Consider the following 137609-nt stretch of genomic DNA (forward strand, 5'->3'; position numbering starts at 1 on the left):
GTATCTGCGTGTTTAACCAAGCTCCTCTTGAGATCCTTTTGCAGGACAAAGGATAAGAAACCAACTTGGGGCAAAACCTTGGCACTCAAAGGGAGTCTGTTTGCTTTGAATGATCGCTTCGCCACTTACTGGCTGTATGATCTTAGCTGACCTTTTCTCTCTCTGGGTTTCGGTGTTTTCATCTATAAAATGAATTATTAAGCATTGCTAACAAGTATCAAGTGCTTACCAGATGCCAGACACGGTTCTAAGCACTTTACGTGTACTAACTTGTAGTGCTCTCTTGACAAATGATGAGGCCGGGGCTATTATTATCTCCAGCCTTGAGAGGGAAAAACCGATGCACCGGGATTCAGACCCAGGCTGTCTGGCTTCCATGCTTTTTTCCCTTCGGTTGTCCCTCTGTTGTAAAGCAGAGTGAAGAAGAACTCACGACACGGAGCTCAGGGCTCTGCCAAGGGCCAGTGTGGTTCTGATTCTTCCTCTTCAGTGGGTCTCAATAGGAAGTTCTGGCTCAGTTCTCTCAAGTATGCAGAAATCTTCTAAACAAACAAGCTAGCAGAAAGGGTAGGCACAGTCATGATAAATGGAGCCAGAAAGGTAGGCTCTTCCTAGGATCCAGAAAAATCCAGCACTCTCCAGACAAGAGGACACTTGTAGGGCTCCCTGCCTTGGATAGTATGACCCCTTGGCAGGTAGGAAGCTTAGACGCATGTGTCAGGCTTTACCTAAGTGTCAATCCATCAACTCCCTTCACTCTGACTTTGTACCGAGCAAAGAACCTTCAGGTATTGATTTCCTTTCCCAAAAGTCTATCCTTCCTGAAAGACATTGTGCTGACCAGTCAGCCTCAGGATTCCCGTCTGCTGGGCGGTTTCGTTTCTCAGTGTCAATTAATACACTGCATTCCAGGTTTATCAATCCATCTCTTGTGAGTCTGTTTAGTGTAGGTCATCCCCCCCGCTCCCATCACAGCAACTGAACTCTCAGGGAGACACTGGGAAAGAAATACCTCCAAAGCAAAACAAGAGAGATATCCAAGGAATAGTACAAAAAGGTATGCTGTGAGACTGAAGAGAACGGAGAGAGGACTTTTGTGTGGAGGAAGGGAGCATCAAGGAGGGTTTTCTGGAAGAGGGTGATGTTGGCAAAGGAAGAAGGCCACTATAGCATCAAAATGTGGTTAAAACACAGGCTCAGGGGCCTGCCAGCCCGAGTTCGGAGTCTGTCTCTTCCACTTACTGGCTGTGTGATGTGACCAAGTTACTTTATCTCCCTAGGCCTCTGAGTCCTTATTTCTCAAGTGGGCAAAATGATAGGGTTACTGCAAGGATGAAATGATTATAGATTGCACATACCATTCTTTTTTTTTTAATTTATTTTTAATTAAAAAAATTTTTAAATTTCTTTTCAGTGTAACAGAATTCATTGTTTATGCCCCATACCCAGTGCTCCATGCAATATGTGCCCTCCCTAATACCCACCACCTGATTCCCCCAACCTCCCACGCCCCCTCCCCACACATACCATTCTTTTTTTTTTAAAGGTTTTATTTATTTATTTGACAGAGATCACAAGTAGGCAGAGAGGCAGGCAGAGAGACAGGAGGAAGCAGGCTCCCCACTGAGCAGAGAGCCCGATGCAGGACTCGATCCCAGACCCTGGGATCATGACCTGAGCCGAAGGCAGAGGCTTTAACCCACTGAGCCACCCAGGCGCCCCCACACATACCATTCTTAACACAACTCCTGGCCTATAAGCAACCCTCTGAAAATGGCTGTCATTACTGTTGCCAGGATTAATAACCAAAGTGATGTGTTCATTGAGGGGAATTCTAGGAGAAGGGTCACCGTGGAGGCCTGCTGTATCCCCAGAGGCAATTTTGTATCGAAGGGAGTGGAGTCTGTATTTGCGTTAAGACTCAGAGGGCAGAAGACCGGTTGCAGTGTATGGCTCTTTCCTGGAGAGTGGTCACAGCCCATCCTGTGGTTTCGCAGCCCACGGAGAGAGCTGCTTGTCCAATCTATACGAACCCATCAGCCTCGAGAACATCCGTGGTTTCTGAGTCATTCTCAGGCCCTTGCAGCATCCAAGCAGAAACTCCCAGGGTCATGCGTACCTTCTAGGCCTGGTCTGCCCTCTGCTGTATGGGAAGAGGGAGGGAAGCATCAGGAGGCCCCCTTCGACCGCCCCGCCCCGGCGATTCCTGGCTCACTTCCAGGCCCTGCCTGAGCCCCGGCTCCGTGCTCCGGCTGGCTCAGGTGCTCCGACCCCAGGTCTCCTGCTTCTCTGTCCAGTGTTCTGTCTGTAGATTCTGATGGGCCTTCCTAGTCTCCCCACGAGTTTCACTCTCGCTGATGTAGGGAGGAGGGGGAGGGGGGCACAGGGAGCACCGGAGCTTCCATCACATACGTGGAGATGCCACTTGTCTCCGGTTCTCCCCCGCTTCTCCCAGTGGAGGTCTATGTCCCTGTACCCTGCGGCATTAGCACCAAGGAAACTGTCACAGTTTTCTCTCGGACTCTCTTTGCCTTTCCCCGTAACTAGAGCATTCCACTGGCCCCAGCTCTTTCTCGTTCTTTAGACCCTGGGGGAGCTGGAGGTCTGAAAAATCCTGTTGCATTCACATAGGACCCCTGGGCTCCCCTCCTGGGTCCATTTCCTCCCCCCACCCTCACCCCTCCTGAATGTACCTGTGCATGTGTAAGGCGGTCGAGACACAGACCTGTTGCTGAGTGGAAAGCAATGCTTCTCTCTTGTTTTCATCAATGATGCCTTATGAATGAGGTACCCGCCCCCATTCCTATTATTAATAATTGATACTTACTCATAGCTACCCAAATCCAGAGCTCATACTCCATCTAGCGCTGGGTGGGTGGGGGGACTCCCCTCAGGGAGGCTGGTGGGGTACTGGTTAAGAGCATGGGTCACAGTCAGAGCATCTGGGTTCATATCCCAACCCTGCTACTTACTACTGATGTGAGGTTGGGGGACTTGCTTAATCCCTCTGGGCCTCAGTTGCCTAGATCATGGATGCTAATAACCCCCGTTTCCAAGGGATTGTGAGATTCAGAGAGAGATTAAGTACAAGGCACTTAGAACAGTGCCCCATAGGTGGTCAGTGCTCAGTGAACCCTGGGTCCTAGCCTTACTTACTCTTCTCAGGGGGCGAGGCAGCCCTCGGTGTGGATGGCATCCCCCAGCCAGGGCCCCAGCCCTGGAGACTCAGAGGTGGTCTGTGTACCCCGGGCCCTCAGTTGTACCAAAGTCTGTGTGGGAAGCTGAGTTAGCAACCCACGGTTGTTTCATGAGCATCGAATTAGAGCTGAGCAGAGTGCAGATGGGCCATGGGAGGCTCTTGGGGCTGAGTGCGGTGGGGCCTGGGGCTCCCATTTCTATCATGGGGCTGGCCCTGACGCTCCCTGTTCTGGGTCGAGTTGGCTGGCCCCTCTCCCCGGCGCCTCTTGGGCAGCAGCCTTTAGGATTCACCCTTGGTTAAAGGAAGGTCTTCCCAGAACAAGGAGGCCTCTTCCTCAGTAAGGACTATGTCATGGCCCCCACCCTTGGCAGAACTGTTTTGAAGGCACTAGGAGATACTCTGAAGAACTCCTTCCCATACCTGTTTACTCTGGTTCATGAATAGATTTCCTTCCTGCAGCTCAGAGTATAATCAACCAGCCCTCCCTCCTTTGGACAAGCCCGGCCAATTGGGGGATGGCGCCCGGATGACACTGATCTGTATTTGGGGGCTACCTAGAGATCAGTTCTCTGGGGTAGATCTTCTGGAACAAACGACCAAGCTCACCCAATATATGGTGTTTTTTTTTTTCTTTTTTCCTCATTTATTTCTATTCTAGGTTAGGAGCCCTTTGTAATGCCGACTTCATGATTTCCTCTTTGCTTTTCAGTCATTAAATCATTTTGGGGAACAACAATAGCTGCTATGTGTTAAACTGTATTTATTTTTTTCAGTCATTCATACAACCAACATGAGGCTTGAACTCATGACCCCCAGATCATGAGTTACAGGCTTTTCTGACTGAGCCAGCCAGGCAGGCACCCTTAGCTGCTATTTATTAATTAGCCAATGTACTGACTGGGTGATTTCCTTGTCTGATCTTCAACCCCTACAGCAACCTGATTCCAATTTCATAGATGAGGAATCTATGGATTCAGAAATCAGAGGAATCAGGAAGATCAGGAACTGGCCCAGTATCAGTGTGTCTATTGTGTCTTGTTTTGGCATTGCCTCAAGATGTTTTAGTATTTTTCAGGGTGCCTGGGCGGCTCTGTGGATTGAACATCTGACTCTTGGTTTCAGCGCAGGTCCTGATCTCCTGGGTCGTGGGATTAAGCAACAAGTTGGGCTCCACACTCCGCGGGGAATCTGCTTAAGATTCTCTCTCCCCTTTTCTCTGCCCTCCCGTGTACTCACGCTCTTTCTCTCTCTTTAAAATAAATACATAAATCTTTAAAAAAAAATGAGCAGTATTTTTCTCCTCAGTTGAAATGAAAGAGAAAATGTTTGCTTACACTTGTCTTCCAAAACAAGCTCTTGAAACCTCATTCAAGACCCTAGCTGGGAAAAACAAACATTTTGAAATGCATGAACCCAGATCCTGAAAGGACAAAAAGTTTTATGTTTTGTTTTGTTCGTTTGTTCATTTAACATATCAGTAATTAAAACCCTTTGTATGAATGGCTCAGAGTGTATCCACATATAAAAATTCAGGAAGGGGTGAGGAACCAGAAAGAGTATATGGACCCTTCCCAGAAAGTGATGATTGGGGGTCCAGGGTAAGTCCTACCTAGCTGAGGTTATCTGGAGGAGGCTTGGGTTTTGGGGGCTGAGGGTGAGGGGCAGGGGGAGTGGGCCTGCACTGGAAGGTGGCCCAGCTGAATAACAGCCATTGCTTGTGTTACCGGGGATGGCTTGGGGCAGCTCCTTCATACTGCCTTGTGTGGCAGCCACTCTTCCCTGACCTAAATAAATGTACCCCCTATGGTGGAGCCTGGATACGCAGACATGGTCATGGGAAGGAGAAGCCGCTCAGCACCAGTCCTTGGGTGGGAGGCAAGAGATCCAGCTCAGTGCTCCCTCTTCCCTCCAACGATGTCCCACGGCTAGTATCCCAGGACCCCGACTGGCCCTCACCAGCTGGCTTCCCGGAACTCTGGCCTCTGAGCATTTCTGGGCGGTCAAGTAGTGTCACAGCTGGGAACGATGGAAATCAACTGCTGCAGCAGATTGGGGAGGGTATGGAAGGAGGAAACGTCCGGGCGAGAGATGGCGAGCCTCTGGGCAAGGCAGTGGTCAAGGATGGAGAGGAGGCATATCATGGGGCAGGATCAATAGGACATGACTGATATGGGCTCACGCCCAAATGCCTGCACTTAGCTTGTCCACTCCAGTCTCCAGTGCTGCTACTCCCGTGGCCAGTCTCTGCTCTAGCTGGTTCCGGAATGTTCTCCCTCCATCACGGCTCCATGCTTCTGAATGTGCCGGGCTGGCTTCTGCTGGGGTGTCGTTTTCTGTTTCCCCAACTGAAGAAAGAGATCCTTGAGAGAAGGCGCTGAATTTCTTCTCTCTGAACTTCAGCCCGGGCACAAAGCCTAGCTGTACCACATCTATTTGTTGAGTGAAATCAATCAATCAAAAAAGACGCAGGGTGAAGGGGAAGGAAAGAAGCTAAGAGTAAAGGAATGAAGACATGCGGCTCCCCGTCAGACCTTGTTATAATCACTCCTCTCTCTGATGTTACACATTAATCCTCATTGGAGCGAGTCAGGAGAGGGATGAGAGTAGCGTCTGCCTTCGCTGGCTGCTGGAACTCGAACCGAATCAAACGGGAATGGTTCAGAGAACAATCTAATATTCTGTCCCAACAGTTTCAGTAAGTCTGCCGCGTGGCTAGAGAGAGGCAGTGCTTCCTGCACACCTTGAGGCAGGTGTTGGGGTGGGGGATGCTGAGAACCATCACAGAGACGACAAGAGACGGTGGACAAAGGCCCTGGTGACCTGTGCCAAGTCCCGAGCTCCAGTCCTGGATGTACAGATAGCCCGTGAGCTGGGCCTTTCCAACCCCTCTTGCCGATTTACATTCTAAAATCTCTCTCTCTCTTTGCTTTGACTTTTTTCCTGTTCCTCCCTTGCTACTTCCACACTCACTGATCCCCCAGGTCCTCGGGAGACCAAAATGTAAGCCAGAGCAGGAGAGAGGGCTTGAATTAATTTCAGTGTCTTTGTGTCTTGTAGTAAGAGGGGAAAATCTTCCATCTTAAGGCCCGTTTTTGTCCTGGGCTGCTCTATTTTCTTATGATCGTTTCCATCAATTCGTTTTTTAAGACGAGATTCGTTTTCTCTAATATCTGGAATGTTAAGCCTGGGAGGGAGGGTTAAGAGCATAGGTTTGGGAGTTGGGCACACACTGGGGACTTTGTGGAGTGACCTCAGTCAGATTCCTTTGAAGTCCTTGCTCAAAGCTGCTTCTCTGGCTGTTTTCATATAGGGAAACTGCGGAGGTGGGGGGTGGGGACCCAGGACCATCTGCAGTCTGGCCACTACGAACCGTACCTCCAAGGAATAGACAAACTCGCTTCATATTACTTGACAAATGTTGTAATAAAGCGCTGCAGTCCTCATTGTACAGGTGGGGCAGCCAGAGAGCTTGCCTGGGGTCGTGTAAGCCGTGAGTCCCTGGGTCCAGGCCCAGAGGGCTCCTACCTCATGCAGTCTGTCCCTTTGGTGGTCACACTTTCTTTATCCTCGGTGCTGTGGTAGCGATCTGGAAGATTCTCTCTGGTTCTGGCCATCCCTGGTTCTAACCTCTTCTTTCTCTCCAAAAAGAAGTGCGCACTTGGAATAGCTTGAGTCCCTGGCTTCAGGGTGAATCTAGAAGGCGGTGCATGGAGATCTGCAGACTGCGTGGAATATGCGAGAAGCGCTCTCCCAAACTCAGCTTTTGATGCGGGGGAAATAGCAGCACAGGCCAAGGAAGCTGTCGACTCACTTGCTCTGGGCCGGAATGATAGGAACGCAGCTGGTTCAGCTGCTTTTCTCACGCCGATCACAAGCTCCAATGGGCAATTATATATGTCTTTGATTAATAAAAAATGGAGCAATGAATGAATACTTAATCAACGCAGTCTGGCGGGTAAAATCTTTCACAACCTGGGCCGGGGTGAGGCAGGGAGTAATCAAAGGGATCTTTGGGGTTGAAACCAGGGAGGGGGAGGGCAGTGGTGTGGGTTCTGGAAAGCTGTCCTTGGCTCTCTGATTCTATGCGGGGTGGGGTGGGGCGGCTGCTGGCAGCCCTGAGAGCCAGAGATGAGGACCAGGGTTTGTGCTGGTGGAAAATGGGCAAACATGAATTCTGCGGCCACGCAAGTGGGCAAGGTAAAGCACTGAAACAGGGCGCGTGTGTGTGTCCGCGCGGCCGCAGGTAGCCATCTGTGTCCTCGGTGTGTGCTGGGCGTCTGTGCTTTCCTACGCGGGTCTCCCCGCGTGAGCCACAGTTTTGAAACGAATTTGGTTAGAGGAAGGCGGAGAGGCGAACGGACCAGGAGGCTGAGCGAGGATCAAGAGAGATGGAAACAGGCGCGGCTGCGGCCGGAGAGAGAGAACGGAGCGAAGATCCCAGGCCTGGGCGGAAAGGCGCGCGAGAGATGGTGAGCGGGGGGAGAAAGGAAGTGCCAGGAACCGGGGCGGTGGACCTCCCCCGACGCCGCCCCGCGGGTCAGGGCCCTTCCGGACGCGGCGGGGGGTGAGGGCGGGGCTGGGAGGGGCGGCGAGAGGCGCGAATCCAAAAGGCGCGGGGCGCGGGCGGCGCGGGAGTCCCAGCGAGGAGGCCTGCCGGGTAGGCTCCGGGGCCGCGAGGCGCGGAGGCGGGAGGCCGGGGATCCCCGCGGCGCCCGGCCGGGGCGGGGGGGGGGGGCGCCCGCGTGCGGAGAGGGTGCGCGTGCAGGAGCAGGGGCGCGTGGGGCTGCGGGGGTGCGGATCTCGGGGCGCCCTTTCCATAGAGGGTCACGGAGGGTCCTGTTGGAGTTGGGTGTTTTCAGCTTTAGATTGGTCTGTGTCGTGGTGCACTAGCCCTTGTGACCTTGGGCAAGCCGACAACCTCCCGTGGACCTTTTATTCCCTTGTTGGTAACCTGGAGAAAACGAGACAGCTAACGTTGACAGGTGGTTGTGAGCCTGCGACGACCTCCGTGAAGTGTCCCCCCGGCTCCGCGCCAGTCACCGCTGTTTCTATTTTTGTGGACAGTCTTCAGAATCAGGCTCCGTTTTTGCGTCCCCAGGTGCAGCCATTGTGGGCTGGAGAGGCTTTTTGCAGCTATTTCCAGCAGCTGGCCCCTTTCTGCACCTCTTCCAGAACCCTTCGTCCCCCTCTGTCTTTCCCGCAAGCCCCCTGTACTAAGCGGCCTCTGCTTGCTTTTTACAGGGTCCAGAGAATCGCCCACCGCTGTCTCTTACCCAGGCCGGCAAAAAGGCAGAACCGGAGCCTACTTGAACGGAAGGGCTTGGCCGAGGAATTTTCCAAAGGCCCAAAGGCCAGCCGTTGAAGCACTGGTGATCAGCCCCGGAGGCCCCGAGTGAGATTTGGGGACCGGCTCCACCTCAGGCCATGCCAAGCCAGGGTCTATCCCTCCGAGTGGCCACCCTGCTGACCGGGCTGCTGGAATGCCTTGGCTTTGCTGGAGTCCTCTTTGGCTGGGCATCGCTGGTGTTCGTCTTCAAAACAGAGCATTACTTTGAGGAGCTATGTGAACCCGATGGCGCGCTGATGGGCAATCTTACGGGGCAGGCTGGTAAGGGACTCCTCTAGGAAAGCAGTCTGGTTCCCAGGCAGTGGGAAGGGGTTGGGGGGGATTCTGCACCCCCCTCCACCTTGTGCCAGCTTTTCTGGGGTGAGAGGAAAGGACTATCACTCTCCTGGTGTAGCAGGTGCCTGGAAGTTCCAGCCCCTGAGGGCTAAGTAACCAGGGGCTGTCTTATTTCAGCTCCCTGAGGTCTCCCTTTCTCTCCTCCAGACTGCAAAGCCCAGGATGAGAAGTTCTCACTCATCTTCACCCTGGGATCCTTCATGAACAACTTCATGACATTCCCCGCCGGCTTCATCTTTGACAGGTTCAAGACCACCGTGGCTCGTCTCATAGCCATGTAAGTCCCAAAGGCCCGGGCCTGGGCACAGATGGGACAGAGGAATTCTTTTGGCAGCAGCCATGCTTGGGGGAGACACAGCTGGGCAACAGGGCCGCCCTGCCCAGCCCGGTCCCAGCAACTGTCAGAAACAGCCCAGGATGTGGACTGTTTAGATCCATTCTTTTCTCTGCACCCCTACTCCCCTTGCTTCTGCCCTGTTTTTCTTTTGTTCCTTGTGATTGTGTATTTGAATGGAGCTGGAGCCCAGGCCGATTTCCTTTGAGGGCTGGCTTGGTGCCTGGGTTAGAATAGCGGAAGTGAAAATTGTCACTCAGGGATCCTACCAGGCCTCACATCCAGGTCCATTACCATCTCACACCCCCCCCCCCCCCCCCCTCCCCCCCCCCCCCCCCCATGTCATCCCCCAGAGACCTAGTAAGGTCTCCTGCATACCCCTGATGGTGGGATCTCCTGACCCCCTGACTGGAGCAGAGAAGTGGGGGTTTCACAGAGGGGGAGGCACCTCATCTCACTCAGACAGGGTATGCCACAGTAGCTGGCCAGCTTCAGCGATAAGCAGTGGCCTGCCAAGGCCTTAATAGACCTAGAGCAGGTGCCTCCTGGCAGATGTTTGGAACCTGAGTTATCAGACAGAGGGCCTGGAGGGCTGGCTGATAAAGCGTGTTCCTGCTCCTTAAGCCTCTGGGTGTGGAATGACTTGATCTCAGTCTGTCCTTGGCTCCCTGTCTCCTCCTCTTCTTCCCACTCCTTCCTTGGTCCCCTCCCTCGTCTCCAGCCTTAGCATGTTAGGGAAAACTCTGTCTGTCCTGTGTTTCTCTTTTACTTTCACATAGAACACATCAGTTCTGATACACCTGGTCACCACGTGTGTGGGTTTCTCCCCCACACCAAGCAATTCTTTGACATCGGCTGGATGTACTATAATGTAACTCCATTCTGACCCCATCTCCCTGGAGAGAGTGTCAGATCCTGCAGGTTTGGGGCTGTCCCACAAGACTGCCCCCTACTTCAGATGCCCATGGCAAGTTGGTGGGTCCCTGGGTTACCCATGTCTGTCTGGCTTGGCTGCAGATCCAAGGTTCCCATGACCTCTTTGGACTGGATTATTTGCTAGAACAGCTCACAGAACTCGGGGAAACATTGGTGTTTACCAGTTTATGAACGGATATGATAAACGATACAGATGAAAGCATACAGGTTCAGAAGCTCTCTGAGCCCCATCCTATTGGGATTTTGTGGAGTCTTCTTCATGTTGGCTTGATCAGTTATTAACCATTTCCAGCCCTTCTCCCCTCTCTATAGAAGTGCGGTGGCGGTGGGGGGGTGGGTGTTGCTGAAAAACGCCAGACTTCCAATCCTGACCAATGTTTGCTCTTTCTGGTGACCAGTCCCCATTTAGGAGCAATCCGGGATCCTACCAGAGTCACCCCACTGGAACAAAAAATGCTCTTGTGCTCTTATCATGGAAATTTACAAGGGTTTTGGGAGCCCTGTGTCAGGGACCCAGGACAAAGACCAAATATGTATTTCTTTGTGTAAGCCACAATATCACAGGGTAGCCCCTGGTCTTTGAACACCGATCCCTCATAGCAGAAACAATCGTAAAGGTTGAAAGGTCCTGGCCCATTAACAGAAACACATTCAGTCATTAATAACTATGCAGTCCATCATCAGACCATCTGAAAAGGTCTCCCAGGGCCACTTAAGCTCATGGGCTTCTGTTTGATCTTGTGAGGTTCCAAAAGCAGGAGTGATCTCAGCAATACATCCCTTCACCCTTCAGGCATCCAGTATAATTGAGGGAAGAGACAAGATCCTGTCTTGCCCTGAGCCTCTTTCCGAGTCTTCACACTCATTTCCCTCCTTATAGAAGCTGCTTATTCACCCCCTTATTTTCTGATTTTCCTTCTCTCCGTTGATACCAGTAACTGTTCTGCCTCTGGAAGGGATGTTAGGTTTGGCCACTGAGCCAGTCTGCAATACTCATGCAGCAAGTGTCTTCCCATTCAGGTGAGGTGACGGAGGCCCAGAACCAAGCGGGCTCGCTGTCCCACCAGGCAAGATGGCTGCCTTCCCGGTTCCCTGTTCCGATTATGGCAGATAGAGGGAAGGCACTTAGGAATTGGAACACAGTGATTAAGAACACAGTTTTCTTGCTTAGGACTCATCTCTGCTTCCAGTCCTGGTATTATCAGCCTAGTCCTGTGACCCCAGCATGAAGAGGGGGCAAGGTTCCGCTAACCACAGTGCTAATAGGGGACCACTTCCCACTCAGACACCCTGTCCGTTCCCCGTGTGAGAGAGACAGCCACTTCACAGACAGCCTGTTTGAACATATTTGTTCTCCCGTTTTCGTGCACCCCTCGAATGCCACAGTGACTTCCGTAGGACTGTGCCCCATCTGGCCAGGTTTCTAGTCCCCTCCTGTGTGACCGAATGGCAAGGCCATGGGCCACTGCCCCCAGCTCTGTAAGAACCCGAACATACTGGCCTTTTCAGTGATAGGTCTCTTTCCTCTTTTGTAGGACAGTAGCATGAGGGTCATGCAGCCTGCTGAGCTGATCTGTTTTTACCTTTTTGGATCAGGGCAGTAGCCTTCCAAACAGGATGTGGCTGTCCATTCGCCTCGGCACACAGCCAGGGAGCTCTGTGTTGGCCAATGGAGGGTTCTTTGTAGGGCACCTTCCAAGAAGCAGTAGAGTCCAGCTGCTCTCCACACATTCCAGAGTCGGTCACGGGCGGGGAGAGGCTCCCTGGTAGTGGTTTCTCCTCCTCACATTCCCCAGACAACACGATCCTGTCTCACCACGGCTATTTTCAGTTTGGAATTCTTGCCATGGCCATCCCCATTGGAGCATTTCTCCGATATCATCCCAGACATCGTGGGTCTTTCATGTTTGAAGATCATTTTATGTACCTTGGCTATCGTGTGGATTCAATTAATGTCTGATAGCAAGATGATAAATGCCCCGGAAATGGAAATTCTCTTGTCCAAGCTCCCAGTGGTTGCTGCTGGGAGGTGCCCACAGGCTTTTGCCATAAGCCCCCTTGTGGGCTCCCCACAGGGTTACGGCACAGAGCATTCATCCCTGACTGGCACTCTGCCTTCTGTCCTACACCGTCAGGGCTCGGGCATTCTCACTGGTTCCCAGCGCACAGGTCCAGTTGACAGGACAGGAGGATTTAGGATTTAGACACCTTCTGTTCCAGAGCACTGGCGGGGAAAAGCCTTCCCCGGTCACACCCAGGGTCCAGCCCCAGGATCCAGTGTCAAGGAGACACAGCCCCTTCTCACAAAGCCTGTTCAAACATACCAGTTCTCCTATAAACATTTCCCTTTCTTCCAGGAACTCTGACTTTCCTTCCCACAGCTTCCTTAGGACTTGTTCAGCAGGCGATTTCCAACATTAGGTGGGGAAATGCTCCCAGCCACACATAGTCTCTCATTGTGAAACATTGGGGAAAGGAGACACAATGTCTTTACAGAGAGCGTGTTTCAACACTGCAGCTTTCATAAACCTACCAACTCATAGGTTTATGTGCTCCTAGTCTAACTGAAGCCCATGGCCAGGCTTTACCAGCAGATTTTGATGCCTCAGTGGGTGAGGTTCCCCTTACCAGGGAGCCCTGGGAACTTCTCTTCTCTACCCCCTGCCTGTTTTGGCTCTTCTGTGCAAAAGGCTTTGGGGCCAAGATGAGGGTTAGAGTCAAGGGAGACTGGTCCTTTTGTGAGTCTGGAACCTGGTGAATCTGTCTAACGATTGCCCCCAGCAATTGCTGGTTGGGTTTCTTTCTTTCTTTCTTTTTTTTTTTTTAAGATTTTATTTATTTATTTGACAGAGAGAGATCACAAGCAGGCAGAGAGGCAGGCAGAGAGAGAGGAGGAAGCAGGCTCTCTGCTCTCTCTCTCGAGCCGATGCGGGGCTCGATCCTAGAACCCTGGGATCATGACCCGAGCCGAAGGCAGCGGCTTAACCCACTGAGCCACCCAGGCGCCCCACTGGTTGGGTTTCTCACTGTGACCTCTCTGTATTCTGGCTTTTAACGTTTTTCCAAATGGGAGCAAACAGACTGGACTTGTTTGCAGGCACTTTAATGCTGGGGGCTGGCAGGGGTCCCCCTGGCTCACCCAGCCTTTGGCAGTGCCTGTATTAACACTTTCTTTTTAACCCCAATAGCTGTCGGTTTCATTTATCCTACATTTCTATAACCATCTGGAGATTTCCACCCAGCGAAGATGATCCCACGACTCTCCTGTTTCCTCTTTGTTCTACTCCCATCAATATTTGCTTTACTCCCCTTATTTTTTTTTTTTTTAAGATTTTAATTGTTTATTTGAGAGAGAGAGATGAGGGGGGAAAAGGTCCGAGGGAGAAGCAGACTCCCTGCAGAGCTGGGAGCCCGATGTGGGACTCGATCCTGGGACTCCAGGATCACGACATGAGCCGAAGGCAGCCGTCCAGATTCCCCAATAGTCCCCTTATTCTTTTTTTTTTTTTTTTTAAGATTTATTTATTTAGTTAGTTATTTGTCAGACAGAGATCACAAGTAGGCAGAGAGGCAGGCAGAGAGAGAGAGGAAAGCAGGTTCCCTGCTGAGCAGAGAGCCCTATATGGGGCTCGATCCCAGGACCCTGGGATCATGACCTGAGCTGAAGGCAGAGGCTTTAACCCACTGAGCCACCCAGGCGCCCCGCCCCTTATTCTTAATAACCATGTAAAAATTTCTGCCCTACAGCCAGTCTCTCGATTCTCCCCTCTGCCAGTCCCCATTCTTTTGTTAATTAACCTAATATATTTATTAGCACCTAGAAGACCCAGGAAGGGAAACTGAGCCAGGGATACTGGTTTTTGCAGCAATGGCTTTATGAGGTGCCCATGTGAAAGGGGCCTCCTTCACTACAGAATTTACCACGACCTGGGCACAGGCCACCGTAAAGCCACGCCCACAGGGCTTGCATACAAAGCATGGGGGCTGCGCCATCTGGGATGTTCCTGGGACAGGACCTTACAGCGGCCCCTATCTGTGCCCCCAGGAATAACCTCCCGTGTGTGTGGATCCCGAGCGAGCTCTAGGTCCTGTGTTAACCCTGGACAGGCCCTTCCACTCTGCAGCATTCAAAACCCAAGACACCACAGCCCCCAATTTAGTCACATTCCCACTCCAACTCAGGAAATGTTCTCTGGGAAGCTGGAGATACCCATCCACAAAATGTAGCTGCAACTTCGCACAACAGTCCCCTGCCTGGATTCAGTTTTGTCATCCTCCCACACGGATGACCTTCTTGGGGACCAGAGGTCTTAGAGGGACTTTCGGTGACTCTGCATCATTTTTCCTTGGGGGTGACTTCGAGGCTAATGGCCAGACTCACACTGACCTGCATCTGACCCTGGTCTAGCATGCAGGGCTGATCTGGCACTCTCTTTTAATTTCATGTTAGCTATTATGGGTCACAGTAACCGGGCGCTTATATTTCCAGCTTTTGCTTATTACTTTGCACTTCCTGTGCATCCCGTGAACCCGGTCCCCGGGAGCTGGATCTGTTTTTGAATTCCAAATGGGTAACTTCTCCCTTTAGTGACTGATTGCCGTGCGTGACCCGTGGCCTCCCAAGAGCCAGGGCTCTTCATCCCGCACACCCCTCCCTCCAAGTACATGTTTCTTTGAGCTTGGGCTGTTCTAGCAAATCCCACTTCACTGCCACCAACTCTATTGGAAAGTCCTACATATCTCCTCCTGCATTTCTCCTTGACTTTCAGCAGAAAAATTCCCTTCTGAGACATCCAGTCATGAGGTGGCTATGTGGATTCTCCCCACACCACATGATTCTTGGACACCAGCTGGGTGTCCTACGGTGTAACTCAGTTCTCACACCGTCTCCCTGGCGAGCACTCAGATCCTACAGGTTAAGGGCCGGGTGCCATAAGACTGCCCCCCACTTCAAATGCCATTACTGGGGGTAGGTCCCCAGTTTACCCACAACCTCAGTCTGATGTGGCTAGAAACAAGAGGTTCCCATGACCTCTTTTCCCTTGGGTTGGACTGTTTTCTAGAACAACCACAGAACTCAAGGAAACATTTGCATATGTTTACCAGTTTGCTAAAGGGTATGATAAAGGATGCGGATAAAGAACCAGATGGGCAGATATGTAGGGTGAGGTCTGGGAAGGTCCCGGGCACAGGAAGTTTTGTGTTATCTTCCTGGCAGGTGGTTGTACACACCAGCCCAGAAGTTCTCCTGTAGGCTTGGTCACTTATTAACCATTTCCAGCCCCTTTCCTCTTTTTGCAGAAGTAGACAGGCAGGACTGAAAATTCCAAGTGTCTAATTACAGGTTGGTCTTTCTGGTGACCAGCTCCCGCCAGGAGCCATCCAGGAGCCCACCCAGAGTTACCCAATCAGAACAAAGATGCTCTTAGTGCTCTTGTCACTGAAAACTTTACAGGTGTTTTAAGAGCTCTGTGCCAGGCCCTGGGGACAGGGACCGAATGCATATTTCCTATTACAAATTAGAATATCACACTTAGCACTGCTTCTCTTACCCCATGCCTTGTAGGATCCCCAAACTGCTATGAAATCCCTGTAACCTTGGGGTTGTGGTCCTGAAATCACAGTGCCCTAGAACTTCTTGATCAGTCCATTCATTTCCTTTTGTAGAAAAGGTTGCTGAGGCCCAGAGAAGGGCAGTGCCTTACCCAAGGTCACACAGCAAAGAGGAATTAGAACTCAGAAGTTTTGCCTTGGAGGCCCGGGGGGCACTAATCCCTTTCTCCAAGGGATTTGGCTTTTGGGACCCCAAGTGGGAGGACCTTGGCTCTGTCTACTCTGTCCTTTGGACAACATTTCCCACCTCCCGTTGTGTGTTTCAGATTTCTCTACACCAGCGCCACACTCATCATAGCCTTCACCTCTGCAGGTGAGTGCCGTCTGGTGGGTGGGAGGGATCCAAGCTTGGGGGCACCTGGTAGGTGGGGCAGGTGCCAAAGGTGATGAGCGGGACACCCTGACCCCCACAGCTGTTCAGAGAACCACAGGCTTTGAGCTCAAGAGGCTCTTTGAGGGGGTTATTGCTGGTCTGTGAAACCAGTCTAGTCAACTGAGAAATGCGAAAAAATGAGGATAATGAAGAGACTGCTTCAGAGAGAATTTATTTGAAAGATTATATCCTTCCTTTTGTGTGTGTTAATGTGTTCTCTTCTTAAAAACGAAATGATAGGGCGCCTGGGTGGCTCAGTGGGGTGGGGCCTCTGCCTTCGGCTCAGGTCACGATCTCAGGGTCCTGGGATCAAGCCCTGCATCAGGAGGGGCTTCCCCTCTTCCCCTGCTCCCCACCCCCGCCTGCCTCTCTGCCTACTTGTGATCTCTTTCTCTGTCAAACAAATAAATAAAATCTTAAAAATAAAAAAAAAAAAAACAACAACAAACCAAAATGATAGTGTGAAGGAGGGTTATTTAAAAAAATAACCTTTGTTTAAAAAAAAAAACCCTATATTTTAAAGAGTATCCTTATGTAACCTTTATTTTTTAAAAAACCCATATTTTAAAAAAATCCTTATGTGGTAGGGCAAACGTTGACAGCCTTATTGTAATCAGAAGTTTTTGCTTGAAATTTTACTTGTTGATGAACAGAAAATACTCCCAAAGTCTGCGAATTTCAGGCTGGTTCATTCTCCTGTTCTCCCATCACGTGAAGGAGAAGCTGGATGGCAGAGAGATGTCTCGCCAAGACTTGTAGTGGGGAGCCCTCTTTCTGGTGTCTTGGTTATGCTGACCAAGTGTGGTGCCTGGCACGGAGGAGGCACTCCAGCTTTAAGGGACCAGGGAAGCACAATTCACGGCCGTTTCTTGCTTGGCTGTCACGGCACCCCATGAGATGGGAAGAGCCAGGACTGTTACTCCCATTTAATGGACGAGGGGACTGAGGGAGGGATTCAGAATTGAGCTCCAGTCCTGCGGTGAATTACCGGAAGCGCTCCGGGGCCGAATCCAGGCTTCTCCAACTGTATCCAGCAGGAATGGAGGGGCTGCTTGGGGTTTAATGAGGGAAGGGAGCAGTGGTTTCACTCTGAGTCTTGCCTCTCGTGACGTCCAGACAACCAGGCCGGCCACCCAGGATCGCCTTTGGGCCCAGGAGACCTCCGATGGCTCCCTCTGCAGGGACATTTGGGGGAACCCTGACCACTATCTTAAGGTCCTCAAAGAATGCTAGCAGGCTGGCTAGAATTGGGGCCCTGCTCCCAGGATTGTTGGGAATTTGGGGCAGGTGGGAGCCAGAGTTTGGGACCCCATGTTGCTGCCCTGACACTGCCCCCCTCTCTCTTCCAGGCTCAGCCCTGCTGCTTTTCCTGGCCATGCCCATGCTCACCGTGGGAGGGATCCTGTTTCTGATCACCAACCTGCAGGTGTGAGCTCGCCCTGACCACGGGCCCCTGGCTGGAGGTCAGGTTGCAGAGGGTGGGGGGAGGGAGACACGAGCTCTTCTGCATTGGCCACTTCCAGTGGGGCTGGCTCAAGCCAGGACGGTGGATCCCAGGATGGAGGCGGGTCTGGGTATCATGAGGGCCTGGCACGTGCCCCGGGGACTGGAAGAACCGGCTCAGGAAGAAGTGACTCCCGTGTTCTCTAGGTTGGGAACCTCTTTGGCAAACACCGCTCAACCATCATCACCCTCTACAATGGGGCATTTGACTCCTCCTCGGCAGTCTTCCTTGTCATCAAGGTAAAACATACCAGGGAGAAGCATGTATCACACGCTTCCGTGCGCCAGACGCCTGTCTTGTGAACCTCACATGGTTTCTTTCCGTCGACCCTCCTGTAGCCAGTAGACACAACACTTAATTTGAACTCGAGCCTGGACCTGTCTGGTTCTGGAGCCTCACGTGGTAGTGGTTAAACTCTTAACAGCTGTCTAGGATTTCGGGGGAGAGGCTGTGATGCCCTTGGGCTGGTGTTGGACAGAGGCTGGGAGACCCGTGGAAGGGGGTGTGGCACTTGTGAGCTTCTGGTTTGGACAAGAACGTGAGAAGTGGCCTGTGGGAGCGACATGGGCAGACACAGAGGCCTCTCCAACTCTCCCAAAGGCTGCTTTGGGGGGACTAGGGGGATGGGCTGTTCTAGTGCTGTTAGTGGCCCCTACCTGACTGCCTTTCTGCCTTCTTCATTGCTCATAATTCCATCTGGGCAGTGTGGTCCCCAGTCTAGAGGATGAATCCTGATTGACCTTAGCCAACGGGGGCAATCCCTTTTCCCCTGGTTAGTGATGGCTAGAGGTGGTCATACTATACATACAGAGTTTAGGGCATATTTTCCTTCCCTGGTGGAAGGTGAGAGCAGAACTGAAAGAAAGGCTTCCTTCTTGGTCCCCCTACCCACTTTTTCTTCTTGAATGTTGTGGTAGGAAGATGTGATGGCTGGAGTTGTGGCAGCCATGCTGTGATTATGAGGCCACCAGCTGGAGGACATTAAGGATGAGTGAGTGGAAGAAATCAGATAATGTGGGTCCTCAACACCTCAAGCTGACCAATTTAGGACTTCCCTCCAGGCTTTGGTTAGGCCAGAGGCAGCTGGCACAGCCCATGGGCTATGGGGGAAGAGAAGAGGATCTCTGGACGTGACACTAGCTAGCCTAGTCCCATGAGCACCTTGGCATTGAGGGTCACCCAGACCGCCACGGGCACTTACTCAAGCCTCTCTAGCACGGGTACAAGAGCCAGTTTCCTGGTTCCCCTGGGCATGCTTCCTTTCTCTTTTGTCTCTTTAGTTCTTAGTTTAATCTGACCTTGTTGCTGCTGACTCTGACCTTGAACAGTTCCTTGCACCTCTCTGAACCTCGCTTTGACCCTCTATAAAAGGAGGAGGTGGGCTAGCTCAGGGGTTTCCAAACTGAGTGGAGGAGCCCTGAGGGGTTATCTGTGGTGTTAGGTGGTCGCCAAGGAGCATGAGGGGGGAGATGACTGGGGCCACTTCCCACTGATGTGTTTTATAAGTTGAATTTTTGTGTGAAATTTTCTTTGAGAAAAAGGACTTTGCTGCTACTAAAAACAAAACAAAACCCGAAAAAGCAGTGGGCTCGCAGATTTCCGAGAGGGCACTTTAGGAGAGTCTCCAAGGCTGTGGGGATCGGTGACACGCCCCCCTCCCCAACGCTGGTCGAGCCTCGGGGTGAGGGTGAGTCTCTGTGTGCGTCAGGTGTCCCTGATCAGCATTCAAGAGCCTGTGACAGGCTGGGGTTCCAGCCTCTGCTGCCTACACTGACTCTTCCGTTTGGTAAAACACAGAACATAAAATTGCCTCTCTTAACCGTTCTTAAGTAAACAGTTTAGGGACATTAAGTTCATTTATATTGTGTAACCATGACCCCTCTCCATCTCCAGAACTCTTTGCAACCTTGCAAAACTGAAACTCTGTGCCCATTAAACAGTGACTTCCTGTCCACCCCCTCCAGCCCCCGACAAGCACATTCTCTTTTCTGAGTCTGTGACTTGGACGGCTCTGGGCCCCTCCTGGACGTGGAAGCATGTCGTCCTTTTGTGACTGGCTTATCTCCTTCAGCATGGTGTCCTCGAGTTCCTGCTGTGGCCTGTGTCGGGACTTTTCAGGGGTGAATGCTGTCCCGTCATATGTGCAGGCCACAGTTCCTTTGCCCGTTTATCTGCAAATGGACACTGGCCTTGCTCCTGCTGTTTGGATGTTGTGAACAGTGTTGCCATGAACTTGGCTGTGATGCTGACTGTCTTCCTCTTTCTTCTGCAGCTGCTTTATGAGCAGGGGATCAGCCTCAGGGCCTCCTTCATCTTCCTCTCTGTCTGCAGTGCCTGGCATGTTGTGCGTACTTTCCTCCTGATGCCCCGAGGCCACATCCCCTACCCACTGCCCCCCAACTACCGCTACGGGTAAGCACTGTGGTCTGGTGGTCATGGGCCCGAGCCCTCTGCCTGACCTGAGGTGGGAAGCCAGGCATGGGACAGATGGGCTAGTGGGATGTAGGACAGCAACGCTGGGCCAGGCCTCCATCAGCTAGCAGTCGCTGCGTAACAAGCTACTCCCAAGCTCAGTCGTGTTAACCATTGAGCACTTACTGTTTTTCGTGAGTCTGGGTAGCCAGCTAGTTCTGCTGATCAGAGCTGGGCCTGGATGGTGTCGGTAGGGCTTGCTCAGGCGGCTGGTCATCTGTTGGGCTAGCTGGGGTGGCGGTGAGGATGGCCTCAATCACACGGGGTTGTCTGACAGTCCTTTGGGCTGACAAAGATCTGGGTCACGTGGCTCTCCTTCTTCATCAGGCTAGTGCCAGGGTCCAAGAAGCTGTGCAGATGTGCACAGAATTTCTCAGAACTGGCCCAGCATCACTTCTGCTCCCTTGGGTTGGTAGAAGCAGCTCCTGGGGCCAGCCCAGACACAGGGGCTGGGGACCCCGTTGAGCGGCCAAGACCCATTGCAGAGGTTGGAGAACAGGGGAGGAGAAGACATGTGACCGGTTCTGCAGGCAGCAGCATAGGTGCTGGGGGAGGCATGGATTTATTGTTCCCTTACTGTTTGCCTGGTGCCTTCTGTTTGCATGGCATGATAATCCTCTCAGATAAATATCCTTATTTCTGTTTTCCAAATGAGGGAATAAGAGGCTCAGAAGAGCTAAGTGCGAGCCATGGTTCCACAGCGAGAAGGAGGCAGTGCTGGGATTCAGACCCCGGCCTGGCCCGCTCTCCCACATTTCCAGTGGCTCCCAGAATTTGCTGCAAGTTAAAATCACTGGAGATCTTTTTTTTTTTTTTTTTTTTTAAATTTTATTTATTTATTTGACAGGCAGAGATCACAAGTAGGCAGAGAGGCAGACAGAGAGAGAGGGGGAAGCAGGTTCCCTGCTGAGCAAGGAGTCTGATGCGGGGCTCAATCCCAGGACCCTGGGATCATGACCTGAGCTGAAGGCAGAGGCTTAACCCACTGAGCCACCCAGGGGCCCCAATCATTAGACATCTTTAAAAAATATGGAGGCCTGGGGGGTGCATGGGTGGCTCACTGGGTTGAGCATCTGACTCTTGATTTGGGCTTGGGTCATGAACTTGGGGTCGTGAGATTGAACCCTGTGTCGGGCTCCCCACTCAGTGGGGCCTCTGCTTCTCTCTCTCTCTCCTCTTCCTCAGCCTTTCCCCGTTGGTGCTCGCTTTCTCTCTCTAAAACAAATAAATAAATCTAAAAAAAAAAAAAAGAATACAGAATCCTGGCTCCCATGCCTAAACATTTAGATTTAACTGGTCTGGGCAGGAGGGCTGGTGGAAGGTGTGTCCAAAGCATGATGAACTTTGGGAGCCCCTGCACTGTTCCTTGCGGCCTGACTCTCAGGCTCCGCTCACAGTCCTTGGGTTGGGCTGGGGGCTCCTGTGTCCGCAGCCTGTGCTCCGGGAATGACACCACCGAGGGGGAGAAGAACGCAGCTGAGTCCGACAAGGTAGAAATGCAGTCGAATGAGTTCCTTCCAGCAAAGGAAGGTGAGTCCTGCTGGCTGACTCTCTGCCCTTCAGGCCCTGCCTTTGCCCTGCGGCCGGCCTGGTTCTCTGCCTCCGGAGCCACCCCAGGGACACAGCAGCATCAGGAAAGGTCCATCAGAGGACCTGTAGGGGCTTCTCAATGCCTGCCTCAACCCCTCTTACAGAGGGTCCACAGAGGGGCCCAGCTTCTGGGTCTTCTGTCTCTGTCCCTCTTTTCTCTCCCCTCGGCTCCTCATACCTCTGTCCTGCTCCCTGACTCCTCTCCCTGCTCCATCTGCTCTGGGTTTTTGGTTACAAACATCACAGACTGCTGCTGGCAAGGTAAAAGCAAGAACAGGATTCTGGGATGCTCACAAACCCAAGGGAAACATCAACTTGCCAGGCTCTGGGAAGAGGAGCACCCAGATGCCTCTGGGGACCCCCAGACTAAAATCATGGCCGGTTAGCCCTGGAACAGGGCAGCTCATTCAGAGTCCTACCTGGACCTTGAGGACTGAGGCAGGGCCCCGTTTCGAGAACAGACTCAGGATCCCCGTACCGAAAGCAGGGGAAGGGTCGTGGGGCTGCTGAGACACTCCCTTCCCCTTGAATGTCCACGTTCTCTTCTTGTCTTTCTCGTCACCACGCCGGCTGAGAAAGTGCTGGTACAGGAAGTGTCATGGAGTCCAAGCTGTGAAAGGGAGACCGGGGTTCAGCGGGACAGAGGAGGGCGTGCGTGGGTCACTGCGGTGGGGGCTGGACAACGAAGATATCCAGGTGGGATGAGCCGGCTGCAGGCCGCGCGGGGAACATGCCGGCTGTGGTCTGGGAGGAAGAGGAGGTGAGCTCGCTCCTTAGCCAGGCCTGCGCGCCCCGCTCCCCTGCTTTCTCATAATCCATGCCCACATCCTTCTATCCTGTCAGAGACACTAGAACCTGGCAAGCAGCAGGAGTCCCGCTCTTTCTGGTGCCACGCACTCTCTCAGCGCTTTGTCTGCCACCTGCTGTGGCTGTCCGTGATACAGCTGTGGCACTACCTCTTCATCGGCACCCTCAACTCGCTGCTCACCAACCTGGCGGGAGGCAACAGAGTGCTAGGTACGTGGTGGGGGTGGGGGGCGGCCCACCTGTGCGCCCAGCTGGGGACTCGGATCCTGGAGGCCAGGGTGCTGCGCTCAGCAGGGGTGCGTGCTCCAAGCAGGGGTGCAGGGAGGAGGGACAGGCAGGGTGGGGGCAGGCTGGGAGAGAGTCCTCTCCTGTGAGGCAGTGCTGGAAACGCCTTACCACCGAGGCCCTCTCTGCCCTCTGCAGTCAGCACCTACACAAATGCCTTCGCCATCACTCAGTTCTTTGGGGTGCTGTGTGCCCCCTGGAACGGCCTGCTCATGGACCAGCTCAAGCAGAAGTACCAGAAGGAAGCCAAAGACAAAGGTGAGGCCTGGGCTGCAGCGGGTCGGGGAACCAGGAAGGGAGGAGTCTTCATGCATGGCCAGAGCTACCTTTTCCTGTGTTCTCAATCTTTTTCTGGCATCCGTCCGTCCGTCCGTCCATCCATCCCTCCATCCACTAGTCGCGGAGGGTCCGTCAGTGCCAATCATTCCAGATTCCACCATGGACCAGAGAGATAGGTCCTCGTTCTCAGGCCGTCCTCAGTCTAGAGAATGAAGGGTGAGGAATCAGGTGTCGCCAGCCATGAAGTCGGCTCACAGGGGGCGGTAGGGACACAAAGAAGGGCACCTAGCCTATTCTGCGTGAGGGTGGACTGGCAGTCCCGGAAGGCTTCCAGGAGGAAGTGGCTTCTCAGTCGAGGTCTGAAGGGTGAGCAAGAAGTGAGGAGATGAAGAGGAAGGCCCTGGGAGAGCAGCCCAGGAATACAGTGGGGTCAAGGTGATGAAGAGAAGGCAAAATATTGAAGAATCCCAGAGAGGAATACCCTTGCTGGGGTATTTTACGACAAATCACAGGTATCAGATCACTTCGTCTGTAAACACTTCTGTCTGTGTCTCTCACAAATAAGGCCCTTTCTATTGAAACATCACCATAATATCATTACCCTTAAAAAAAAAACCTCAGTAATTCTTTAATGCCTTCTAACACGCAGTCCTGTTCTGATTTCCCAAAGGGTCTCAGATACGCCTTTTTATGGTTTGTTCATGTTAGGGTGCACGCAGGGTCCACGCCATACATTTGGTTGATGTGTCCCTACTCCCTTCTGTTTCAGTCTGGGCGTCCCCTCCCCTCCCCCCATCTTTTGTTTTTCTGGCTGTTTGTTGGAGAAACTGGGTCATTTGTTCTATCACATTTCCTCCAGATTGGATTTGGCATCTTTTGGTATCACTGAAAAATGCTTAGCTGATTGGATATTTCCTGTAAACAGGCGCACTGGAGGCTTAAGGAGATGCCGTTGAGTATTTTTTGGCGAGCAGGCTTGGGAGGCGGAGCTGCGGGCTTCCTCGGGCTCTTGGCGGCAGGGCCCCCGGTCCCAACTGTCCCTGTTCTTACGATGTTAGGATTGATCGGTGGGTCCAGACGTTGTCAGTCTGATGCACCCAGGACAGAGTTTCCCATCAGCTGCACGGGTAATGATTTTAGTAGCTACGGGTGATCGCTGCCGGGATCCATTATTTTATTAGGATTGCAAAATGGAGATCTTCTATTTCCGTCTTTCCTTCTGCTTTTGGCTGCTACAGTTCCTCTAGAAGGACAAGCTTTCCCCTATTGACTGCTTCGTCCTCTGAAATAAGCGCTCAGGGGGCGCCTGGGTGGCTCAGTGGGTTAAGCCTCTGCCTTCGACTCAGGTCATGATCTCAGGGTCCTGGGATCGAGCCCCGCATCGGGCTCTCTGCTCAGCAGGGAGCCTGCTTCCCCCCTCTCTCTCTCTGCCTGCCTCTCTGCCTACTTGTGATCTCTGTCTGTCAAATAAATAAAATCTTAAAAAAAAAAAAAAGATTGAAATAAGCGCTCGGTTCTTCCTTCACGTACCAGTTCCAGAATAACGGCTTGGTGCCCTAGCAAGCTCCAGGGGGATGACTTGCCATTTCTCCTTTATTTAGCTGATTTCCTTTTAAATGTCACTTCTTTTTTTTAAAATTATTATTATTACTGCTATTTTTAAAAGATTTATTTATTTATCTTAGAGGGGGGAGAGTGCATGAATGTGGCGGGTAGAGGGAAAGAAAAAGAGAGTCTCATGCAAACGCCACACAGAGCGCGGAGCCCGATGCGGGGGCTCGATCTCACGACCTGAGCTGAAACCAAGAATTGAATGCTTCACGAAAGGGGCCACCCAGGCATCCCCTAATGCCATTTCCATTTTAAAGCCTCATTTTAAATATATTTGAGGCGTTCCAGTCCGTGTCAGTCACGATGATTCTGTATGCTCCGATCAGTCCGACTTTGGCTGTTGGGTATGTCACCAACCCAGAACCAGCCAACCCAGAACCAGGGTCCTTGAACACAACGTCCCCAGCTGTAGAGAGCGTCTTACTCTCGGGCCCAGTGAGACAGCCAGGCCTGTTTCACGGGGTGCGTTTCCTGCCCCGGGCCTGAAACAGCCATTTCCTCAAGCCTTCCTGGGTCCCTTTAAGTGGGAAACAGTATTTAAAGCCTGCAGTCCGGCTGCTTGGGCTTCCCGTTCTGCTGGGTCATCTGTGTTTTTAGGCCTTGGACAGAGAGGTAAGACGTACTGATATTTTAATTCATAGCTTACTTTGATTTTACTCTTGACTTTATATCTGCGTCTTTTCCTCTGAAGGTCGTAGCTCCTAACGATGCTACAGATGTGTAGTGTCTGTGGGTCTGCTGTGCTGCCCACTATGCACACATGCCCACATAGAGCATTTTAAAAATGTATTTTATGCATCACGCTTGGCTCCGCAGTATCTGTGTTATTCGTACCAATACACCTGCTGATGCCACCGCCCCTCCTCCCCTCTCCTTTCCTCCGTCCCCCCTGCTGGCTCTCAGTCCCCGTGGTGGCATCACAGTGATGTGGAGGGAGCCTGGCCCAGGTGGTGGCCGGTCGGGGGCTGTTTGCTGTCGGGAGCTCTCACCCTCATGTGGCATGGCGTGCCCGGCTGTGGGGCAGAGGGGGCCAGAGCACGTGGCCCCTGCTGGAAGGCCACTGACACGATCCAGGCATGTGCTGTCGGAGACCTGCAGCAGGCTGAGGCACTGGGGAAGAGAGCAGTGGATGCATCTGAATGGCATTTAGGGGGCGAATGATCAGGGCTCTCGGATGCATCAGCGATGAACAGGTGGGCGGGAGTTTCTGCCTGCACAGTGGGTGGGCGGTGGCTCTGTCCCTCCTCACCTCTATGTGCCCTGTCCCTGCCCTCCTCCGTGCTTGCCTCCACGAAGCCTCTTCTTCCCTTTCAACTAGGGTCCTCGGCCATGACAGTGGCCCTGCGCTCCGCGGTGCCTTCTCTGGCCCTGACGTCTCTCCTGTGCCTGGGCTTTGCCATCTGTGCCTCGGTGCCCATCCTGCCCCTCCAGTATGTCACCTTCATCCTGCAAGTGATCAGCCGCTCCTTCCTGTACGGGGGCAACGCCGCCTTCCTCACCCTCGCGTAAGTGGGCTTGGGCTGCGTTACCCTACAGGGGCCGTGCTGGCACAATGGGAGGTGTGCCGGAGGGAAAGAAGTCAGGATGGACCTGGGGGAGGTCCGGTGAGGGAGGCGGTATCTGGGAGCAGGTGTAGAGGGTGAGGTAGAGCTAGGGGCTGGTGGGAGTGTTCATGAACTTAAACCTTCAGATCAGCTCTCCTATCTGCCTCTCATCTACCTGGTGAACTCCTATTCACCCTCCAAGGCCCATTTCTGGTTAATTCAGGGAAGAGTGAGGAAAAGAGTGTCTTATTCTCCGTCCCCTTGGCGCTCTGTTCTTGCTTCCTTCGCTAGCACAAAGGGATGTTTGTGTGTCTGTCTTTCCCTTGAGACCTCTCCAGGCACAGCCTGTGTCTGGGTCCCCAAATAATGACTTTTCTGTGTTCTGTGGCTTGAGTCAAGGTGAAGGGGGGAAGGGCTGTGTGAGCACGGGAGGGTGAAGCCAGGCCTAGGACAGGGGACTTGGGAGCAAGTGGCTGACCCAGGCTCACCACGGCCAGGCTCCTCCTTGGAGGGAAGGTCCTGGGAGCTCACTGGTGCCCTGTCTGTCTCTTTCCCCAGTTTCCCTTCAGAGCACTTTGGGAAGCTCTTTGGGCTGGTGATGGCCTTATCAGCCATTGTGTCTCTGCTCCAGTTCCCCATCTTCACCTTCATCAAAGGCCCCCTCCAGAATGACCCGCTCTACGTGAGTACTAGGGGTGGGGAGGTGTGGCCCTGGCCTTAGACCAGCAAGGACATCCAGGTTGGGACACCTCAGTGGGGCCCCAGCAGGGGGCGCCCCAAATCTGTCTGAGATGGTTCCTGCAGGACTCTTTCTGCAGAGGGCTACATCCTTGGTTTTCTTTCAAACTGGAGTGGCAGAGTACCCTGTCCTACAGCAGGGGTCCCTGAAACCACAAGACTAACGTGACATGGCTTCTAAGAGGGTCCATATCATTGGAAATATGGGGAGAAAATATTTTTTATGTGTGGGGAGACACATAGACATATTCTGGAGGAGAATGTAAAATTCTTACTGATTCCAAGTAAAAACCCAAGATTTTAGAGATATTTCCTGCTTGTGGTGAGTGTGGGCTGAGCCCGGCTCTGGCTCTGGGGCAGCACTAGGCATTGGTTGGTTCCCACTGTTGGTCCGAGGGGCTGGAGCTCTGTAATCTCACCCCTGCATCCCCACACCGGAGGGGGGTATGCGCTTGTGGGCCCAGCCCTGGGAGGAGGGGTGGGCATGGTTCTCCACCTTTTGGTAGAATGAAGACCTAGGTTCAGTGGTTGGGGTTCTGTGATTTCCATATTCAGAAGCACGTAGCTAAGGAGCAGAAGTTTTTTGACTTTGAATTCAGTATTCTGACCAGTGTACAGCTCTCTTAGCCTCATCTAAAAAAAGATCAGCGATGTGTAGAGCAGGAGTTTAAGTCAGTCATTGGGAGACACACACAGAACTGAACTAAAAACCGGGGAGAATTTCTTGGTTGTGGTGTCAGACAATTCCAACTGTATTCAGGAGACTCGTGTTCTAGTGACTGTCCCCAGCTTCCTGTGTGACCTTGAGCAGGTCATTGAGTGCTCTTGAGACCTGTGTTTCTTCTTCATCTGTGACATGGGCACACGATTCCTCCCCTACTCTGCTCCACAGGGTAGAGTGAAAAATGACTGAAGGCTTTCCCTGGGGCCCCGTAGTGTCTGAGGAGAATGGGGAGGCTGCACCCGGTGAAATTCTGGTCCCTTTGGTGGTGGTGGCTGCCGCTCAGAGTGCTAGACCTCACCTGCCCCCTCTCCCCTCCCTGCTTCCTGCCAGGTGAATGTGATGCTGGTGCTTGCTACTGTGTTGACGTTCATCCACCCCTTCATGGTGTACTGGGAGTGTCGGCAGGAAAAGAGCTCTCTTGCAGCCGCCTAGCTTGGAAACTGTCGCTCCTCAGCCCTGACAATGCTCTGTTAATCTTTCCCCACCTTTGAGGACCCTGTGTCCAGGAGCACTTGACCTGCCCAGGCTACTTATATTAATTAGCCATTATTATTATGATTATTTTTTAAAGACATATTTAGCTGCTAGCAGACACCGGGATTTGCAGACCGTCCATTGTCACACTGATTGCTGTCCTATAGGCCTAGAGCCAAGGCCCATGGTGGCTCCTGGTTTTGGAGCAGGAAGCGCATGACTTTGGTAGACACTTGGTCTGGGGTGGGGGGAGTGATGGGATGAGGGAGAAAGGGTGTCACCTGCTTCTTTGGACCTCTTTGGCTGTGAAGCCTGTGTGTGCCGAGACCTTCACGCCAGGTAAGCCTCTGGGTGGAGAGTGAGCTGGTCGTGGCCTTGGCCATCACGCCTGGCACTTAGAGGTGGGTCCCTCTGTGTTTGGGCATCATATAAAACATTTCTCTGGGGAGTAATCTTATAGAGAAATAAAACCTCTCTGCTGAAGGCAACTCCCAGTGTGGCTTTCTAGGGTTTGGGCTGGAGTGTGAGTGTGCGTGCGTGTGTATGCTTGCTTGTGGGTCCCTGAGGGTGCTCCCGCCTGGGAGACTGGACACAGGAGTGGAGCATGGGGATCTGGCTACAGCGCCCTGGACCCAGTAGTGGGGCAGACGCCCTCACCTGGTCCCTAGGGTCCCTCCATTCCTTCCGGTGCCTCCTCTTCCTCCCCATCCCCCAGCATACCACACCTCCAGCTGAGAGCCCCCCGTGGGATCAGAAGGCCCCCCTGAGTCTCCGTGCTGCCGCTCAGCAGCTGGGCAGGTCCTGTAACCCCCTGTGAATCACAATTTCCTCACCTGCAAAGTGTAGCTCATCATTTCTGTCCCTGAGAGCAGTTGTGAGGAATTAAAGTAATTGCTGCTAAAAATAAATAAAAATAAAAAAACAAATTGCTGCTGCCTAGCACCTGGTGGGAATACATGAGCATTTGTTCCTTTTTGTACTCATGACCAGAAAGGAGAGGGGTGGCAAGCCGGGAGAAGGTGACAGGCTGGTGGGGAAAGAGGGGAGGTGGGCGAGGTGGGAGAATTTGGAACATACACCGCCCAGCCCAGCCGGGAGAGGAGAGGGGCTGGCCGGCTGATTGATTGATTGATTGAGTGCTTCTTTCGGTCATTCATTCATTCCATACATGTTTATTGAGTCGCTGCGGGGCATCAGGTCCCGTCCTACGTGCTGGAGGTACAAAGATGCACGGACGTCTGAAGCACAGGCGTCTGAAGCTTCAGACTGCGGAAGGATCATCTCCGGGGCCTGGGAACCTGGGTCTGAACACCAGACACCAGAGTGTTCACAGATGATGGCTTTTACCTTGTTATCTTGCTCCAAGCCTCCGGTGGCTTCCTGCTGCCCACAGGACACCGCTCATACGCCAGCCTGGCGTGCAGGCTCTCACAGTGTGAGTCCAACCTCTCCACTACTTTTCCCAGCCTGCATTTAGGAGGACAGAACTCATCCCTGTGGACCCGGGTTCCTGATCTCTGGGTCGATGAGTACACCCATTCCCCAGCATAGGCTTGCCTCTGCCAGGGCCGTCTGCCTAGTCCCTAGGGGTCCTGCTCAAAATATTGTCTCCTCTAAAAATCCTTCCTTGGGCTCTCCAGCAGCCCTGCATTCCCAGCCCTGGGTCCTGCCCTTCCCGGGGACCAGCACCTGTCTCCTTGCATGATGACATCTCATCACCAGGGCAATGAGCCCCACAAGGCGGCCCCCCAGCTCGGTGACTAATGCGTGCTGGGCCCCCCCACATGGTGCCTGCTAGGGCTCCTTCAATGAACCATCCCTAAGGAGAGGGTTCTTTCTTTTTCTGGCCACAGAGCCAACTAGAAGGAGAGAGCAGAGCACACGGGGGTAGGGGACAACTGCGGTGCAATGAGAAGAACATGGATGGGGGTGGGGGCGAGGCCAACCCATCTTTGATTCCTGCTCTGTCACCAGTGCAACCTTGGAGGGGCCACTTCACCTCGATGTCTTGGTTTCTTCATCAGGTGACGGGACAAACAGCCTTGCCTCCCCCGGGCTGTTGTAAGGGTTAGAACTTGGGTCAAGCGCCTGTAGCATACGGCAGGTGCCCAAGGATCACTGCTATCATTACAGGAAATATATTAAATTTGAGAAGGATGCCTGGTGTCCACCCCTGGTGAAGGATAAATAAAATGTGGTGGCCTATAATGGAATATTGCTCGTCATTAAAAAGGAATGAAACGGAAACACGCTTCAGCCATAAGGACGTTGTGCTGGGTGGAAGAGCCAGTCCCAGGAGACAGACAGCACGACTCTGTTGTGAAATGTCCAGAACAGGCAAATCTGGAGAGGCAGAAAGTGGGTTGGGGGTTAGGGTTAGGGCTGGGGGAGGAGAAGGGACTGCCGAAGGCTGAAGGGGCTCTTCTCAGGGAGACGACAGTTTTCTAAAGCTGGTAGGGGTGATACAGCTCTGAATGTCCTGAAAGCCATTGAATTGTACACTTTAAGTAGGTGATTTATATCGTAGGTGTATTATATCACAAGCTGTTATTTTAAAAAAAAAAAAAAAGGTGTCTGGATTCCCAGGAAGTGCAGAGAACACTTCTATCCAGAGAGAGTCAGAGATAATGTCTGGGGAAAATGAGTAAGCTAGAGAAGGAGCCCAAGGGCACAGCCTCATATTTCTGTTGTGGGAGCCACCTTCCTGCACCTGCTTCCTCAAAGGGGACCAACCGCCCTTTCAAACGAAGAAAGGAGCAACGCAGTGCTTTCGTAAGTTTTGGTTTGGCTCGGCAACGGGCTCCAAGAGCAACCTCTCTCTCTGGCTCCCAGCTTCAGGGTTGAGGGGCTGATGCAAATCTGCCCCCCGCCTCGGCCGTGGCGCTGAGCCTGGGACAGAGGGCTCTTCTGTTAGGAGAACACCTGCCCTGTAAAGAGCAGGGGAAGGCACGGACTGGGAAGTTGGGGTGACAGTCTTCCTTCACCAGCACTATTTTACAAACAAGGAGCCTCAGGCTCCAAGTGGGCCATCCCGTTCAAGGTCATTCAAAGGAGCACGTTGTGGAGTAGGTAATTAAATCTGGGGGAGCCTGGTGGTGGGTATTATGGAGGGCACATACCGTATGGAGCACTTGGTGTGGCACATAGACAATGAATTTTGGAACGCTGAAAAAAAAAATAAAAAAAATCTGGATCTGACGCGTAGGTCCTGTTCCTTTTAGACTTTGCCGTTTCTTTATGTTCGTTCTTGCGTAGGAAACGTATAGTGGTTGTGAAACAGATCAGAATACACAGTGCTTGAGAAAGAGGTGTTGTTAATGACATTGCTCAGAAATGGCCACGGTGAATTTGTTGGCCTGTTTCCGACTGTGTATGCATGGTCATTGAAATAAGCCCTTCTTTATGTCATCAGATAGTTGACCAAAACGCCATTGTGCACGGCTGCTTAAACCCCATCTTCTGGCTGTGTTCCCCCTCAGTTATCCCCCATCCGCCCAACCCATAACATCTTGGAATGTTATGCCCCACTCTGTCCCCCTCTGCTGCCTGAGCTGGGGGTCCCGGATGACAGTGAGCCTTGAGAGCAGCCTAGGCCAGTGGGTGGGGACTGGAGGTAGAAGAGAACTCGGGGCCAGATGTCATCGACAGAGCCACCTTGAGAGTTTCTAAGGAGTGACGTGGCATCCAGGGACCATTGTCCATTAACCTGGTTCCAACTGTTCTTTAGCTAGAGGCGTTGCTGCCCTCTGACCCCAGATTGTTCCTGGATCTCTTTCTCCTGCCAGCCCAGGGGAAGATGATTCCCAAATGTGTTGGGTGTGACTCCAGGAGATAGAGTCTTTCATCTAACATAGTTGGGAGGACCCTTCCCCCTGGGTTTCAAGGCACACACTCCAGTCCTTGTTTGACAGCGAGGAGTCCTGAGGTGGGACGCGTCTGAGGGCTCCCGGACACGCTGCAGTCTGAGTCACACAGGCCACCGTGAGTCACCACAGGGCGGGCTGCGGACAGGTGGTTAAACCCAGGACCACAACTTGTGGTCGCACCAGCCACTCTCCACAGGTTTTGATTTTTTTTCTTTTTCTTTCTAACATATGCTCGTGGGTCCCTCAGCCTTCTGTTTCCTGGGCCCAGTGTTCCCTCCCAGGCCCCGGGTGGACTCGTGTACTGGGGGCATGGGAAGGGCTCTGGGCCACTCAGGCACTGGCCAGCTGTGGGACCTCGAGGACCCCAAGTCCTGCAGCCCCTCAGTTCTTCCCCTGTAGTGGAGACGGGAAGCACTGGGGAGCTTGTGGGAGGACCGGAGGGAACATAGGGAACAATGAAAGGCAGGGGCTTGGTCCAAGACCAGCCCAAGAGCCTCCAGCTCTTCCCCATATGAGCTCTGGGACTTCCGTTCATGACGCCTCAGTTTCTTCATCTGTAAAAGGCGGTAGCGACAGGACTACATCACAGAGTTGTAAGGATTATGTGGGTTAATGAAAGCAGCAGGCTGTGGTCTGGCTTCTGGTGGCACTAGTCACCTCTGTGGGTTCGGGTGGGGGATGGCGGGGGAGGGGCAGGGGGAGGGCAGAGTGAGGAGTGGTCCCGGGTCACTCCAGGTGGGGTCAACATGTCACTGTCTTGGTTCAGGACAGAAAACGTCGTGCAAGCATTTGCCTGGCTTGTTTCTGCCTAAAACAATACAGATTCCCTCGTACTGTGTAGAATGAGAAACTTCAGAGACAAAAAATAGACTAATTACCCCAATTCTTAAGCCAAAGTCAATGAGAAATATCAATCTTTATGTTTAGTTTTTGCTCTACCCTTTGTTTCTCCAGCAGTCAGTGCAGAAATGTCAACTACCAGGGGCAGGGCGGTGTATTCCTGCAGAGCCCAGGGATGGCTGGGGGCCAGACGGACAGCCGTGCGCCGCCTACCTGCCTCCTCAGGCTGGGCGCCCCTGAACCAGGCACAGACTTGCCTTTGCCTGTTCCCTTTCCTGAACCGGGGGTTCCAGTGCCGACCCCAGAGACTGGGGAGGACCAGTGAGGCTCCACATGAAAAGTCCTTGGCCTTGGCACACAGTAGGTCTTCATTAAGAGCTGCTATTACTTCTTATAAATGAAGAGTCCTAGTAAAAGCTAAGTGCAGTATATGTTTATTTATTTATTTACTTATTTGAGAGGGAGAGAGTGGGGTGGGAGGAGGGGCAGAGACAGAGGCAGCCAGAGAACCTTAAGCAGGCTCCACGTCCAGCCCAGAGCCCAATGCTGGGCCTGATCTCAGGACTCTGAGATCATGACCTGAGCCGAAATCAAGAGTGGGACCCTTAACTGACTGAGCACCTGGGTGCCCTCAAATGCACTATTTGAAACAAAAATGGTTTAATTCTCCTTGTTTGGAACATGCCCCACCCAGCCATAGTTAACGTCCATGGTTGGCTGCCGGTCCATCAGCCCTCAGCTCCGCCTGCCTTACTCTCCAGCCCTTGACCTAGGACAGGCCTCCGTGGTACCAGGGGCCTGGCCCCTAGAGCTCATAGCTGCAGTCCATATGCAGCTAACATATGGATTAAAAGGAAACTTAGCATGTGTCTTCCGTTGGCTGGGAACTCCATTGGGCAGGTAGTGTATCTTGTACTACCTGCTGTATCCCGGGGGGTTTGCCCCCTATTTGCCATAGGATGGGGACTCCAGAAATATCGGATAGATATGAGAGAGTGAGCAGGAGAGACAGACAGAGAGAGACAGAGACAGAGACAGACAGACAGATACCCCCCCCCCCAGAGGGAGAGTCAGAAGAGAGGAAGGATGACAGAGGAGCCCCGAGACTTTGAGACTCTGTCCCCACTCACAGGGACTTGTTTGCAGAAACTGTGGGGTAACTTGAACCAGGAGGTTTTGGAGAAGTGTGGGGTATTTCTGGGGCCACCCTATGAATGCAGAGGGAAGGAGAGGCAGACACTGGAGTCAAATCCTGTCCTCTTACGGCTGGCCAAAAGAGGATGGCCCATCTCAGAGGAGAGCCCGAGGTTCCCAGTTCCCCTTCCCTGGGGGGTGCTCTCCATCATTTCCAGGAGCTAACTGACAGGAGCTGCTTCTGGGATAGTAGGCTTGTGTCCAGCTGTGTGCTGAGACCAGCAAACCCGAAAACCCGTTACTCCAGGACCCATGGCCTGCCCACCTCTCCCATCCATGTCCTCCTCTGGGTGAGCGCTCTGGACACAGACCTCACGGGCCCCCCACCTCCTACCCCAGGCCCTTCCCACCCAATGAACCTCCGATCACAATCACCAGCTCTGTCTTTGTTCTGAGCTCTCCGCTGGGGAGAGCAAAGCTACTGTTTGGGGTTCCGGGAGCTCCTGACCTGGCTCCTCTTGGTGGGCTGTGATGTATCTGTCCCACGCAGAGATGAGTACATGAAAGAGGCTGAGAAATCTCTCCTCGTGGGTGGCGGAAGACTTAAAATTCCTGTTCAAGCCACCATCATTTGCTACTACATGAACTTTGGACCATCACATCACCTTTCCAGGCCTTACTTTCTTTCTTCCTAAAATGCAGATACGGTCCAGGGTTGCTTGTTTGTTGAGGACCTAGTGGTTGCCAGACGTTTCCTGGATTGTTGCACGACCATCTTCTCGGTTAGGCGCCCCCCAAAGCCTGTGAGGCTGTCATCCCTAACTTAGCTCCTAGAGGGGCAAACAGAGAGTGTGGGACGAGGAGCCTGCTGAGGGGGGCCAGGGTCTTTTCAATTCCAGGGAACTTGTTCCCAAGCTTCCCATCCCATCACCCTTCACCACCTGCCATGCACATTGGGGAACGAGTGGGGGTGCTTCGTGTGAGTCGTGTGCTGATATGGGGTACAGAGGGGAAGAGGGCAGGCCCTCCACTCAAATCCTGGTTTTGATGCTTCCCTGACAATTACCCATTCAGAGCCTCAGTCCTTCTGTCTGTCCTTTACAGATAACCGTGTTCCTGCCTTGTAGGATCATAGGGTCGTTGATGAGGGTAAATGACAGGGAGCACATAGAGCCCGGAGCCCGCGGAAAGAGCTTCCTGACTCACTGGTGACATTGTTACTGTTACTAGAATTCCTGCCTGTGATCCCATTTTCGGGAGATGGGCCTGGCTCAGCCTGTGGCAATCTTAACCAAGAATTGCTTTCCGTCACTCATTCACTTCACCGGCAAACATGGATAGAGCCCCCAGTGCGTGTCCAGGACGGTGCAGGCTCCCAAGATAGGCAGGTGGGCATGCCCTAGTGTGCTGGGGAGACAGAGCAAGACGAGAGCTGCTGGGAGATGTGATGGGGCTGGGACAGAAAGAGATGAGCCTTGACTAGGCTCCCTTCTAACTCTCCCTGGGAGAATCAGGGCAGGCTTCATAGAGGAGGCAGTCCTTGGTTGGAAGGTAGGCAAAGAGGAGGGGTGGAACAGGGGTTAGGGAGGAAAGGATGTGAAATTCCAAGGAAAGATCCAAGGATTCTTGGATGTGAAAGCATGACGCCACAGAGATCACGCGTGAGAGGAAAACAGGAGGATTTTAGATAGCTCACTTCGGTAGCCTCTGGACAAGTATTATGGGCAGGGAAAGGTGGTAAGGCCTGGGGCAAGGAGAGTAATTTGGAGCCATTGAAATGATCCAGGTGAAAGACGGTCCGCAGAGGATCGGGAAAGCAGCAGAGGAGTGGTGCTGGGGGTGCACGAGATGCTGAAGAAAGAGATGGCCCCAGTGTCCTGGCGTGGGTGCAAGCAGGTGGCTTCTCTTGGGAAACGGACCACAGCAGAGTTGTGTGTGTGTGTGTGTGTGTGTGTGAGGGTGAATTCAGTCTGGCATGTGTTGAATTCGCAATGCTTGTGAGACAATCATTGGGAACTTATTAAGGAGCCATATATGTGTGTCTGTGGTGGTGGCCACACCTGGCGAGGAGCAGGGCTGTGGTTGGAGCAGTTGGTCCCTATTTGGTAGCTGGAGATGGCGCCATAGAAGAGAAGACAAGACAAGACAAGGCACCAGGAAGCCAGGTGATTGCTAATGTTTAACTTTCTAGAAGAGGAAGTGCTGCTGCCCCTCGGAACAATTTGTTACTTAAACTGTAACCCCTGGAGGATTTTACTAGTTACCAAGCACATTTAGATATGGCCTTAAGAAATACATATACTGGCAACAGGTCTTTGGGGAGAAGGACGATGTACGACCGTGAAGCTGGGCAGCCAGCGGGGGATGCCCGGCTCGCTCAGGGCAGAAGGCCGCCCTGTCACAGATGCCGGGCAGCCGGGAATGCCCGGCCCGCCCAGGGCGGACCGCCGTCTGCTTCCGGGAAGCCGAGCACCCGGGAACGCCCGGTCAGCTCCGGGGGGGAAGGAAAACCGCGGGCTTCCCTTTTCCCAATATCGCTCCTTTCTCTCCCCCGAAGCGCCCGTTGTTAGTTAGAGGAGTCCTTTGAATGTGCTTGTTTAACTAGAAACTTGATCCTTCTCCTTGATTGTCTGCAAGACGGGATTAACGTGTGACCTTCATCGGTCCTTCTGTTGGCTATTGTTTCTATCCAATAAAAGTGAGACGTTGCTCGCGGCAGCCGTCCTGTTCGATGGTTGTTCCCTGCGCCCAGTCTTGAGCAGCTGACTTGTTTGTGCCTCATTCTTCTCCCGTCGCCGACTGGAAGCGGCAAGGAAGGCGAGACCACCAGCAGAAACTGGGAAGGAATGTTGCTAAGGCAGTTTCTGAGAAGGAGAAAGAGACGAGGTGTAATGTATGGCACAGGTCAAGTAGGATAAGAGCTGAAGAAAGTCTGAGAGCTTGGCCGTTGGGCGGTCAGTGGGGACCATGGCAAGAGTAGTTCCTGTGGAGCAATGGGCGGGCAGAAACAAGATTACTGTGGTGTAGAGGTGTAGGAGGGGGCTGAGGAACCCGCCACCACGTCTACACCGCTTGTCGGAGCATGGCTTTGGTGCAAAGCAGTGAAGCCCCTCATGATTTGACTTTTCCTCTAGGAAACACCAAATCATTCATACCCTGGTTCAAATTCCAGCAGTACCAGGGCACGGTTTGGTCTCTAGAAAGGCGTCCCACTCCTCTTCTGCCTCTCCTATCTTGTCTATTAGCACTTCCGAGCCCAGCTGAAGCAACACCTCTTCCAGGAAGCCCTCTCTGCCTGCCTGCTGGTAGCACTGAGAATTTGTATCTTCCAGTGTGTCTAAGTTCTGTCCTTCTAAGTGTCTACTCAATACAATGCCATGTTTTAGGGGTGAATAGATTCATTCTGTTAAGCTAGAGACCATCTCTGAGTATTTGGTGAATGAGCGAATGAATGAGTGAATGAACCAATAAATACATGAATGTCCCAGAACACAGAGGCTGGGTCAGAGTTGTGCCCATGGCAGGTGGAGCTCAGAACATTAATGGGTTTATCTCGGAACGAAACTCAGCTGGAGTTTCTCCAGGTGTAGAGTTCAAGTTGATTAATTAATGCAACATATAATGGGAAAACTTCTTCTGTGCTCTGGGTCGAGTTGCAGGCAGTATATGAGAAAGAACGTCCCTGTTCTCATGGAACTTACTTCGTCCTGAGGGAGGCAGACCATAAACAAGAAACCAATACATAAGATCATGTGATTTTAGCAAATGCTCAGACGGAAATACATGGAACAATATGGAGCAAAGTAACTTGATGTGTGAGTGGGATGGGGGGGTTTCTTTCTTTTTATTTTATTTATTTGACAGAGAGAGAGTGTGAGAGATTACAAGCAGACAGGTGGGGGGGGGCAGGAGGCAGCAGGCTCCCTGCCAAGCAGAGAGCCCGATGCGGGGCTCCATCCCAGGACCCTGAGATCATGACCCGAGCTGAAGGCAGAGAGGCTTAACCCTCTGAGCAAGCCAGGCACTCTTTTTTTTTTTTTTTTTAAAGATTTTATTATTTGACCAGGGGGTGGTTTCTTTAGAAAGAGTTCTCAAGAAGACTTTTCTGAGGTGACCTTTGAGCTGAGACCTGATGGACGGAAGGATCCAGTATGAAGGCCCAGCCTGGCCCAGGGAGCAGAATCCAGCATCAGAAAGATCACTCCTACCACTGAGGTCGGGCAGATCGGCAAGAGCCAGACTACCACTTGTAGGCATCGGGCACGAGTTTGGATTAGTTGTTAGTGCAGAAGCGAGACACTGAACGGGGGAGCATGGGGACGACGGGCTCTGACGTATGTCACCAAACATGGCAGCCTGGGCTGGGAGGCAGCAGCAGACATGGTGTGAAGTCGGTGAACTGGGGAGATACTGAAGGGTGGCGAGTGAGGTTGGGAGGCCACAGACTGCAAAGACTTAATGTCACCCACCTCATGGCGAGTACTCAACGTCTGGGGGAGGAGATGCCTGGAGGGGCTGGACGGTTGTCTCTCAGTGGGAGCAGGGAGAGCAGTGAATCTGGGAAAGGGATGTCTGAGTCCAATAGGGGGCGCACTCCATGGCTGAGATGTGGAGACCAGACTGGGTCATCACCAAGGACCCCTCCAGCTCTAGCAGTCTTGGTCAGTGTCCATCGCTGGGGCGTCCACACAGGGAAGGGTCAGAGGGGCTGCGGAGAGGCTGATTTCACAGAGCAACGGCCCGGGGCCCTATCTCCCAGCGGCTCAGCCCTGGGACGATGTTAGGTCTTTCGCCACCGCTTATCTTATCTGCCCCAAAGGGATGTTGGCCAAACCCAGTTATCAGGTGGTTGGTCGCCCGGAGGTCTAACTCCCGGAGGACATCACAGCTGTAGGGGCAGAGCTTGGAACTAGAAGGGACTTTCCAGCTTGTTATGGTCTGAGGGGGAGAAGGTGGGGGGACCTCTGGCCTGGATTGAACCTCTCTCTCTCTGCCCATATTTCTTGACCTGCTGACCCCAGATTCTTTTCCAGGAAATCTTCAAGTCTATTCCTTTGGGACACTCCCCCCTGCCAACTCCCTACCACCAATTGCACTAAGTATAAATTTCCTCCTGGGAAGGAACAGGTCTTACGGCTCCACAACATCCTATTACTCTTCTATGCTGTATGATAAACTGACACAAATTGAGCAACATTTGTAGCTTGTGAGGCAGGGAGAGAATGTGTGCGTCAGAAGGCCCTAAGTGGGTTCAGGTCAACCTAAATTATGTCCTTGGCACCAGATGTAGACATTGGTCTCTTGGGAGTTTGATTAATGTGGGTCAGTCCCAGGGACCTGGATCACTTCTAGATCTGTTCACAGGAGCAGCTGTCATTGACTGAGCAGTGACTACATGCCAGGTCCTGGGCTAACATCTGTCTCAGCCAGGGTTCTGGGGCACGCAGATGAACCTCTCCCCACCGGATATAGAGCAGAAAAACGAATTTATTGAAAGGAAATGAGGTAGTTCAATAAAATTGCAGGAAGAGAACCAGGGGCCAAAACCAGGCCTTAGGAGGGGTGTGGGGAGGCCCTAACTACCACTGCTGTTGTGATTCAGACCCTGTGGCTAGCAGCGTAGGGCCTGGACCCTGGATCCCCCCTCTGGATGGCATCATAGACACTGCCACCCCAGGAACTGGGTCTACACCACTGGCTCAGCCAGGAGAGGTCTTCTTGGCCTCTGCTTCTCGGTCATGAGCTCTGGAGGACAAGTCTTCACTGGATGCTCCCATTCGATGGAGCCCCAGTCATATCATGAGCTGCAAGGGAGGCTAGGAATCTATTCGGCACTTTCTTTTCAAGAATGAGAGGCCTTCCCTCCACCAGGATTCCCAGGAAGTGGAATTCTAGAAACCAGAAAGCAGAGAGGGGGCCGGTCGGCCCACAGCAAGTCCGCCACACACACACTCTCATTTGTTCCTTCTGACGACCCAGGGAGGGATAGTTGTCCCCACTTTATAAACAATGATAATGAGGTACAGAGAGGTTAAGGAACCTGCCTAGGATCACACAGCTATGATGTGGTAGACACTAGGTTCCAGCTTGGACTCTCTGACTGCCGAACCCACACCCTCAGCCACTGCTCTCCCCCCCCAGTGGATGTTGACGAAATAGAATTTCTAGGGCCGCTAACCTGGATTATGGGGCCTAAAGGAGAGACTTCCCTCCGGGTTGGGGTGCCTGAGAGCAGCTGGCCTCCAAGAATTGGCCCTATCCTGTCTGATTGCTCTGATTGCAATAGCTTTGTCCAACAGAAGGAATGGCCCTTCGGGGGGCCTGGGGCTCGGGGTGAGCGAATGCAGCTGTTGAACCTTCCTGTCTCTTTTGGTTTTGAGTCATGTCCTTGATTCCTGCATTCTGTCTCCTTAAGCCAGTAGGCGTGGGGGAAAGGGTCTCTCCATTCTTTGGCTCAAGATGCGATGTCCTTGGGGTGCGTGGGAGGCTCAGTTGGTTGAACAACAGACGGGTTCTTGATTTCTGTTCCAGTTGTGATCTCCGGGTCATGGGATCGAGTCCCGTGTCAGGCTCCGTGCTCCGCAGGAAATCTGTTTCTGTTGCCTCACCCTCTGCCCCTCCCTCCACTCTGTCTCTCTCAAATAAATAAATAAATCTTTAAAAAAAAAAAAAAAAGATGGGATGTACTCTGTTTTCCCCACCCCCTTCCAATGAGTACTCTGTTAACTTTAGTTAAGTGAGAAAGGACACTGTCCTGTGCTGATGCCAAGGTCATTTCATCACCACACCTTTGCTCACACCCAGAACGCCCTGTTTTCCTCCCTCCTGTTCACTGCCTATCCATCCAGAGGAGAGCCAGCTCCTTGTTCTCATGGAGACTTCTGTTTTTACAAACGGGAAAGCAACACGCAACTTTGTAAAAAGTGTTCTTCCTTATAGGTGCTTTTATTTCCAAAGGACAGTCTCCAAAGAGTGAAAATGAGCCAGTGATAGGTACACCTTTAATCTTAATAGATTTATTTCCCAAATGCCTGTGGCAGTCCGCGGTCCCATTAGTGAAGCAGAGGGGCTGTGTCTTCTGGAAAAGCTCCCTGGGAGATTCTGAAGTGCGCCCTAGGACAAGAACCACTGGAATGGCCCCCAGGCTCCCGGAATGGCAGGCCCGGAATGGCCCCCAGGCTCCCGAAAGGGGTGTCAGGAGAGAATCTGGAAGCAGATGAGTGGGCTCTCCAGGGAAGTGAGGAAACACTTCTTTTTTTTTTTATTTATTTTTTATTTCTTTTCAGCATAACAGTATTCATTATTTTTGCACCACACCCAGTGCTCCATGCAGTCCGTGCCCTCTATGATACCCACCACCTGGTACCCCAACCTCCCACCCTCCCGCCCCTTCAAAACCCTCAGATTGTTTTTCAGAGTCCATAGTCTCTCATGGTTCACCTCCCTTTCCAATTTCCCCCAACTCCATTCTCCTCTCTAACTCCCCATGTCCTCCATGCTATTTGTTATGCTCCACAAATAAGTGAAACCATATGATAACTGACTCTCTCTGCTTGACTGATTTCACTCAGCATAATCTCTTCCAGTCCCGTCCATGTTGCTACAAAAGTTGGGTATTCGTCCTTTCTGATGGAGGCATAATACTCCATAGTGTATATGGACCACATCTTCCTTATCCATTCGTCCATTGAAGGGCATCTTGGTTCTTTCCACAGTTTGGCGACCGTGGCCATTGCTGCTCTAAACATTGGGGTACAGATGGCCCTTCTTTTTACTACATCTGTATCTTTGGGGTAAATACCCCAGTAGTGCAATGGCAGGGTCATAGGGAAGTTCTATTTTTAATTTCTTGAGGAATCTCCACACTGATCTCCAAAGTGGCTGCACCAACTTGCATTCCCACCAACAGTGTAAGAGGGTTCCCCTTTCTCCACATCCCCTCCAACACATGTTGTTTCCTGTCTTGTTAATTTTGGCCATTCTAAGTGGTATAAGGTGGTATCTCAATGTGGTTTTAATTTGAATCTCCCTGAAGGCTAGTGATGATGAACATTTTTTCATGTGTCTGATAGCCATTTGTATGTCTTCATTGGAGAAGTGTCTGTTCATATCTTCTGAAAAAAAAAAAAAATGGGCAGAGGAAACACTTCTTATCAGCCCTCCCATTTCCCTCAGGCTGGAGAAACCCTCCTTTCTCTGGGGAACTTCCTCTGACACCCCTCTATAAAATGTCAAAGGAGAGTCTGAGCTTTGTGAACCCCGCAGGAGCAGGAAGACCTCTGGGCAGGTTAGTGCTTTCCCTCTCACGGGAAATGTGTTCATTTGATTTCAGGGGGGTATGTGTTCACCCTTCGGGGAGGGGTCTGGCCCAGGCTGAGAGGTTCTGGAGGGCTGGCTGGGACTACGTGTGGCTTTTAGGGGTCGGCAGGGGCAAGACTCTCATACTCCTTCTAAGGCCTCCTCGGCTGTGAAGGCAGAGTGTGGAGGACGTGGGGGTGCGTGTGTTTGGCTTTCGGAGCTGTGAGGCGGGAACGCACTAGCCAAACACCATTCATTCCTGGGAAGACCGACGGTCATTGATTCTTGGTTCTCTCTCATTTCACAGACTCTGAGGGGCCCGTTCAGTACAAACCAATAAAGGTAATATTCCCTTTGTCACCTGCAGGCTCACAGGAAAGCCATCCTCGGCTGCCTGTCACGGTCTGCCTCACTCCATTCAGAAAGGGTCCCAGCATCCTGGAGTTTCAGGGGCTTCTTGTAATACCTTCTCTTTCTCCACCCCACTCCCAAGGGGTGTGTGTGTGTGTGTGTGTGTGTGTGTGTGTGTGTGTGTGACAAGCTGTGTTCTTCATTGCAGAAGAAAGCCGAGATGAAAGTCCCCCTGCTTCTGGCTCTTCTACTGGGGACAGTTTCAACTCTCCATCTGGGTAAGTCTCCTTGTCCTTCAGTCTCGCTCCACTTTGTTCCTTTCTAGAGTACATGGGGTCGCAGCCACAGAACCATCTCCTTCAGTGGCCCTGCCCTACACCAGGATCTTTGCACACCTGGAGGAGCAGAGGCTCTATAGCCAGGAGCCGAAGGGGCTCCTCAGGGCATCTCTGTTGTGACATTTTTGATTTTGATTTTGATTTTTGATTTTGTTCTCTCTGCCCAATACCAATGACGAATACAATAATAGCTTCCTTCTACCTTGAGCTCACTGAGTGTGTCATGCTAAAGCCTTTTCTATGCATTACGTCCTTTAAACATCACAGCATCCCATGAGGTATGTAATATTGTGTACCCATACCACAGATGGAAAAATAAAGCGAATAGGGGATGGAACCAGTACGTAAATCTACAACTGTCTGAATCTGAGTCCTTGCTCTTAACACCATGACCTCTTATGGGAGGATAAGGAGGGGGAGGCTCCTCCTGGGTTCCAGGCTTCCCGCCCCCCCCCCCACCAGGGTCAAGACAGACGCTGTCCGTGGTGCTGGAGAACAAGGGGTCGATGTGAAGAAGGGACACCTGGTCTTTCTCCCTGCCAGGGACTCAAACATCGAACTCTGAGAGCTTCTTAGGAGATGAGGCCGTGCCTCAGGATGGGGAGATGCCAGAAAACGAGGCAAAGGAGGCCCCTCCGGGGGAGCTGACGCTGCTCAAGGAAGAGGAGGAGGAGTACTCTGGAAGTGAAGATGCCCCTGAGGAGGAGGGGTCTGTAGAGTCTTCCCTAGCCCTGGATGCAGAGGACGAGGAATTTCAGTGCCCTAAAGAAGAGGACACGGTGAAACTGGAGGACAGCCCTGGGTGCAAGAACTGTCGCCGCTTCCTCCTGGTGAGGAGAGCGAGGAGATTTGATTCAGCTCAGGTGAGTGGTCTGGGGCTGAAGCTGAGGCCTGTGGAGGGGTGGGGGGACAGATGCCTCCAGCCTCCGCATCCGTATCTGCCTCACTGAAGAGCCTGGGGGTGTCAACAGGGGCTGGGGCCTGCGCAGGTGTCAGGGTAAGAGGGGGGCAGCCCGTGGAAACAGATCTCCAGCCTTCAAATGGCTATGGAGGTGGGCATGGGGGTGGAGAGGATGGATTTTGAAGATTTGGAGACCCAAGGTTAAGGTTGCATGAGTTCCTTTGAAGGGGTCACTCCATCCTTTCTCTTTTCTCCTGTCCCACAGTTTATTTGCCGGAGATGCTACAGGGGCAACCTCATCTCTGTCCACAACATCTACTTCAATCGCCGGCTCCAGTGCTCAGTCAGCAGGCTCAACCAGGGCCAAGTCTGGATCGGAGGCAGGGTCGTAGGCTGCGTAAGAGGGGTCCCGGCTCTAAATGGGGAGCACTCCTGACCTCAACCAGTGCTCACCTTGCTGCAGCTCTGTCTATGCTTCCCCTTTGATCCTCCAAAGAACTGGGGACAGACGAACAGCTGGGGTGAGATACCCAGGAGGCTGCCTAGGCACTGGGAGGAACCAAGGATTCAGAGTGAGGAGGTTTGGGGCCAAATTCTGCTTAGCCTCTGTCTGTCTGTCTGTGCGACTTGGGTGAGACAGTCAGCCTGGTTCTGCATCTCTGGAATGGGTTTGGGCCAGATGGATGAGTGCATCACTGCCATGCATAGAATGTGACGGTGATGATCACTGTGGGTCAGCATTGCAGCTGACTAGGACAGTGTCCATCAGGGCCCAGTGGTCGAGGGCAAGCGTGGGCTGGGACAGTTCCAGCTCTGCCTATCTGCTCTTCCTTCGTGCTTGCCGACGCCCACATCTTCTGCTCTTGCCTCCTCCAGGGTCGCTGGAAACGCTTTTGCTGGGTTGATGGCAGTCGCTGGGACTTTGGATACTGGGCTGCTGGCCAGCCCCGGGCCAGGGGTGGCAAATGTGTGGCCCTGTGTACCCGAGGTGAAGTGGGAGTAGGGATGAAGGATGGGGAGGCGGGGGTCAATGGGGGGGGTTTAGGGGGGTGGACACAGTGGTGGGATGGGAGGGGCTCAGAGAGGCGGTGCTGGGACAGGTCTGTGCCTGGGGCGGGGGGCCTGCTGAGTCTTCGGACTCCCTCTCTAAGGAGTAAGGAATGGGGCGGGGTGGTAGGGGGGAGGCCCTCTTGGGGCAGAGTCAGGGGGAACCAGAGGCTGAAGGCCCCTTCCGGTTCTGCCTTCACAGGAGGTCACTGGCGTCGCACTCATTGCCGCAGGCAACTCCCCTTCATCTGTTCCTACTGAGCGAGACCCAGCCAGGAGTCCAGAGCCACCCACTCCCGGGTAGCTGCCTCCTCTCCCCACCTGCTGCCCCTGCTTCCAGCCCCCAGCAATAAAACTGCTTCCCTGAAACTGACTCCTTTTTCCTCTGGTCACTGATTCTCTCGGCTTAGCTCCACCCACGAACTTTCTGCCCTGCAATGACCACCCTCCCCACTCCACCGTCTCTCCTAGCAAGGCGGCTGGAGCATGGGGTGGGGTCCGGAGGGTCTTCTTGAAGATGGGAGAAAGGGCTCAGGGAGCTCTTCACACGACTTCTAATTACTGGCACATGCACAGCAGGTGCTGTCAGGACCCCCACCTGTTTTCTTCTTTCCCGCTGGACTCACTCTCCCAGTCCTGTGCTGGCATCTCTAACGCAGGGACTTTTCCTCCTCCTTACAGAGTGCGGTTGCCTTAGTGGGCCAGGGAATTAACATGTCCCCGGGAACAGTCCACAACAGGCAGGAGTGGAAGTACGAGTGTCCCAGTCTCTTGCCCTTCAAATGGATTAATTCTAAGGCATGTATTGGGTCCTGTTTCCTAGGGTTTCCCAGGGGGATCAACTGCCAGTTACCCTGGGAGGCAGCTGGCTTTAGAATGCACATGTTATTGGCTGTCTCCTGCGATCCATCTGAATTGTCCTCTTCCTTACAAGTGTCCTTGTGCCTCCCAAATAAGCCACCTGTACTCAAATCCTTGTCTCAGGACCTCTTTCTGGGGAAACCCAATATAAGACAGCATGCCGTAGGGCCAACTCTCTATAAGACCTAGGAAGACCCAGCTTCCAGCCATTCGGGAACATATAGTTGTTTATAATAGAAGCACAACAACATCTACTAATTGTTACTGCTTATTGCACACCCATGAAGTACCCCCTGCTGACATTGTGTGATCGATAATTATTACCCCGTTGCACAAAACCAGGCTCAGAGAAGTTACGGGCCTATGCAAAGATGGACCCACGGCAGAACCTCGAAATGAGGCCAGTGTTGTGACTCAGCCCTCTGTTACGGTTGAATGTTTTTTCAACCATTAGGATCCTGTGGCTGGTAGCACTGATTGCTTCCAGAACACGGTCACCTAGGGATGGAGCACCATGGAGAGGCAAGACACACTCCCTTACCCTTGAGTTCATCTTGGGGCATAGGACTCCAATCCAGCTGGACAGGAGGGAGTCCCAGTCGGAGACGGGGAAGGAAAGCATTCCAAATCCTTACTCAACCAAGGAGGTTAGCAGAAAATAAGGAGTCAATGCCCTAAAGCGACTTTTCCTCCCAGACTCTTCAAATACATAGAATTACAGGTGGCTTCAGATTTCCAGAGGCAAATCAGGAACCTGAATTTTTTGAGTGTGGCCCAGACGGGGGAAGCTGCCTGCTCAAGCTTGTATGGTTAGTTGAGAAAGACAGAAATCAGAATGCAGCCCATTATAGCTGCTGTTCTGTGACAGTCTGCTGACTTCAAAGATGGTGGAATTCTGGAACACTCTTCTGGGTTCAGCCTGGGGCTGCGTGTTGCGGAGGATGCCGCTGAAGTAGACCTTTCACTCCTTGTCCTCATAGACTATATTCTGCTGTGAGAAAGCATAGCTTCCCTTTATTCCAATATGCATAATAAAGAGTAACGCTATTTCCCATTGATTAAGCACTTACTAGGTGCCAGGCTTTACGCTAAGTGGAGGTGGACTTTGTCTTGGTCCTCATCCATCTTTTCTGCTGGGGCTGTGTGTTGTGACAGAAGTGGGGCTTCCAGTCCATGGAGATCTCCTCTGGGGGATTCATGCAAGAAAGAGCCGTGAAAGAGGCGTTTGGGTGCCTGGGAACCTTCTGGATCTGGGCATGACTCCAAGAGTGCATTCTCTCTGTGAAAATCCCATGAGCAGTCCACCCTCTAGTACATTTTACAGGATGCATGTTATATGTCCACAAGAAAAGTTGTAAAAAAGTAAAAAATGAAATAAGAGGACTGGCCTTGCAACCCCAAAGGTGGGTTTGTGTGTCATTTTTTCATCTCCAACAAGATGCTAACTGAGCTCTGAAGAAGCTAACTTGCATCTTTAGGATGGAGTCCCCGGAGTTCGTTTCACTGTGTAACACACACAGCAGGAGTTCAATCAACACACAGTGCTTACTTGTTGATTGGGGTCGCAGTTCTAGTCCTGGCTTCCTGACAAGGGCCGCCTCCCAACCCCATGAGCCAGGCACTGTTCTAGGAATTTGGCTCATTAGATGGAGGTCCTGCCACGAGCCTCTGCTCTTGGAGGAGAAAACGGAGCCACAGATGGGCTGACTTTGGACTCAGGATTCCAGGATACATCACACCACGCTGTCCCTCCAGATGGAGAGACCCGCCCTCTGCACAATGTGGGGCAGGGCTGAATCTCGAGACAAGAGGCAGTGTTTGGATCCTGTGAATAGAAATGCAAACAGTTGGCCAGAGGATTGGAGTCTCATGTGTGCTGGAGATGTTGGCCCCACTGGCCGGAATGTCTGGGGCTAACACAGCTGGGCCTATCAAAGAAAGCAGGGATGTGGGAATCTGACAGCGTCACACGTGCCGCTTCTTACTAGTTGTGTCAACGCATTTAAACTCTTGTGCGGTAGATATGGAGGTTAGAGAAGAAAATTCCTAATTTGCAGGATGATTATAAAAATTAAGTAAGTAGGATCACGGAGATTAAAGCCTTAGTGGAACATGGTGTTTGGTCCATGGAGGATCTTCAACAGTATTATTTTGGAATCAGACAAGCTTCACTCGTCAGTGAGGAGGTCACTGAATTCAATGGACTGTCTTTGCATTTGTCTTGGTCCTCATCCATCTTGTCTGCTGGGGCTGTGTGTTGTGACAGAAGTGGGGCTTTCAGTCCATGGAGATCTCCTGTGGGGGATTCATGCAAGAAAGAGCCGTGAAAGAGGCGTTTGGGTGCCTGGGAACATTCTGAGTCTGGATCTGGGCATGACTCCAAGAGTGCATTCTCTCTGGGTTTGTGTGTAAAGAAAATAGGGTGAGTGTGAAGAGGGGCCAGTTGCAGAGGAGAGGTCTGGGAGAGGAGGCAGAGGGAACGGAGCCGTGGGCAGGCTAAGAGGCTAGAAGGCCTGGGTTTAGGCCTGTCACTGATTTGCTGTGTCTTAAGCACTCTGAGAAGCCATTGTCTCATTATGAAATGGATGTTCCAATGAAAAGACACATGTAAAGCTTATCATGGTGCAAGCTGTCTTTGCTGGTCACCCCAAACACTAAGGAAATGATATCCTTGGCTGGGCCCAGGATGGGCAAGAAAAATGGGAGGGGGTCTAGCTCTCCCACTAGGGAGATCTCAAGTTCAAAATCTGGACCAGGTTTTGGGGGCATGAAATTGACCCAGCTCCCCGTCCCTGAGTCAGGAAGAGAAGCTGAGAGTCAAGTCTGTTGGGCTGGGGAGATAGTGGGCAAGACCGTTACTCTGCAACTGAGCACAGAAATGATCTCTCAGGTACTTCTCCATTCGTAGGTCCCCTGAGACCACAGAGGAGGGGAGGACTCAGGCCTTTTCACCTTCTGGGCTACCTATCTGGTATTCTGGGTACTGGTGTGCTGGGCTGGAATCCAAGAATCAGATGTGTGTTGCCTGGTTGGATGGCACAGAGTTGAGACAGACACCCACCCCCACAAGTCCTCTAGCTCTTGATGATGATATCCAGCAAAATCAGGGCTCAGCGCTTGGTGGCCTCTTCTTGGACTGCAATGAATTTGGCCAGAGCTTGATTGATTCAAAGTTTGCTATTTTGTTAATTGTGGATTTTTTGTATGTATTTTGACTTTTAATAAAGATCACATTAAAATAGTGTTTCTCTTGACTACTGAATTCTTTAGTGGGCTCTTCAGTTTTGCAACTGAGGCAAGTGCCTTGCTCACATCCCTCTAGTCCCAACCCTGGTGGTGATAGAATGCTGGTGGGAGATGGGGATGGAGAGGGGGCGGCCTGGAGTGTCTCAACAACTCTGCATGAAGCTTTCCATTCTGGCTGCTGCCTCCTGGCCATAAGATTATGCCTTGAGATTGGACAAAATGGCATGTTTTACATGTTCTAGATCAGTGATCTAGAAGCTGATGGGGGTGACAGAGGACATTTGGGAATGTACGGAGACATTTCTGATCATCATGACTCAGGGAGGTGATAGTGCTAAACTCATTCCAATGCACAGGACACCCCCCAGCCCCCAACAAAGAACTATTTTCCTGCAAGCAGGAAGGTTGAGAACCTTGATCTAGAGCCACATCATAAAAAATGAGCATACAATTTTAAAGATGCGAAAGAGAGGGAGATTAAAGATGTGGAAGAGAGGGAAAAGGAAGAGGACACGGAGAGAAAGGAAGTAAGTGAAGGAGAGAGAGAGACAGAGAGTCAGGTAAAGACTGAGACAGAATCAGAGAGAGACAAGGGTTTCAAACCAAAAAGACTTAGAAATCCCAGTTCTCCTACTGCCTGTGCAAACTTGGCAAGTTGCCTTCCCTCTCTGAATCTCATTTCCTCATCTGTGAAGTAAGGATCAGCGTACCTTCTCATGGAATGAGGTGAAGATGAGGAATCGGGGGTGTGATGCATATAGAGGACTTCGTTGAGATACGTGAGTACTCAGGAGGGCAGAGCCTCCCTTGGCCTCCTACCTGCTCCCCACATGGTCTCCCAGCTCTCTGGGATTCCCCACCTCATTAGCTGGGATACTGACCAGGGGAAGGCTGCTCCTGGGGTTAAGGAGTGTTGTTCAGACTAGGACACTATAGGGGCAGTAATAATGCCTAGACAACAGTCAGCTGGGGTACTCTTGAGCACAGCAAGGTGTCTGGATACGCACATGGGAAGAGAGCCCTGGGACATAGGTCTCTGAAGTACCAAAAGACAGCAGTTCTCAAAGGTGAGAGGACTGAACAAAACTCTTATTATCAGCTCCTCTGTGCTCCCCCGCAGCAGGGGGCAATCATCCTTGCCTCTTCCAGCTTCCCCAGAAGCCCAGCATGAGAGCCTTGACCCAGCCTCCTCTGGGGCCCCAAAGCCGGAAGCACTGAGAGTGGAGACCCAAGATTCCCAGAGGTGAGTGCTTGACCCACTTGGAAGCCCGTCCTCAGGACCACCGTGGCCAGCACCCTTTCCCTCTTGTTTCCCAGTATGAATGATAGTGTCCCTGACTCAGAGCAGGCCCGTTCTTGCAGGGGCAAGGGTCTGAGCTAAGGGCCGTCTGGGGGAGCAGGGATGGGGCTTTCGGGAAAAAGGGACTTTTGCACCTGAGCTGACATCCCACATCCTTTTCTTAATTCTCCAGTTCAGTGCCTGTGCTCTGGGGAGGAAAGAGTGCTCTAACCAATCTTTGCCCCTTAATCAACTGGTTAAACAAGGATTTTGTCCCCTGTCTGCCAGGGGCTGGGCAGACACACAAGGCACCCACAAGGAGGGAAGGGGAGCTGTGTCCCTGTCCCAAGCCTGAGTGGAAATGAAAGGCCCCCTGCTCCTGCCCCTTCTCCTGCTAGGGACAGTTGCTGCTCTCCATCTGGGTAAGCCTCCCCTTCCTGTCTCACCAACCTTTCTTTTTTCTTCTTTTTCTTGCAGGTATTTTGCCTCACAGGGCCAGGGCCACAGCTGCCCCCCTTTGGTTGACCCCCAGCCCATCTCTAATTAGATTTCTCCTGGACTCGGAACTGTGACCCAAACTTTCTGCCAGGGTTACTTCAGAGGAAAACCCCACCACCTGTGAAGAGGAAGGACTTCTCAGAGGTGCCTCCTCCCAGAATACACACCAGCGGTGTCAGCCAGAAGTCAGGATCTCACCCACTTGTGTCTACGACCCAAGTGTTCTCACCTCACCCCATGCTAAGGAGATCCTTCCAGTATTGGTTACAGATGGTGGCTCATGTGGGCCTTCAGAGCTGTCCATGGTCCTGGAAGAAGGGAGGACCCCCCCCCCCCCGGAGATCGTTTTAGGTTACCCCTTCTTCCCAGAGAATAATGCTCCCAATCTGGACGGCTGGGAGGCACAGACAGACCTGAGTCAGAATCTGGAATGTTTAGGGGAGCAGGAGGGAGACTCTGCCTTGACCCAGAAGGTGATTCAGTCAGAAGGAGAGGAGACCAAGTCTTCTGGCTATTGGGACACATTTGAGGGTGACTAGGCCATGGATTCCAACCCAGCTGCCCTAGACAAGGACTTTCAGTGCCCCGAGGAAGTGGACAAAGTTTAAATTCCAGGCAGTCCTGGGTGCAAGATGTGTTGCTTCCCATTGGTGCGGAACCTTGAGAAATTTGTAAACACTCAGGTATGTTGCAGAGATGCTACAGTGGAGGACTGGAGGTGAGGAGGAGATCAGATTCAACCTCTTCCCTTTGAGATTAGTGGTTCTTAAAGCATAGTGTGTATCAGGATCTCCTGGAGGTCTTGTTAAAATACATTTATGGCTTTGCAAATCTGGGGCAGGACTTGAGAGTTTACACGTATAACAATTCCCAGGTAATGGTGGTGTTGTTGGTCTGGGGCCTGCACTTTAAGAACCACTGTCTGCACGAGTGGCTTTGGTATTTGATATACCCGTGTTCAGTCCCGGCTCTGCCTGACATTGGCTCCGTTGCTGGGATGGTCAGCTCACCTTTTGGGGCTTCTTTGTTTGTCAACTGGAGATATATAGTACCATCTTGTTAGGGATGTGGTTGAGGATTAAATGAGATGATACATGGAAGTATTTGGAATAGTCCCTGGGTCATTAAAACTCTCACAAATGGAAGTTTTGATTATTCTGAGTATTATTAGTTTTTGCAAAAAGCTCCTGACCAAGGGACACAAGAGGGGATTGAGAAGGGCAAGTAGGTCATTGATATCTGACCTACAAAGAGATGAGAAGCTCTCTTCTGGAGGCTCAGAGACTTGAGAAAAACCGGCGAATTCTCTACCCTACATTTTCTTCTTTCTGCTGAATGTCTGCAGAAGGTGTTTGTCTCCATACACAACTCCAACTCAGATCATCACGTCCTGCGCATGGCCAGACAGGTCAATGAAGGGCAGGCCTGGATCGGAGGCGTGCTCAAGGGCTGGGTAGGTGAGGTACCAACCTCCCTGGGGACAGGAAGTTCTCTCTGACTGTCTCCAGGGACCCCCTGCTGGCGTCTAGCCGCATCTCAGCCCTTGAGGCCAGCCTCAAGCAGCAGGCAGTGTGGCACTGGAGCTGGCTTAGACTGGGTCTGGGGGACCAATGATTTTGGGCATCTCATCCCAGCTCCATGCTCACAGACTTCATGCCTGTAGCTTGAAATCTGCCCCAGTGGAGGTATGCACACCAAGGAAATGGGCAATTGTAAATCAGGGTTCTTCCTGCCCTCTGTGTTCTCCCCTTCCCCTGGAGCTGGCCGTTGAACATTTCCTGGTGCATCACTGGAGTCAGGAGATAGGCTCCATGCCCTGCTTAGTCACCTACTAGCTGAATGACTTCCTTGGAGTCTCAGTTTCTTCATCTCTAAAATGGAGCCCCTCTCTCAAGGCAGCTCTTGGATTGTGGATGAATAAATGCCATGAAATGTGCTACGCGTGTGTGGTCCCTGGCCAGCAACATCGGCAAACTGGGGAGCTTGTCAGAAGTGCCCAATCTTGGGCCCCACCACAGAGTTCCTGAACTCGAATCTGCATTTTAAGAAGATGTGAAGATGGAGAAGCGTGTTCTGTGTGATGGGGGAACGCTGGCGGCGCTTGCATCAGCATTGCCTGTAAACTCTCAGGCATGGGTCTCTTGCGGATCTGGCTCCCCACTGGGTGGTGAGAGGGGAAAGGAGCACTCAGTGGGCCCTCTCTGGGGTCCCTGGGTCTGTCTCCCGGGACCTCTGCCCTATGACCCTGCCTATCACTTCTTTAGTTCCCGTGCGGGAGATTTCAATGGACTGATGGGAGATGCTGGAATTTTGGATACTGAGCCTCAGGGCAGCCTGTGAATGGGGAAGGCAACTGTGTAGCCCTATGGACCAGAGGTGAGGGGGACTGGGTCCAGAGCAAGGGAAAGCAGTGGCAAGGTACCCTCTCACACGCTGTCCCTTTGAGTTCTCTGAATATACCTCTCCAAACTCACACCTTCCCCCAGCCGGAGAAGCCACATCATCTGTGAGGAGGGCTGAAATGTAGGGATCCCTCAAAGTAAAACCAGGTGATGGGGTACCCTGTATGGGAGACAGATGGGGTCTCTCCAGCCTCACCGACCGCGCTAGGCTTGGGGCTGGGGGGCTGCTATCCTTCCTCTGATATGAGGGCCACGAGGAGTGACAGAGGAGAGGAGGAGATGTGAACGGAAGGTACGGATGAAGGACGAAGGGAAGCTGTGGGAATTAGGGCTGGCTGACGGGTAATTCGCCAGCTTTGAGCAGCATGGAAGCCAGATGTGAGGGAGCTAGCTCCAAGGCTAAGACCATCTGTGCTGGAGTAAGCCTGCCGCCATCCACATCCAGCTCTGCCTCTTGCAGGCTGAGACCCAGGCAAGTTACTACCTCCACTAAGCCTCACGTTTCCCGTCTGTGAGATGGGGATGATGATAACATCTATCTTTTGGGGTCATTGCGATGATCATGTGCAATAAGTATACTTTAACCAGCTAATTCATGAAGCTCTTAGCACACTGCCTCCCTCCCCCGCCCGGGAAGAGCTGGGTGCACCTTAGCTAGAAGGGGCATGTGGGAAGCACCCTGATAGTCCTGGTCCCCGCCGGCCAGCCAAGGAGGGAAGGAGAACCGCTTGCCACACAGGCAACCGCTGACGTACCATGCTTTCCACTGCTGGCAGCTGACTTCATGTGAAAGGTGTTTGCCCTTCGTCTGCTCCTTCTAAGCCTGAGGTGTGGAGCCCCTGCCTCGGAGCCCCCTCTCTTCAGACCTCCCCTGGCAGTCCCTGGACCCCTCCAGGCTCTGTCTTCCAGCCTCTCCTGGCCAAAAACTCAGACTTCCCACAGCATTTCCCAACTCCATCTCATTATTGCACACGCTGGAGGACTGCCAGTGGAGCCCCAGGCTGGGTGGGGAAGCCTAGCGGGAGCAGCCAGGCACCCACTGGGCTGGTGAGCTCCCCATGGGCCTTCCCTGTCCAGCCTCCTCCACTTCCACTGCCGGAGGACTGCCTCATGGGTGCGCAGTGGGGCACTGTCCCTCCTGCTTTGTTTGGCTCCCATAAGGGGTACAAGTGTGGATGGGCTTTCCAACGTGGAGGGGACTGCACCCATTCAAGAACTGCTGTGCGCATGGTGTGTACTGAGATCCCACCTGGGAATCATGTGGGAGGGAGGAAGTCCCTTCCTCTAGGGACTCTAGGGCAGCTGGTTCCTCTAGCTCTGGATCTTCCTGGCCTCTCAGATACTGGCTCCTGTTTTCTATTCTCCCAGCCCCCTGTGGGTGAGTTTAAAGTCCCTGGGTCCTGAGATGGGTCCTCCACTCCTTTCTGAGGTGTGTCCCCCACCCCAATCCCTTCTCCTTTTCCCCCATCCCCAGCTGACCTCCCTAGAGAGAACACAGTCTCAGATGGGAGCTGCCTTCCACTGGGAGGGCCTTGGGGCAAAAATTGTAGCATCAGGTAGCGGTGAGGCTCCTGTCCCTATTCTAGAGACCCTTCCCCTCACCTCACTGTCCCCAAGGACGGAGAACACTGCTCCCTTTCTTTGTTCCAGGCGGGATGCTGGGGTTGATAACCAGGAAGCTCAGGCCTGAGCTGGGTATCAGGAGGGCAGAGAGCCCTGCGTTTTTGGGCGGGGGGTGGGGATGCAGAGGGAGAGAGATTAAGGCACAGAGCTAACTAGCTAGCTATGTGATCTACTATCATATTTCCCAAGGGTGTAGTTCCACTTGGGGTGCAGGGAGAGTGTACAAGTGTGTTTGTGAGTGCACACGTACATGTGTGTATATGCATCTTGGTGTGTACAAGAGTCAATCCTTGCATGCTTGTGTCTATCCCTGCACATGGGAGTGTCTATCTATAAATACGCAAAACTGTACGAGTCCGTGTGCCTCTGTGTGCTGAGCACACTTTAAATACCTCTGTAGGGGTGCCTGGGTGGCTCAGTGGGTTAAAGCCTCTGCCTTCAGCTCAGGTCATGATCTCAGGGTCCTGGGATTGAGCCCTGCATTGGGCTCTCTGCCTATTTGTGATCTCTGTCTGTCAAATGAATAAATAAAATCTTAAAAAAAAAAAGTAGGGATTAAAAAAACCAACCTCTGTATATTTATGGATACATAACATGTACATAAATATACATAATGTATATTTATGGATACACCTGGGTGTTGTGTACGCCCGTATACCTTTGCCCCAACACTCTTGGATCTGTGTGTGCCTGTATATGTGTGTAACAGTGGGTTTGTGAGTGTGCGTATGTGTGTGTGTGTGGAACACATGTGTACAGGTCTACATCTGTGTGTGCATGTGTGTATCGGTCCAGGCATGTGATGGTATGCAGAGTTTCAGGAACAAAAAGAACAATGTTCTCAGATGGACTTTGCTGCTAAAGGGGCCAGAGTCAATGGAACAGGATAGGAATGGGGACCCCCAGGGGAAGGAGGTAGTAAAAAAGCAGGAGACGAGTCCCCTGAACATCCTGGCAGCAGAATGACAGGCGTGGGTACTGCAGTGACTGTCACCAGTGCCGGGCCCAGGGACTGCCTCTAGGTACAGAGGCCTCTCCTCAGGGGAGGGGTCTGTCCATCTGCCTTGGTTGGACACTGAGCCAGGAAGCCCCTCATCACAGCATGTTGGTCTTCCCAGGGACAAAGAAAGAGGGCTGACAAAAGTCAGACCCCCCCACCCCATCCCTTCCTTGCATACTTTAGCAAGCTAATTCTTGATGTTCTGCTTCTAGAAGAACAGTGGAATGGGCTGTGGGTAGGGGGAGGAGGGTTGGTAAGGGAAGATCCAAAGAGGGAGCTCTGAGACCAGTATTTTGGCTTTTATCAGCTTCCCCTTCTCTCCTGGATGGGGAAGGAGCTGCAGCCGACCCCAGTAGCCCATCTGGCTCTAGGCAGTATAGACAGTAGCCCAGTATCTAGCCAGCCAACACAGGAGATGGGGGGGGGGGTGGAGAGCAGGGCTCAGACCCCTCCAGACTGAGGCTCGCTGGAGGCAAGGCGAGGGAGATAAGCTCTCTCTCAAGTGTGCAGCACTTCGGTGACTGCGCCTGAACTTCAACCATTAGGCATTTATATCTTTGGCTATTTAAGGCCTTTCAGTCTTGAATAGCCCTTGATTAAAAGGCGATCCTCTTGGGAGAAGAAACTCCTGAGGGTGTTATCTATTCAAACCTCTGGAAGGTTGATGGGTCGTTTGTGGAGAATAAGGTTTTTTGAGAAGGAACACGCAAGGGAAGGGTGTGTGTAACTATCCGTGGCTGTGGGCTGGATGGGTTGTGGGCAAGGTGGGGATAATTGGGGCAGAGGGTGCTGTGTGCACCGTTTCCTCTTCCTGAGGACCCAGGAAGACTGTTTCCCAGTCTTCCTTGTGGCTGCAGCCTGGCCAGTGCAGTGGGGTTGGACAAGCCATAAGCTCTTCAGGGCCTGAACTTCCCAGGGTCTGCAAGCCTCGCGTCCCCCTTTCCCTGCCCGTGACCTGGCCTCCATGTGTCTCTGATGGCATAGCCACCCGGTGGAGGGAGGGGGCTGTCTGACCCACTCTATGATATGAAACCTTGAGGTTCTGCAGATTTCTTGGTACTGCTGCCTAAACACTTGGTTTAGCTCAACACATACAGAAATAAAGGGGCCCACGGGTGTCCTGGTTTTTCTCAGACAGCTGTGGCCTAGAAGTCAAGATAGTAGACTCTGGAGCCATAAAGCTTGGGGCTGGGGGCCCAGCTCTGCCAGCTCAGTCTCTTCCCCTTACCAAGCCACAGTCCCCTGCTGTTAAAGGAGGGTCCCAGTAGGCGACCCCTGTCGCGCACCCAGCCCAATGCTCAGCCGTGGTGAGTTATCTCTAAGTGTTAGCTTTTATGCTGAGTGATTACAGACACAATGACTGCTAGGAGTGAGTATGCGCTCCAGTTCAAACTTCTTTTTCTATCCAGCAGGATTAGTGACAAGCCCCGGCAACCCCAGCAGGATTGGCATGTGGTCGCGTTGGGGACGGTGCCAAGTCCACCACGATGCAGCAGGGCCCAGACAATCTGGCCCCCAGAGGCTGTGGCTTGGGTTCCCGTGGCTCGCACGGCAGGCTCGCTGTCCGGAGTTCACACTCCTGCAGGGGGGGCCCGGCGGAGTGGCTGCCGCAGGTGCGGGAGGACCACACCCGTCTGGAGGAAGAGGACACGGTTGCCTCGGTCTCCTCTGCAGGGAACATCCCTGCGACTCCTGCTGGGATGCCTGTGGGTCTCCCGGGTGCAGAACAAGGCCTCTACTGATGTCTCTGCTGGTCAGATCTCTGGACATTGCCTGATGCCGGAGGCCACTCCTGGGGAAGTGCGATCCCACCAGCCTGAGGATGCGGTGGGGGTGAAGGCCGAGCAGGGAAGGGGTGACAGGCCTCCCGTGATGGGATCTGACCCCTTCTTCCCCAGAGTGGGGAATCACTGGGGTCAGCCCACTGCTCCCAATGTAGTCCCTTCCAAATGACTCCCAAAGCCGCCCCTGCCCCTCCCCGCCATCTCCCTGCACCTTCTGCAGAGGGAGCAGCCCTCCATCTCCTGGCACCTCCTTGCTCAGGGCACATGGTCATGCCTGCACTCCAACTTTTCCAGAGGTGATGGACTGTGGGGCTAATGAAACTCGTCCTTCAGGGCCGCCCTCATGCACGAGCCCCTTCTAATCCCTAATTTTGTATTATTTTGAGATGATGCCCCAGACTGTATATGCTTCAGGCTTCCGAAGATCTGGGTCTGCTCCAGCTCTGCCTCTCACAGGGGGAGAGCCCAGCAAGGGGAGGGGGCGCCAGGCTGACAGAGGTGTGAGTGGACTAGAGGATCCCCCAGTGGCCTCTCTGGCCCCTTGTTCTTGCCAAGACACCTGGGTTCTCATTTGGCCACTAACTGTGTGACCCGACATTTCCCCTCTCTGGCCTCAGTCTGCTTATCTGTAAACAGGGGAGGGGGACAAGAGAGTTTCTAGCCTTTGAAGGCTGACCGCCCATTAGGATCCTGTTAGGGGGGGCGGCCTCGCTAGCCGCTGCTCCCAGGGCCTCGGGCCTCCCTGGAGCCTGTTCACCAGCATCATAAAGGAGCATGGCCCGCTGAGACAAGGGACTGGGTCTGGGAATCATGCCCCACCCTGGGGGGTACCTAATTCCACTGCTGGCGGGGGGGAGTCCCAATGTGTGTGATTATGGGGGTCCCAGAGAGAGAGCCCTGGCTGGGTACAGAGCAAAGTCGTGCCTCCTGTTTCCTTCTGAACTGGGGATCCACCCAAGCCAGGTCCACCCGCATCTCTGTCTAACTGGTCTTCCCTACACCGGGGCCTGAGTTCCTGCTGAAAGCGTGGGGCTCACTCTTCATTAAGCAAAACCTAATCCTGATCACCATGGGGGAGGCTGAAACAGCAGAGGCGGCCACCCCCTGGGAGTTCACCCTTCTCTTGTGGGGTGTGGGTGATGGAGTTCGATCTGGGTTCGACTCCCAATCCTCTTGCTTCTTGGCTCTGTGGCCTTGGGCAAATGACTCCGTCTCTCGGGGCCTCAGTGTACCTTCAAAACAGGGAAACTAATAACTACCTCATAGGATGACTCTAAGTGTTAAATGAGATAATGTGTGTGACCCTGCCCGGCATTTGGCAATGCCTTGTGGCCACTTGCTATTACTATTATGTTCTCTACTCTTCAGAAGGGGGACAACTCAGGGGCTGCTGCCCTGGGGGTTCTGGGAGGCGGACAGGGGCAAGGCAAGGGGTGAAGGGAGATGGAGGTCTTAGCAGGGGGTACTACCTGTCTGCCAGAACACTGGGAGGCCCAGACACCTGGGTCCAGCATGGCTTCCTGGGGTGAGCCGCAGAAATGAAAGCCCCTCCCCTTTCCATCCCTCCTGGTCCAGGTGCGGTGCCCTATTGGCAGGCCTGGAGCCCATGGATGAGCTTGGGGCCCTGGCAGAGGCCTTAGTGGCCAATGGAGTAGGCCCCCGAATCTGTGGACTGCTTCTCCTCGGTGGTCTGGTCGCTGGAGCACTCTGGGTTGGCCGAGGCAGTGACCTTCAGTGTCGTCTCGTCCACCTGCAGGTGGAAGGGCTCGTGTTATCGTGCTCTAGCTGTGGGCAAGACTCCCCCTGCCATGGGACTCTGCTTGGCAGATGCAGCAGTGGAGGCTCGGGGCCCCGTTCTCAGGGAGCTCCAGCACGACTGTGTGATCCCAACAGTCTGAACAACCACGAACCTCACAGGCCAACCGAAACCTGAGCTAACCCATGGCAGAATTTGTCCTGCCCCAGCAATGGAGAGGGGACAGTGAGTGGATCAGGCCATCAGCAGTGATGACCCACAGACCGCCCTGCATTCTTGGCCAACTCCCTCTCTTCGGGAGCCCCAATTTGTGCCGAGGCCTCATGAATCCCCTTAAGAAGCCCCCAGAAGGGGGAGCCACTGAGAGTCCCTGGGGTCTAGGGGTGCCCAGCTAGTCCCTGCCCTGTCTCTCTACCTCTCATGCCTCCCCACCTCTCCCCTCCAGCTCACCTCCTCAAACTTCTTGGCTTTGTACTGGTCGGCCCCCTTGAGGAAGTTGAGCAGGATGATGTCACAGAGGACAGTCCCCTGGAGGAGAGGCAGGGCGGGCTCAGTGTAGCAGGAAGCAGCAGGCTGGGCAGTGCGGAGGACTGCCCTCAGGCAGACGGCAGGCCAAGGGTTGGGCGAGTCCTCCAAAGACACCTGACTGATGTTTCCATTTGGAAAAACAGTCCCGGGGCTTTGCAGGATGCCTTCATCACCCACCTACCTCTCAGCTCTTGGCAGTGACCACAGACCAAGATGCAGACAGAGGACTTGGTGGGAGAAGCAGAGGGTGAGGGGGTGGAAGTCCCCGGGAGCAGGGCTCGGTTCCTTTGGTCTGTGGAACCCTGGAGTCCTCTCCTTCACCTTCTTGGTGGGGGAGCAGGAACTTGGTACCAGGTGGAAACTCCCGCAGCCGGGGAGGCTGCTGCGGGAGGTAGGGAGCTCTCTGTGACTGGAGGTGTTCCAGCAGGGAGGCGGTGAGGGAGACTGAGGCACCTGGCCAGAGGTTGGACTTTCCATTCTAGGCAGAAGCAGGGCATCATACCTGGGCTGCTCCCCCACCCCGACCCCCAGCTGGAGCCCCACCTTGACAGGCCTCCTGTCTGAGGCGGAAAGGGCTGAACTCACCACTCCCACGGAGGTGAAGGCGGCCACAGAGCTGATGATGGTGGGGATGATGTTAAACTTGCCAGCCTGCAAGCGAAAAGACCAAGGCGGGTGGGCAGAGAGCCCAGCACGAGGTCCTGAGGCTTGAGGCTGAAGGAGGACCCCCAGCCAGAGAGATGGTGGAGCGGAGGGCTCTGGGTCGACCAGGAGGCCCCAACCCTTGACCGTAGCAGTGAAGAGACTACACATGTGACTCACGGAGGCTCTCAGAGCTGGTCAGTGGCAGGACCTTGCCCCCTCCCAACCTCTGGGAGGAGGCTCTTGAGGGCCCAAGACTGGTCTGGGTTTCCTTCCCTGCCCTCCCCCCATCTGCCCGGCGCAAGGACTCACATTCCCGTACACCAGCACGTCAAAGCGGATGCCGAAAGCCTTGAGGAGTGTGCGGTACTCACTGCCATTCTCCATCTTGTAGTACTTGGCAAACCTGGAAACCAGAGGTAGAAAGTGGGTCCCACTGTGGGCTCCTCCCTGAAGTGTCGGGGTCCTCTGGAGCCTACAACTCTCACTCACTGAGCATCTCACCACTGGTTTGCTGGACACCAGCCGCCGTCCTCCCTGTGTGGTTAGCTGACCCTCTGCGCAGTCATCCTGGGGCCTTGATACCAAGGCAGCTTCCCAGCCCCACCTGCATCTCTGCGCCTGGAGCCCAGGACTCTGCCTTTTAAGCAATTTCCCTAGATGATTCTAGTTGTACAAAAGTCTGAGTCTTGCTGGACTCCAGGCTTCTTTGGTTTTATTTGTTTGGGTATCCCTGGGCTTAAGTTCCTGCAGATGGTCCCCCCCCCCCCCCGCCGCCACAGGCTTTTCAGCGTACTTGGGTTCAAAGCCTGGCTCTGCCACTTACCAGTTGTGCAACCTTGGGCCAGTAACTAAACCTCTCTGAGATTCAGTTTCCGCTTTTATGACTGGGAATAATATGGAAGTCCTGCTTCACAGGGGTGCTGTGAGAATTGAGCGAAAGCACACACCCCAGGGGTCTACAACAGTGCCTGGAACACAGTAAGCACCCAGGGAAAGCTTGCTGCTGTTGGCTGTTACTATTGTTGAAGAAATACATTTATAGAGCGGTTTTTAAAAGCCTTGCGGGATAGGGATGTGATTGCTCTATTTTTCAAGCGAGGCTCTGAGGAGGTTAAGAGACTAGTCCAGGGTCACCCAGGGGCTGAGACTAATGCTAGAGTTGCCCGAGATTATATCCTCTACCCCTTCTCTGCCTGGGATGCTGGGTGCCAGGAACCGTGTGGGGGACAGGTAAGAATGATCATCTTCAAAGTGGGGGCATGAGCACCTCACTGTGAAGGTGTCTGGGGAAGGGGTGGGGAAGGGACTGCCTGTGGCTTCACAAGCACTAAGAGTGCAAATGGTGTCTGTCTGAAGCCAGTGCATGCCCCCTACCGCCCTGCCCATCATAGGCAAAACTCTAGACTAATCAGCGAAGTGTAATGTCTTGAGACCACATTGGACCTGCGGCGGTGACACGGGCTCCTGACGCCAGGATCCCAGAGCATGGCAAGGGTTAAGTGAGATGATGGGGTGAAAGGGCTCAGAAGGCCCCATAACTCTGTGGGGTTGACGTGGCTCTTATTTGGTGCCAGCTGTCTCCCCTTCAGTGTTTCCGATGCCCGGATTCCCAGGCCTCTCCCACAGAGAGCGGCATCTCCTTCCCCGCAGGTGTCCGTGACTGTGACAGCCCTCCCAGGGCTATTTGCATTCGGGCAGGGAGAGGGAAATGCTCGGCTCAAGGGCACAGACAGCAGAGGGGTCACAGGCATGGGAGCAAGGTCATTTTGGAGAAGAGTCATCGAAACTCATACAATGTCAGCCACTGTCTGCTCTGGCTGAGCAGAACTCTGCAGCCAGGAAGAAAGGAGTCTGAATCCTGGTTCTACCCTTTTCATGTGACTCAGAACAGCATCTCTGTTCATGTCTATGACATGGGGGTGCTCATGCACCCCTCCGTGGGTCTGTTAGTGAGAGGGGTAAACACCAAGACCCACCCTTTAAGACAGACACTGTCGCAATCCTAGTGTTCTGGCTGTTCCTCCACACCTATTCTCTGCAGGGCCTGGGAGCCTGGTCTGCAGACCCTGCCTCCATCAAGCTCCCTGCCCTCCGGTTCCCGGTGGGCTCCGCAGTGGGAGGCATCCACAGGCCATCGGAGGGTCAGAACAGAAGAAAAGTTTAACAGGGTCAGGAAGGAGTCCGGGCTGCATGTTTTCCTGCCTGCCTGTGCCTGGGCATGGCTGGAGCATGTGTGCCCACACGGTGCACCTGCTGTCCCAGGCTGAAGAGTAAGCCTGAAAGCTAGTCAGTGAGGGAAAGTGTCCCCCCAGGGAGCCTGACCTGGGAAGGTGCGTCTTACAGACTTTGCAGCCAAAGAGGGAGGCAGAGAAGGCAGGATGATCTTCTTGAGACCGAGTCCCAGAGTAAAAATGGGCCCTAGGAAGAAGACTGAAGGAAGCCCAGCTACTTAAGCCAAAGAACCGAAGAGCTGGAGGATAAGGGGAGAGGCGAGGGGCTGGGCCAACTTTAAAGCTGTGGTAGGTTATGGTCTGGATGGCAGCAGCAGAGGGCTTCCCAGACCCAGCAGAATGGAGTGGGTTGGGCTGCACCATCAGGGGACCCATTCTACAGGTGGGGAGAGGGAGGAGAAGGTAACTGGCCAGAGCTGGATTCCAGGCTCTGCTCTTAACCCTGAACTCGTTGCCTCTGAGCTCCGGGTGGCTGGAAAGGAGACAGATCTCCAAGTCCTTCTGTATTCTGCGTTCTGTTCACGTCACTGGAGAGCTCAGGTTCCCTGTCTGGGAGATGTGGCACCCTATGTCCTCGGGGACCGGGAGGGTCGGGGGTGGTGGTGAGACTGTCACAGGTGTTTGGGGCAGGGTAGGGGCTAGGGCTGTGCTCCCGAAGTCTGCATTCCAGCCTGGGGCTGCAGCCATGAAGAATGCTCTCACATCGACTCAGAGAACAAAAAGTCAGCACCCTGGGCACCGTGTTCAAAGCGAAGGCTGGCTAAATTTATCTTGGGGAAGAATGTGAAGGAACAGGGAGAAAAACCAAAGCGGACTTGGTTTTTCTCCAGCACCTGCCTTCCAAGAGGCAATAAATATGATAAGATCATTATCTCACCAACCACCCACCCTCACAGGAGGGTTGGCAGGGACTGGTTCTCCTCCTGGGAGGGAGGGAGGAGGAAGAACAGTGCTCAGGGAGGGAAGGCACACACTGAGCACCTACTATGTGCTCAGCACTGTACCACGTGCTTTTTACACTTACCATCTCTTTTAAGACCCAGCTCCATGGAGTTGCTTTCTCTTGTTCTTCCCCTTCTACAGATGAGGAACCAGGATAACACAGCTTAAGCAATTTGTCTAAGGTCTGCAAACCCAACAGTCAGTTCCAAACTTGGGATTCAAATTCAGGGAGTCCAGTGCCAGAGTTCACACTGTGAGCCAGCATTCTAGACTGTTTTTTTGTTGCCTGATTTCTGTTAGGTCGTGGCTGATTCCTTTCAGTTCTCCAGCTGGGATCCCTTTTGGATTGGCAAGGCGGGTCTCGACACCTAGTGTCCTTGGCTCAGAGGAGAACATTAGAGCCATGGAGTGTGGGAAGGATCCCCCAGCCTCCTCCTCTGAAAAGGGCATGCGTGGAAGGACATCCTGGCCAGCCCTGACTTCTCCCAAATCCCCCGATTCCTACCTCTCCAGCTTTGGTTTTCTTGGCTGAGAAACGTGGTTGGCGAGAACACCACCACCGGCACGCAGCCCGGCCCAGTCCCCCTTCCTTGCCTGTTGGCAAGAAGTGCCAGCCACACCACACCGCCTGCTTTCTCGGGTTTCCTGAGCACACCCTGCAGACACGGACTTCTTGCCTGGGCCCATGCTGTTCCCTCTCTCCTTCCCTTCCTGCCTTGAAAACTCCTACTCATCCACCAGGGCCCAGCAGGTACTCAGAGCACACCTACCCTACGCCAGGCACTGTGCTAGGCCCCACTGACACCTTGGCAAGGTCTGCTCTCACCTGAGGGAGAGAAATATTAATAACAACACACCCCCATACTAGCTAAAGTCTGATGTCAGGGCGGGAGAGGACAGAGCACCGTTCGAAGAGCATAAGTACTGAAGACCGTCTGACCGAGGCTGTGAGCCAAGGAAGGCTTCCTGTAAAGCGCCGTTGGAACTGAGGCCTGAGGGATGGAGGGTTGAAAGGTGCGAAGGCCAGAGGTGGGGGCCGCTTTCCAGGCTGTGGGGCCCATGAGCCCTGTGCTGGGGAAGAACATGGTGTCCCTGAAGAAGCTGCAGGAGCTTGGTGGGCTGGAGGACAGGGACGGGTGGAGAAGGCTGGGTCCACTGCTCGGGGCAGGAGAGACGCTGCCCGCATCGCGTCCCAGCTCCACATTCTGCGACCTCACGCCTGTAGCTTGAAATTGACCTGGGGCTGTATTTACACCACAGAAATGGGCAAACATGGTGAATCAGGTGTTTCCTTTTTCTCCAGAGCCCTTTATCAGTGTGGGCGGAGGCTGTGGAATCCCGTGTTACCTTTCTGGCCCCTACAGGACCCAGGCCTCTCGCCTGGTACCTGCAGCAGACCGCACTCTACAGTTTGCACCACTGACCGTGCTCCAGATCTCACTGCCTTTGCCCGAGGGCCTCCCTGGGGCAGTCACGGGCAGGGTAACTGCTTTCTTGAAGGCAGCAGTGGATTCCTGACATCTCCCAGAATGAGTTTAGCACCAACATTGGCCTCTGGATTTCCTCCTTCTCTAAATTCTCCCATTCTTCAGGCGGAGCCAGTGTAAGGTGGAAGCATCAGGCAGAAAACATTCCGATCGGGCAGGTGGCTGGGTGGGATCTGGGGAGGGGAATCGGGGCTCGAAGAGCAGAGAGAGAATCTGTGGGCCGCGCTTACCCCATGCTGAGCGCTAGGCTGGAGGCTCGAACACCTGTTCCTTCATTCAGGCCTCACATCGACCGCTCGCTCGTGGAGCTGCTGTTGGTGGAGGGGCTTTGGAATGGGACAGTCTAGGGCTTGAACCGTGGCTCCGAATGAGCTCATGTAAGCCGAGGGAAAGTCCTTCGTCTGCCTGAGCCTCGGTCTCCCCAGATGTGAAACGAGGGAACTAGCCAGAGTGGTGGGCTTGTGACGGAGGATTCCGTGAGCTGCTGGCTGTGAAGCTCAGAGTTTTCAGTGCACGTCATATGGTGTTCCTCAGGCTGGAGAGAAGCCTGGCTGGTGGCTCTAAAAGCTCCTGGGCCTGCCAGGGGCCTAGCTGGGATCTGAACACCAATGCCCACCCCTGCCCCTCTCCCGAGAGACGAGCCAGAAGCAGACTCAAGGGAGGCCTCGGTGAGCAGGCAAGAGCTGATGCCTGGGAAAACAGCTGAGCTGCCGCGGGCTTGGCTGACAGCAGCGGTGGAAGGAAGCCAGACAGTCCCTGGTGTGCCCACCACTCTCCATGGCTGACCTGCCTCCCTTCCTCTCTGGTTAATGGGGGGCCTTGGGGAATGGGGGCACTGGAGGAGCCCGAGGGCGGGAAGATGGTGGGTATGTGGCCCACTGTGTCTCCTGTCAGGGATCTCAGCTCTCGGCCAGGCTCCCGTTCCTCCTGCTGGGGCTGCAGGGCTGGGGGTGGCTTCCTGCTCCGTTAGGCTCTGAGTGTCTCAGCTCCCTTTTTGGGCGAGTTTCTTCAAAACCCCCGCGGAGAGAGGGGCGCGCCCATGGGGACCCTCCCAGAGATACCTGTGCGGAGACCAGACAGGACAAGCCCAGCACAGCCCAGAATCCAACAAGCGGAGACCTGACAAGGCTGAGACACTTGTGTGTGTGTGTGTGTCTGCGTGCACGTGCACGTGATCTCTTGGGCCCCGAGCAGCAAAAGATAAAGAATGGGGAAGTACAAACATCAATTACCATAATAAATCACTTGTCAGGTGTGCTTGCGCCAGGCAGTGTGCAAGCTTTGTTCGGACGTGACGGGTCTGTAAATAAGAGCGCACGCCTCAACGGCCCCTGCCAGCACCTTCCCCAGGCACCTGCCTGCACTCATTCAGACTTTCAGAGCTTGAAGGGAACTTATCACCTCGAAACAGCCCATTTCACAGAGGAGGAAACTGAGGCCCATGGAGGGGCTGAGAGCTGCTGAAAATCACACTGAGCATGTGCGGCGAGGCCCGAGACACAGCCTCCTGCCCCGCAGCCCGGGCTCTCTCCGCTTCACTTTTGCTTCATCTTAAGATGAATAATTATTTTTTCTCGGCTTGCTCCAGCACGAAATATTTTTTTGCATAAATATTTTGTTCTTGGGTTCAGGTTTATCATTTCCACGTGATCACAGGAACTAGTCTCCCTCGTGTTTGTCTCAGCCACAAAGCCTGACGGAATCTGGCATCGGAAGGCGTCTTCAGAGCCCTCCCCTCGTTAGCCACAAGAGTTTCGCTGCCACTGCCTGGACCCCCCCAGAGAGAGGAAACTCGCTGCCTGTCGGAGCAGCCCAGTTTCAGCCTTGGGTGGCTCTGGCCCGCAGGAGCGCTTCTCGGTGCTGGGCTGACATTTGCAGGAGTCGGCAGTCGATAAACGTTTGCTGAAGGGAGAAGGTTTTTATCACGATGTACGAACCCCTTGGAAGCTCTCAGACATCTGTTTAGAAACGATCCCATAGAGTGATGGAAATTCCTTCCTAAAGCAAGGACACGTAACTGTTACAGGAAAAATAGCAACAAACTTGCAGGATCTGGGTCGGACTCGTGAGGGAAAACTTGGGCCTGGAATCTGAGTCGTCTGAGTGAAGGAAGTGGTGTTCTCCGCGAAGCTTTTGCCTGGTGAGAAGGGATTTTGCCAGCTGAAATAGACTTTTACAGTTGATTTTATACTGATAGGAAAATATCTCCTGGCAGACTCACTGTGTGGGGGTGGGGCAACATCCTTGGAGCAGGCTGGGATGCCTTCCCTTAGACAAGACCCCGAGCCATATTTACTTACGCACGTTCTGGGAACCTCTTCAGCTCCAGGGGCAGGCACTTAAGCAATGACTGGTGGTTGATCTTTTTATAAATATTGCTATTAGTTGATCTTGAATGAGGCAGGGAAGGATCAATGTACATGGAGCTGAAAGAGGTAGCTGAGCGCCAGAGGGCTAGCTGTTTGCTCCTGGGAGTAACCTTTTTGGCCTCAGTTTCCTTGTCTGTAAAATGGGGATAACCCTACTGGTCCTACAGGATACCCGTGGTTACCAGCACATGCTTGGAGGTTGCGGGAATTGGAAATTCCAGGCCAGCACTATTTGCTGTGTGGTCTTGGACAGATAATGAAACCTCTGAATGTTAGGTTTCCAGCTATAAAATTCTCTCTCTTTGGAGTCGATGAGATAATCTGCAAAGAGCACCTGCCTGGCTCACTGGGACGTGTTCGATGAGGGTTAGCTGCTGTTTCCTACCAACAGAATTGGTTGTCGTGGGGCCAGGCTAGACCTGAAAATTATAAAAGTCTGTATAAATTCGGGATCGCTCTGATGGCCTCTCCTCCCTCTTGAACCTAAACAAAGAGGAAAACGGATCATGGCGAAGGCAGGCAAAATCTACCCCCATCACAGGGGCCTTCGAGTGTCTCTGTGGAGATGATGGAAAGTGGCTGCTTTTAAAAACACATATTCTATGGCTTTTGGAAGGAGAAAAACCCAGATTGCAGAAAGAATGCTCAAAGCCAAGGGCGCACTTTCGATTCCGTCTCATTCAATTGGCCTAAGATCTTGCTGATCTGCACGTTTCTGCATGGAAGCAGGGAAGGCGCCAAATTTCCGAGCTCCAGGAAAGCTGCTGTGGGTACATTTCCAACACGAAACCGTCACTAGAAACACCTCCAGCATGAGGAACATCTAGCAGCTGAACGAGCGTTTTTTGTCCCAGACACCAAGACAGGAAATCCAAAGCTGCCTTGCCTTTTCGTAGCAAAGCTGCCTTGGGCTTGGTTCGGAGGGCTCGGAGGAGAAACACGGATCTGATGTCACTAAATGCACCGGTTTTGCTTCTGCCCTGTCGTTCCCGCCATCACGGCTGGGCCTGTCTCTCCCGCTTGCTTGCAAACGATGTGGTTGCAAACGATGTGACGGTGGAAGGTATGCCGGAAGCAATGGCTACAGATCGATCGGGTCCCTGGGTTTGAGTCCCCGTGTCCCTCTTACTTAAGCTGTGTAATCCTGGGCACATCTCTGTCTTCCCCGAGCCTACTACGGGGGCGTGGGCGTGAGCTGTGAATCCTGTCAAAATAGGCGCGAAAGGCTTTGCAAACCTAACTCCATGGGCTCTCAACCTGAGGTCTGGGGATGGGCTTTTAAAGATCTTCAGAGCCCCGGAGTTTTATGCCTCAGAAATGCAGAGAAAAAAAGCACTGGAGGGAAGCCCGCCAGACTGTCCAAGATGCTAACTTCCTGTAAGGGGAGAGAGACTGGAGGAAGGAGAGGGCGTCTCCACATCATCCCTCCTATGTTTCAGGATCGCTTGGATTTATTACTCGGAGGATGTTTTTATATCTTACTTGTAGAAATAAGTTGGCTTTTTTAAAGCAAAGAAAAATGCCTACAAAACCGCTCATGTGGATGGATATCTGCATCTTAGTGGGCATTTGGTCCGTGAATTCACCCAGGGGATACAAGGGTTAGAGACCTCTGAGTGTTCATGGAGGAGATCCCTGGGTTCACGTGTCTGCCTTCCCCACCCTGCCCCAGGCTGCCTCCGCTGGTGGCTTGGCCGAGTCACAGCTCCTGTCCCCACAGCGTGTCTTTGGGTTCTAGGAATTGCTTCCTGCCCTCTGCCCTTCAGACCTGGGCAGTCACCTGGGTCCCGTTGTGGTCCCCGGCCCTGCGCTATCCTTCATGGTTTCCCTACACCCTGCCCACACCTTTGAAACAGTCCCCTTATTAAACTCTCCTCACATTACCCATTCTGCATGTGCCATCTGTTTCCTGCTGGGACCCTGACTGCTACAGTATTTTTAATCTTTGTACCATCTCCCCCCATATACGCAAATGCTCTCAAATACATTCACCAACACCCTCACACACACACACACACACACACACACACACTCACACACTCCCCACTCAGGCACACGCCACACTTACACACTCTCCCACAGATTCACATTCTTCCCCTAACAAACACACCTGCTCGCTCAAAGACACAATACTTGTGTTCACACGCACCACTGCCTGATCCCTGCGCCTTGGGGGAGGTCGGTCCCTGGTTAAAATCCTGCTCCAGCGAACGGAGGGCCTCCCTGTGAGGCGAGAACCTGGCCCTTGTCTACAGCCCCTGCTCCTGGGGTCCTGCTGACTCTCGCCAGTTCTTATTTTAATCTGGACAGACCCACCCATGCCACACTCTCAATGGGCTTGGTAGGAGGCTTCAGAAAAGTACCGGATTAAAGTGGCTCCTGGAGGGTTAGCCATATGGAATAGAGAGAGGAGTAAAACCAAAACGTTTCCACCAAGTTTCAGGGAGGGACAGAAGGCAGTTTCAGGAGATCACACAAATAAAGATTAATTTAGGTGGACGGCATTAGGTAATCTGGGTAAAAGTTGAAGGGACTCACATTCTAACTCAACACAAGGTCACCTTTCCAATCACTGGAGCTGTCAATGAGAGACCGACCATCTTGCGAAGGGGGCCCCATGTCTGGGGCCATGTCACAGCGAGACTGATGTAGCTAGAGCTGTAGCTACATGTACATGTAGCTGACCTTGAAGGCTCCTCATGATACCCTTGTAACCCTGGGCAAGTCACATCCCCTCTGAACTTTCTGCTTCCTCAGTGGTGGAACAGTCACCTCAGCCTAGGGGTACCCCAGGGGTCCTCAGTGGCTGCAAATTCTCTAAATCTCTGATCCTCCGGGCCAAGAGCTGTAAGAAGCAAGGGGAGGGGCATTTGGAAAGGAGCTGCAGAAGTAATTAGTGATGGAAATGAGAATCTCTACTGCCTCTTGCCTGAATGTGCAGATTAAAACAAGGCTGACTCTTGGCTGAATGACTGCATCTCCTCCAGAGCAAATGGCAACAGTAGGACATTTGAAAAACTCTGGCCTCTGTTAGAGAGGGAGCAACAGACAATTTTGTTTGGGGGACAGAAAGCCAGACCCTGAGTTGTGCCTCCAGCTGCTGCTAGTCCTCTAACCTCTGTGGACCGCAGGTCCTTCGTTTTTAAGCAATGAAAGTATCAACCAAATGGGCTTTTTTTTTTTTTTTTTTTTTTTTTGAGGATTCATAAATGTGAATGTCCCTAGTCTTCCTGGCTGCATGGAAATCATCCAGGAAAATGTGTTTGTGTCCAGGCTCCCACGCCTACTGGCCGTGTGACTTGGGGAAACTTGTTTGATTCCGCCAAGTCTTTGTTCTCTCGTCTGTGAAATGGGGGGATTGTGGCATCTGCTTCACAGAGCGGGTAAGGAACAACACGCCAAAGCACACGAAACCCTCGGTGCCCAGGGTGATGAGTATGGTGCACACAGATCAGGAGATTTGTGGGATCCGAAGTTCTACCGTTATCAGACAGAGCAGTGCCAAACCTGGCTGTGACCTTTATTCTCTGTGGCCTCCCCAACGTGGGCACTTAGCTCAGCCTCGGGGCTCCATGTGGTGCCAGTAGCTTGAAGGCAATTCGAGGGTGGTGGGTGGGCACCCAGGGGAGGGACCTGAGGGGCCTTGGGAGGAGCCCTCTTCTCGTCACGGCTGCCAGATAGTTCTCCATGCCAGCGCTCTGGAAATTCTTTTAAACTACATGGGGGTTCAAAACGAGCAGGTTTGCCCCTTCCTGCTCTGGCCTGGGAGTCTTTGGTGAAGGGGTTAGTTATCTGGGTCCACACCTCTCGGACAGCTTCCCATGAGCCCCTGGGGGTTAGGCTCAGGGATCCTCGGACCTGTCTGCCCAAATACAGCCTAAGCTAGTTTATGACCAAGTCCACCTCGCATTTTGCTGTGTGGGGTGGGGGAGGGGGGACTTCGGGAAGGGGAGTCGGGGTGGAGGGGCAGCTGAAGCCCAAGATTGGGAACTGGAGGTGGAGGACCCCACACCGTAGCTTCTTTAGATCAAAGAGCCTCTTCTAAATCTGTGTGGCACCCGTAGTTGGGGGCTTCTTCGTAGCTAACATTCTTCCTACGCTCTCCTGCCAAGTAAGTTATTTGGGAAATTGAAGAATTCCCACTGGCCACAGGGAAGTTATGAAGATGAAAACTTTGCATTTGAGATCCTGAGAATTTTATTAATATGTTGCTATTTTAAGACACCATACAAATATCCTTTGTATTGATTTCTCTGTGATGTACCCACTGAGTAAATATGCCGATTTCTGCCAGGGAGCCGAACAGTATTTTTAACCTACTTTAAAATATGTGTTGTTTCCTATGGTTTTTTAAAGTTTGGAGTTGATTATGAAAGCACTTTCAAATTTTAAAAAATTCTCCTCTCCGGAGACTATACATATATATTTTAAACTATTAAATATAAAGTTTTAGATGTACTTTTCGAACTACAAATAAAGGTAAGAAAAAGGTGAAATGATTATTTTTTTTGCTTACGTCTGCCGTTCTGTTGGAAACCACCACCACCACCTAGAAAGTTTGAGTAACAATTCTTTGAATGTGTCACTGAAACATATTCTTACGTGTACTTTTCCCCTGATCCCTGCCTATTTACCCAACATCCCCTGTTTAGTGTATAGCACCGTTGTACGTCCTCAAAGCCCTCCCAGAAATCTCAGGGTCTTGGAAAATCGAGGGCAAAACAGAACAGAGGGCTGAAGCTTTTCACACCTTGGCCAACAGGATCCTCAAGATAATGGTCCTATTGCCATTTCCTAGAGGGGGGACATTAGGATAGGAGAAGGTCAAGGGCTGGTCAGCTTCAACTGGTTCCAGACAGTTAACCCTGGGTTTTCTCTTCCTTTTCTTCAAAACAAGGGTGATGGGAGGGGCTGTCAGGGGAAAGTCCTTATGGCTCAAGGCCAGTGGGGATCGAAACTAGATGATATTGAAAAATCAGCTCGAGCTCCTGCTTGGACCGGTGCGGAAGCACTGGTGACCATGGTAGTTGTGATTTGTGACCTAGATGGAACTTCCTGGTTATGAACAGAAAGACAAACTTTCCATCTTGTAAACTGATCCCACTATAGCCCTTGCTTTGTGGATCAAGAAACCTTAGATAATGCAGGTACCCGAGAAGCGCTGCCAGGGCGTTTCTTGGGCACATGACGGCTTTCGAGCCCGAGCTAAGAAAGGCTCAGAATCACAGCCCACGCTCTACTGGGAGACCTTGGTCACGTGCCCTGCCTGCGGACCTGGCCTATCCGTCTCCTGGTGGTGACAGAAAGCGCTTCCTGACTTTGAGCCAACACCTGATGGGGGTGCGTGGGGCCTTTTCTTCCCCATGTGCATGGCTGCTGGAGGGGTGACTTTTCAGGACAGCTCCTGCCTCCTCCTCCCAAGGCCCCAGGAAACCGGGGATTACCTGAAGTTGTAGCCTGGGGAGACGCTGCTCTTCTCGGAAACGCCGTCCAGCCGGGTGAAGGAGTATTTGGGGATGCACTGGTCCCAGGCCCTGTCCAGGTCGCACACCCAGCCGATCTTAATGCCGAGGACTCCACCCTGTGGGAAGGGTCCAGCTATGAGGAGGGCTGTCTCCACCGCCTGCCAGGGTGGGGGCTGCGGGTCGTGACACACAGACGTGTGGTTCTTCCCACTCTCTAGGTGGAGGGGAAGCGATCTGGCAGACAGACATTCCTTAGTAAACAACATACGGCAGTCAGGGGTGTGGACCTTTGGGGCTCTAGATCCTGCTTTTGTCCTGCGTCCCTTAGCAGCAATCTAGGATCCACTTTCCCATTGTACGGGCTTTTTCAGCGCTCTAAGGTCAAGTGTGACGGTGGGAACGGGAGACCAGGCTTGGCGGGAAGGGTGAGGGAGGCAGGCCCTCCGGAGGAGGGGCGGGGGTGGAGGAGCCCACGGTGAGGCCCAGAGCCAGTTGCAGGTCTGGAGTGCTTCCACTAGGTGGCGCTGCTGCCCAGCCCGGCTCTGCCCTCCGGGTATTTCCACCCTCCACCTGCCCAAGGGGTCCCCCGTCCTTTGTTAGGTCCTCACCGTGCTGGCCAGTTTGGCAAAATCCTGCCCTGCAAACTTGACCACATCTCCCACCCGCAAGATGGGGCAGAAGGGGTCCTTGTCGGGGTGGAAGCGGCATGTCTTCATGTCTCTGGCTGTCAGGTTGGGAAGGAGGTTTCCCCTGCGGAGGAGAGAAGCAAGGCCAGGGCTGGCGGGAAGACAGGCCCCGCAGGGGTCTCTAGCCTTCCCGGCCCGGGCAGCGCGCTCTGGGACCCGACGTCTGGGACGCTCGCGGGCTCTGTCACCTCTGTTCTTGCATCTTCCCCGCGACTTCTATGCCCCTCTCTCCATATCAGGGTTGAGTGTGTTGGTATCTAATACCCCCAGCTCCTAGGCTGGGGGTCTCAGGGGGGAAGAGTCGCGCCCAAGTTCTCTCGGCACCTCCGTGGTGCCTGGCATTGTGCTTTGCCCATGCCTGATGCCCACCGAGGACTTGGCGTGTGAAGGAGTCAATGAACTCCTAACTAGTGGCAAAGGGACACCCCAGCTTGGGCTTGACGTGGGAGGTAAAAAGAATGCTCTTGGGCCTTGATCTTTGGAGGTATCAGGGTTCCAGGCCCAGGCTGAACTTGTGCCTCACCTGGCTCCAGCAGAACTCCCATCCGTGGGTTCCGAGCCCCAAGGCGGGAGGCTGGCTGAGAGGTTGGCCCCAGAGCCCACCCAATACTTGGTGGTCAAGGCCAGGTGGGAGATTGGGAATGGGAGCCCCAGGGAGATGGGCAGAGGGTGAGCAAGTGTGGGGAACCATGTGGACAGGATTCTCCACCCTCTGAAACTGAGCTGGCAGGGTAGGATGGGTGCCCCCGCTTTCTTCTTTAGGGAGGGAGCTGGGACTCACTTCTCAAAGTTGAAGAGGGGGAAGCGAATGCTGTTCTTGATGAAAATAGTGAAGTTCTCGGCTTCCATCATGACAGGCCTGTGGAGGGAGAACAAGAAAGTCTTAGCTTTGGGGGACGAGGAATGGGAAAAGACACATAGGGCTTTTGCCCCAGGGACCACCTTTTCTGGTGGCTGTTTCCCACCAGGCAGCTGGTCATGGCCTCTCTGGGGCCTGAGGGCCAGGGGAGGAGAGTGGCCGGTGAGGTAGGGAAAGGTGCCATCCTGAGGCCACTTCCCAGGCCAGGAGTGGACACTCCTAGGGGTACCTCTGAGACCCTCTGCAGGCTCAGAGATGCAGAGCTCTCCCTATTGGCAAAGGAGAGCTGGGGCAGGGTCCTCACATTTCCACTGTGTCCACCTCGGTGGGGCACCAGCCCTGGATCTCACAGGTCCGGAGCACAGAGCTGTAGTTCACACAGCGGCCCGTAAGGATACCTGAGAGGGGGAGCCACATATGTTGGGTGCCTGCCTGGACCTTGGCTTCTCCCTCATCCCCACCCCACGCCTCCTCAGGGACCACCCCCTGTTTAGGGATCCCGCAGGGGAGGGGACCAACAGGAAGGGCAGGGGAGGTGGACCCGCGGTACAGGAACCCTGCTGAGCTCTCGCCTTTTGCTCCTCCCAATCCCTAGACCAAGCCAAAGGGAGGTGACCGCCTCCAGGCCCAGCCACCCCAAAGGCCCTGTTCTTGTTCCCGGGGCACAGTGTACTCCTCCTGGTCTCCAAGTCTTTGCTGTAGCTATTCTTTCTGCCTAGAATGTCCTTTTAAAAGCCCCTCTATCCTGCCAACTTCTTGTCATCCTTTAGGGTCCATCTAGAACATCGCTGACTCTAGGAGGCCATGTGGGGTCCCCTACCTAGAACCAATCCCTCTCCCTTCCCCAGTGCCCGTGGTTCCCTCATGACAGCACTTGCTCCCTCATGCACGCCTGTCTGTCACCATGTCCCTGGGCTGTGAGCTTCTCCAGGGGCAGCCCCCCCGCCATGTCTGGCACACAGGGAGGGCCTTAAGTGCTGGAAGGATGACAAGGAACAGGCCAGCTCCCACTCTGTCCGCCATGGGGGCTGTGCTACCTTCCAGGGTCCCACGAACACCCTGGGGCTGTGAGGGGGTGGAGAAGGGCTGCACTCACCCCCGCCCGGGAACCGCTGAGGCCCACACTGGCTGTCTGATACACAGCGGTACTTCTCCTCGCTCTGTGGGGAGACAGGACTGCAGGTGGGTGTGGGACCCTGCGCTGGCCCTGGATGAGCCCTCTGGCTCCCAGTGCTTCCCCGTAACCAGGGGCCTTTGGAAGGCGGAGGTCTTGAGACACGGCTCCAAGGCTGGAGCTCCAGCCTCTGTGTGCACCCACGCCCCTCCCTACCATAGGTCCCCACCCCCAGTGGTTTCTTTTTGCCCTGCTTCATCCAGCCTGCCTCCCTCCCCTCACCTCTGGGCAGAATCCTTGCATCTGGTTTTCAGTGACTATCATCTTGGTGATGATGACAAAGACAGAGGTGCCCTTGGTAGGAGAAGGGAGAGAAAAAAATGCACCAGTACCAATCTGTGAGGTGGGCATTGCTGTTATCCCCATTCTACAGGTGGGGAAACTAAGGTGGGGGGGTAAGAGATCTGGCCAAGGTCACAGGGCTAATAAAGGGCAGAGGTGGGCTCAAGTCAAGTCCAACCACCCACGTAGCTTCTCCTGCTCCTCTGTGTGTTGTGTTGATCACAGGATGAGTGTGGCAGAGCCTGAGAAGGATCCTGATGCCTAGTGCTGCACTCTGGAGGGCAGCCCTCCTCCTGCCGCTGGGGAGGGGTTTCACTGATCACTGATACCACTGGTTTGGGGATCCCATCAACATGCTCCTTGCATTGCCCCATCACTGGACATCCACACGTAGCCCTGGGATAGGGGGACCATACCTGGGGTGGGGTCACATAATCAGACACGTCCATGACTCTGTTGGCATAGCGTCCAAAGCCCTTCACCTTGGTGACGACTGAGGACTCAATGGCCGTGTCCCGCACTTGGTAAGCCTTCTCGTGCAAGAAAACCCACCTGGGCAGGAGAACAGGGGGAGAGCAAGAGAGGAGGGTCTAGGCCCATCAGACAGACGCTGGGAAAGTTTCCTTCCCCAACTCTAGACCGCATGGGGTGTCTGGCCTGGGGAAGGCCTGTGCTGGAGGTGAGAGGGCTTGCCCTGGGTTGGCTTAGAGTGGTATGTTCCCATCTTTCCCTTTTCCTGCTTCAGGACCATTTGTAGACTTTTTCCCCTACCTCCCCCCGCCCCCAACCTGAAATTTTAACACTATAGTTATCAGCTTATGTACTGTATGTGTATTTATTTGTGTTTTACACATAAGAAGAGTACGATTTTTTTTCATCTCCCAAGAACAAATTTTCACCCCCTTGAGGGCGACATCACCCCTTTGCCAATGCATCATCATTCCCGCAGACTGGGAGGCCACCTCTTTGGCAGACAACTGGGAAGAGAAGGAGCAGAGGGTCTTAAACCTCTGACCCAGAGCATCCCAGGCTTTGCTCATGGGTATATCCTAAGTGCCGGCACATAGTAGGTGCTCAGTAAACAAGTCGGTGAAGGCATTTGGGAGCTGGGTGCTTGGAGAAGTCTCCCTCTGTGCAGGTGCCAGATGAGAAGGATGGAGGAGGAATGGAGGGGCTGAGCCTTTCCCGGGCAGGTAGGAGGCAAAGGCTGAAAATCTTATTCCTTGGAGCGTGCTGCCACCCAGTGGACATTTACCTGTACTGCGGCCAGAATCTGGGAGGGCCTCTTTTGTTCCTTTCACCCCCACCTCCCTCCCTGGACGAGGGCAGCCTCCCGCAGCAGCAAGAAGAGCCTGCAGGCAACTCTTCCCTTTGCAGTTCTGTGAGGCGCCTGCCTTTCTCATCACAGTCCTCAAGGCTCCATCCACTCCCCGCCTCCATAGCAGGCTTCCAGCCTGTGACCAGCCCTATCCGTTCCAGACAGCACGCAGGTGGGCAGATGCTGTTGCTGTCCCCATCGTACAGACGAGAAAAGGTCATCAGATGAGTTCAGAACATGCCGCACACACTCTTAGTGTTGGAGAAACACTGGTGACCTCTTCTAGAATTGGGGAGTGTGCTTTTGGAAATGCTGGACAAGGGTCACTTTCTGCCTGCTAACCAGGAGGGCACAAGGTTGAGGATGAGTGGAAGGAAGGAACCGGAGACTGTGTAGTGCAGAGAACACAAAGCTGGGCACGTGCTGTGCAGGGAAGCTGACCTGAGGACTTTATAAGGAGGGAGTTGGGACTTCAGGCCCGGGAGTTTCCCAACCACAGAAGTTGTCCAAGAGCAGACTGCTGTGGGAGGTGGTGAGTTCCACATGCCTGGGAAGACTCAAGGAGATGCATTCAGTTGGGAGGTATCTGGATTGGATGACCTCTGAGGTCCCCATAGAGGGGAACAGCTCCTGGGTCATGTGTGACAGTCACACAGGTCACAGTGACCTATGGGATGGGCACATGCCCCTCATGTTCACGTGCACACGGGCTGGTATTTGCAAGAGACTCTTTGTTCAGTTTTCAGTGAGAGGGCTGGGAGTTATCCTCATCGTGGGGCTTCCCTCCTGCGCTTGAATTCCAAAAGCTCCCTTGAGTAGGACTGAAAGGGTGGAGTCACAGCCGGTGGTGGCGGACAGACAAGACAGCTCCTAACCTGTCCCCTGTTTTATTGTTGCTGCCTTATAGCAGGCAGTGTCCTGAGGAATGCACCATTCGGAGTGGGGCACAGGCTTGTAGAAGGCTCTTAGGAACACCCTGCCTGTGGGGGATGCGTGGACGTTTGTGATCCTGTGTGCTTTCCTTTCCCGCACTTTTCTTCTTTCTTTTTTAGAAGGGGAGAGGTTTCATCAAGTCTCCTAAGGAAGTTTGGGTCACATAGAAATCTCATCCACCACCTTATGTCCAAATGAGTATTTCCAGCTCACGGCCAGGGGCCCTGCACCGTGGAGGGAGTGAGGTTGAGGACGCAGATCTCCCTGCTCCCAGCTCAGTGCACCTCTGTCCAGAGTGGGAGTTGAAACATGCCCTCTGGAGCCTCAGTGTGCCTGGCCACAGAATGGACACATCTCTGAGTGGTGACTTAATGACACGGTTTCTTAAGGCCCCTTACCCTATCCTTAAAGTCCAGGAACATTTGCCGATGAGAAGCAGGGTTCAGATGATTATCATCTAACCAACACATCCCACTTGAGTGCTCTGTGTGGTAAGGGTTCATTGGGTCCTTATCCCGACCCAGTGAGACTCCTTTGTTGTTCTCCTTATATTACAGATAAGGAAACAGAGGTGCAGAGTGCTGTGCTAACTTGCCAAGCGGGTAGATGGGTTCCCACCCAGGCAGACTGCTCAGAACCACCTCACATCCTGAACGGGATCCTGGTCCCTGTGCGTCTGGCCCTGCCGGTCCCAAGGGGAACATCCGCAGCCTTGGGAAAGTCTTAGGAGGAAAGGCCCTAGGGCTCGAAGAACAATTAACCTATCTATTTCCTCCCATTTCTCCTCCTTCAAGGCTCTTTCTTATGCCAGGGGGTAGGAGAGGCCACCTCAGAGTTCTCTCTCTGAGTTAAATAATAACTGGAAGAATTTCTGTGGCCCCTTGGGGCCCAAGGACGTCATCAGTGCAGCTCAAAATAAGGGGATGCTTCATGTCCAGAACAGAAGGGCTGAGTCTGTCTCTAGAGGCCAGGGCTGAGGAGATGGGGCAGGACTAAGCCTTCAATTCTTGGCATTTTCTCGGCCGCTCTGACTTATTTTTTTTCTCATGTTCCTGGTTTATTATTTATAGAGCGGAAGGCGGGTGGCAGCTCCTTGGCAGGTGGGATGTGCAGGAAGGAGACCAGAGCAGCGTCCTGGCACCCTTGTGTCCACCCCCATGGAGTCAGGGAGGAGCTCGGGGAGTGGGCGTGGGGAGTCTGTTCTGTCCACCCCCATGGAGTCAGGGAGGAGCCCGGGGAGTGGGCGTGGGGAGTCTGTGCTGCGCGAGCCAGGAGGAGAGGGCTCTCTTGGGAAGGTGTGAGCTGCTTGGTGGGGAAGGGGGAGGTGTGCCGGGGGATCTAGGATATGGTAATAGTTGCCGTCTATTAGCGAGTCTCCCATTTCAGGCAAGGCACTTGACACGTTCTCCTTGCCGTGTAACTCCCTGGGGTAGGCATCCCTAAACCCATTGTCCAGATACTTAGAGACTTAGAGATGAATGGTGACTTGTCCAAGCCCCACTCCTATTTGGGTCACAGCGAGGTTTCTAACCAGAGGGTCCTGTTCCACGGTCTCCCCATCATGGGGTTGCAGAGAGGCGTGGTGGGGGAGACAAGAGTGGCGCTCCTCTCTGCACCTAGAAGATGGGGGTTCCAACAGGTCTTCCCGCCATCCTCTCGTCACCTGGTGTCCCGCGGGGTGCCTCAGGGTGCCACCCGGGGCTGAGACGATGGGGCGGTGGGCCAAGAAGGTGGAATTCCGGGCCCTTCTCTTTCAACTAGAGCAGCTCTCGTGTTTAAGCCGGTAGGTGTATTGTATTTGTTGAGCTTCTTCCTAAGAGTCAAAGTGAGGCTTGAGGCACTGAGGTGGCTCTGTCAGTTGGGCACCTGACTCTAGATTTCTGCTCAGGTTGTGCTCTCAGGGTCGGGGAACTGAGCCCCGGAGCAGGCTGCGCACTCAGCATGGAGTCTGCTTGTCCCTCTCCCTCTCGTCCTCTCCCTGCTCTCTCTCTCTGACCCCCACTCTCAAATAAATAACAAAAAAGAACCACAAGGAGGCTGACTATTATGAACCACACGGGCCAGCTGTGCAGATAGTGAGTTTGTGGATCAGGCCTTGCAGGGGGAGGAAGGGATGGGGAGAGCAGGGCTGTGAGGGGTCTGAGGCACCATCAGCTGCCACCGGTGCTTCTGATGACGGAGCATCAGACCGGTGGGAATGCCCCTCTGCCGGTTCGCAGCGAGGTGGCTTCCTTCCAGGAGGCTCTGCAAACTAGCTCAGGCCGTGCAACAGCCAGCACTTCGGGGAGACTCAGTCCCCAGGATCTCCTGTGTCCTCTGCAGCTCCCCATAGGACCCCCTAAAGAGACTGGCTCTTAGGAGGTTCCATCGCACAGAGGAGACTGGGGATTGCCACTGGGCCCTGGGAAAGCCACGGGAGAAACCCCACTGGCCTCTCATTGCACCTGGGTGGGTAGGGGACACCAGGCATGAAGTGGTGTCAACTCCAGACAGGCAGCAGAGGCTGGCGCAGAGGTGAGAGCACATGTGGAGACAATGAGCGGCCGTGTTGCGGTAAACGCATGAGAGAAACAGTTGGCTCCTGTTACATGTGGCCTTCTAAGACTGCATCTGGTCTGCCTCGCAGGGATACTACGGAAGAGATTCAACCGTTCGTTAGATGTTAACATCACAGCATTAAAAATCCTCCAAATTCTACTGAGTCCAGGCCACCATTGTCTCTCTCAACAGGACTGCACTGCGCCATTAACAGGTTACCCTCCTGCCTGCTCCGGTCCCTTGGTGAATTAGCCAGAGTGATTTTCCCAACTCAGATCTCATGGTCTGTCTCCCCCTGCCCCTGCCCCCAGACACACACACACACACACACACACACACACACACACACTTCCCATCCATTGGCCCTGTGTGTAAAAACAAAAGCTCTGAGGGTGTCTGAGGTCTGGCTGGGTGTGACCGACCCCATTTTACAACCACTCTTGCCTTTGCTCCCTCTGCTCTAGCCATAGGGACCTTCTTTTCTTGTCCCCATTTGCCTGGCTCTTTCCCTTTGCAGAGCTGGCTTGAAGCCTCTTCCTTCCCTTTTTTCTCCTGGGTTGCCCTCACTCAACCTTCAGATCTTGGCTTGGGCATCTTATCTCCGGAAAACCTTCTCTTGGCTCCCGGACCAGGTCAGGAATCTCCATACTAGCCGCTCTCCCAGCACTGTGCACCTCTTCTTCAAGTCTTGAGCCTCAGTTGAAATTCTACATTTGTTTGTGGAGATTGATTAACGTCCGTCTCTTGCATCGTAAGCTCCATGAGGTTGAGGGCCCTCTCTGCTTTGCCCATGTTCTATGCCTGGCATGAAGAAATGCTTTATAAATTTCTGCTAAATTAAAGACAATGGATTCATGGAGTCCTAATGGTGCATGGGCTCATGTGCTCACAGATGGGGCTCAGGCCGGGGGGCTGGGCCACACACTGCATGGATGTAACTGGAAGCTGCTGCTCCGTGGGGAGCTGTCAGGCTGAGAGATGGATGGGGTTGGATATCAAGACGCCAAAGAGCCTCTCATGCTTGTTTCTGCAGGCCAGGCTCCAGCACTGGGGGTCAGAGCATCAGATCGTATCACGATGAGGGAGAGACAGGGGCAGTGGGAGAGTAGAGCAGGCTGGTCCAGGAGCTGTCTACCAGAAGGCTGCCTGGAGCCAGCAGAGGCAGGAATGTGCTGAGGCAGCTTTTGGACTCACCTGGACCACCATACTGTCTAGCGGCTATAAACAGCGACGGCATCGCATACACATGTGAACGTGGAATATTTAAAAACCAGCTTTGAGCCAGCCTCTGCCGATGCGGACGTGGAGCGTGTGCAAACATCGTAGCTCACAAAACCTCGAAGAAGTTGGAAGGAAGCTTCAAGGCCGGTTTTCCTACCCCAAAGCGGGAATGCTTTCTCTAATATCCCTGAGAGGAGCCCTGGACGTATAGCCTTGCCGACAGCGGCCACAGAAATGAGTCCTTCTGGCTCCCACAAAGCACGCAAAGCAAAAAATCCCTTAATCCACACGCCTGCCCACTCTTCCGCACACTCCTCTGACCTTTCAGGCAAAGAGGCCTGCGCTCGTGCAGCTCCAGCCCACATGCACACCGGATGGCTTCTTTGACTGACTCAATTAACTCAGGACTGTTGTCAGTGGCTTGCTGTTTCTCGTACACAGAGCCATCGTCTCAGGCAAGACGGAGACGGCACACCGGGAAAGAAAACCTCTAGGGGTTGCTGCCTGTCATTTCTGGTACCCACCGGTGTCTGTAAATGACCACAAGAAGGATGGAACCTGTGTTTTCTCCCCAGCCATTGTCTGTTCCCTGGCCCTCGGTGCATTCACGTGTGTGTGCGTGTGTGTGTGTGTGGGGGGGGGGGGAGTGGTGGATGCCTCTAAAGGTGGGAGCTGAGAGGAGGTGTTCGGACCACTGGCTCTTAAGCAGCTCCCAGGATGGGTTATATGGTATAAAGTCGGGTAGCAGTAGAGAATTTATGCTTTCTGGCAAAGGGGAATGCTTCTGGATTCATGAGGAGGGACCCTGGATCAAGTCAGAAAACCCACCTGCCCCTAAGCACCTCTTCCCTCGAGTTATTTGTGCCCATGTGTCTCCCCGCCCCCTCCCAAGGAGCAGACACCTTGCTTTGTCCTACCCTCCGAGAGCAAGGGCTTCTCCCCTCGCCCCGTTCTTTCATCCTCTCCGCAAGCCAGGAGGGGAATCCCTCGTTCCGAAGCAGTCCAGTTCTCTCCTTCCCACCCCGCCGTGCCCTGATCGACCCATGCTGTCTCCCTCAGGCTCGTGCCTTCCCTTCCCCTTTCCTGGGCTCCCTCAGCTTTGTGAGACCCCAAAGCTTTGGCTGAGGAGACTGGGAAGATGTGAGGGTGGTTTGTTCTCTGGGGGAGCAGGACAGAAGGGAGAGGGGGGATGGTCACTTGGGACCTCTCCTGGTGGAGGCTGGCACCAGGGCAAGGATTCCAGTCCTTGGGGTGTGTGCCTAGAAACCACTCTCTGACTCCAGAGGATTTACTGGGGAAAGGAACTAATGTGGGGACCAGATCCTTGATGGGGGTGGCAGAATCCAGTCCTTGCACTCCAGGGTAGAGACTGTTTCTCCTCGAAGAGAGGAGAAGGTCAGGCGGCTGGACAGCAACCCTAACGGGACACCCCGCAGCCCTCCCCTGCTAGGACCCAAAGGGCCCCAGGACTCACCCCACGAAGTAGGAGATGATCAAAAGCTGGACTGCCCGGTTGATGACCCCAATGGTCCAGCTCTTCACAACCACTGACTTGGTGGTCTCGTAGGTGAAGAAATCTGACACGCAGTTCATGCTGAAAGAGCACTCAGGGGTCACTCAGAAGGGACCCAGTGGTGGCCTCAGGAGGGACAGGGAGACAGAGATCAAAGCCTGGAGGGGACAGCTTGGAGGAGGCTTGAGGAATGGGGAGCCTGTTCTTTTAAGTCAGGCAACCCTTGCTCAGTGCCCAGGCTCTCTCTACCCTTGGCACTCTGGGCTGTCAAGAGTCCAAGGCCAGGGCGGGGGACCCCCTTTTTGTTCGTCTCCACCCCACTTCCCTGTGATGTCACGGCAGGGGTGGGGTCTCCAATCCCCGGCTCCTGATTGCCTGGGATGCAACCGGCGAGGGCCCTCTGGGAGTCATGTTTTATCTGCACTCTGTCTACCCTTTCTGTTCCGTTCTCTGATGCTGCATCTCCATCCCGGCTCACCAGCTGCTTTCACGCTCTCCTTCAAACCCCTTGCAGTGCCCCAGCTTTGTTTTCCTGGGAGTTTACTTCTCGGAATCCTTCGTTGGAGAACATGCTCCTGGAAGGCTGGGGCTGTTTCTGTCTTTCGTTTCCTCCAATCCTAGAATTGAGTGGGAGCTCAATCCCTAGTTACTGAATCCGGGTGAATGCATGTTACGGGACGGTGCTAGAATAGCCAGTTCCCAGAGGTTGAAGTGCTGAGGTCAGGGAGCAGCACAGCATTCCGGCCGGCCGCCTCTTATCCCAGGGCTCAGTTAGCAAGTGGGCATAACTCAGTCAGATGGTCAGGGAAGTCTTGAATTTCAATATTCTGTCCTAGGGGCGCCTGGGTGGCTCAGTCAGTTAAGAATCTGCCTTTGGGGGCGCCTGGGTGGCTCAGTGGGTTAAGCCGCTGCCTTCGGCTCAGGTCATGATCTCAGGGTCCTGGGATCGAGTCCCGCATCGGGCTCTCTGCTCAGCATGGGAGCCTGCTCCCTCCTCTCTCTCTCTCTCTCTCTCTCTCTGCCTGCCTCTCTGCCTGCTTGTGATCTCTGTGAAATAAATAAATAAAATCTTAAAAAAAAAAAAAAAAAAGAATCTGCCTTTGGCTGGGGTCGTGACCTGCAGAGTCCTGGGCTGGAGCCCCGCCTGGGGCTCTCCGCTCTGTGGGAAGCCTGCGTCTCCCCCTGCCTCTGCCTGCTGCTCCCCCTGCTTGTGTTCTCTGTCAAATAAAGAAATAAACTCTTAAAAAAAAAAAAAAAAGTTCGGTTCTAATGCCTTCACGCGGGACAGGTACCATCCATCGTTCTGGATGCGGATCGCCGTGGTTAGGACAGAGAACTGGGGGAGGGCAGGCGGCAAGGAGACTTGGGGCCCTGGGCACATCCTCTCTGGGCCTCTGTTTTCCCATCTGCAAAGGCAGGTTGGGGCGGACACCCTCAAACACCTCTCCTGGGCGGGCCTCCAGGTTTCGAATGCGGGCGGGCTCGGAGGGCACCGCCTGGAGCGCGGGAACCTGACCCCGCCATCCGCCAGCTTCCTCCAGGCCTCCCCGACCCCGCGGTTGGTTTCCGAAGTGAAGTGTCTGGGCGCCGCGGCGACTAGGGCAGTCACCGGGACGCCGGCACCCCGCGTGCGGGCGGCTCGTGTCTCTCCGCAGCGCGCGATGTTGGTCTTCTCGTCCCCACAGACTCCTCTCTACTAACCCCACAGGGGCCACCCCGGTGCAGGGCGGCCTGGGAGAGACACGCGCACGCGTCCGGGGGAAGCCCGACAAGAGAGAACTACAGCACTTCTCTCCAGAACCTAGTCCTCCACTGGAGAGGGGTAATTGTTGAAGCAGCCCTCCACCCTCCCATCTTCTCCTCAGGTGCCACGCGGTGCGAGTTGAATCACAGCTCGGCTTCCCTCAGGTCCTCCTGAGCGGTTGACGCTCTAGGAGGCCGCCTCGTAGGCGGGCCGGGCTCGTGTCTCTCTAGCCGGCTCACCGTCTCTGTGGTCCGTGCACGGCTTCCGGTGGCGGGACGCGGGGCCGCGCACGCGGGAAAAGCTTCCCCAGCGTCCCCCCCCCCCCCCCCCCCTTGTCCCCGCCCCCCCTCCCGCGTCCCCCAGCGCGCCCACCGCCCGCACCTGGGCCGTCGCGAGGCTGCAGCTTGAGGAGGTGGGTGGTCGCCGGCCCTGTGCCCCGAGAGGGCGCGGGCCCTGCTCCCCCCGCGGGATCCTCAAGATGGACCGTTCCGCGTTCGAATCCACGGGCAGCGGGCGAACCCATTTTAGGGGGCGGGGGAGCCGCGGGTCCAGGGCCGCGGCGCGGTGGGAGTGCTGGGAGGGAAGCCTTGCACTCGGAGCTGGGTCGGGGCGCGGCTGAGGGTCAGGCCCCGGGGTTCTGCTGCCCGTTGCCATGGCGCCCGGTGGAGCGCCCCGAGCCGGTGTCGGGTCTCGCTGTAAGCGCTCCTCCAAGCCGGGTTCTCCAGCCCCTGCTGGGCCTGACTTCTTGAGGTCTGCGGGGCCCGCTGTAGGTTCCCAGGCAGAGGAGATTCTGAGACATCCCAGGCTCCGCCAGGGCTTGCCCCCTGGCTCCATCCGTGGGCCGAGTGAGATGTTCTCTCTGATGTTTGTCTAGCCCCCTCTTAAATTCAGATTCCCAACGTGCTGAGTGCCCGCACACCCACCCAGGAGTTGGGGCCCTGCTCCCAATCGAGGTCAACAGGGGCAGATCAGTATGGCGGAAACGCTGGAGTTCAACGACGTCTATCAGGAGGTGAAAGGCTCCATGGTAAGAAGGACCTGGGCTTTTAGTAAAGGCTGAGAGAGGGAAGGCGGAGTGGACCATTCGCCCATTAGGAAGAGCTTGCTTTGATGATGTTGCTATTTTAGAAAAGGAGCGGGAGGGTAATGTGTAGTTGGTGTTTCCCCCAACAAAGGGCAGTGCATACAGATCTTCCTGCCCCTCCAGCGGGGTTACATCACCAAAAACTCATCGTGAATTGAAAATACTGTTTAAATAGAAAACGTATTTAAAACATCTAACCCGATGAGCATCGTAGGTTAGCTTAGCCTTAAACAGGTTCAGAATGTTTTCATCGGTGTACAGTTGGGCAACACCATCAAACACAAAGTCTACTTTATAACAAAGTTTGAACATCTCATGTAATTTGTTAAATAGTGTCCTGAAACAGTGAAACAGAACGGGTAGAGAAGGGTGGTATGCGTATTGGTTGTTGACTCTGGTGATCAGCCCTGGTGATTGTGTGGCCGACTCGGAGCTTGTGGCTCTGTGCCACCGCCCAGCATCAGGGGACGATTGTGCCACCTGTTGCTAGCTTGGGAAAAGATAACAGATTCAAAACTCAAATTATGGTTTCTGTTAAATGTGTATCATTTTCACACCTTCATAGAATTGAAAAATTCTAAGTTGAGCCATGGTAACTCAAAAAGCATCTGTATAGGCATTCTAGGATTGCAGTTTGAAAGGGACTCTTCATGGGGCTCTGTCCCAAGGGCAGACTAGGACCTGCAGGGGTTTTGGATGCCCGGGTTTGGTTTTAGGATCCAGATTTCCTGGTAGCTTGTCTCTTCTTCCTCACCCTCCCCCCTGCATCTGTTGGTCCTGCATCAGGGTCTGGCCAGCCCAGTTGTAGGCGTTGTGCCCTGGACACAGTGTGTATTGTAACCTTGCATCTGGGCCTGTTTTCCCAACAGAACGATGGCCGGCTGAGGTTGAGCCGCCAGGGTATCATTTTCAAGAATAGTAAGACGGGCAAAGTGGACAATATCCAGGCCGGCGAGTTGACTGAAGGCATCTGGCGCCGTGTCGCCCTGGGCCACGGACTTAAACTGCTTACGAAGAATGGCCATGTCTACAAGTATGACGGCTTCCGAGAATCGGTGAGGTGTCCTGTGGCCATAAACCTCCTTTTACTGTGCCACCTGGTGTCGTATTCTAGAAAGAGTTGGGGCTTTTTTGATAAGCATGTAATGGCTAGTTTTGGCCCCTCAGAGCAGGGCCATTATGGCCATTGTAAGCAGTGTTCAGCCTTGGGTGTCTTGTGCTTTGACTCCAGAAGGTTTCCTACCATTGTGAATTTTGGGGTGGTTTCTGCTCATTGCCTTTGTCCAGATTCAGAATCTTAGTGCTTTAGTTTGAGGTTTGTTTTTCTGTTTTGAACTGTTTGAGTTAAATGCTTTACTGCATGTTACTTTCCCTTTCATTAAAGCGCTGCCTGTATAAAGTCAGAGAGCATGGGGAGACCCATGACCAGGAGATGACCATACTTTATGCCTCCCCTACTCTGAGATCCATCCCCTGGGGCCATAGCTTCTTTCAACAGCTGGGTTTCTGATAGAAGGTAGATTGAGGGCAGTTTCTCAGAGAGAATCCCAGAATGTTTGTGTTAAGGCCACAAGGATTTGTAGGGACTTCTGTCTCCTCTCTGCCCACAGGAATTTGAGAAACTCTCGGATTTCTTCAAAACTCACTATCGCCTTGAGCTGATGGAGAAGGACCTCTGTGTGAAGGGCTGGAACTGGGGGACAGTGAAGTTTGGTGGTGAGTCTGGGGAAGACTGAGGTTTGGAGAAGAAGGTAGGATGCCGGGTTGCAGCCTTTACCTTGTTTTGCTCTTTTTCTGCTACTATTTCTACTACCTATCAGTTTGTAATTCATCATAAATTTATTGAGGACCAATAGTGTAAGAGGCACTGTACCTGGTCTTGAGGGTATAGTGAGGCCAAATAGTCCAGCGCTCTGTCCCTGGGATGGACAGTCTGGCAGGACTGTTGTTTATGCAGACATAAATTATGAGGGGAGGAGCTTGTGGTTGATAAGCCCTTTCCTCTCAGGGCAGCTGCTTTCCTTTGACATTGGTGACCAGCCTGTCTTTGAGATACCCCTCAGCAATGTGTCCCAGTGTACCACCGGCAAGAACGAGGTGACACTGGAATTCCACCAGAACGATGATGCAGAGGTGTCCCTCATGGAGGTGCGCTTCTATGTGCCGCCCACTCAGGAGGATGGTGTGGACCCAGTTGAGGTGAGGCCTCCCCTGGTCTCCTTGAGAGCAGATGGTGCTGAGCAGGCCCTGGCTCGCCTGGAAGCAGGATCCCCTGCTACCTGATCACCAGCTTGTACTTTTGCAGGCCTTTGCCCAGAATGTGCTGTCTAAGGCGGATGTGATCCAGGCTACTGGAGACGCCATCTGCATCTTCCGGGAGCTACAGTGTCTGACTCCCCGAGGCCGTTACGACATTCGGATCTACCCCACCTTTCTGCACCTTCACGGCAAGACCTTCGACTACAAGATCCCCTATACCACGGTGCTGCGTCTCTTTCTGCTGCCCCACAAAGACCAGCGCCAGATGTTCTTTGTGGTAAGCAGAAACCATGGGGGCTGGATCTTGTCCTGGTGTTTGCCCAATAGATCGGTCTTGCCGGTGTTTGGTTAATGAGCAATTCTTGTGGAACCCTGACCGCTGTGGAACCTTGTCGGCTCTTCCTTACCAGATCAGTCTAGATCCCCCCATCAAGCAGGGCCAAACCCGTTACCACTTCCTGATCCTCCTCTTCTCCAAGGATGAGGACATCTCGTTGACTCTCAACATGAATGAGTGAGTATGTCCTTGAGTTCATGTTCTCCCACTGTCTAGGCAGGAGACTGGTATGCCATTAGAAGGCAGCAGCACCGGTGACCTCGCCTTCCTCTCTTTGTAGGGAAGAGGTCGAGAAGCGCTTTGAGGGCCGGCTCACTAAGAACATGTCAGGATCCCTGTACGAGATGGTCAGCCGGGTCATGAAAGCGCTGGTCAACCGCAAGATCACAGTGCCAGGCAACTTCCAAGGGTGAGAGTGCCGGCCTGGCGTTCTGGCCTGACCAGGGGGCGGGGGGGGTGGCGAGGCGGGCGCCATGCTGGGTCTTCTTGGTAAGCCCCTCCTGGGCCGGGAACACGATCTCCTCGGGGTCTGGTTGGTGTCCGTGGTCTCCATCAGAGCAGCGTAGTGGGTTTTACCCTCAGGGCCTGAGCACATGTGTGTCCCTGCTGGGAGATGTGCTGTTGGCTCCGTGCCTCCTGCTCCTGGGGAGACACTGACTGGGCTCCCCGCCGCCCCCACCAGGCACTCAGGAGCCCAGTGCATCACCTGCTCCTACAAGGCGAGCTCAGGACTGCTTTACCCCCTGGAGCGGGGCTTCATCTACGTCCACAAGCCACCTGTGCACATCCGCTTTGATGAGATCTCCTTTGTCAACTTTGCCCGTGGTACCACCACCACGCGTTCCTTTGACTTTGAAATTGAGACCAAGCAGGGCACCCAGTATACCTTCAGTAGCATTGAGAGGTGAGAGCTTCCGCCAGTCGCTTCCTGGGAATCCTGGTCTGGACCGAGCCTCTACGGGGAAGCCGGGCATGGCATGGGGGCCTTTCTGAGCCTGTGACTCTTCCCCAGTATTTCAGGCCTTGAGCAGAAGTTTTCTTTCGCTTCCCTGGGATTTGGTCCTTCTTGGAGTGGTCAGCCTTTGAAAGCCTCTCCCTGGCTTGCTTTCTGTATTTAAATTGTTTCCCATATAATGTGTTCAGTTAGCCCTTCTTCACTCCCCCCATGATGGAAATGCTATCTCTCCCTTTCCTGGAATGAGCTCTGTGCCTGAGAAAGCAGCAGCTAATGTTTATTGAGTGCTCACTGTGGGCCAAAAGTCTTCAAACGTCTTCCCACTTCATCCTCACGACAACGCTGTGAAGTACAAAATTCAGACTAGCACAGAGGTGTAAATGTTCCCAGGGGAACGTCTCCCCCCTGCTCTGGGCGTATCTGGTGGATGCATACACACCCTCCCCACCTTTTCTTTCCCAGACGCTTGAGACTCTGCATGTTCCTTTTGCGACTAGTGTCTGACCCTTCTTTACCACAGTCCTCCGGGGGCTCTCCGAGCTGTTAGCTTGGGTAACGTGGTCAGCACCTCCCGACCCCAAAACCTGTCCCGGCCTGTGGGTATTAGGATAGCGTGAAGCCCACCCTGGGCATGGGCCCCGCCTGTCTAGTAACCTGGTGCATCTTGCCTCACAGGGAGGAGTATGGGAAGCTGTTTGATTTTGTCAATGCCAAAAAACTCAACATCAAAAACCGAGGACTCAAAGAGGTACCTGTGTGTGAGGGAAGAATGAGCCTCCTCTGATCTGTCGGGGGTGTGGAGGGAGTGGGGATTCTTCTGCCTTCTTTTTCACTCTGTCTTTTCTTCTTACCCTTATAGAAAAAAGAGGTGCGTGTGACCCTCCCCCCTTCCCGGTGCAGGTTTCCTCAGCATGACCTTAGATCAGTCTCGCTGCCTCAGGAGCCCCCAGTGGGGCTGGGAGAGGGAGGGGCTTGGACTAACCCGGTTGGCAGGAGGTTCTTGGGCATAGGGCCTGCACGGCGCTGTGTGTGGACCATGCCGGGTCTTCTGGGAGCTGATCCTACTCACAGGCATGGGTTGGGGGGTGCTTTTGAGTGTGCAGGGTTCTGGCGCCAGGGTGACTTGGCCCTCACTCGCATCTCTTCCCTGGCTAGGGCATGAACCCAAGCTACGATGAGTACGCCGACTCTGATGAGGACCAGCACGATGCTTACTTGGAGCGGATGAAGGAAGAGGGCAAGATCCGGGAAGAGAATGCCAACGACAGCAGCGATGACTCAGGAGAAGAAACCGGTGGGCTCGCCTCAGCAGTGCTGGGGCACGAGGGCGGTTAAGGTCTTGCCTGGGGCCAGAGCTGGGCATCTGGGGAGGGGGGCAGGGTCTCTTGGGCAAAGCTGATGCATCCTGTTCTTTTTCAGATGAGTCATTCAATCCAGGTGAAGAGGAGGAAGACGTGGCAGAGGAGTGAGTTTTGGTTCCACTCACAGGGGTGAGGTGGAGGCCTATAAGCTTAAGGGGCCAGAAGACGTCTGAACATTTCTCATGTCTTAATGTTAGCTAGTGACCCAGGGTGGAAGAGCGACCTCTTCTGAGGTATTACCGGAAATACTTCGGAAGTTGTCAAGGGCTTTGCAAGTGTAAGGCACATAGTAAAACCAAAAAAACAAGTGGGGAGAAAATAGGAATAAGAGCTAGCACCTGCCCACTTCCTTGCTGTGATTTTTGGGGTGAGTTGTTGAGTCTCTGTGTCCTCACCTAGGACCTCAGGTGGTCCCCCCCTGCTGTATTGATCAAGGTTCCTAATGGCCAAGTCAGAAACGTGACTCAAACTGACTTTAGCATAAAAGGGAGTTTTGTAAGTTCACCTAACTGGAGAGTCCAGGGATGTAGTGGGCTTCAGGTACCTGGATCCAGATGCTCAAAAGTTGTGGGGATTCTGTTTTACTTCCTCTGATTTTTTTATTTTTAGGTAAGTTTGGCCCATGCAGTGTCACATGACCCTCAGAAGCTCTGGGCAGGCTTAATGCTATTGGTTTAACACCCAGAAGTGCCTCTTCTCTCAGGGCAGCAGTGAACAGCATGGTCACTGCCCCTTCCTGAGTTACCAGGATGTGTGCTGATGTGCTAGAACTAGGCATGTACCCACCCTTAAATTCTGGGGGTGGACTGAGCCCCTGCTGAGTGGGGGCAAGGTGGTTCCCACAGAAAATTAGGAAGAATTTCTTTCTTTATCCAGAAGAATTGGAAATGAATTTTGGGCAGCCAAAAAACCCAACTTACCTCTCTCAACCCCAAATAGATATGTAGAGCTATATATGTAGATACATGGTATATATACGTACATATACATATATATATAGGTTTAGCATATGTATAGAGGAGTTTGCTAGTTCTGGTTGCCACATACTTATGAAGGTCAGTGAGCAGATGTTTGCAAAAATCCCTTAAAAATCATCTAGCACCATACAGGTGTAATGTAGGTCTGTCTGTCTTCTGAGGAGTTCCATGCCTATCTGATAGAACTTAATTATATGGGTATGGACGGACTTGGACTGAGGTCGGTTTCCCGTTTTATATGTATGTATATATATATATATATATACATACATACATATATATATATATTTTAAAGTAATATCTATACCCAAGGGGTCTTGAACTCACAATCCTGAGGTCAAGAGCTGAATGCTCTTCCAATTGCTAGTTAGGTGCCCCTAGATTTTATTATATTATTTATCTTTAAAACGTCTCCTCCTTCCTTTTTTTGATGATTTTATTTATTTATTTGACAGATAGCTCACAATAGGCAGAGAGGCAGGCAGAGAGAGAGGGGGGAATCAGGCTCCCTGCCAAGCAGAAAGCCCAATGCGGGGCTTGATCTCAGTACCCTGGGATCATGACCTGAGCCGAAGGCAGAGGCTTACCCCACTGAGCCACCCAGGCCACCCTTCCCTTTTCTTTTCTTTTTTTTTTTTCACCCTTCCCTTTTCTATAGTAATTATCTCTTTATCAAAAAAGACTCTGGGGTGGATTAAGACAGCTAACTCAAAGGAAGTGGTGAAGAGAACTTGGGTCGTGTTCTAGGCAAGATAAGACCCAAGTGCCTGTCCCCAAGAGTATGGGGATGGCGTGGGTCAGCCCATGAGCAAAGAGAGCAGCTGAAGCCCACTCGTTATTTTGTCTTCTATTGGCTGACTGATGCCACAGCTGGGTGTGGAGAAGGGGCTAGGTGTGGGGAGGGGACAGCTGAAGCCACTTTAGCTGTGAGGAGGAAGCAGGATGGGGACCAGTGGCCAGGAGGCTGTCCTGTGGTCCCACCTCCCCTTTTTGGGGCAGGTAGCTTTAGACTTGTTTCCCTCCTGTCCTGTGGCCATGGGTGCTCTCCTTCCTGGGTCTAAGCCCCCTCTCCTTGGCAGGTTTGACAGCAACGCCTCAGCTAGCTCCTCTAGTAATGAGGGTGACAGTGACCGGGATGAAAAGAAACGGAAGCAGCTTAAAAAGGCCAAGATGGCCAAGGACCGAAAAAGCCGCAAGAAGCCTGTGGAGGTGCACACTCAGAATGGAAGGGTGGTGGGGAACCATTCCCTTTACCTTTTCCTGTCTACCACCAGTAGGGCCTGTCAGGTGGTCCTTCTGGGGCTGCTTTGTGTAGCCAGTGAATATGACCTTGAGGAGTATCTTGGAAATTTTTCTCTCTGGCCTTTGGACTAATTAGCTTCTGGGAGATCTGAATTAGGAGACCAGCTTCTGTCCCAGGAGCCTGAGGCAAGGGGTCCCTAGTGAGTGAGGCAGTGGGTGCCGGGGGAGGAGACAGGGTTCCTGGCCTTGGGAGCTCTCAGTCTAGCTTTATGCCTCTTCAGTCCTCTCATTTTTTTTTCTTTTTCCCCTCAGCAGGTGATCTAAATAATTTGTTTTGGAGAGGGTGGATGTCTGAGAAATAGATGGCTCAAGGCATTTGGATTTTTATGTAGGTGAAGAAGGGCAAAGACCCCAATGCCCCCAAGAGGCCGATGTCTGCCTACATGCTGTGGCTCAATGCCAGCCGAGAGAAGATCAAGTCAGACCATCCTGGCATCAGTATCACGGATCTTTCCAAGAAGGCAGGCGAGATCTGGAAGGGAATGTCTAAAGAGAAGAAAGAGGTGAATGGCAGCAGAGATGAGGGGTGGCAACTGAGTAACCGATAGGGGGGGCAGGGACGGGCCATCGGTACACCTTCTCTGTCTAGGTGTTGCCTGCATCAGGAAGAGGGCTCATTCTTCTCTTTTTTTCGTGGATATGTGTGTGTGTGTGTGACAGGAGTGGGATCGGAAGGCTGAGGATGCCAGGAGGGAATATGAAAAAGCCATGAAAGAATATGAAGGGGGCCGGGGTGAGTCTTCTAAGAGGTGAGTGTTGGGAACAAAATAGCCCAGTAAGTGCTTTTCGGCATCAATTTATGTGGGTTGAGAATTGGCATGTTAAAGATAATAGATGCCTCTGACTGCTGTCGGGCAGTGCTTCTCAAGTCTGGGTAGGCAGTTGCCCAAGTATGGGTAATGTGCTAGAGAATTCCTGAGGTCACTGGATAAATGGGGCCCTTTTCCTGGAGAGTTAGTTTTATTTGAAGGTGTGGAGGAATTAACACAAAATTATGATGGAATTAACAAAAAATTCATAATTCACATGAAACTTTAGAGATGAAGCAAGGGAATGTCAAATAAGTTATGCACGTGAGACCGCTTCAAGCTCTGGTCTCTGATTTTTCTGGTTATTTACTTAGGAGGCTCTCCCTTGGGGCACTTGGGGCTTACCCGGCTGGTGGTTTGCATTTATAGTGAGATGGGCAGTGTGGCTGGGAGTCAGAGAAGCCCTGTTAAAGTTAGGGGTGGATTGATTTTGGTGGTGAACTTGAAGGTCCAGGCCCTTTTCCCTCTTGCTGCTTTAGGGACAAGTCAAAGAAGAAGAAGAAGGTAAAGGTGAAGGTGGAAAAGAAATCAACACCCTCAAGGGGCTCATCATCCAAGTCCTCATCAAGGCAGCTAAGTGAGAGCTTCAAGAGCAAGGAGTTTGTGTCCAGTGATGAGAGCTCTTCCGGAGAGAACAAGAGCAAAAAGAAGAGAAGGCGGAGTGAGGTGTGGCAGGTTTGGGGCTGAGGGGTACCTGAGGCAGAGGGGTGCATATCTAGGGTCGGGTTGTGGTTGGTAGGTCTGTAAGAGTAACAAGGTGGAATAGAAGGGTGCACATGGGAGGTGCTGAAGGCCAGTGCTGCATTTGGGGTGCGTGGGTATGGGATTAGGGGTCCTTCACCACTGAAAAGTGGTTCCCTGGGAGGGCCCTTAAGAGACCTTTGATTTTCAGGACTCTGAAGAAGAGGAGCTGGCCAGTACCCCCCCCAGCTCAGAAGACTCGGCATCAGGATCTGATGAGTAGAGAGGAGGAAAATTCTTTCTCCTTGGGCTTGCTCTGTGACACCTGCGGTCTCCCCACCCATATTTGGTACCAGTTTCTCCTATGAAATGTAGTCCTCAGGTTTTGTGCCATCTTGACAGGCTCTCCTGGTGGAATGCACTTCGCTGAGGCAGCAGGGGAGATGTCCTCCTCTGCTTCCCAAGGGTGGCTCTTTTATCATTCGGGCAGAGATTGGGTGGGGCAGTGCGGTGCAGGGTGGAATCCTGGGCCTGTTCTCTCCACCTTAGGGCTGCTGCTTCTCCTGTTCAAGTTGCTGCAGCAGGGGTCATGTGAGGTCAGGCCTATAGCTCCTAACGGGGGCCTATTTCTACTTTTATTTTGTATTTCTGGTCTGTGAAAAAACATTTAATAAAGGGAACTGACTTTGGAAGCCATGTCCTAATGCCTTCTCTCTAGCCCTGTTGTATCACCCCATTTTCGGGGGGTGGTGGTACCATACTGCTGTGACGGGGCAGGGCCCTGCCGGCCAGCCGGGAAGCCAGCCTCCAGGTACATCCTGTTCTGTTCCCGGTTGGATGGGCATTGGTTTTCACAGTTCTCTGCCGGGATGGGCCACCTGAGAGGCTAGAAATGAGAGCTGATCTGATTAGGAAGTCACTCTCACAATTCCACTCCATTAGCCAAGCTGAGGGGAGGCCGCTTCTGGCCCAGCCCTTAATCACCTGTGAGTCAAGGGTCTGCACGAATTGAGATAATGGAATCAGGATTGACCAGCCTCCTTGCGGCGCGGGGCAATGGAAACCCGAGCCCGGGGGTGGGGGGGGGGGGCAGGGAAGGTGTGGAGTGTGGACGAAGCTTTTGTTGTGGGGGATTGGGAGGAATTTACGTCCAGGAAGGGGACATAACAAATAAGTGAGGACCAGCTAGCGAAGCAGAGCTTCCAGGCGCCCTCACGGTGGCTCCACGTCGGAACTCAGACACGTGGAGCGGCCACGTCGCGTGCGTTCTCAGGTGTTTGCCACAGGAAGCCTTCCAGTCCGCCCACGGTGACCTCCTTTCTCGCCGTGACTCTATGGTGCTGCAATCAGTGCCGGCCGCCGAGCCCGAGCGGGCTGGCCTCAGGCAGCCTCTCTAGGCAGTCGTCTCGGTGGCCATCTTGCCCAAGCGTAAGGAGCCGCGGAGTTGCGTCAGTTTCGCCTGGGTCCGAGGCCGGGACAGGCCCTTATTTGCAAGACTCATAAATAATTGAGTACCGGGGCTGCGCCTATTTGCATACGACTCAGCTTCTTCTGCCTGGACTTCCCACTCCCGTTTTCCACCGGCTCATGGATATTCATAAGGAGCTCTGGGGGCGTGGTCATGGGCGGAGTCATGGGCGGGGCCCCGCCGGGACTCGCAGTGGCTTGGTCCCGCGGTGACGGCGGCGGCGGCAGCGGCTGTAGCGGCAGCGGCGGGGACTGGCGTCGGGGCGCAGAGCCCGAGCCCAGCGGAGCCGGATCCCGGGGGAGCGCGTGAGTGCGCGGGGGCGGACAGGAGGGCGAAGGAGGGGGCGGGGTCCGGGATGGGGGCGGGGGAGAGGCATGGAAGGAGTGGGAGCTATCCTGCCCGGACCTCGGGTTGAGGTGGAGGTGGGGGTCACCAGGAAAGTTTGCAGGGGCCGGGGGCGCGGAGGGAGCTGGGGTCGCGGGGGAGCTGGCGCGTGTGCGCGGGGGCGGAGGGTGCACGGTCTGGAGCTCGTGCTGGCCGAGCTAGAAGAAAGGGGGGAGGGGGCGAGGGCTTGAGGCGGGGCCGGGGGCGGGCGGAGCTGCTGGAGGGACCCCCGCCTCCCCCTCCCCGGGCCCGCGCTTGCCCCCTCCCCCGGGTCCCTCGGCACGCCCCCAACCACCCCAGTCCGCCCCCACCGGGTCCGCGTCCCCAGTCCCTCGTCGGCTCGCGGGCTGCTTCACAGCCACCGCACAGGTCCTCCGCTTCTGCCGCCGCCGCCCCCTCCTCCTCCTCTTCCACCCTTTTCTCCTCCTCCTCTTCGGCTGCCGGCGTCCCCTCTGTGTCCAGAGCGCCCCACTGGGCCCCTCCAGACGGCCCCTAGCCTCGGGCTGTTCCGTCTTCCCGTTGGCTCTCCCTCCTCTAGCAGTTTACGTGCTGCCCCCGCCGACCTCTCTGGCCCCGAAACGGCCGGAGATCTAAGGGTCCATAGGGGCGACTCCGTTTGCGCCGATGGCGCTCAGAGCCCCCGCCCCCCCCCCCCCCCCTGCTTGCTGCTGCCCAGCCTCTCCCCAGCTCCTCTGGCGGCCTTTGCTCCCGGGGGGTCAGCTAGTCTCCCCCTGACTGTTCGGGGTCAGGAGTGCTCAGTGCTGCTGCGATTTTACAGCTTTTGGCTACCGCCTTGGTCACCTGGGTTTCCCGGCTGGGGCTTCTGAGCTTCTGCAGCCCCTCTCACCTGGAGAAACTGAGCCCCCCACTTCATTGCTGCAGCCCCTCATACTGCAGAGGTGCCCAGCAGGCCTCCAGGTGAAAGGGTTTTCCGGTTCTGGACCAATTTGTCCCCATTTCTAACCACCCACACCATGTCCCTTGAAATAATGTTCAAGGACAAGGAAACAATCTTGTGTTTTTTTAAAATTTTTTTTCCCCTGGCGTGTGCCCCTCCCCCATGCATGCTCGGACTGGCTCTGCACAGTTATCACCCACCCACAGCCAGCAGTGCTCCCTTGTAGTTGGCTGACCAAGGAATTGACGGTCCTGGGTTTCTCTTTATCCTCTTCCCGGTTTCTCCTGTCTGAGAAGCAAGCTGGGCAGGGTCAAACGTGAGGGGTGGGTGGGTTTTCCAGGGCTGGGCCCCAGGGGTCCTGTCTCAGGATTTGGCACAGTCTCCCCAGGCCAGCAGGAGTGGGTGCTGAGGAAGGCACACTCCCCTTGCAGGTGGAGAGGCTTGGGTTGTCCTTAGGGCTGTGTACATACCAGGTGATGGGAACCCTCCTCCTGGCTTTGGAATGAGAGGGGCAGGTCTCTGGAGCCTGGGGGTTGGGGGGGGGGTCTTGTGGGTGGGATGGAGCCAGAATGGGAACTGAGGAGGTGGTGGAGTATCTGAGGAGCAGGTGACCAGACTGGGGCCCGCAGGAGTAAAGGAATGGTGTGGAATGCTGGCAGCCTGTGGCCTGGGGAGAGGAGGAGGTAGGTAGTTCCCAAGGATCTTAGCTCATTGGTGACACTGAATGGAGTCATGCTAACACTGGCCAGCATTTGCTGGCTACTTTTTACGGGTTAGGCGCGTTGTGCTGTTTGTATGCACTGTCTCACAGAGGCCTCCCACTAGCCTCAGGGACACCGTTTCTCACGTAAGGAAACTGAGGCTTAGAGAAGTAAGCAGTGTGCCTAAGGTCACCAGCTGGAAAGTGGTAGGGCCACTCAGCATTTGAATCCTGGTGTATGAGACCACAGAGCCCCTGCTACATACAGATTTAGAGAAGGGGCACCGTCGGGTCCCTGCCATAGGGCTGTGTTGCTTGGTTTAAAATTTCTTTTTCTGTCCCCCTTCAAATCCCTCAGGCCAACCCTGAGCTGGCAAGTGATGCCCAGTATCCCCATTTTGTAGGCTGTGGCTATCCCACCCCGACTGCCTAGAAGGGGGAACCCCAGGGAGCTTCCCCCCCAAGCCACCCCACCCCCCGGATGTTCTCAAGTCCTGTCCCATTCTCCCGGCCCAGGCCTGGGCCGGCTCCTCCTTCCTCTTGGCGAGGCTCTGGAAATCCAGTGGGAGGCCATTGCTATGGCAACAGGACTAGGCCCTGGCTTTACCTCATCAAATTCCAAGCTGAAGCCAGAGCGATTGAGAAATTAAGGAAAAAAAAAATGTATTCCAGATGTTTACTTTTTATTCCTTATTTTTCCGTGTTTGGATGAGACAGCTTGGAGGGAAGGCGGAGTGGGGCAGGGATGTGGAAGAAGGAGGGAAAGAGGGGGAGAGGGAACCACTCCCAGCTGCAGGAGGGGGAGGAGGGTGAGCGGGGAATGGGGAGGCAGGCGGTGGGGCGGAGCCCCAGGTTGGGGAGGAGCGGGTTTTTCCCGTCTCCCATGAGGTGATTCACGGAGAGACCTCAGACTTCATGGCCCTCTTGCTCTGCCCCTGAGTAGATACCTCAGGCAGGGCTGCCGGCTCCTTGGGTAAGTGGGGTGTCTTAGCTTGCCAGAGGGAGCAGCAGGCGGGTCCCTGGAGCTCCAGGACTTTGGGGTTGGGAGCCTGGAGTTTAGAGAGGAGTCTGGGAAGAGTGGAGGATACAGCTGCTGGGGACCTCCCTTGACCTTCCCCAACCCCCTCTGAAGTTCCCGCTTCCTGTCCCACACTCTGTCTCTGCTAGAAGTCAGAGACTTCTCTCAGCTAAGCCGACTGCCAGTGCCCAGCCCCTTTGCCTTCTCAATCTCTCTCTCTCCTCCTGGGTCTCCAGCCACCCTGCTCACAACCTCTCTGCTCCCCAATTCTCATGCAGGTTCTGCCGCATGTGATGAAAGTGTCCGCTCTCAGGGAAGGCACAGCCATGGCTTCCCCACCGGCCCGGGAGATGGAGGAGGAGCTGGTATCTGCTGGCTCGGAGCCAGGTGCCTATGGGTGCAGGGTGGAGCGGGGTGGCTGGGCGGAGTGTGGGAGGGGCAGCGGCTGAACCCCAGCTCTGTCTTGGAGGGGGTGGGGGAGTGAGGGCAGGAGGCATGCTGAGGATATGCAGGATGAGTTATGAAGGTTGTCCGCTCCTCATGAGACCTTTCGGAAGTGTTTGCGATCCTAGGTCCCCAGCAGAGGAGAGCAGACTGACCTTTGAGGTCAGGTGGGTTAAACCATGTATTTAGCGGGGGAGGACAGTGAGGTCTTGGGGAGAAATGGCCTGCATCTAGGGGAGGGTTTGAACCCATGCCTCCTGGCTCTGTCTAGACTCCTTGGGCTGAACCCAATGAGTGTGATACAGGATTCTATGAGAAAGGCCGTGGACATGAGTAATTAATTCCACGTCTTTTACTTGGCATTGAAATGCCTTATGTAGAAGGTAGGTCTCTGGTCTTGTTTTTTTTCCTGTAGCAGATTTACTTCTGTTTGGCTTAGGTCAATAGTAAGTTTGCATTCCTGATCACACACCAGATGACAGCAGGGAGGTGGCCTGGGTGTGCACTCTGGTGAGGGGGGTGGTGGGGAGACAGAGTGGGGAAGCTGAGTGTCGTTTACTATGGGTGGTGGCAGAGTAGAGTATCTGTCAGAGGAGAGCACTGGACTGGGGACATGGCGGCCTGGCTGCTTGATGTGGGCAGGCTGGCATCTGTTTATTGGCTCTTGTTCATTCATTTGTTTATTTGAGAACACGTGCGAGGGTGCAAAATGGGGTACAAGGAGAAAAAACATGCCAGCTGGGCCCTTAGGTAGCTGTAGCTTGTAAGGGAATTGACTAACATTTTTGAAATTTGGAGTCGGGAGTAAATGCTTCTGAGATGTGTATGGAAAATCAGGGAAGGCTTCCTGGAGTGGGTGACATTTGACTTACACCTAGAAGGTTGTGAACTTTCTGAGTTCTTAGGGTGGGAGATGAAGTTCTGCTTCCTGGTTCTTCTAACAGCTCCCCAACCAACCCTTTCCTTTTGGTAGGTGATCCTCGGGCTAAACCTCCTGTCAAGCCCAAACCCCGGGCCCTGCCTGCTAAGCCAGCCCTGCCTGCCAAGCCTAGCCTGCTGGTGCCTGTTGGGCCTCGGCCTCCCCGGGGTCCGCTGGCTGAGCTGCCATCTGCCCGGAAGATGAACATGCTGGCAGGACCCCAGCCCTATGGTGGCAGCAAGCGTCCCCTTCCCTTTGCACCAAGGCCTACAACCGAGGCCTCCACTGGAGGAGAAGCCACTCGGGAGACTGGAAAAGAGGAGGCTGCGAAAGAAGAGGTCCCCCCTTTGACACCCCCAGCCCGATGTGCTGCCCCAGGAGGTGTGCGGAAGGCCCCTGCCCCCTTCCGTCCAGCCTCGGAGCGCTTTGCAGCCACCACAGTGGAAGAGATCCTGGCCAAGATGGAACAGCCTCGGAAGGAGGTCCCTGCCAGTCCTGATCGCCTTTGGGGCTCCCGCCTCACCTTTAACCATGATGGCAGCTCGAGATACGGCTCCAGGACCTATAGTGTGGCCACAGGTCCCAGGGATGAGGACCGTGGGACCCTCTCCAGGGGATGGTCCCAGGAGGGGCCAGCAAAGTCTCCCAGCGAGTGCCAGGAAGAGCACCACAAGACCCCTGAGGAGAGGTAAGGGGTGGGAGGCAGCCTGGAGGGACACGAGGGACACGTGGGTAGCCTTATCTGGGGCTGTGACCTTCACGTGTAGGTAGGTTAGTGTTCTATGAGCACAGACGGGACCCTGGTCTCAGTCACAAAACATTCCCCCTGTAGATGGCCTCATCGTTAAAGATGTTCCTTTTATGACTTTAATGCTTTTTACAGAGTGGATGAATGTTCACGGCGGAGTTCAAGTGTAGTACAGGGCAGTTTATTTTGGGTCTTTTTATACTGAGAGTTGAACTTTGCCTCATTTCATCGACAGCCACGCTAGTTAGCAAAGAGAACATTAGACCTGTTTTAGAGATGTGGAAACTGAGTCTCTAAAGTGACTTTTCAGGGTTCCTCAGCACGTACAAGACAGAACTGGATTTGAATTTAGGTCTCTTTGAGACCACAGCGTGTTGTCTTAAGTGTGGCTCCCGCCGTGGGTGGAATGGCATGCAGGTGCTGGTGTGTGTGTTGGGGGGGAAGCGGGGGCCAGTCTGCTCGTGAGCAGGAGTCTGACGGAACAGATAAGACGTGAGCACACCGTGATGCCTGGCCAGCGAGCGGCAAGGCGCAGAGGTCACGGCCGGGTTATAGACTGTTGTGTAGGCTTCCCTTCTCTGGAGTTGGTGCCAGTGTAAAGGGAAGGCTGGCCGGGAGGTGCCCCTTGGGGTGGTGGGCACTGGGCATTGGAGGAAGAGGCTCCCCTCCGCCTCTTGCTGCTCTGAAGGGCAGGGCTGCTGTGTTGTGGGCTGAGCCCCAAGCTGAAGGCCTCTGGCCCTGCCCTGCCCTCCAGCCTTCTCTCACCAGAGCCTGCCTGGACGGTCGGGGCCCCAATTCCCCCTTCTTTGTTCCAGGCTTCTGGGAGGTCACACCCCTGTCCCCGGTCTGCTCTCTGGCTTTCTCCCCTTCCTTGCTTTAAGCAGAACTTAAGAGGAACAACTTCAGCTTTGGAAAATCACCCCCCCCCTCCCCGTCCTCCCCCTGCAATCCTTCAAGAAGTATTGGCAGGGTGGCTGGGACCAGCTGCACTCTCCCTGGCTGGAGGAGGGCGTTAACCCCTTAGGGGCTAGGGGCAGGAGGAGTTATCTTTCGGGAACCAGTGAGGGTTCTGGGTATGCAGGGTGCTTCTCCTGAAGGAGCGGGTTGTGGGGGTCATTTAACCCTTGACGTGCGGGAAGGGAATGGGGACTGTCTCTCTGGGCACTTTCTCTGGGGAAACTGCACAGCATTTCAGTCTTCAATGATTCCAGGTAGGGCTCACTAATAAACGGCCTGGGGCAGGGGGCTAACTTTGGGTGGTGGTAAAGTCATTTACGCAGATTCTCGATCCACGCTCCCCTTGTCCTCAGTGAGGGGCTGCTCCATTCTGTGCCTTCATTTCCTGTCTTGTTCCCTCACAGGAATGCCCCTTTGGACGTGGCCTTCAACGGTGACGTAGTTCAGCCAGCCAGCTCGGACCCACCTGCTGATGTGAGTTAGCCTCCTGTTACCAATCAGAATCTTAGTATTGTTTTGTGTTTTTTAAAGATTTTATTTATTTATCTGACGGAGAGAGACAGCTAGAAAGGGAATACAAGTAGGGGGAGGAGAGCGAGAGGGAGAAGCAGGCTCTCAGGGGGCTGATGCAGGATTCGATCCCAGGACCCTGGAATCGTGACCTGAGCTGAAGGCAGAGGCTTGATGACTGAGCCACTCAGGTGCCCCAGAATCCTAGTATTTTAGAGCTAGAAGCGTCACCTGAGATCATTTGTGTAAGCTCATTGTAGTTTAGATGGGGACACTGAGGCCTATGGAGGAGGTGGCTTGCCCCAGGTCTGGCCCCGGGACTCCGATTTCTTGACTCCCAGGCCAGCGTTCTCGATTACTGCAGTGGTTAAGTATGGTTCAGGCCGTAAGACAGGTTGTTACGAACAGTTACAGTATCCATAAGTAATGAGCTGTCTACCCGGATGTGTCGCGGGATCGGTGACTTAGTTGTTGTGATGACTCCGGCTAGTGGGCGCTCCTGGTCCCGTGTGAGGTGTGCCAATGCCACAGCTCACCAAGGTTAGGTGCCCTGGGCTGAAGCAGCCTCTGAGGTCCCTGATTCCACTGTTCTCCCTGGCTGGGCTGCCTTCTTGGGGTTTAGAAGAGGGGGATTTCTTGTTTCATCCCCACTGTTCCCCACAGCGTGCTGAGAGGGTGGTTGGGTTCACCCTACTTTACTTTTTTTTTTCTTTAAAAGATTTGATTTGTTTATTTGAGAGAGAGGAGGAGGGAGAGAGCAAGCATGAGAAGGGCAGAGGGTGAGAGAGAAATAGACTGACTCTTCACTGAACAGGGAGCCAGATGCAGGGCTTGATCCCTGGACCCCAGGGTCATGACCTGAGCCAAAGGCAGATGCTTAACTGACTGAGCCACCCAGATGCCCCGCAGCCTGGTTTCCTAAGTAACTGATATCTCTTCTTGCTCACAGAGCCCTTGCTTGTCAAAGGCTGTTTCGTCTCCCCCACAATGGAAACCTGACCACATTCTCTTGTCCATCCAACAAATGTTTGCTGAGCACCTGCCGTGAGCTGGGTGCCCGGCACATAGCAGAGAACAAGGATCACACTGTCCTGCTCTCAGGGAGCTCACCTTGTAGTGCAGGGAAGCAGACACGAGCACAGGCCTCCCTGGGAACCTGCAGATGTTGTGTGTCATACAAGTGTGGGAGACCTGTAGAGGCAGAGAGCTCTGGGCTGAGGGTAACCGGGGAGGCCTTGCCGCGAAGGTAAGGGAGTGAGCTGCCTGGGTGCTTGGGCAGAGGGAACTGCAGGTTCAAGGGACTTGGCACCTTCCTGGCTGGGAAGCCAGGACGCCTGGATCATAGAGAGGAAGCGGTGGTGTGCTAGCGAGGTGCGACAGGTGATAGGTTAGATGGATTGGAACCTCACAAGACACTGGAAGGGCGTGGGCTCTGGGGAGAGGAAGAAGCCATTGAGGGCTGTGGAGGAGAGCAGTGACGTGCTGCTGGCTTGGTTGTAAAGAGTCGCGTTGGTAGTAGGGAGTTAAGAGCAACAGCAAGGGCCAGTTGGGGCATAATCCAGGTGGGAGATGATGTGGCTGGACCCTGGGGGCCGACTCTGGTGGGGTTGGGAGGTGTGATGTGGACGGGGTTTCAGGTGGCTTGCTAGGAGAGCGAGCTGGCGTGGGGTCCCAGATGACGGCAGGGCATTTGCCCTGTGCAGTGGAAGGGTCAGGTTACCATTCCCTGAGACGGGGACTGGGAAGGGTGAAGCAGGATGGGGGGACATGAGGAGTTTGCTTCTGGATTTGCTGATTTGAGATCCCTCTTAGACATCCAAATGGAAATGTGGAGGCGGGGACAGCTGGGTAGTTGTTGGCATATCGGTGGCAGTTAAGATGCCTAAGGTCACCAGGAAGGTTAAGGTCACCAGGGGCGCAGGAGAGGTAGAGAGGGCAGAGGGCCCTGGCCCCTGGCGTAGCAAGGGAGACCTGGAGGGGATCGGGGATGGTGGAGCCCTAGAGGTCACACGGAGCCAGCACCCAGCTTTGGGACTGGACAAGGGTGTGATCCACTTTTGGATGCTGCTGCCAGGTCAAGGCAGGTGAGCCCCAGGAATGGGATTTAGCTACAGGGAGGTCACTGGTGACCTTGACCAGAGCGTGAGCTGGCATGGTGAAGGGAAAAGGCTGTTGGGAGTGGGTTCCAGAGAGAATGGGACGAGAGGAGCTCTCTGCATAGATTAATGAATGTAGGCAGCACATTCAGGAAACTGGGTGGTAGCTTCACAGAGAGGTCAAGTTAAGACTGTTTATGTTTTTTAAGACAGAAGAAATGAGAGCAGCTTGTGTGCTGATGGAAATGAGTCGGTAGAGAAGGAAAGATCTGTGACGCAGGAGGGAGAGCTCTGAGCAGGGACAGCTCACGAGCATAGACGGGGACGAAAGTGCTTGTGCTCACGTGCAGGCGGTGAGGTGTGGGGGCTGCCAGCTGAGGGGGGACGGCAGAAGCATTGCTTGGGAGTGTGGGCAGGGGAGGGGAAGTGTTGGGGGACCGCTGGGCATTCGAGACCCATCTGAGGTCCTGGAGGTTCGAGTGAGGGTCAGGCTGTGGTGAGACCCAGCCTTCTGCTTGCTCAGCCTTCTCCAGGCCGGTCCAGCCCCAGGTGTGGCTGCAGGGCAGGGAGGTGGAGATCTCGGATGGCTGGGTCACAAAGTCAAGAAGAGATCTAGGAACAGAGAGCCCGGATGCCGAAGGGTTGCCTGGGTGGCCATTCAAGCCACTCGGGATTATGATGGGTGGCTAGTGCGGGGGAGGGGGGCTGTGATCTGGGACCGAGGGCTCTGCAAGAGGCACTGCGCAGGGGAGTGTGGGTGGTAGGGTTTAGGAGCACGCGGTTGAACACTGGAGGTGTTTTTTTGTTGTCTTATTTTACTTTAAGATTTATTTATTTTAGAGAAGGGAGAGAGCATGGCAGGGAGGGGCAGAAGGAGAGGGAGAGAGAGAACCCCAAGCGGACTCCCCACTGAACGCAGAGCCCTGTGCCGGGCTCAGTCCCAGGACCCTGAGATCGTGACCTGAGCCGATATCAACAGTCGGACACTCAATCTGCTGAGCCACCAGATAGATGTCTCCCTATCCAGAGTTTTGTAGAGAGGAGAGGTGGGAGGGACTGGAAGGGGCCTTGAGAAGAAAGCAGGACCTTCTCCTGCCCAGGCGAAGTCAGGGATGTGAGAGGAAACAGTGCATTGGAGAGTGTGGAAGGAGAAGTGTGAGCCCCGGGGAGGGCCAAGGTCAAAAGCAGCACAGCTTCCTTCCTTGTCTAGGGACAGGCCAGGTGGAGTGCTAGGATGCAGGAATGCCAGGTGCTTGGGGCTCCCTCTGCCTCTTCCTCCTCTTCCGACCTCTGTCCTGTAGCTTCTGTTATTTCTGTAAGTTTTATCCCAAGAGGCCATGTGTACAGATCTTATTTAATTCTGACCTAATTCTTTGAGATGGATGTTGTAGCCCCAACGTACAGAGGGGCAGAGCTGAGGCTCTGAGATCCCAGTGACCACCGTGGGCAGGGCGTACGGCTTAGGAGATGCAGTGCCCGCGACTCCAAGGCCTGTGCTTTCATGTCCTTGGTGCCTTTTCCTGAATCCCGAGTGAAGGCCTGCCTGCCCCCTGGGGTAGTGGATACTTCTGGGACCTGTGGACACGCCTCCCTGTAGCTGCTCCCCCTGCTGGTGGTCTAGCCTTGCCCTGGGCTGGCAGACCTGCTCGAGCAAACCCCCGCCCGCCCAGATGGCAGATTCCCCATTTTCCCTCTCCCTTTGTCAGGCCAGGGGACCACAGACCTTGGACCCGTGGACCACAGACCTTTGATCCTGAGATGAGCTCTGGGGTGGGTTGGGAGGAAAGATAGGAACCACTTGGAATATGGTAGGAGTGAGGCTATGCATGTTTTCTGGCGAGAGGGCCTGGGGTGGGTTTGTGAATCTTAGAAGCACAAGATACTGTAAATCATTTTTGGCATCTTGCCTAGCTGTCCTGAGAAGCCCGCCTTCCTTCTCTGGTCTGTGGAGTGAGAGTGCGAGAAAGCAGCTGACCTGGGGTCTTTGTGGGGCTGGCAGGGGCCTCCTCCCCAGCTGGGCAGTGAGTAATGGCTCTTGACCTTTCTCTTGCAGATCTCCAAGTCCTGGGATCCCTCGAGTCCAGGTCCTGCCTCAGAGAAAGGAGGTTCCACCAGCTCAGGCCTCCCCGCTGAAGTCTCAGGCCTAGCCCCTGGGTCTCCCCGACCTCGCTCACCTGATGAGGGGTCTCCCCGACCTCACTCACCCAAGGAGGGGTCTCCCCAACTTCAGTCACCCAAGGAGGGGTCTCCCCGACTTCACTCACCCCAGGAGGGGTCTCCCCAACTTCACTCACCCCAGGAGGGGTCTCCCCAACTTCACTCACCTGATGAGAGCTTGCCCTGCCACTCTCAGCTTCCAGAAGCCCAGAGACCTGTGGTTTCTGGGCCCTCCCCCTGCCTCCCTGTGACCCCAGCATCCCCAACTGTAACCCTGTCCGATGAGGGTCAGAGCTCCTGCTGCCCCCCAAGCTCAGGGCTCCCTGTAGTGAAAGCCCCAGAGGCCCCCACACCTGGCAGTCCAGCCTTTGAGAAGGTCTCGGGCCCGGAGCAGCCCCCAGCTACCTCTGCCCAGCCCCTGATGGAGGGGGGTGAGTTGCTAGATCTTCCTCGGACGTTTCCATCTGGGGGTGTGGTGGCCCAGGGTGACCTAGACCGTCCTATCGGCCTGGCCCAGCGCCGATTTTCTGAAGGCGTGCTCCGACCTCCCGGCCAAGATCAGGAGAAGCTGGGGGGCTCACTGGCTGCCCTGCCCCAATCCCAGGGGAGCCAGTCTGCCCTGGATCGTCCCTTTGGGAGTGGGACAGAGTCCAACTGGAGCTTGTCACAGTCCTTTGAATGGACCTTCCCTACGCGGCCTTCAGGGCTAGGGGTGTGGCGTCTGGACTCCCCACCTCCCTCCCCCATCACTGAAGCCACTGAGGCCGCCGAGGCTGCCGAGGCTGGTGACTGGGCTACATCCAGCAGAGAGGAAGGGGTGTCCCAGCAGGGGCGAGGGTCCCAGTCAGCTCCAGAGGGGCCAGGAAGGCCTGGTTCCTGGGTGCAGGTGGATGATCCGGGCATCTCCCCAACCCAGAAGGCGGATGGGGAGAGTCAGCCACAGTCCCCAGTTCCCCTCAAGCCCTTGCCAACACCAGGGGGCACACCTGGAGTGGCCTTGTTGCAGGCAGAGGAAAGGTATCAGGAGCGGGAACCCCTGGCTGGACAGGAGTCCGTGCTCCCTCTGGCCACCAGGGGGGCCGCTCTGCCCGTCCTGGAGCCGGTCCTGGGGCAACAGCAGCCAGCACCCCCCGACCAGCCCTGTGTCCTCTTTGTTGACACCCCGGACCCCCAGCAGGCATTGCCTGCTGAGGAGGAGGCCATGACCTTGGTCCAGGCTGAGGCCACCCAATCTAGGACAGAAGGTCGAGACCCCTGTAGTGTGTCCCCCGAGCCTGCAGGCCCTGACAGCAGCTCCCGCTGGCTGGATGAGCTCCTGGCCTCGCCCCCACCTAGTGCGGGCAGCGCAAGGCGGGGAGCTGGATCTGAGACCCCGGCAACCTGCTCCGAGGTGAGGACGGGGGCACAGGGAGGGCGGGGGGCCTTGGGGTGGAAGCCAGGGCTTGGGTGGGCTTTCTTCCAGTGTGTGGATTTTGTGAGTCAAGAGCTGGGATATGACCATGAGGCAGGCCCCTAGGGCTGTGTCCCTCCCAGCCTCACTGGCGGAGCCGGGGGGACCAGAGGCTGTGGGCCCGTGGGAGCTGTCCTGCTAACGTGCCTTAACCTCTGAGCTTCAGAGACCTTTTATGATAAGAGCATTTGCTTTTTAGGATTGGACCACAGGTAGAACAAGATGTGGAAAGCGCCCAGTGCTTGACCCACACTGAGTGTTCAGTCTGGCTTTACCGATGGGACTGTGGAAGGCAACCTAGCACAGACCTTTAGTGCGCGGGCTCTGGAACCAGACTGCCTGGGTTCCCTGCTCTTTGCCTACATGTGACCTTGAATGAGTTACTTTTCTGTGCTTTGGCTTCTGTGTCCGTAAAATGGGGGTGATGACGATGAACTCTCCCTCACGTGGCAAAGACTAGAGAAGCCGTAAACACTAAGGACGGCGCAGAGTTCGTCATGAGTGTCTAGGAAGTGTTGGCTTTTAAGAATGCCCCTATCCTTGAGCTCAAGACTGGCCTAATAGGCAGGAAGCGCAGGCCCAGAGGAGGCGGAACCTCGTGCGGGATTACCCAGTGAGTTGGTGGCTGGGCGGCGGTTAGAGGGCCAGTTCTCTGGCCACTGCCCTTTCCCCTGCCAGGCTGCTGTGAATTCAAGGGCTAGGGTCCAGGTGGTTTTTTGAAATGTCTTTTTCAAGGCCAGCCAGGGCCAGTAGGGGCGGGGCTGGAAGCAGGGCGGAGCCAGGCTGCCTCTAGGGGTAGGGGCGGAGAGGTGGAGGAGGAGCAGGAAGGAGTTAAGACCCGGCTGGCTCCTGGGAGGTGTGTCCGTCCCGGGCTCTGGGTGACTCAACTAGCTTTTGGGCGGGGCTGCCAGAGCGGCAGCTGCCGTGGAGGGAGCGGGGGCCGGAGGGAGCGGGGGCCCGCGCCTGCGGGAGCCAGAGTCGTTGGACAGGTCCGGGCGAGGGGAGCGGCCCAGCCCTGTCCCTGCACCCAGCCGCACCCAGCAGCCCGGGGCGGGCTGGGGGTAGGGGCCATGGCCGGGATTGGGGAGCGGGAGCCCAGCATGTCTGTGTTGGAGAGGCTGTTAGCCAATGCGGCGCTGAGGGATGAGGCTGGCCGGCTCCGCGGTCCGGAGCCCAGGGCTCCCCCACCTGAAGGAGTGAGTCGGGGTAGGGGGTGCGGGGGCGTGCAGGGAGCCCTGGGCTGGCTCTTCTCCCATGGCAGAGGCTGTCCCCTCCTGTCTTCTCCAGGGATGAGGCGAAGGGTAGGAGGTCTTTCTGGGAAGGGCTAGGCAGAAGGGCGCTTTTCATAGGGAGGAAGGGGTGAGTAGGGCCAGGGGCGGAGTCAGACTGTTCCTTGGAAAGGAGGTTGTGGAGGGCCTTTGAGTCTTGATTGCTTCTAATAGAAAGCAGACGCCTTTCACAGCCCTGTGAAGACCACTCTAAGCTGCCTTTCTCTTGGCAGTTAGCTGAGTGTTGCCCAAGGGCTGTAAACATGACCATGGGATCATTGATTGTTCTTATTGGGTGCCCCTTTCAAGCCTGGCACTATGCGGAGGTTTGATTTAAACCATCTTGTTTAATTCTCCCAAACCACTCCAGGCAGTAGGAATTCTTCCCATTCAAGGGTGAGGACCCTGAGGCCCAGAGTGGTGAAGTGTTTTGCCCAAGGTCACACAGCTGGGATCTAAACCCAGGCTTTCTGTTGCCAGAGTGGGGCTTTCAGACACTGGGCAGTGAGGAGTCTCATTCTGGACTCCCACTATGATGGACTCTAAGCATCGTTTTGTGTCTTTTTTTCCCCCTGATTCCTAGGGACTTCTTGGCTGGGCCCAGAAGGATCTGCAGAGTGAATTTGGGATTGCGGCAGACCCACCTCCGAGCAGTTTTAGTCCTTCCAGCTGGTCCCAGGACACTTCTCAGAACTACGGCCTTGGGAGTTCAAGCCCTCGAGGGGACCCAGGCCTTGGAGAGGGAGACTGGACTAGCAAGGGTGGGCAAGCAGCAGGGGAAGGGAGTGCCAGGGAGTGGGCCAACAGGTGTGGCCTTGGCCAGCAGGACGTTGAGGTTGCCAGCCAGGATGGGAGTGGAGTGTCTGCCCCGGGGGGCCTTTCCGTCCAGGACCGGGTGATCGGAACACCAGCCCAGCTTGGTGCTCAGCAGAGTCAGGAGGCAGACGTTCAGGACTGGGAGTTCAGAAAGCGGGATTCCCAGGGCACTTACTCCAGCCGGGACGCGGAGCTCCAAGACCAGGAATTTGGGAAGAGAGACTCACTGGGTGCTTACAGCAGTCGGGATGGATGCCTTCAGGACTGGGAATTTGGGAAGAGAGACTCTCTGGGTGCTTATGGCAGCCAGGATGTAGATGAGCAGAGCCAGAAGTTGGGGAAGAAGGACCATGTCGGCAGGTACGGCAGCCAGGATGCAGACGGGCAGGACCATGTTGGCAGGTACAGCAGCCGGGATGCAGACGGGCAGGACCAGGAGTTTGGGAAGAGAAATTCTTCACTCGGCACCTTTAGCAGCCGGGGTGCAGAGCAGCCGGATCAGGATTTCGGGAAGAGCGCCTGGATGAGGGACTACAGCAGTGGCAGCGCCCAGGACCGAGGCTTCGGGATGAGAGCCCTGAGTGCCGGCTTCAGCCCCAAAGAAGCCCAGCAGCAGGACGAGGAGTTTGAGAAGAAGGTCCCGAGTGGCGGAGACGGTCCGGGCGAGAGCAGCAGGGAGGCAAGCCAGCCTGAAGAGAGAGAGTCAGGGAGCCTCTTTGGCCCCAGCACCTCCCAGTCCCAGGACGGGGCACGGGGACAGAGAGACCAGAGCAGCTGGCATGGTGGCGGTGCCGGCCAGGAGGCAGGGGGCCAGAGGCCGGCCGATGCCGGCCAGGAAGACAGGGAGGTGGGCCGGCGAGGCTGGGCAGACAACTTCAGCCGTGGCGTGGTCCCCCAGCCGGAGGCCACCTTCAGCCCGGGGCAGCGCGATTGGAGCGGCGACTTCTGCGTGGAGGCCTCTGAGAGAGGCCTCCAGTTTGGCATCATCGGTGATGACCGGGCGGGCGGTGCTGTCCTCAGCCCTTCTGGCCAGATTGCAGGTGGCCCCTTTGTACCTCCGGAGAAGACCCCGGCCGGGCCTGTGGACTGGACCGACCAGCTGGGCCTCAGGAACTTGGAAGTGTCCAGCTGCGTGGCCTCTGGGGGCTCGAGTGAGGTCAGGGAGGAAGCTGTGGGACACATGGGCTGGTCAGACAAGCTGGGCCTGAGAGATGTGGACCTGGCTGGCCATTTGGAGTCTGGAGGGTCTGAGGAGCCCAGAGTGATTGGGGTCGGGGAGAAGAAGGACTGGACCTCCAATGTCGGGGGGAGGGGCAGAGATCTGGCTGGTGTCGGGGAGGTAGGGAGCCCCAGCCAGGCCAGAGAGAGCGGCGTGGGACAGACCGACTGGTCGGGCGTGGAGGCTGAAGAGTTCCTTAAATCAAGGGAGCGTGGAGTGGGACAGGCAGACTGGACACCAGACCTCAGCCTGAGGAGCATGGCCCCGGGGGCAGGCTGTAGCCCCAGAGAGCTTGGGACAGGCCAGGTGGACTGGGGCAGCAGTCTGGGCCTAAGGAATTTGGAGGTGCCATGTGACCTAGAGTCTGGAGGTTCTCGGGACCCACGGGGATGTGGCGTGGGCCAGATGGACTGGACCCAGGACTTGGGTCTCCGGGACGTGGAGCTTTCGGGGGCCCCAAGTGAAGCCAGGGAGCATGGGGTAGGAGAGGTCAGCCAGTGCCCAGAGCCAGGGCTCAGGGACCACAGCACCTTGTCCCCGGGCCTGGAGGCCAGAGAGCTGGGGCCTGGAGGAATAAGTGGGCCAGAGACCCAGGGTGAAGGCCGCTCCACTCCTTCCCTGGAGACCTGTCCTGAAGATCCTGGGATGGAGACAGGAGAAGCCCCTGGCTTTGGAACCAGGTAAGGGAGCCCCATCCCTGGGGTGGGGGGTGGGGGGAGGTGTGGCAGCTCTCTGAAACAGTGCAGCCTTTTTCAGGAGGGAAGAAACTGCTTTCCCCCAAGGACTTGTAGGGCTTGGAAAATTAAGATGGTTTGGACTGTGGATTACTAATTGTATGTTTTTTAAGTGGAGTGTGATACACATACAGGTGGATTCTTGTTTTGAAGGTGGTGATGTTTGAGGTGTTGTTTGTTGCCCATGCTTTAGGCTTTCTTGGTGGCTGTGTATCACGACTGTGCTGGAAGGGTGTGGGTCCCATCTTCGGGGTCGATCACTGTGCACAGCATCTGTCCTGCAGGTCTCTTGGCCCAAAGCCGAGGGGTTTCCTGGGCCAGGAACATGGATGCTTTCACAGGCGTCGGCAGGAGGACTGGGCTCTGTCCACTTGGCCTGGGCCGCTCCAGGTTAGGAGTGGAGGACAGTGGCGCTTGTTGTTTCTTGCAGAGATTAGGAACTTAGTGCTTCTTGCCTGCCCTGTCTTCAGGCCCAGAAGAGCAACAGTTTAAAAACCTGAAGGTCATAGGGCTCCCCACCCCGTGATCTTGGCCTCCGTGCACAGAGTGACTGAAAGGGAACTTTCCAGAGGAACAGACTAGTGGTTTTATGAGCCAACCATGGCCTGTCTCAGGGATTTTTATGTTCTGGAACCAGCTGAGGTGATCTCACACCTGGAAAGGGGGCTAGAAAGACATTGCATCTGTTCTGTTAACATTTCCTGTTGGTTGAGATTTGGTGTTATTCTCCTGACTGGGTAGAAAGTTAAAACTTTCAGAAGAAGCTAGAGCGGGTGCCTGGGTGGCTCAGTGTGTTAAAGCCTCTGCCTTCAGCTCAGGTCATGATCTCAGGGTCCTGGGATTGAGCCCCACATCAGGGCGCTCTGCTCAGCAGGGAGCCTGCTTCCCCCACTCTCTCTCTGCCTGCCTTTCTGACTACTTGTGATCTCTGTTTGTCAAATAAATAAAATTAAAAAAAAGAAGAAAAAGAAGCAGCAGCAGCTAGAGCAGTTGAGGGAGAGGGGAAAGGGAGGCGTTGAGTGGGGGCCGTGTGGCGAGTGGAAGGAGCTGATGGTAGTGGCAGGGGGGTGGAAGGGACCCGGAAGGGTCTAGAGGGAATGGTGGGGGGTGTCAGCCAATGGGTTGGGAGAGGCTTTGGGCGAGGAGAAGGAGCGAGAGAGAGGAAGGCAGGCAGAGTGCAGGGACATGCCGAAGGCTGCGGGTTCACAGGATGGGGACCCCGGAGGCTCCTGGGATCTTGGACGAGTTCCTGGACGTCTCTGAGCCTCACTTTGTGACGTTAGCCTCAGGAAGCTTTCCCATTCCTAGCGCCTGGGACCCTGCTCTGCTGGGCCCACTGCTCTGCTGCCTCCCTTACCTCGTTGGCCTTCTCAGCTGCCCTGTGCTGTGGAAAGGGATTTTTACCATCTCCAGTCTGCACTTAGACAAGGGGTGTGACCTGCTTAAGGTCACAGAGCCTGCTTTCTGGCTGCAGCGTCCTAAACGCTGTCCGGTGTGGTCACAGTGCTCGAGAGTCTTAGACTGCCAAGGAGTGGGACCCCTTGGTCTGCCTTTTCCCTCTGCTTGGGTGGCCCTTGAGAACAAGAGAGCAGGAGTATCTTTCCCTTTGTTCAGGACCGGGGTGGGGGCTTCCAGGAGGCCGCTGGACCGGCTTGGGGAAGAGCAAGAAGTTTAGGAGTGGAGAAGGAGTCCTCAGCGCTCAGCCTACAGAGCTTGTCTCCAGCCTGCCTTTAAGACGCTCTTGGTTTCTGTGTGGTCAGTCTGGGGAAGGCTCCGGACTCTGGCCACGTAGGAGACCTCGAGTGTTTGTGCATGAGCACGTGCTGGCAGGTGAAAGCACAGGACTAAGGAAACCTGTTGACCTTTCTCTAGGGCAAGGTTTACCAGATTTATTTGACTAATATCCAAGGAGCTGGTGTTCTGGGCATCTGACTTAGGGAAATTCTACACCCTGGAAAATTGCTCTTGATAGGAAATTTTGGAGGTTCCCCTGGGGAGGTCCTTGAGGATAGCTCAGAGTAGTCTGGGTTTAGGTCCATCTGCCAGGTTTGGGTCCTGATTCAGCCACCACTTCTGTGACCTTGCGCAAGTTCCTTCTCTTTCTCAGGGACTCCTATTTCTTGTTTGTATCTCGGGAGTAATTTACTACCCCTACTCACAGGGTTAAGAGTTGCAGACACACATAAAGCATTAGAAACCTGCCTGGCATGTGGTGATCGCCCAAAAGAAAAAAAAATCCTTGCTACTTGTAATTGTATATGTTTGGCCAATTTGCATGGATCCGAGCTGTCCATAAAGTGAAGCCCATGGGGACATTTTGGTCACATCTCTGTAGGACAAAGGTATCCCTGATGGCAGGCAGTCCTTGGCTGGAATGCTGTCCAGCATAGTTGTGATAAGGACAGCATAGGGGTGGGTGGGTCCTGGGGAGAGCTCAGGCTCCTTCTTTGTGTCTAGGGCCACCTTTTCCTCGTGGGAGTTGCTCTCTTCGTTCACCCGAGAGCTCATGGACTGACCTCTCCTCTCTATGGCCTCCTGGTCATCTTCTACCCCCTCCTCTGGGCCCCCGTGATGTGGGGACCTCTCAGTCATTTTGGGGTCTTTGTGGAATTTCCACAGAGGTTGAGGCCAGCCCCCTTATTTCATGGGTGGGGAAACTGAGGCTCAGGGAGGCAGTGTGTCTTGCACAAGGTCCGCAGCTGGGGATTACAGGCTCCTTCATGTTCCCTCGGGCCCCAGCTTTGCTGTCATCTCTCCGGGCACATTTCCTGTGTCTCTTGGTCCAGGCCAGCTGCTGCCCCTTCAGGCACATCATTCCAGCCGTAGGCCTAAGCCTCCCTCATTTTGGGTCTTGGAGCCTTGAGTATCGGCAAGCTGATTGTGTGCACATCTGCTTCACACCCTTCCCCAGCTCTGTCCCTGGAATGGCAGTGGGATGGGGTGGGCTTGGCTCAAGTCCTGACCCTCAGGAGACCCTAAGTCCAGATGGGTGAGGGGTGTAGATGGTGCAAGACAGGGCAAGTCCCCAGGCCAGGAACCTGTGGTGGGGATGATGATGATGATGGTGATGATGATTTTTAAGGTTTTTATTTATTTACTTGACAGAGATCACAAGTAGGCAGAGAGAGCGGGGAGGCAGGCTCCCTGCCCAGCATAGAGCCCGATGCGGGGCTCAATCCCAGGACCCTGGGATCACGACCTGAGCTGAAGGCAGAGGCTTAACCCACTGAGCCACCTAGGCGTCCAATGACTATTTTTTTAAAAACAGATTAGAGCGAGGAAAAAAAAGATTTATTTATTTAGAGAAAGAGTGTGTGTGGGCACGAGTGGGGGAGGGGCAGAGGGAGAGAGAAAATCCTCAAGCACACTCCCTGCTGAGTGTGGAACTGGAAGTGGGGCTCCATCCTAGGACCCCCAAGATCCTGACCTGAGCCAAAATTAAGAGTCGGACTCCACTGACTGAGCCACCCAGGTGCCCCGATTATCCTGAAAACTTACAAAAAATGTAGCACGGTGCTAATGGGTGTGCTGGGCACACATTTCCAGCTTGTTGCCAACAGACTCAGTGAAGAATGAGTCTTTTATGGTCCCCATTTTGCCAGGGAAGTTGCTGAGGTTCGGAGTGGACAAGTACACGGAGCCCACATCTGTGCCCGTGGCCGCACCCAGCACAGGTTCCTGAGGGTGCTGCTCTCCTGCCTCCCTGCCGGGGAGGAGTTCAGCTTATAGGTGTTCTGGGAGCTCAGAGGCCGGCAAGCTCTCCCGAGCTGGGGTTGAGCCCCACCAGCAGGGGCGATGCACGCCACATTCCCCAGTGCCCCCCCCCCCCCCCCCCCCCCCTCCCCCCCCCCCCCCCCCGGGGCCCACTGAGCTCATCGGTTGCCCTCTGCCCACGTGGCTGGGAGCCCCGCTTGCTCCGGGTGTGGATCTTTCCATCCACCCATCCGCCGTTTCACATCCCCTTAAACTCTGCAGGCCAGCCCTCGGCATTGTGTCTGCCCCACCCCAGGGAGAGGCCGTGGGCTGGGTGGGGGTGCCGCCCCTGCCCCCTCCCTCCGGTCTCCCTGATTTTAAGCTGCAGGGTGAGCTGGCGTTGGCCCCTGTCCAGGGCTGCTCCGTACGGCTGCCTTGCTGCCACCTCCGCCTCCTCCCTCCCTCCCTACCCAGAGCGCTTTCATTTCCATCTGTCAGCAGCTTGTGGAAGGACAGACTGACACATGTTCTCTCCTGCCCTCCCCCCTTCCGCCCGCTACTGACTCACCTGCCCGACTCCCCTCCCCTTCCAGTCCCTTTGGCAACTCTCTCGAAGGCCTGGCTTCCGGGCCCTGGCCCTGCCAGCCTTTCCCACGCCCGCCCACCCGCTGCCCTGCGCGGCATCAGTGTGTGGCGGGGTGGGGTGGGGGTGGGGGGGCTCTGCTCTGCTGTGGGAGCAGGGTCCTACTGGGTCCGTGAGGGAGGTGTATGGTGAGTGTGTGCAGGGTGTGTCCCTACTTCAGGGGCGGTGGCCCGCCAGCACACCAGCTCGCGGTGTGAGGCGTGCGAGTAGTGTGTGTGCTGTGCCGTGTGTGTTCGTGTCGTGTTTGAGGGACCAGCGGGCAGGAGATGCACAGGCTGTGTTGAGGTGCATGGTGGCCCAGCCTCTCAGTGTGCAAACATTTGCTTAGTCTCTCTCCTCCTGGCCAGGCCCTGGATGCAGGTGCTGGGGGCACAAAGGCAGAAGGGGCCTGTCTTTGCCCTTGAGCTACTCACAGACAGGCTCTGAGGAAGGGGCTGGTCCAGGTGGGAGCGGAGGACATGCAGGGCTGCAGAGGGGAGTGGGCCAGAGGGGAGCGGGCCAGCTTCCGAAGAGGAACTGAGCTGCAGGGAGAGTGAGTGGAGGGGCAGTGTGGGAGCTTTCCAGGCACAGGAACAGCTTGTCCACACACACGGCGGTCTGTGAAGGCCCAGCATGTTTGGGAGTCCCTGGCTCTTTCATGAGCCTGGGGCATGGGGAGGGCTGCTGTGGGGGCCGAAGGCCCAAGAGCTTGCGTGGCCAGATGGGCCAGTATCTGGCTCATCCCGGGGAGGGTGAGCACCCGGGGAAGGTGCCCCTAGAAGGGGACCATTGATGGCAGCCCCCAGCAGCCCCGTAACGGTGTAGCAGTGGTAACAGTTGCTGTCAGTGATGGGTACGCGCTGGGGGGCTGGACACTGGGCTTTGCGCTTTGGTTCCCATTCCATTTCCCAGCGACTCTAGAGTTAGAGGACCCCAAGGCTTTGGTAGATGAAGGGACTCATCCAAAGCCTCAGTAAGTGGCGGACCTGGTATTTCAACCTGCCAGGCTGCCTACCTTGTTCCCTCCGTGCTGTGCTGTACTGGGCCCTGACTATGTCCTTCAGGAAGGAGTTTGGGAAAGCCTGGAAATGCGGGAGAGGGAAAGTGTGGGGAAAGCGGTGGGTGGGGGGGAGCACGGATATGGTGGAGTGGACTTTGCGGGAGAGAGATGGGGCTTCACGGGTGACCTTGTGCTCTGGTCGGTCTCTTTTGCAGTCCTGGAGGGTGCCCGGCCCGCTCCCCACCCTCTGGCTCCCAGGGCCTGCTGGAAGAGATGCTGGCTGCCAGCAGCTCCAGGGCAGCAGCCCGTAGGGAGTCAGCAGCCTCGGGCCTCAGGGGCCTGTTGGAAGAAGAAGGAGCCACAGCAGGTGCTGACCAAGGGGAGCCCCCGGAGCCTAGTGGGGACCCACTGCCTTCCTGGAGGCCGCAGCCGGATGGTGAAGCCAGCCAGACAGAAGAGGTGGATGGCACCTGGAGTCCTTCAGGGGTCGGGCAGGGCGAGCAGGGTCCGACACGGCCCCCTCGGCGGCCCCCCCAAGGCCCTCCTCCCCGCTCTCCGAGTCAGGACTTCTCCTTCATTGAGGTCAGTGCAGAGAGAGCCCAGGCCAATCGTTGGGCTGTTGGGGCTCCTGTGGGTGATGTAGCGGGAGCCTCGGCCCTTGGCCCTGCCGTGTCCATCGGGGGGCAGGAAGTAAGTCCTGTGAACAGGGCGTTCCAGGCAGCCCGCTGCTGTTGAGGGCTCCTGCGGGATGGGGCAGGGCCACAAGACGGCAATGGCGGTGATGTTGCTGTTGTCCCGAGCAGGACACCGAGATCCTTGACAGTGCCATGTACCGGAGCCGCGCCAACCTGGGGCGCAAGCGAGGACACCGGGCCCCGGCCATCCGGCCGGGGGGCACCCTGGGCCTGTCCGAGGCAGCAGACTCAGATGCACGCCTGTTCCAGGACTCTACGGGTAGGGCCCCTGTGCTGTTGGGTGATGTCCATGGTGCTGTCTGGGGGCCGTGCAGGGGAGGGCTGGTGGGGCTTGCTTTCTGTGCTGAGCCTTCTCTCTGGGCCCTTGCAGAGCCACGAGCTACTCGGGTGCCGTCTTCAGACGAGGAGGTGGTGGAGGAGCCTCAGAACCGCCGGACGCGGATGTCCTTGGGCACCAAGGGGCTGAAAGTCAACCTCTTCCCTGGCCTGAGTCCATCAGCCCTAAAGGTAGCATCTGGTCCTTCAGCCAGCACATCAGCCGCCAGCCGCCTTGCGTCCAGCATTTTTTTCTGTCTGTCCATTTCTCCACCCATCCCTCCATCGCGTGGGCCGCTCTTCCCATTCCTCCTGTCATTTTGCTCTCACTGAGGGGCCTGCTGGCCTGTGCTGTGTGCTTAGTGGGATGGAAGGAGTAACAAAGCCTTGTGTCTTAGAGCTTCATGTGGGGCGGAGGGCAGCCGGGGGTGGGGAAGCCATGTCTCTGATTAGCTGTGGTGGGGGTGGGGGAGGTGCTTAGGTATCACTGGGGAGGTACAGATAAGGGCCAGGCCTGTTGGCGGAGAAGGGGAGATTATTTCCTAATGGTCCTATGGCGTGGGAGGGGAGGGTATATTGGGGAAGGCCTCATGGAACTATTGGATCTTGGCTTTGAGGCATATGTAGGAGTTGGCTGTGGATGGCGGGTTGATGACAGGGAGGTGTTTCCGGCAGAGGGAACAGAGTGAACAGACACAGGGCTGGGAATTCACCACTGGCTTTGTCCAGCTTAGGTAGTCTTAATTCAGTGTAGCAGAATCAACCTGAGCACCTGCTCTGTGCCGAGTGGCTCAACTCTTGGAGGCTTATTTTCAAGTGACTTCCCATCCATCTGGGTAAAAGGACTCCAGAGGGGTCTCTGCTGGATTCTGGGGATGGTGTGCTCTTGGGAGAAGGCCTTGCCCTCTGGGAATCTTCCTGCTTGTTCCTCTGATGTCTCTCTGTGCTTGGGTTCGTCTCCCAGGCTAAGCTGCGCCCCCGGAACCGCTCGGCTGAGGAGGGGGAGCCTGCAGAGAGCAAGCCGAGCCAGAAGGAGCCCGCGGTGCAGCGTTCCAAGTCCTGCAAGGTCCCTGGGCTGGGGAAGCCCCTTGCGTTACCTCCTAAGCCAGAGAAATCCTCAGGGTAGGTGACCTCGACTGGCCTCTGTGGGTGGGCCTCAGTTAACTGTGTGAAGTTGGCACTTCTTCCGGTTGGAGGGCGGGTTTCCCTCCCCACCACTTCCCCACTTTGTTCACCTTTCCTGAGGTTTGCCTTGTGACCTTTGCTCTTTGTCATCTAGGTCAGAAGGATCATCACCCAACTGGCTACAAGCCCTGAAGCTGAAGAAGAAGAAGGTCTGAGAAGTCCTCGAGGTAAGAGCGGGTTCCTGGGCTCGGGCTCTGTTTGGGGCTCACGGGAGAGCAGGGCCTGACCTGGAAGGTTCAGGAGACCCCGTACCACCTTCTAGGCCTTTTCTGTCCCCCTTTCTCTCTGAGGCGGGCCAGTAGAGCTAAGCGCTAGGAACTGGTGGGTCCCTTGGCTCCCCTTAGGTTTTGTCCACAGAACAAGGTGTTGTCTGGGCTGGGATGGGCGAGGAGGAGGGGGGGCTTCCATCTTGCCTTCCTCCCTGGGCTCAAGGACGGTCCCCATGTGCTCTTGGCTCCATGGCTGGCCCGAGTGGGGTCAGCCAGTCCTTCTGGTCTGGGACCCCTTGAGGTACTAACCAGGCTCAAGGGCCCCACGTGGGACTCTCCTACCCCTCAGCTCAGCTGGGGGAGCCGGCCTGGGAAGCCGAAGCTGAGGCGGGTCCTCTGTGCGCCATGGTGTCCCCTCCTGACCTCTCCCCCCCCACCCCTGCAGGTCCTTCCCATCTGGCAGTCTCAGGCAGTGCCCATTCCTGTGGGGTCCCCGGCGAGGAGATGGCTGGAGCCCCACCAGGCCCCAGGCTGCAGCCTCTGTCCCCTTCCGCGTCTGAGGAGCGTCTGGGGAGGCACATTTATGCACTTTGTACCCCCCCCTTCCCAACGTTCCCCCCGCCCCCACCCCCTTCCCTCCTGACCAGATTCAGGCATTCGTGGTTGAAGGTTTTGGTCCCTCCTGCCTCGCTCTCTTCCCACCTCCCTCTCTGCTTCCTCCTCCAGCCTCCCTCGGGTTTTCTTTTGATACCAATTTATAGCATTTTTTATAAAAGCCTTTGATTTTTGTAATGGGCGGAGCCCAGCCCCAGCCCCAGCCCCAGCCCAGGCCTCCCTCTGTCTTGCCAGGTGCCCCACAGAGACCAATTACATTTTGTCACTTGAAACAATAAAGTTTTTTGGGAATTGGTGCTGCCCAGGCTGTGGTGTGTGGTTCTGGCGCCCCGTCCCCTGTGCAAGGCCATCGGCGGGGGCAAGTGCTGGTGTCAGCGCTGGCCCAGCAGGAGCGCACTCTGACGCCGAACACTTGCCTCCTTTGCACCGGGGGCTGATTCAGACCAGCCCCAGATCCCACTAACTGAACACACAAGGGGTTATTTTCCATTCACGGCGTGGTCCGGGGCGGGTGGCTGGTGGGCACGCTCCATGCCTCGCAGTCCTCGGAACCCAGCTTCTTCCCTGCGGAGGCTCGGCTCTCTGCAAGGGCCTTGGAGTCCTCCGAGGACCCATGGGACACCCTTCCCACAGGGACCGCGGGACGGGAGACTCTTCCGTGGGCCAGGGTTCAACAGCCCCCGCCAACTGCAGGGGGGATGCATTGGGAAGTGCTGTTTAACTGTGTGGCCCAGGAGTCCCAGGTGCTGGTGGAGAGTCAGCTCTTCCTGCCGGGGAGTTGGGCTTCTGTGATCTCTAAGGGTCCTTTCCTCATGAATTCTGGAATGTCCACTGGGCCCTGACATCCTCCCCGGCCTTCTCTGTCATCCTTGGTTCCCCAGGCCCACCAACCTCTTTCCCTGATGCTGAGAAGAGAGGCCCCTGTGGGCCTGTCCTTGGCGGGGCCTGAGCCGAGTCACAGATCAGAGCTACACCTGAATTGGGAAATCATCCCATCCACTAGCGTTTCTTAGCTTGCTAAGTTATGTTACATTATGTTATATTATTTTAGGGGGCATTTATTGACCTAATTTGAACATCTGACCAAAGCTGTGGACTCCCTAGAAAAATGCATATATACACAGCAGCCTGAAGTTTCCCATCACAGACTCCCTAGAGCAGTGGTTCTTAACTCTCACCAGGCATCACAGTCTCCTGGGGTGCTTACTGAAATGCACATTCCTGGGCCTACCCCCAGGCCTTCAATCCAGTGGTTGTGCCCAGGAATCTGCATTTTGAGAAGCTCTCTGAAGTAGAGGGGGCAGAAAGATGGAGGGGCCCCAAGTCAGCGCCCAGGTGCACCCCGGGTGGGATGGTGCCGGGCAACCCCTGTGCCAGCCCTCCCGGGGCGCAGCAGAGCCGAGCTGGTGTGAGCTTTTTCCTGTTCTCTCCCGTTCTCTTTTCCCTTGTAGGAGCAGGACTGGCAGGAGCCCAAGCCAAACACTTAAGACTCATTAGTGGCACAAATGGAGCCTGAGGCTGTCCCAGTGCCCGGGCTCTGCTGGGAGGGAGACGAGATGGGCCCGCTCCCAGGGAAGGCAGAGGCAGATCTGCTGTGTGGGTCGGGGTGTCCCACACTCCCCTGCTGCCTGAGGAATGGTTCAGGGCCTTTGTCGGGAGCTCCGGAGAGAGGGCAACCCACTCCAGCTTTGAGTGTGAAGGCAGGTGTGTGACAAATACCACTACGGACATTGTAACATTCTCGTGGCGGTGCCATTTCTCAGGCCGTGCCTGGGGTTCTCGGGAGTGGCCTCGGAGGGGCAGGTGGTGGTGGTCTTTTGCCTGGATTTGGATTTTGGAAACAGCTGAAAGTCACTTGAATGCTTGCATTGGGGAATACTTTGGGCAATCAAGGAAGCTGATCAATTTTGGTCAAAGGTGGCCCTGAAGGCATTTTCTGAAGAGTTGAATGAGCTCTGGAAGAATAACCAGAATAAATGTGCAGCCTTGTGGGCTGAAGGCAATAGCTCAGTGTGTTTATAAAGGAGTCAAGTCTCTTTCTCAACCCTTTTCCTACATGTTAGGAAAGCTGAGCTGTCCCTTCTCAGAGAACCTTGTCCCTCTCTCATCACCATTAGAAATGTCTCAACACCATCCCTCCCCTATTCCGTGCTCCTGAGGCTGTCACCAAGAGCCTGGCCGTGTATGAACTGGATACCAGAGTACGGAGGAAGCCTTTGGGAACCGAACAGGAGTGGATCCGAGGGAGTGGCCCCATATTTCTTGTGATCCAGGAGCTGGAATTGGTGTTTGGGGATTGGACTTTGCCCATGGTGCCCTTGGGGTCTGGGTGGTATGGCCTGTGTTGGGGGGAGTCTTCTGAAGGGTTGCTGCCCACTTAGCAATTCCTCCTTCCAGTGTCCTGTCCCCAAATGGGGTCCAGCCATCTACCATGGTCACTGCCTGTCTCGAGGGGACTGGAGGGAAATAGGCCAGTCTGATGGAGCAGTCATTCCTTGGCCGTTGGCCGAGAGCAGGCCGAAGCTGCTCTACCTCTAGCGTCTCACTGAGCCAGAAGCTTCAGCTCACCTGGGACGAGACCTTTGACCTTTGCACCGGCTGCCTGGCCCCTTCTCTTCCTCTGCCAGTAAGCGCTGATTGATCACAGACAGAAAAGTGCTGGCAGGGCTCAGAGGAACCCACCCTGCCCTGCAGAGGGCACTGGGCCAGGCCCTCGTGGCTAGAGCCTCCTGGGCACAGAATGATAAAGTGGGTTTTAATCGCTGCCGGAGAAACGACTCTAATTATACTTTTATTTATGTAGCACTCTGTCTCCAAAGGGCCAAACACCCGTTCATTCATTTTTTTGAAACAAAGTTTACTGAATTTTCTTCTGATGGCAAAAGCAGAATGTTCCTGGTGGGCCACCGAGAAAACATGGAGAAGTAAGACTCAGAAATCTGCCTGTCACGTCGCCGCCCAGATGTAGCACTAACATTTTTTTCAAAAGAGTTTTTTTTATTTTAGGACAGATTCTGATTTACAGACATGTTGCTGAAATAGTACAGAGCGTTGCTCTAAGCCCACACCCAGTTTGCCCTAATTTTAATAGTTTACATCCGTGTGTACATTTGCTACAACTAACGAAGCAATATTGATGCATTATTATTTATTCAAGTCCACACTTCATTCACAGTCCTTAGCTTTTACCAAGCATCCCCTTTTCTGTTCCAGGATCCCACCCCAGACACCCCATTAACATGTAGCTGTCACGTCTCCGTAGGCTCCCCTAGCCTTGGCACTGTTTCTCAGACCTTCCTTATATTTGATGACCTTGACGGTGTAGTTTGGTGATCTGGACCTGGTCTGGTATAATTTGTAGCATGTCCTTCAATGGGAGAGTATCTGATGTTTTTCTGTGATTAGAAAGGGATTTTAGGTTTTCGGGTGGGAGAAGTCAAGGGCCATTCTCATTCTATCGAAGGTGTGTGCTCTCAGTATGACCTATTATTTGGTCATTTTTTAAAAAAGATTTATATTAGAGTGAGAGCAGGGGAGGAGTAGACACAGGGGAGAGAGTGAGAGGGAAGCAGTCTCCCTGCTGGGCGTGGAGCCCCATGAGGGGCCTGATCCCACAGTCTGAGCAGAAATCAAGAGTAGGACCCTCCGACTGAGCTGCCAGCCAGGTGCCCCTATCATTTGTTCATTTTAGCCATGCCCCGCTGGCCGAGGCAGTGTCTGTCAGGGTTCTCTGCTATCAAGTTGTTCTGTTCCCCCTTCCATACTGTGCTCTTTGGAAGGAAGACTGTAGCTCTGGCATGTTCGCAGACGTGCTTGCCGTCTCAACCTTTCCCCTCGCCCCCAAAACAAAAGCACAGTCCCAATGGGCACTTGCTAACTCCTGATCACTAGGGGTCTTGCTAGAATCTGAGATCTTGGTTCTAGCCTTGACCCTTTTATTTTCATAATTTCTGGAACTCTTAGCACGGAGGCACCAATTCCCCTTTTAAATGTGTCTGTGCCTTAGTTTCTCCATGAGGACTGAGCTGTTGAGCACTTACTGTGCACCAGTCCCTGTGCTAAGTGCATTCCATGCCTTGTGACTTCACAGATGACCCGGTGATGGAGATGATGTAACTGTCTTTATGTTATGGATGAGAAAAATGTTTGTGGAAGTGAGTTGCCCTGAGTTATGCAGCTTTGCAAGGGGCAGAGCTGGAATTGAGACCTTGGTCTCTGACTCCAGAGCTCAGCCCTAAACCATGATTATCTGGCCTGGTAGTCACAGAGCCGGGAGGTTCAGAGTGTGGACTCGCCGGTTTCAACTCTGGCTCTGACATTTGCTAATGGAGTGGCCTTGGGTAAGTCGCATCTTTATGCCTCAGTTTTCTTATCTGTGCACTAGGGACATAACATCTTCTAGATAGGGCTGTTATGAGGCTTAATATTTTTTAAAGATTTATTTATTTTGGGAGAGAGAGAGAGAGAATGTGAGCCATGGGGAGCGGCAGAAGTAGAGGGAGAGAGAGAATCGTAAGCAGGTTCCCCACCCAGTGTGGAACCCAACGTGGAGATTGATCTCATGTCCCTGACATCATGGCTTGAGGCAAAATCAAGTCTTCTGATCAGCTGAGTCACCCAGGCGCCCCGAGGCTTAAATTACTTTAAAAATGTGCTTGGGGGCACCTGGTTGGCTCAGTGGGTTGAAGCCTCTGCCTTCGGCTCCGGTCATGATCCCAGGGTCCTGGGATTGAGCTCCGTCTTGGGCTCTCTGCTCAGCGGGGAGCCTGCTTCCTTTCCTCTCTCTGCCTACTTGTGATTTCTGTCTGTCAAATAAATAAATTAAAAAAATAAATAAATAAAAATGTGCTTGGCTCAGGGTAGGCAGGCAGTGAGGGTTATTACTATTGTTATTACAATGATATTTTTATCATTTGTCCATCCATCCATCCATCCATCCATCCATCCATCCATCCATCCATCCATCCAGGAAAGCATTGCCTGCTCTGGGCCCCGGTTCCCATCTATGGTGGGTATGGAATAAAAGTAGGAGTTCTTAGCCCTTTTTGTGCCATGGACCCTTCTGGTGGGCCGGTAAAATAAAATACATAAGATCCCAAAGGAAACTAATGATACTGAAGTAAATCTATCAAAATATTAAAAAACAAATTTGTGGTATATATATTTATTTAGTAACACAAAACAAGACCTGGTGGGAGATCCAATCGCTACTACAATTTTGAGGTGGTAATATTAACAACGTTTTAAGAATACTGCCATGACTAATGAGCTATGAAAAAAACCTGTCATTATTCTTAGTGACAAAGCCCTAGGTACTCCAGATTCTACTGTGGTTTGATGCTTGGGTTCACAATAGGAAAAAAATGCTAATTTTCGGTTATAGGCGTGTGACCATTTTTCCCCTCAGTCCAAGTTCACAGATGGCTGAATTGTTAACCAGGGACCCCAGATTAAGAACCGAGGTGGAGGACGCCTGGGGTTTCTTCCATTCTGATCCCGGGGGTCCTCTGGGTGGGGAGAGGGAGCCCGGGGCTCTGAGGATGTTGGCCTCGGAACAGACAGACCACAGGGCCTCTCCAGCCTCAGCCTGGATTTCTGAATTGCTCTGTTCTAGGCGATTCAGAGATACTGGCTGGCAGCTGTATGCCCCTGGAGCCTTTGCCCTCATCGATCAAAGACTGCAACTGCAGGTCTATTGACCCAGGCTTTTGTTTTCAAGAAGCAACCTGCCCTTTTTTGTTAACCCCTGACAGTCTGGCCCCAAACAGGATCCTTCTGTGTTCTGGGCTCAGCAGTGGGTCCAGCCAGACGTCCGCTTGGCTGGCTCACTGAATCAGCAAAGACATCCAGCCCCAGGCCTGTCTGAGCTTCAGATGCTCTTTTCTCCAGTGTAGCAGAAGCCTCTATCCCTGCTTCCCCATGCACTGGAGTTTGGGGTCCTTTTCACCCCAGGATCCACACAGAACCTTCCTCAACCCCCAACCCCCCCTCCCCACCATCTCTCTCTCTCACACACGCACCCCTTCAGATTTACGTATAGGTTAGGGCTGGTCTGACTCAGGAAGGAACAACAGACTCAAGTTTTGGGGTACTTGGAAAGTGGGAAGGGTCTTCCCTCAAGTCTGCAGTGGGCAGCCTGTGCTGCCTGTGCTGTCCTCACTAATGACCCGTATCTGGGGGTTACACTCCAGCCCCCACCCCCACCCTGTCCCACCCTGCCCCCAGATCTCTTGTTTTAGCATGCACATCTCTAAGGCGGTGCTAATTCCTACTGACCTTAGAGGCCTCCTTCGAGTTTGTGCAGCAGTGAGCAGGGCAGAGGGGGCCTGCAGCAGAGACCCCGTCAGAGCTGTGCTACGGCCCTCAGCAAATTCCTCCATTCAGTTTAGTCCAACAGACATTTTATCAGGCCATCTGTTCATGCTGGGCATGTGGCGAAAAGGCAGGTACAGCCCCCGTCGCGGGGTAAAAGTCTGGCAATAACCCCCAGGATGGTGTCATCGAAATTATAATGGCGACATGTGGACAGAGCTGGACTGGGCAGAGCAGTTTGCTGACTCAGGGGGATCTTGAAGGGAGACGCACTGAGCAGGTAGCCAGACCCAGAAACTGTGGTTGGTCAGAGCCTGGGAGGAAGAGAGAAGGGACCGCACCCCGGCGGCGGCGGTGGGGAGGTCAGCCTGGGCAAAGGCCGTCAGCGAGCATGTGATACTCACGACGGTGAGCGTGGACTTGGTCTGCTTGGGCGCCATGACAAGATACGACTTGTCTTAAACTACAACGTTGGCTACAACGTTAAACTACAACGGTGGCTTAAACTGCAACGTCTCGCCATTCTGGAGGCTGGAAGTCTGAGATCAAGGAGCTGGCGGGTCGGTTTCCCTTCCGGCCTCAGTCCTTGGCTTGCAGACAGTCGTGCCCTCTCCCTGTGTCTTCATGTGGTCTTTCCTCTGTGAGAGTCTGTGTCCTAAACTCTTTGTATAATGACATTGGTCTTATTGGATCAGGGCCCACCCATAGGACCTTGTTTTTTCAACTTAGTACCTCTTTAAAGACCCTATCTCCAAACATAGGTATCTGTATGTGTGGTACAGAGATGAGGACGTCAACGTATGAATTTTGGCAGGGAACACAGTTTAGCCGGTAACAGGAGTTGACTGTGGAACATGCGGAAATGGGCCTGGGTGGGTAGACGGGCTGGGGAAGGGCTGAGTCAGCTCAGGAAAGGCCTTGACTGTCCGGGTTGAGGCTTGCATTTCAGTCCTTAAAGATGCCGGCACCTGCTCTGGCCTCCGCAGTCCCGGTGGAAAGCAAAAGCATCTCCTCTTCTTGTTCCCAAAGCCCTAGAAATTCTGGGAGTGGTGAGCTGAGGGCCTGGTCATCCGGGAGGACCCCCGAGGAGGGGCAAGTGGGGCTGTCTGCCCTACCCCGTTGGAGCCCTGCCCAGCTGGGTGTGTCCCAGCATCAATCTAGTAATAAACCTTCCTGCTTTCCAGAAACTCCCATCTAGGGGGGCGGGCAGGGCTGTACAAAGACCTCACTAATCTGCAGCTGGCTGACGGGTCACAGAGAGCTCAGCTTCCCAGGGAGGGGAGGGAGCGGGGTTCTGTGTCTGGGGTGGTGAGACGCCCTGGGCTGGGAGTTATGGGAGGTGTGTCCTCCTAGGCTGCCCGCCTCTGTCAGTGCACACGCCAAGCCTGGCCACCCTCCTGCCTCCTGCTTTCCTCTTCCATAAAAGGAGGGCAAATAAACTCCCTAAGGTCCTGGCCCTTCCAGCACTGACTTTGGGGTCCTGAAACTGGGAAGGAAGTAGGGGCAGATGGGTGAGAGCAGGCGCTGGAACCAACTGGCCCCTGGGGAGAGCCTCCCCGACTCCACCCCCCAGATGGAAGGGGAGGCCTGGGAAATGGTTTTTCTTTCTTTCTTCCTTTCTCTCTCTCTCTCTCTTTCCCTCCCCCCATTCCTTCCTTCCTTCCTTTCTTTTTAAAGATTTTATTTATTGATTTGGCAGAGAGAGAGAGAGAGAGAGAGAGATCACAAGTAGGCAGAGAGGCAGGCAGAGACAGAGGGGGAAGCAGGCACCCGCCGAGCAGAGAGCCCGATGCGGGGCTCGATCCGCATGATCCTGAGATCATGACCTGAGCCAAAGGCAGAGGCCTAACCCACTGAGCCACCCAGGTGCCCCAGAAACTGCTTATCTACAACACTTAAAGCTGGCGGGGACAGGGATGGAGGGCAAGTGCTCCTGCCTCATAATTCTTTTCAAGATTTTTTATTGACCTAGTGTGTCGGGTGCACAAGTTTTAAGTGTAGAGCTTGATGGTTTTTTAGGTATGAACACATTTGTGTAACCACCACTCAGATCAAGATAGAGAACATACCAGCGTTCAGAAGGCTTCCTTGGACCCCTTTGCACCCCACCCCCAGACAACCACTGTTCTGACCATCAGTTAGTTTTGTCCTTGAGTGTCGCATACATAGAATCATACAGGATGCACCTTCTTAAAAAGATGTTAAATTTAAGTATGACCTACTAGTTTCAGGGGTATAGTATCATGATTCAACAATTATATACATGGTGAAATGTTCACCACGATAAGTGAGTCACCATCTTCCCCCCCACAATGGTATTACAGTATTACGGACTATATTTCTTATGCTATGTTTTTCATCCTCGTGACTTCTTTATTTTATAATTGGAAGGTACAATTATTTTATAATTGTACCTCTTAGTTCTCTCCCCCTTCACCAATTTCAGCCACCTTCCCTCCCCTCTGGTAACCACCAATTTGTTCTCCATATGTATGAGTCTGTTTCTATTTTTTTTTTTAATTTATTTATTTGACAGAGAGAAATCACAAGTAGACAGAGAGGCAGCCAGAGAGAGAGAGAGAGGGAAGCAGGCTCCCTGCTGAGCAGAGAGCCCGATGCGGGACTCGATCCCAAGACCCTGAGATCATGACCTGAGCCGAAGGCAGTGGCTTAATCCACTGAGCCACCCAGGCATATACTTTATTTGACAGACAGAGATCACAAGTAGGCAGAGAGGCAGGCAGAGAGAGAGGGAGAGAGAAGCAAGCTCCCTGCTGAGCTGAGAGCCTGACTCAGGACTCCATCCCAAGACCCTGAGATCATGATCCGAGCCAAAGGCAGTGGCTTAACCCACTGAGCCACCCAGGCGCTCCCGAGTCTGTTTCTATTTTGGTGTTGTTGTTTTGTTTATTTGATTTTTCAGATTCCATGTAGACGTGAAATCATATGGTATTTGTCTTTCTCTGTCTGACTTATGTCACTTAGCATAACACCTGCTAGGTCCATCTATGTTGTTGTAAATGGCAAGATTTGATTCTTTTTTGTGACCGAGTTGTATTCCATTGTGGAATACAACATCTTTTTCCTTCCTTCCTTTTTTTTTTTTTTTTTTAAAGTAAGCTTTATGCCCAGTGAGGGACTTGAACTCATGACCTTGAGATCAAGAGTGGAATGCTCTACTGAGTGAGCCAGCCAGATGCCCCTAGACCATGTCTTCTTTATCCATTCATCTATAGATGGACACTTGAGTTGCTCCCATATTTTTGGCTATTATGACTAATGCTGCTATAAACATAGGCATGCATATATGTTTTCAGATTACTGTTTTTGTTTTCTTCAGGTAAATACCCAGGAGTGGAATTACTGGATTATATGGCAATTCTATTTTCTTTTTTGAAGATTTTGTTTATTTATTTAGGGAGAGAGTGCATGAGCAGGGGGAGGGGCAGAGGGAGAGGGAGAGAAAGGGAGAATCTCAAGCAGACTCCAAGCTGAGTGTGGAGCCCGATGCGGGGCTTGATCTCATGACCCTGAGATTGTGACCTGAGCTGAAATCAAGAGTCAGACGTTTAACCAACTGAACCACCCAGGTGTCCTGGTCTTTCTGGTTGCATTCCCACCAACAGCACAAGAGCGTTCCTCTTTTCTTACATCCTTATCAACACATGTTGTTTCCTGTGTTTTTTTATCTGACAGGTGTGAGGTGATATATCATTGTAGTTTTGATTTGTGTTTCCCTGATGATGAGTTGAGCATCTTTTCATGGGTCTGCTGGCCATCTGGATGTTGTCTTTGGAGAAATGTCTATTCAGGTCCTGGAGTGCACTCTTTTGTGTCTGGCTTCTTTTGTTCGGTATTATACCTGAGAGGTTCTCTCCCTGGATTCTTCTGGAAACAGGGAAGATCCTCTGCAAAGAGTCTGTTTATGTATACTCCTGAGCTCGCCTTCTCCCTGACACAAGCCCCCAAATTTCTTGACTTTTCTCCTGCCGGGACGTCTGTGCCCATTAATCTGGGTGGGCTTGTGACCATCTTTATCAGTAGAGCAGGTGGGGAGGTTGCTTTGGACTTCCCAGGCTGAGGCATAAATGGTGAGGCAGCTTTTGCCTGACGTGTGAGAGCACTGGTGCTTGAAGCACTGGGCCTCCTCAGAAGACTGCTTCCTACCCTGAGGCCGTGTTCCAAGGAAACCAAGATGCATGGGGAGGCCAACACGTAGGCACTCTGTTGTCAGTCCATCTTGAGTCTATCCAGGCAAGGCATTTGACATGCAAGGGAATGGATGCTAGAAGATTCCAGCCTCCAGCTGTCAAATGTGCCCTGCGTCTCTACCTCTACCCAGTTGAGGCCTCAGGCATCATGGAATAGAAACGAGTCATCCCTCAGGTCACCTGTTTACCCTGTGCCCTGTCCAAATCCCTGATCCATAGAATTCAGGTGCCTAATAAAATGGCTGTTGCAAACTGCTAAGTTTGGGGATAATTTGTTCCCCCAATAATAACTAAAACACGGGGTGAGAAGCAGCTGGACCTGGGAAGGTAGAGTTAAGCCTTCTCACTGGTTGGGAACTGGCAAGAGAATCTGCTTTCCTGAGCCTACCATGCTCCCCAGCCCTGCCATAACCTCATCCTTGCTCTTTTCTTCAGACCTGGCCTGATCTGTTTTAGGCTGGTTGTCAACTAATTCTCTGCCTCTTCTATCCCCAAAATGAAAAAGGCATCTTCTGTAAGGGTATGATTCCTCCCACACACATTTGCCTCCCTATCAGAGCCTCCTGAAGCAGGGAGCATAAGAATATCTGTGAGTACGGTCTCTGGATGTGCGAGGGAAGGGTGTAATCCAGCCCCCAGCACATTCAAGAGATGCTCGTAGGAAAAGCACTTCCATTCTCAGTCTCTTCAAAAAACGGTGCTGGGAAAACTGGACAGCTGCATCAAAAAAATAAAACTGGACCACTTTCTTACATTGAGCACAAAAATGATTAAAGACCTACATGTGAGACCTAAAACCATAAAGATCTTAGAAGAGAACACAGGCAGTAATTTCTCTGACATCAGCCATAGCAACATTTTTCTAGATAGGTCTCCTGAGGCAAGGGAAACAAAAGCAAAACCAAACTATTCGGACATCAAAATGAAGAGCTTCTGCACGGCGAAGGAAACCGTCAACACATCTAAAAGGCAACCTACTGAATCGTAGAAGGTATTTGCAAATGACATATTCAATAAAAGGTTAGTATCCATAATATATAAAGAACTGACACAACTCAACATCCCCAAACCAAATAATCCAATGAAAAAATGGGCAGAAGACATGAACAGACATTTCCTCAAAGAAGACATTCAGTTGGCCAGCTGAAATAAGAAAAGATGCTCAACAACACTCATCATCAGGGAAATGAAAATCAAAACTACAATGAGGTATCACCTCACACCTGTCAGAACGGCCAGGATGAAAAAGACAAGAGATAACAGTGTTATGAGGCTGTGGAGAAAGGGGAATGCTCTTGCGCCATTGGTGGGAATGCAAACGGGTGCAGCCACTCTTGGAGAATGGTACCAGGAGTCCTTAAGAAGTTAAAAATAGAACTACCCTATGACCTAGTAATCACACTATTGAGTATTTACCCAAAGGATACAAACACTAATTTGAAGGGATACGTGTTCCCTGATGTTTATTGCATTATTTACAATAGTCAAACTGTGGAAGCAGCCCAACTGTCCATGGAAAGATGAATGGATAAAGATGTGGTATAGATGTGGTGTACACACACACACACACACACACACACACACACACACACAGGAATATTACTCAGCTATATAAAAGTGGGAAATCTTGCCATTTGCAACAATAGGGTTGGAGCTAGAAAGTAGAATGCTAAGTCAGCCAGGGAAAGACAAATACCATGGGATCTCATGCATGTGGAATTTAAGAAAGGAAGCAAATGAGAAAAGGAAAAAAGAAAGAAAGAAGGACAAACAAGGTACTAGCTTCTTCCACTTAGCGTAATGTCTTCAAGATTCATCCGTGTAATAGCATATATCAATGCCCCATTCCTTTTTAGTGTCAAGTAACACTCGTGTATGGCGATACCACATTATTTTTGATGGGCACCGGGACTGCCTTCACTTTTTGGTTGTTACCAGGAATGCTCATGAACATATGTGTGTATGCTTTTCTGTGGACATAGGGTTCATTTCTGCTGGGTCTCTGTCAAGGAGTGGAATTGCTGGGTCATAGGTGAACTCGATATTTAACCTTTTGGGAAACTTCCAGATTGTTTCCTGGGCGATTGCATCATGTTTCAGTGTTGTGAGGGTTTTGGTTTCTCTGCATCCTCGCCAACACCTGTCTTCTTGATTCTAGCTGTCCTAGTGGGTCCGAAGTGGTGTGTCTTTGTGGTTTTGCTTGGCATTTCCCTGATGGCTGATGATGTTGAACATCCTTTTTTTTTTTTTTTTTTAATAAAGATTTTATTTATTTGACAGATAGAGATCACAAGTAGGCAAAGAGGCAGGCAGAGAGAGAGGAGGAAGCAGGCTCCCTGCTGAGCAGAGAGCCCGATGTGGGGCTCAATCCAAGGACCCTGCGATCATGACCTGAGCCGAAGGCAGAGGCTTAACCCATTGAGCCACCCAGGTGCCCCCGTTGAGCATCTTTTTATTTGCACATTGGCCTTCTGTATAACTTCTTTGGAGAAATGTCTGCTCAGACCCTTTTCTGATTTGTCTTTTATTACTGCATTTTCAGAGTTCTTTATATATATTTGATACAAGTCCCTCCTCATGGTTTTCTGTATGAATTTTTAGGCAAGGCCATTTCTTAACTTCCCTGTTCCTGGCTTTACTGGCTGGAGAATTGTGTCAGAAACAAAACATTGGCTCATCCACAAGGCGGAGCAGAAACCCTTTGGAAGGAACAGCTCACATGCATTCTTGGTGCTGGTGAAAACAGGATTGTCCTAGTTCCCGCCCCCCACCCCCACCGTGCCGCCTTTCTTGTTTCTGGAGCTTTGCCTCAGTCCCTGGGTCCCTGACAGCACAGGGTGGAGGCACACATGTCAGAATCACCTGTGGGACTTTTGCAACTCATAGTCTCCTGGTTCCCCGACCATATCCTTAGATACCCTTTCCTCTTCCCTCCACGCTCACTTTCTTTTCAAGAACCACTGTCCTAACAGGGATTCTTGGAGACGACCCTGCATGGCGTGAAATGACCCCTGGGTGGCAGCAAAACTGAGATGAAGGGCCAGGGGTTGGCATCAGTGGCCAGGGCAGATCCCCAAAGAAAACGGTATGAGGTTCCTCAAAAAGTTAGAAAGAGTGAAAAAGAGAACTATTATAGGATTCTGCAATCCCACTTCTGGGTATGCAGCTAAAGGAACTGAAATCAGGATCTCAGAGGGTTCTGTGAACCTCTATGTTCCCAGCAGCCTTATTCGCAATAGCCAAGACACCGAAACAACTGAAATTTCCATTGATGGACGAATGGATAAAGAAAATATGATATATGGGTCACCTGGATGGCTTAGACTGTTAAGCGTCTGACTCTTGATTTTGTGTTTTTGTTTTGCTGTTTTACTGTTTCTGTTTTTTTGTTTTTCTGACTCTTGATTTTTGGCTCAGGGAGTGGTCTCAGGGTGGTGAGATCGAGCCCTGTGTTGGGCTTGGTGCTCAGAGGGGAGTCTGCTTAAGATGCTTTCCCTCTTCCTCTTCCTCTGCCTCTCCCCTCACTCTCTCTCTCAAATAAATAAATAAATAAATAAATAAATAAATAAATCTGTAAAAACACAGAAAATTTGGCATATATGTACAATGGAATATTATTCAGCCTTGAAAAAGAAGGAGATCCTGCCGTTTGCATCAACATGGAGGAACCTGGAGGACGTTATACTAGGTGAGTACGTTAGACATGGAAGGTCAATACTACATGGTATCCCTTACATGAGGAATCTCAAGTAGTCAGACTCAGAGAAGAAGAGAGGCAAATGGTGTGCACCAGCGGCCAAGGGGCTGGAGGGAAGGATAAATGGGGAAGTGTTAATTAAGGGGTACAGAGTTTAGACTAATACCAGATTAGTAAGTCCTAGCCATCTACTGTATGGCGTGATGCTTATAACTAGTAACACTCTGCTGTATACTTAAAAATTTGCTAAGAGATCTAGTGTTAAGTGTTCTCATCTCTCTCTCTCTCTCTCCGCCACACACACACACATGTGCACACACACGTACACGCACACACACATACATACACCACACACACACACACACTGAGGACAGGAGGAAGCTTTTGGAGGAGATGAAGGTATTTATGGCTTATGTAGGTTGTGGTGATAGTCTCATGGGTGTATACTTATTTCCAGACTCATCAAGTTGTATAGTCTGAAACAGGTACGGCATTTTGTATGCCAATCATACCTAAATAAAGTGGTTTTTAAAAAAAGAATTATTTCTTTATTTTAGGGGGGATGGAGGAAGGGACAGAGAGAGGGAGGGAGAGAATCACAAGCAGATTCTCTGCTGAGCATGGAAACCCATACATGGCTCGACCTTACCACCCCGAGATCAGGACCTGAGCGGAAATCAAGAGTCCGAGGCTTAACCGACTGATCCCCTGTTTGTTTGTTTGTTTGTTTTTGAAGAATGTTCTCTTCTTACAGGAAGCACATGAGCAGCTTGGTTATGGGGCTCTCTGGCAGAAGCCAAGTGTAACATAGTGACACGTGATCGTGCCCCAGGGAGGAAGGAAGGGGTACTGACATCGTTTTCTCTCTAAGAAGGATCGTCAGCATCATTCAGCTTTTATTCAGTGTTTCTGAAGCTCTGACGATGAGCAAGGCATTGTGCTAAGCATTCGACATTCCTTATTTTGTTAACTCTCCACCATAACCTTAAGGGTTAGGTACTCTTCCTCTTTGTTTTCCAGGGGAGGACAGTGAACCCCGAGGAATCGACGTGCCACCTCTCACCCAGCTAGCAGGTGGCAGAGCTGGGATCCGTGCCAGGCTGTCTGCCTCCAACACCTGCACTTCCTCATGGTGCCCAGAGCACCCACGCTCTTGAGTCCAAATCCCGTTGATGTTCATTTTCATGGGGTCAATTTCCATTGAAATTTGCATGGGAGGCAGTGGAGCTGCGGAAGAGCCCTAAGCATGGACCCAGAAAGCTGGCACGGAGGACTCTAGCACGCACGGGCTTTGTGCCACTTGGGTCTGTTACCTCTTTTCTCTCTGTGTTTCCTTACCAGACAATGCAGATAACACACCCACGTCACAAGGTTATTGTGAAGGTCAAATGAGATTTTGGCTGTGAGTCTGACTTGTAAACTCTAAAGTCTGGAAGGTCAGGAATTGTTATTCTTACTACATTGTTCCCTTGGCTCAGGTCAAATCCTGTCATTAGCAGTTCCAGACCCAGAGAGGAGTCTCAGCCAAGCTCAGTGGTGGCTGACTTCTGAGCACGAGTAAGCTGACTTCTGAGCAGGATGGTAGAAATGTCGCACCACCTGGAGCTGGGGGTCTGGACTGGGTGATACATGCTTAGTCCCCAGATCCTACTCACCTTTCCCCACTTCCTCACCACCAACCTGGACCCAGGCCCTTTGGCCTTCACTCCTGTTCCTGTCTGCACTGTCTTTACCCTTTGCTTGCCCCCTGGCAGGAGCTATGTGGTAAATTTGTGCCAAAGACAGGATGTGTTCACAAAATGTCCACACGCTCTTGGTTGGGGTCAGGGCAATGTTGGCGGAAATGACATGTATCTCTTCTGGCAGAGGCAGTTAAGAGCTAGTGCTCCCCTTCCGTGTCTCCTGTCCCACTGGAGGCCATCTAGAAGGTCAAGGTAGGCCACCTGACCCATAGCAGTGTGTGGCATGAACGAGAAATGGATCTTTGTTGGAATAAAGCCCCTGACATTTGGGGGGTAATTGGTGAAGCAATGTAGCCTAGCAGTGCCCCCACCAATATATTTCCTGCCTTTGGTCTACACAGAGGGGAGGAGGGAGGACCCTATTCCAGGCAGAGCAACATGAGTAAAGATGGGTCACGCTATGGGAGAAGGAGAACATAGGTGTGGATGGGGCTGAG

General features: G+C 53.8%; 5 protein-coding genes and 1 pseudogene across 9 annotated transcripts; 5 read left to right on the forward strand and 1 right to left on the reverse strand.

Annotated features, from left to right (window-relative positions):
* Positions 1-7647: 7647 nt before the first annotated feature.
* On the forward strand, positions 7648-28654 carry SLC43A3 (solute carrier family 43 member 3). 3 transcript variants are annotated; one of them, XM_059405258.1, is made up of 13 exons: positions 7648-7668; positions 8441-8807; positions 9030-9159; positions 16032-16078; positions 17488-17564; positions 17789-17881; positions 19915-20054; positions 21547-21644; positions 22548-22721; positions 22935-23054; positions 26005-26191; positions 26789-26912; positions 28023-28654. In XM_059405258.1, exons 2-13 carry the CDS (start codon positions 8624-8626, stop codon positions 28122-28124), a joined length of 1476 nt encoding a protein of 491 aa, XP_059261241.1. In that variant the 5' UTR covers positions 7648-7668; positions 8441-8623; the 3' UTR covers positions 28125-28654. The 3 variants fall into 3 exon arrangements, with proteins under 3 accessions (XP_059261241.1, XP_059261232.1, XP_059261222.1); XM_059405249.1 differs by lacking the exon at positions 7648-7668 and adding an exon at positions 7771-7856; XM_059405239.1 differs by lacking the exon at positions 7648-7668 and adding an exon at positions 8277-8297.
* Positions 28655-42243: 13589 nt separating this feature from the next.
* PRG2 (proteoglycan 2, pro eosinophil major basic protein) lies at positions 42244-45314 on the forward strand. Its single transcript, XM_059387799.1, has 7 exons — positions 42244-42293; positions 42612-42646; positions 42864-42933; positions 43537-43856; positions 44160-44291; positions 44771-44882; positions 45144-45314. Exons 3-7 carry the CDS (start codon positions 42876-42878, stop codon positions 45200-45202), a joined length of 681 nt encoding a protein of 226 aa, XP_059243782.1. The 5' UTR covers positions 42244-42293; positions 42612-42646; positions 42864-42875; the 3' UTR covers positions 45203-45314.
* Positions 45315-50688: 5374 nt separating this feature from the next.
* On the forward strand, positions 50689-53692 carry LOC132019689 (proteoglycan 3-like; annotated as a pseudogene).
* Positions 53693-57207: 3515 nt separating this feature from the next.
* Positions 57208-84126, reverse strand: P2RX3 (purinergic receptor P2X 3). Its single transcript, XM_059405272.1, has 12 exons — positions 83543-84126; positions 76475-76610; positions 75999-76070; positions 75699-75762; positions 74907-75000; positions 74525-74602; positions 73666-73807; positions 73037-73173; positions 60873-60966; positions 60504-60569; positions 59841-59918; positions 57208-59384 (listed from the first exon to the last, which is right to left on the reverse strand). The coding sequence occupies exons 1-12, from the start codon at positions 83659-83661 to the stop codon at positions 59271-59273; spliced, it is 1194 nt and encodes a 397-aa protein (XP_059261255.1). The 5' UTR covers positions 83662-84126; the 3' UTR covers positions 57208-59270.
* A 1475-nt stretch (positions 84127-85601) lies between these two features.
* SSRP1 (structure specific recognition protein 1) lies at positions 85602-95786 on the forward strand. 2 transcript variants are annotated; one of them, XM_059405292.1, is made up of 17 exons: positions 85602-85737; positions 86200-86352; positions 87279-87464; positions 88020-88125; positions 88418-88608; positions 88715-88945; positions 89079-89182; positions 89286-89414; positions 89688-89909; positions 90636-90708; positions 91116-91254; positions 91380-91425; positions 93378-93507; positions 93933-94103; positions 94261-94349; positions 94889-95075; positions 95302-95786. In XM_059405292.1, exons 2-17 carry the CDS (start codon positions 86299-86301, stop codon positions 95371-95373), a joined length of 2130 nt encoding a protein of 709 aa, XP_059261275.1. In that variant the 5' UTR covers positions 85602-85737; positions 86200-86298; the 3' UTR covers positions 95374-95786. The 2 variants fall into 2 exon arrangements, with proteins under 2 accessions (XP_059261275.1, XP_059261268.1); XM_059405285.1 differs by having other exon boundaries at positions 86217-86352.
* Positions 95787-96728: 942 nt separating this feature from the next.
* TNKS1BP1 (tankyrase 1 binding protein 1) lies at positions 96729-121130 on the forward strand. 2 transcript variants are annotated; one of them, XM_059405304.1, is made up of 12 exons: positions 96729-96863; positions 99837-99945; positions 100976-101609; positions 103031-103100; positions 107286-108779; positions 110691-112822; positions 118407-118773; positions 118995-119145; positions 119257-119393; positions 120166-120323; positions 120481-120553; positions 121041-121130. In XM_059405304.1, exons 2-11 carry the CDS (start codon positions 99852-99854, stop codon positions 120539-120541), a joined length of 5298 nt encoding a protein of 1765 aa, XP_059261287.1. In that variant the 5' UTR covers positions 96729-96863; positions 99837-99851; the 3' UTR covers positions 120542-120553; positions 121041-121130. The 2 variants fall into 2 exon arrangements, with proteins under 2 accessions (XP_059261287.1, XP_059261297.1); XM_059405314.1 differs by lacking the exon at positions 96729-96863 and adding an exon at positions 99414-99513.
* Positions 121131-137609: the final 16479 nt, after the last annotated feature.

Source organism: Mustela nigripes, chromosome 1, assembly GCF_022355385.1.
Source record: "Mustela nigripes isolate SB6536 chromosome 1, MUSNIG.SB6536, whole genome shotgun sequence".
Classification (NCBI taxonomy): Eukaryota; Metazoa; Chordata; class Mammalia; order Carnivora; family Mustelidae; genus Mustela; species Mustela nigripes.

Coding starts and splice junctions, on each gene's coding strand:
- SLC43A3 (XM_059405258.1), top strand. CDS start 8,624: ATGCCAAGCCAGGGTCTATCCCTCCGAGTGGCCACCCTGCTGACCGGG. Junction 8,808..9,029: donor CAATCTTACGGGGCAGGCTG/GTAAGGGACTCC, acceptor TCTCTCCTCCAG/ACTGCAAAGCCCAGGATGAG. Junction 23,055..26,004: donor GAAGGAAGCCAAAGACAAAG/GTGAGGCCTGGG, acceptor CCTTTCAACTAG/GGTCCTCGGCCATGACAGTG.
- PRG2 (XM_059387799.1), top strand. CDS start 42,876: ATGAAAGTCCCCCTGCTTCTGGCTCTTCTACTGGGGACAGTTTCAACT. Junction 42,934..43,536: donor AGTTTCAACTCTCCATCTGG/GTAAGTCTCCTT, acceptor TCTCCCTGCCAG/GGACTCAAACATCGAACTCT. Junction 43,857..44,159: donor GGAGATTTGATTCAGCTCAG/GTGAGTGGTCTG, acceptor CCTGTCCCACAG/TTTATTTGCCGGAGATGCTA.
- P2RX3 (XM_059405272.1), bottom strand. CDS start 83,661: ATGAACTGCGTGTCAGATTTCTTCACCTACGAGACCACCAAGTCAGTG. Junction 60,967..73,036: donor TCCCCAGGCTACAACTTCAG/GTAATCCCCGGT, acceptor TCTGGTTTCCAG/GTTTGCCAAGTACTACAAGA. Junction 59,385..59,840: donor AAGCCAAGAAGTTTGAGGAG/GTGAGCTGGAGG, acceptor TTCCACCTGCAG/GTGGACGAGACGACACTGAA.
- SSRP1 (XM_059405292.1), top strand. CDS start 86,299: ATGGCGGAAACGCTGGAGTTCAACGACGTCTATCAGGAGGTGAAAGGC. Junction 86,353..87,278: donor AGGAGGTGAAAGGCTCCATG/GTAAGAAGGACC, acceptor TTTTCCCAACAG/AACGATGGCCGGCTGAGGTT. Junction 91,426..93,377: donor GAGGAAGACGTGGCAGAGGA/GTGAGTTTTGGT, acceptor TCTCCTTGGCAG/GTTTGACAGCAACGCCTCAG.
- TNKS1BP1 (XM_059405304.1), top strand. CDS start 99,852: ATGAAAGTGTCCGCTCTCAGGGAAGGCACAGCCATGGCTTCCCCACCG. Junction 99,946..100,975: donor ATCTGCTGGCTCGGAGCCAG/GTGCCTATGGGT, acceptor TCCTTTTGGTAG/GTGATCCTCGGGCTAAACCT. Junction 101,610..103,030: donor CACAAGACCCCTGAGGAGAG/GTAAGGGGTGGG, acceptor GTTCCCTCACAG/GAATGCCCCTTTGGACGTGG.